At 26.2% G+C, this 134667-nt stretch overlaps 4 protein-coding genes across 5 annotated transcripts in view; 2 read left to right on the plus strand and 2 right to left on the minus strand.

Moving 5' to 3' along the window:
• Nucleotides 1-960: 960 nt before the first annotated feature.
• On the minus strand, nucleotides 961-16354 carry LOC135929084 (tRNA pseudouridine synthase A-like). Its single transcript, XM_065465584.1, has 8 exons — nucleotides 16290-16354; nucleotides 16180-16246; nucleotides 15945-16138; nucleotides 5251-5375; nucleotides 2178-2316; nucleotides 1797-2076; nucleotides 1214-1379; nucleotides 961-1031 (listed from the first exon to the last, which is right to left on the minus strand). Exons 1-8 carry the CDS (start codon nucleotides 16352-16354, stop codon nucleotides 961-963), a joined length of 1107 nt encoding a protein of 368 aa, XP_065321656.1.
• A 13728-nt stretch (nucleotides 16355-30082) lies between these two features.
• Nucleotides 30083-40009, minus strand: LOC135924495 (myosin regulatory light chain 12B-like). The gene is made up of 7 exons (XM_065459554.1): nucleotides 39852-40009; nucleotides 37688-37750; nucleotides 33631-33861; nucleotides 32973-33150; nucleotides 32793-32871; nucleotides 32621-32669; nucleotides 30083-30496 (listed from the first exon to the last, which is right to left on the minus strand). The coding sequence occupies exons 1-7, from the start codon at nucleotides 39852-39854 to the stop codon at nucleotides 30398-30400; spliced, it is 702 nt and encodes a 233-aa protein (XP_065315626.1). The 5' UTR covers nucleotides 39855-40009; the 3' UTR covers nucleotides 30083-30397.
• Nucleotides 40010-76506: 36497 nt separating this feature from the next.
• On the plus strand, nucleotides 76507-80222 carry LOC135931924 (stAR-related lipid transfer protein 5-like). The gene is made up of 6 exons (XM_065469243.1): nucleotides 76507-76621; nucleotides 76659-76708; nucleotides 76891-77032; nucleotides 77076-77190; nucleotides 77933-78032; nucleotides 79961-80222. The coding sequence occupies exons 1-6, from the start codon at nucleotides 76535-76537 to the stop codon at nucleotides 80112-80114; spliced, it is 648 nt and encodes a 215-aa protein (XP_065325315.1). The 5' UTR covers nucleotides 76507-76534; the 3' UTR covers nucleotides 80115-80222.
• A 50290-nt stretch (nucleotides 80223-130512) lies between these two features.
• The window catches only part of LOC135922224 (uncharacterized), a 160312-nt gene continuing 156157 nt past the window's right edge, over nucleotides 130513-134667 (plus strand). For both annotated transcript variants that reach the window (XR_010570792.1, XM_065456638.1), the window contains exon 1: nucleotides 130513-131562. Coding sequence is in view for 1 of the 2 variants with exons in the window: in XM_065456638.1 (XP_065312710.1) it covers nucleotides 130527-131562 (1036 nt within the window). In the remaining variant the exon portion in view is untranslated. The remainder of the gene's footprint in view (nucleotides 131563-134667) is intronic.

Consider the following 134667-nt stretch of genomic DNA (forward strand, 5'->3'; position numbering starts at 1 on the left):
ATTTTGATATGAAAATTTTAAAAAATAAATCAAAATTGTGTAAATAAAATTTTTAATTTAATTATTATTAATTTTTTTAACATTTATTAGATGCTCTCATTTTCCCCAAAAATAGCACGCTTATTAGCTATTGCTACAGGTCTCATATAATATAATAGAGGATAAGAGTTATAATAAATAAAATTTTCAATAAAATGAAGCTGCCAATAAAACTATTTTAGTATATACCTTTATATTTTAATACTTATTATTGTTAAAATGCATAAAAACTTATATTTCGACAATGAGACTACCCTGACTACTATATCTGATTGATGGGTTTAGACAAGTCAGGTCATTTTCTTCTGAATTAACGCATTCATAAATATCTTTTTTTTACCTTCCTAATGGGGGGGGGGGGGAGCACTTGTAAGATAAAATTAGTTTTAGCAAAATAAAATTGGGCTGAAGAAAATTGTAAACCGGTGCTAGAATTTAAACCTGAGTCTTGTTAACACATCTTATAACTTCCAAATCAAAGTATATCATTAAATTGGTAACCGAATAAAGCCCTTCCCGTTATAAAAATAAACAAATTAGTGAATGTTCGCTTGATTATAATTCATGATAAAATAAACTCCACTATCATCAATTCTATAAGAAAACGACTTTTAAAATCTCCAGTCTACTATTAGCTATCACTATAAAAAATTTTTACATTGTTGCCGATTTTAATGATGAGTAAAGGGAACAGAACCTATGAACATTAATTTGATCCCAGCTCCATTTAAACCAAAAGTGAAATTAGAACCCTATAATGATAAAGTGACGAAATATTATATTTTTGAAAATTATTTATTATTATATAATACAATTAAATGGGGAGATAGCAACTGAATTTGGACAGTCAAATTATATAGAAATATTTATACGTATGAAAAGGCATATTAACAATAATAAACAATAAATTTTGTCAATTTATCAACTATCGATAATGGTTCCAGTTTCGTCGTATTTAAATAACGGATAGTCTGAGGTAAAATTGGTTAAATCTTTGCATATTTTTTGAAATAAATTTTATAAGTTATTATTATTTATATATTAAATAACAATTTTCGTATTTAATTGTGAAATATATGCGCACAAATCAAACAGTATGTTTCCCCTAATTGTCTAAATATCGTAATTTATTCACTTGTTTAATCAATCTAACAAAATGTATTTCAACAAAAACCTTTCAAATCATATTTGACATCGGCTAAATATAAACCATTGGCAGGTGCCATGAGTATTCTAGGATTCCAATTCTCGATATCAGGATTGTCAAGCATATAACGGATATCTTCTATACTTATTTTTCCAATACCAAGGGATAGAAGGGCGCCTACCATCTTCCTAACCTAAATGGTAAACAACTAATTTACTCCTTTAGCTAAAGATATGAGGATCCTGGTGGTTGGATCCCCTTTAACTTTTTTTTTGACAATTTAATCGTTTTCTAAAAGAAAATAATTCCATTTTAATTTAAATCAAGGTATATTCCTGGGCCCAGCGTATTCGTTCATCCCAATTGGCAATCTTACTTTTAATCAATTATGAAATATATTAATCTCTGTAAATAACAAATTTTAAATTAATAGAGTGCTCGTTCAAACTTGCAAACACAGAGATATTTTGCTTTCTTAAATTGTTATTCGCTGACACATTATATTTATCTATTAAAAAAATTTTAAATTTGGTATCAAAAAATATATTTAACAATATCATTTCTCAATCAATTATTATAAAATTGAATGCCGCAACTCAACTACATATACCTGATGATAAAGAAAACCTCGACTTTCAAAGGTGAACTGATAATAATCGAACTCTGATAGATTGAAAAAATGATCAATAAAATTGAATTTCGTATCCTGGTCGTTGATATTCTTGCCGAGCGGGTAAAATTCGGCGGAGCTAATAGTTCTTTTGGTTAAAAGGTATTTATGCGTCTGCGATGACTTTTTAGAGCATGGTGACATAAATGTAGCAAAATCGTGGTCTCCCACAAACAGTTTTATAGCTTCTCCAACCTTTTGTCTGCAAAAATCTGGATAACTTTTATAATAAAATTTTTTTTATTATTTTTCTTTCTACTTATCTTTCTTTAAAAAATTAAAGAGAACAAAAAGACAATACATTTATATTATACAAATTACGGGAAGAAATGAATCAAGTTTTGAGCCCATAAAGGAATAGCAAAGCAAGACAATCTCTCGTGATAAATTTCTTCTTCTTTGGAATTTATATTTATTCTTTGTTGGTAGTATAAATGTTTGTTATCTCTACTTCGATCTACTATAACTTATATTTATTTTATTTTTTAAATGAGACAAAAAAATGAAATGCTGGTTGGATGGCTATAATAAAGTATACTATAATATAAATCTATCTTTTCCTAGTAAATTAAAATAAATAAAGTAACAGCTTATGGCAAGGCCAGTCACATTCAAGGTCGAATTTAAAAGGTTATCTTTAGAAATAAAGGAAGATAGCATTGCGTTGTCCATCAAAAGTGATGCCAAAAATAAAGAGATATAAGTGGATATAAATCTAAAATTTCCATTTTCGAAGGTAATTGTGAGAAATTCCAATTGAAATCGCCCAATTTAATATTTAAAATATTTTTAAATATCTTTTTAAAAACTTCATGAAAATGAGTAAAAATTTCATTATTTTTTAAAAATGAAGGCGATGAAAATATGTAAATATTTTAGTAAAAATAAATAAAAACTTTGGTTTGAAGATATTTCTTTTAAACTATCTTCCGATCCTAGTAAGACTATTTTATAAAAATAAAAATTTAATTTATAAATGAATTACATCATTATAAAATTTGTTACAACATATCTAAGAAAAGAAAAGCAAGCAAATCATTTTAATAAAATTTTAAAACACTCAAAATTAAACAAGAATAATGCGATCAATAACAATAAAATAGGAGTAATGGAGGTGAAAAGTATCTTCAGTCTAATTTATTTTTTAAAACTTTATAGGGGAATATCAAATGTCTCAATTTTAAATCATTCTGGAAACAATTTTTAAGTTTAAAATTTTGATTTGACAGGAAATGTATTCCAGGATATTAAAGAGTACCGAATCTATGACTTTTTGCCATGAACTTTTGCGTATTTAATTTGTATGTAAAATCTATATAAAAATTAAGAATTCTTACAACGGCAAAATATGAAATGCAATTACTTTATATATGCTGGAATACATTCCGGTCAAATCAGCCTTTCCAAATTTATAATAGCCTCAGTAAGTGCTTAAATTAAAAAATTCCGAATCTCTATAAATTACATATTCCAATATGGTATAATATAATATTTAAAGCGTTATAAAATGATAATTGTAATTAGTGTTGCTAATCGAGTAAGTGTCGTGAACTCAAGTCTATAAACTTGAGTCGACTAGAGGACGAAGATTTAATTAGTTATTATTAATTATAAAACATTTGTTCTGTTTTTTTTATTTTTAACTTTAGACTTCCAACTTGAGTCGTGAATACTAAATATTTTTTTTTAAATCGGGTTCGAGCTGGGTTGGGCCTAATTTTTAAAAAAATTCGGACCGGGTCGGGTCTTAGAATTTTTTTAAATATATCTAAATTTATCAATTTTATTTATAGAAACTAGACGCCATATAACATATAATATAATTTATTTTGAGTAATTGAGGTGTGGAGGGTAACTACTATTTTTAATTATTTATTTCTTATTCATATTTAAAATTATTTTATATAAAAACAATTTGATAAAATTATTTCCCATTTTTTTTTATTTCACATCTTTTCATACTAAAATGTCATACCTAGATAGTGATGAAGATAACAGCAACCCTCTACTAGATAACATGTTGATAGAATTATGTAACAATTTTTTGTAACTATGTGTGTAGAAGGACCTTGCATACAAATAAAGTATTTTAATTTGAAAAAGCTAATTTATTTTAAAAAAATAAAAATCGTAAAGAGAATATTAATAAATTCCTAGATTAGATCTATGATAGATCTTAAACCTTAATCAAACGGCAAGGGATTATGATAAAGGAACACTTGAAAAATCAGGAATCTACAATTCTCAAAATTGTCGCTTAGAGACAAAACGAGCTAAATTAATTTTGTGGGATAAAAAATCATCCCGATAAAAAGTCTAAAATAAAACCAATGTTTGTCTTAACATAATAAAACTTAGGTTCATTCAGAAAAATGTCGGCAATATACATCACAGTATGAATAGTTTTTACCAGTAAACCTCCCCACCCCCGCGATTTTTATAATAAACATTATGTTGGTATAAAATGTAGGTATATTAAAATAAATTGTTATAATGTTTGTTCATAATTCTGATAAAAGCCTTAAATATTCTAAAAAAAATATTAAAAATTCTAGGCTAAATTCAAATCCCGAACTTCCCCATTCCTAATAATCTACTCGTTCTCTAGTCGACTTAAGAATATAACTCGTTAAAAAATAAAAAAAAACAGAACAAATGTTTTATTATTAATAATAACTAATTTGAAATCATCATCCTCTAGTCGACTCAACTGACGACTCAAATTCATAAAACTATTAGTCCTCTAGTCTACTCAATTGTATTTTCGTATTCACGACTCAAGTTGGATGTCTAAAGTTAAAAACAAAAAAACAGAACAAATGTCTTATTAATCAAAATTTTAAACCTTCGTCCTCTAATCGACTCAAGTTTATAGAACTATTCGTCCTCTATTCGACTCAATTTCATAGAACTTTTTGTCCTCTAGTCGACTCAAGTTGGAAGTCTAAAGTAAAAAAAACAGAACAAATATCTTAATTTAACCAATTTGAAATATTCGTCCTCTAGTCGCCTAAAGTTCATGAACTTCGTCCTCTAGTCGACTCAAGTTTATAGACTTGAGTTAGTCGACTAACGACTAGAGACTCTGCGGAGTCGGGTGAACTCCACTTTTTAACACTAATTGTAAGGATTAGCTACCAAACACTTTGGTAAGTAGAGAAGCAATCGAGGTATCAGGTGATCTGAGAAGTTGTTTCGTAAGTTATGGATTTATAATCATATGAATATGGTATATTAAGATTATGTGTAGTATTATATGATTTCAATATAAATAAATGAATCCCATAGGTTATGTTAAAATAATGATAAATAAAAATTTGCAATAAAATATTGGTAATTATATTTTAAATTTAAAAAAAATTTAAAACGAAAAAAAAGAACGAGAAATTGTAACCTTTCTTCTTATTTATAAGTTGGTCATTTGGATATTTTGGGACAGCTATTTTATATACATATGTTTTATATATTGCATTCTTCCTAGCATCAAATGTTGAAGGAACAATTCTGACTGAATTTACCCTAATTTTTTAGAATTATGAGTTATATCAAATATTAAAAACTTTTTAAAGCCCTAAATACTTATTTTAAAAAAGGTTTACAGGGGTGTACATTGATTTTGAGCAGAAACTTATATTATGTGAACAAAAAACATGTAAACACTTTTTATGTTGTATACCTTTTCAATTCGAAGGTCATAAAATAATCAATAATAGACATGATCAAAAAATATTAGTGTTTCCTTCCTTTTTTAACCCTAATTGCATAACACAATTACCAGATTAATTTTAAAAAATCAGGAGGGAAAATACTCATATCCTATAGGTGTTTAAAAGAATCTTAAATATTCCTTTTCAAAAGTCATTCAATACTCAACGCTTAAAAAAACTGATTGATTTCCAATGAATATTTATGAAGAAAATATTTAATGTATAATAATTTAAATCAGTGGTTTAGCCAGGATTTCTAATTCTACTCTCTATTTGTTTTTGCTAGTTACCATTTCTCTAATCTTTAACTAACATGAATATTTATGAGGAAAATATTTAATGTATAATAATAATTTAATCAGTGGCTTAGCCAGGATTTCTTACCCTACGCCCTCTTCGTTTTGGCTAGTTACCATTTATCTAATCTTTAACTAACTGCTCGTTCTTGCTAGCTTAAAAGTATCCCGAAAATAGTTTTGAAGAGAAATTCACAAGCCACTGACCCACCAGCGGTCATTAAAAAAAACAATTTATTAAAATATATTTCTTAATTTTTTACTAAATGACAAATAATTTCCTATACTTAGACCTGTGCGCCACCGATGATTTTTGACCACACCGAAGCCAAAAAAGTGTCGGCGATCAACATGCCATATTTTTTATTATTATAAATTATATTTATTTTATGTATTATTTATGAATTGTAATTAGAAGAAAAATATTAATAAATATTTTTTAAGAAAATCAATTTTATGTAGAATTTTTTATGTAAAATAAAAATATTTGATTTTATTTATAGAAACACGCCATATACCATATATCTTATCTTCCGTGTCGGCCAAACTTTTAAAAACAATTTCGGGTTCGGGCCGGGCCGGGCAAAACTTTTTAAAAAAAATTTCGAGCCGGGCCTGGCTTGAAAAATTAGGCTCGGTGCAGATTACTAATATGACCATCAATTTTTCTTAATGCAATCTACAACTAACTCATCATATAAAATTTATTTTTTACCATAAAAGGAAATTTTAATTAATGATTTTATTTTATTGCCCATATAGCATATATAAACATAGCAGGACTAAGAAATTATAATGGATGCAGCATTGCAATACCCTGTAACAAAATACAGTATATCCTTTTTGCATGGAAATATTATGGATCCTTAATACTAAAAACTGAAACAAATAATAAGAGAACCAGTGTTGCTGCAGATAAAGCCTTTTATAATATATGCTTGCAAATAGAACTTGATAAAGATGGTGAGGATAAAAATAATTATTCATTTTCAGAGTAAATTTTTTGATTATCTTTATTTGTGAATTTTTTAATTATTTATCCAATCAAATCTTTTTCAAGTCCTGTGCGTTCCAGCTATAAGCACACCCAGCAAGCGTGTATTTTCCATACTGGGCTCACTTTAAACTATAAAAGATCATCATTATATCCTATAAATATAAATAAAATAATATTTTAAAATCGTAAATTATAGTTATAGACATAATAAAGCATAAATTTTATTTTAAAAATGTTTCCAATGAATTTATAATTTTAATTAAAAAATTTAAGTTAGAAAAGTATTTGACGCCGTCGCCGATTTCTGTGGCGGTGTCTAAATTGATTCGCCGCCGCCAGCCGATCGTTTTATAAAAGAAACGACGCCGCCGGTAATGCTGCCAACCCAATACTATGTGTACGGTTTTATAAAATAAAAATTTGGGAATAGTGCACGGCAGCGGCACATTATCATTATCCCAATATTTTTTTTAGTGAAAATTGACATATATGTGTAGAAGAAATTATTATTTCCAAAAACTTTCCCCCTTTTCTAAGAATTTTAAAAAATTATCACAATTTAGACGTTTTTGTCTTGTGTCTTTTTTGTCTGATGATATTTTTGTCCGGTGCCTTTTTGTTCGGGGTATTGTGGGTACTTTTTTCCGAATTGTGACAGATTACCAACAAAATTAATCAAAATCGATTTATAGAAGAAATAAAGTGAATCATGCCCAGGGATTCTTAACTTTTATGGGCAAGTGATAGTTTTTTAGGAATGAAAATAATTACATAAATGATTTTCTTAAATGTCTAGGCACTTTCCGAATTTTTTAAACTCTACTTTCAAAAATATAAATCAATATTGGGTATTTATATATCAACCCTTTTTTAAATTGAAATTAAATAAATTTATAAAATTTAAAAAAATAAAAATTAATTTTTTTCAAAAATGCTCTTCTTAATAAATAGGCTCTGTACCAAGAAACTGAAAAATGGGTATTGACAGAGTTGGGTAGTATCTCCAATACATGCATCTAAGATGCAAGATTCTTTTATATTTTGTAATTTTTTGAAATCATAAATATGAGATACACACTCTATTTAAATAGTTTTTAATTTTAAAACTCCTTTTTATGAAATATAACACCTCTATCCCATTTTATTTTCCCGTTAAGAGGCTATTTAATTTAACGAAGGATATTTTTTGGGAAAAAAGGATGTTTATGCTAAATAAAAACTTTTGAGTTAATTAAAATTATATATGTTTAATATTTTATTAAGAAAATGGCTTATTTTATGTAGAATTGATATTTCAAAATGAAGATTTCATTTATAAATATTAAAAAAACTATATAATTGTTAGTACAATATTTTATCAGCTCAGAAAAAAATTTCGGCATAATTTTTAAAGTAGCTACTTAAGTAGCGACGTTAAATTTAAAATTAATAGCTATAGCTAGACCGGCGTCAAAGTTTCAGTTGGCGGCGGCGATTTTATTAAATTTTTAATCGTTAATAAATTGGCTTTGGCGTCGGTGGTGCTACATATTTAAAAAAATAAATTTAATTTATAATTTGATATATTATATTTTTTTATGATTAATTTGAACAATCTTAGTTCCAACATTGTTATTATAGTATCATTTTCTGTCCTATCCCTATATAAATTTATCTATTCCTTATTTTCAGTATAGACTATCATTGGCGTACGCAGCGGGGGGGGGGGGGCAGGGGGACAAATCCCCCCCCCAAAGCCAAAATGCAGATGCCGGACATATTTTTCAAAAATATTATTTTTTATATTTATTATAATTATTCATATCTATTTCTTTTTAAATTTTTATATTATTACCTTTTTCATTTACTAATTTACTTTATCAATTAATTTCATTTTCAAGTTTTCCTTGTGGCGTAATATTTATCTATTATTTTTAAATTTCCCGGTATTATAATTTTCAAATTTCTTGTCATGGATATTAGACTTTTTTTAAAAAACGCTGAAGGTGAAAATCATGCCAAAAAGCAAAAAAGTATAGTATAATAATTTAATAAACAAAAGCTGTGAACTGATGATTTCCTCAAAAGAATCAATTCAAAAGGGGGATATGATTCCCATTTCATCAATAATTGATAAAAATAGGGTTAAAATTGCAAAAGAAAATAGAGGCAAGATAAAACTAACTATTGAGGCTATTTTATATTGTGGTTTGCAAGGCCTAGCACTTCGTGGATACAAGGATTCAGGAAGCTTAAATTTTAATAATAATGATAACGAAGGTAATTTCCGTGGACTTTTAAAATTTAAAGCATTAGGAGATCCTGTATTAATGGAGAGCCTCATTAGTACCAATAAAAATGCTATAGGATACAAAATGAGATAATTGATATTTGCAACAATATCATTTTAGAAAAATTGATTGTTGAAATCAATTCTGCCCCATGCTTCTCAATTTTGGCAGATGAGACCATGGACATTGCTGGCATTGAGCAGATGTCGTTGTGTGCGCGATATGTAGATACTCATAAAAACATTATCAAGGAAATGTTTCTCCAATTTATTCCTGTTTCAAGCATGACTGGGTCTGCTTTAGCTGATGTAATATTTGTAAATCTTAAAAAATTAAAAGTAATAATTAATCTTATTATATAATTATTTTCAAAAATATAGCTAAATATAAATATGATACATGGGCAAGGGTATGATGGAGCACGTGCAATGAGTGGACAATTCAATGGGCTTCAGGCATTTATTAAAAAAATATGCCCAACTATGTCCACTGTGCTGCCCATTCACTCAACTTAGCAATATCGGATTCATGTTCTTTACCATTGATATCAAATTGCTTAGGTTTTTAATTATTAAACTTAAATTTTTTATATTTATATCAGGTAAAATATCTAACATATATGAGATGTTTAGATACCCCAAGCGTCAAAATATTTTGAACAGAATTATATTTGAAACTCCTTGCCCAACAAGGAGAAAAAAATTGCAAAAAGCTTGTCCAACAAGATAGAGTCTTCGACAAAGCAGTAACAGCTTTTATCGAGTTAGAAGAGCCGATTATTAATGCTCTTACAGAAATATCACAATGGTCTGAAAGAGATATTTCTTCAGAAGCAAACAAGTTACTGGATTCAATACTTATGCCAAACTTTTTTTTCGCATTAGAATGTATTAATAAATTATTTAATTATACAACTATTTTATGTAATACTTTTCAAATACCTGATATTGATTTGATTGAGATGATGAGAATAGCAGAGACAATTTTATTAGAACTCAAAGAAATTAGAGCTAATGCTGATGAGGAATTTCATATTTTATATGTTAATGTTGAATCAAAAGCAGAGCTATACGAGTTCAATATTTGTCTCCCTCGACTTGCAGTAAGGCAAACTTATCGTCCAATTAATATAGGGTCAATAGAAGAATATTATAAAATAAATGTCTTTATACCTCTTTTGGATACATTTATAACCCAAGTAAATGAAAGGTTTTTAATTCATCAAGAAGCACTTATCAATCTGCAGATATTACTTCCGCAAAAGCCCTCTGAACCTTTTTCAGATGGTGATAGAAAAAAAAATATTTGGAAGATTTTTATCATGAAGACATTAATGTATCTCATGATGCTTTATTAGCTGAATGCCAACTATGGTATAAAAGATTAACTATGGTTGATATAGTCCCAAAAAATGCTATGGATGCTTTGCATCATTTCAAACATTTTTTAGATTATTTTCCCAATATATTGAAATTATTATATATATTAGCAACTCTTCCCATTAGTACTGCAACTAATGAGAGAACTTTCTCTTCTTTAAGAAAATTAAAAACGTACCTAAGAAGTACAACTTCTGAAAGTAGGTTGAATGGTCTGGCCCTTTTGAATATTCATAGGCATTTGACGATTAGCTCACTCCCAACGAAGATTGGATTTTACATTATAAAAATATAATGTTTCTATAATATTTTTTGTGCTATCATTTTATAATGTCTTATATATTTTTCTTTTACATAAAAAATATAATTATTCATATTTCCAACATTTAGATTTTTTATACTTTATATATAAATTTTAAAAGCTCAAAAAAATTTAAATTTCTATTATGGATTATTTATTTTAATATCCTGGTTATATCCACTTAATATTTTATAATTCAAATTTATTTAAAGTATTTATATGCCGCCGGTTATATCCGTTTAATATTTTTTAAATCAAATTTATTTTTATATATCGGTATATTTAATTTTTTATAATTCATATTAATTTAAATTTGTATATTAGAAATAGTTATTAGTCCTAATAAATTTATGTTTGATATTTTTAAATAACAATAATTTTATTTAAAAAAATTTTAATTATCCCCCTCCCACACCAAATTCCTGCGTACGCTACTGTAGACTATGGAATTGCCTTTTTACTAAGGTCAGAGTCACACCACATAAGTAATATTCTTTCTCTATTTTATTCAGAACAAATCTATATATAAATTTGGAATGCAAACAAAATATAAAGAAATTAGAAATCAAATTTGGTTAAATTATAGTTGTCGTGAATAAAATTAGTTGAAATTGGTGGGGCATAAAGAGGTTTTTTTGATAAAGCGTTAATCCAATAATGAAAAAGGCTCAAGGCTCTTTTATAAACAAAGTACTTCCCAGCTACAGCAAGTCTGGGAAGTTCCAGTAACCTTTTTTTCTCCTAAAAGAGTGCATGAACAAGTAACTGGCATTATTATTATAGATTGCTAGCATTATTATAATCGTTGTATGAAAAGGAATGTTTACGAGCTATTTTAGCTCTATGTGAATTGGATGTTTGCCCATAATCTTCAAATTGAATTGCACTCTCTACATTTCTATCATGCTCTATAAGTTTTAAATGTCTAATTAAAAATTGCAATGTTGCAGAATTCGAATTTAATTAAGGGATGTGAACCTGTACCCTCTTGCTGAACCAGAACCCAAACACTTTTTAAAAGTTGAGGGTTCAAAGGTTCAAATTTTTTAAAATTCTAGTTAATAAATTTTAGCTTAAAATTTATAAAGTTGTGAAATTTTCACAATAAAAAAGGTAATTAATTATATTTTTCAAATTATAAGAAATGGGTAGTTATATTAATTAAATTAGGAAGTATTTAAAATAAATGGGAAGTATAAAAACATTTTGGTAAGAATTATAAATTTTAAAATTTATAAAACTTTAAAAAGACTTTAATGGAAGATTTTGGTCATGTTTCATAATTTTAGTTATAAAAATTTATAAATTTTGAGGGTTTTATAAAAATTAGTCTTAACCTAAAAAATGATGTAAAAGTAATTAGTGGAAAATATTTTATTTGCATTTTTCAAAATTTAAGTTTTTTGCATCTATTTTATAGGTAAAATTATTTAACAGAGTGTACCGATACCACCTTTTGGAGGCCAATCCAATCGGATATTAAATTAATATCGACCGATAAAAGATATAATATCATATCTGATTATTCTGTAAACAAAAACAACTAATCATTTTAATTTTTAATGTATACATCTAGTGTTGCAAAATCGTTCCATTTGAATTGATTTTTAAAAACGGCTAACTTACTATTTTATCCAGAAAAATATTACGCAAACCTGAGGATTTTGCTCATAGCTAATACAAAGTTTTGGACATCTATTAGCAAAATCTCGAGGCTTAACAATATTTTTTTGGCTAAAATATTGAGTTACCATTATTAAAATCAGCTCAAATGGAGCAATTTTGCATCACTAAATACATCTACTCATCTCATATAATTTTTAATAGTATAACATCTATAATTTAACTATGGGTAATTCCATGACAAATCGACCAGTGATTCGGCCAACCATCTCAAAAATGAATGAAACTTGGCATGTTAGTTATTTATGTTGTAAATGATAATAAAATCTAAATTTTAGAGCCCCAGCTCAACCAGATCCAAAGATATACGCCTTCAAAGTAGAGAATCGCGTAATGCGTGATTTCTTATATCATATTTTTCTTAAAAAATACTTAAGATAGAATTACAAATAATATATCACTTTATAGCCCTTAAAATCTTACATTGGAAAATATTGAAAAAAAGTTAAAAAATTTTAAGTGTTTTTGTATTTCCGGTAAAAATAAAAAATTAACATTCCTGGGAAGGGATTTTTTTTTGGTGTTGATACTCTCTAAAAATGTTTATTACCTTTATATTAAACTATTTAATGAAAAATCTCGATAGCCATTTTTGTTTTTTTAATTTTATTATTTTTGTAAATAAAAAAGGATAATATAGATGGCGTTATACTAAATTTATTAATAATATATTTTATATCGGTATTAAAATCAAAAAAAATCGATTAAGTATAACCAGTATGATGTCCTGGGGCAATAAATGAGGAAGCGGCCCATATAAAGATACTTTAAAATTATATTCAAGCTATTATAAAAATATATCTATTTATCGCAATCCATTTTGCGCTTAAATAGAAATTGTATATATTTCACACTTCTGGATCTACTATCGTTATTATTTGAAATTAAAGATTTTATCATCTTATTTTATTTTTCATTCCTTTCTTTCTATTAAATTTTTATATCGATAAATAGGAAATTTAATTATCAATCATGATTGAAAAGAACATAAGGATTAAAAAAATATTTCTTTTTTTTACTTCAAATTTTTTTTTAAATTTATAAAATTGTAATAATGAAATCACTGTGTAGTAATCCATTCATTAGAGAAGGCCATAAGTCTATTTCAAAAAATCTACAAAAGGTAAGTTTATTTATATTATGGATTAAAACCTTTTTAATTTTAGATTCTGGATTTTTTACTAATATAATATCTTTTTTATTATTGGATATCGGATTATTTTTATTATATATAAAATTAGGTTACATCAAAGATGATTAAAAAATCCAAAGGTTTATTAACAATAAGCCAATCATTATGTCACTCATGTCGCTTATATTTGATAAATATGGAATCCATTGAGGATATCTGAAAATGAAGAGCCCGAACTAGCCCCATCCAGTTCAACTTTGGATATAATAAATGTATCCCTAGAAGAAATAGGCCAATCCCCAATAAAAAAGAAAAGAATAGGAGAAAAGAAATATCCGCAAGAAAAACTTAAAAAAATAACAAAAGCATTAAGTCAAAACATATTAAGAAGCAGCCTTCCTGAGTTTGATATACAAAATAATAAAAATGACGAACTTCTTCAAAATTTAAAACATCATTATCCAATTATTTCTAAGGAAAAAAAATATCAACTTCTTACTATATTGCCCCCTTCTTGGACCTCTAAAAAAATTGAGAAGTTCAAAGCCACGAATTACTTGGTAATAAAATCAAAAAAACTAATAGAATTAAAAGGATTTATGTCATCTCCCAATATAAAACCTGGGCGAACAATTGATCAGGAAACCGTGAATATTATAGAAAAATTTTACTCTTCTGATGAAGTCAGTCGCGCGATGCCCGGGAAAAAAGATTATAAATCCATAATGATAAAGGGGAAAAGAGAGCAGTCTCAAAAAGATTAATTTTAAACAATTTAAAAGAATCATATGAACGATTTAAAGAGAGGTACCCAATAATTAAAGTTGGATTTTCTAAATTTGCAGATTTACGGCTAAAAAATTGTATTCTGGCTGGAGCCAGTGGAACACACAGTGTGTGTGTTTGTGTAATTCATCAAAATTTTAAGCTTATGTTTGTAGATGCTAATTAGGCAAAACTATTAGCTATGCCAGAATATCCATTACATAACTATAAAAATATTTTAGCTCAAACAATATGCAATCCAGCACTCCCTATTTGTTATTTAGGAGATTGTAACTATTGTCCAGGCACATTCTCAATTAAAAAAAAATAAGATGTTGTATTTGCCAAAAATGACATAGATCATTTATCCTTTAAACAGTGGATGTCTGTTGATAGAAGTAATCTGGAAACAATAAATTTAATTTTTTTTTAGAAAAAATTACACCTATGTTACTTCATTCCTTATATTATTATTAAAATTAATATAACGCCATCTATATTATCCTTTTTTATTTAAAAAAATTTAATAAAATTAAAAAAACAAAAATGGCTATCGAGATTTTTCATTAAATAGTTTAATATAAAGGTAATAAACATTTTTAGAGAGTATCAACACCAAAAAAATATCCCTTCCCAGGAATGTTAATTTTTTATTTTTACCGGAAATAAAAAACACTTAAATTTTTTTTATTTTCCAATGTAAAATTTTAAGGGCTATAAAATGATATATTATTTGTAATTTTATCTTAAGTATTTTTTAAGAAAAACAAGATTTAAATCACGCATCATGCGATTCTCTACTTTGAAGGTGTATATCTTTGGATTTGGTTGAGCTAGCACTCTAAAATTTAGAATTTACAAAAATATACAAAATAAATAACTATCATGCCAAGTTTCGTTTATTTTAAAGATGGTCGTCCAAAAATCGCGTTTTTTTGGTCGATTTGACGTGGAATGACCCCTATACCATAACATAAGTCATTTAAATATTATGATCAGTTATACATGAATCTAAAAATATATAAAATATTTTTATTGATAAATCACTTTATATGATAATATTAATCTATTTACATAAGTATCAAACAAATATATGATAAATATTTGTATTGAAAATACATGGTCTGTATTGAAAATATATTTTCCATACAAAAAGAGAGGCAAGGGTTGCTCAGCAACCCTGTATTAGATTTGATGACCCTAAAAATTTTCTAATTTGAGCAACCTAAAAAAACTGCATGGTATTCTTTACTTGATGCTGAAAAAATATTTGAAATCTTTTATGCAACCTTAATTAGTTGATCAGAGCCAGTGATGCCACTGATATTGAAATATATTTTACTACTTCTATATATGCTATTTGAATTGAGATGGTAAACTAAACATTGTTTTTTACATTTTTTTTTACCATAATATAAATTTATACTCTAAAAAATAAAAACACTACATTATAATTCATGTGTTCATTTGCATATATTAGAAATAAGATAAGTATATATATTGTCTAAAAATGATTAAAAATAAATAAATCTAATTTTTTTTAGGAAAAGCTCTAAACCTCACATGTTCCTTGCATCTTACAAATATCTGATTAAGTCTATATTTTATATAAGTTGGGGTAAATATTTTATCAGCATTTGGATGTTGTAAATCAAAATGTAAAGAGGAATTCAAAGCATGGACTCCAGTATCTGTCCTACTGCTTCCTCTAATTTGAATATGGCACTCAGGATTTAATAAAGTTAATGCTGACTTAATAATCTCTATTATAATGTGTAATTATTGTGTGATACTTTAAAAATTCCAAAAACACTTCTTAATAAGTCATTTTGTTTTTTAAAAACTTGTCTTTGAAAGCCACTATATTAAAATTAGAAAATTTGTCATAATAACTTTTGCTAACTAAAAATAATTTCCATTATAAGAAATATAAATCAAATATCTTATGGGAAGGCCAAAATTATTCATAAAAATAAATGTTTATTATATATAAAAGAATTGCTCGTGACAGACACTCAAATGACATCTATCATTCAAGTTGTAGCCCTATTTTATATATTAAGTTTCCTCGAATCTACTTATTATAGAACTGTCTAACAATACTTATTAAGATATTATATCAAAAATAGATTAAGGCTGATGGGTAAAACAACTTTGGACCTAACCTTAATAAATAGAAGATATACTATTATTACTTTATTCATTGAATATTTCTGTGTCCTTTTTAATAATATCAGGTATGAATTTTTCGGTTTTCTCCCGCTAACTTATAAATAAATGATACAACCAGCAGGAAACAGTGTAGCTCTTGAAGAACTAGCTCTTAACTTTCAGGATTGGAGGGATAGATGGTACACTTATTGTAACGTCCTGACTATACGCACCAACTCCCTGTTTGTGAAAAGGTCGTTATGGTTGGTCGTATGGGGAATGGAATATATTAACTTTTATTATATATTGTATTTTGTTAAAGCTACAATTTATTGTAATCAGGCGCGTACGCAGCAGGGGGGGGGCAAGGGGACAAATACCCCCCCCCCCCTTCCAATGTCAAAAAATGCAGATGCCGGATAATATTTTTCAAAATATATTTGTTTATTTGTTAATATTTATTCCTATCTCATATATATATTTAATTACTTTATTTATCACATTCATCTACTAAGTTATTTTATCAATTAATTTCGATATTAAGTTTTCCTTAGCGTAATATTTACCTATTGTTTCAAATTTCTAGTAGCGTGGAGTTTATCTAAATTTCTAATCAAATAATAATTATTTCTGAAACTCCTTGTCCAGGGAGAAAGAAATCGCAAACTTGTCCAACGAGATCGAATCTCAGCCATCAAGCAGTAACAGCTATCATAGAATTAGAAGGCCCGATTATTAATGCTTTTACTAAAATAACATAATGGCTTGAAAGAAATATTTTCTCGGAAGCAAGAAAATTATTGGATTTAATACTTATTCCAAATTTTTTTCTCATTAGAATGTATTATTTAATTATATAACTATTTTATGTAATACTTTTCAAAAATATGACATGACTTGATTAAGAAGATGAGAATAGCACAGAGCATTTTTTAGAACTCAAGGAAATTAGAGCTAATGTTGATGAAGAATTTTATATTTTATATGTTATTGTTGAGTCAAAAGCAGAGCTATACTTGTTTAATATTTGTCTCCCTCGACTTGCAGCAAGACAAGCTCATCGTCAAAACATTAATATAGCACCAGTAGAAGAGTATTATAAAACAAATATTACCTCTCTTAGATGTATCTATAACCCAAATAAATGAATGGTTTTTATTTTATCATGCAGGACCTACTAATCTGCAGATATTACTTCCACAAAAGCCTTCCCAACTTTTTTCAGATGGTGAAAAAATGAATATTTGTTAGATTTTTATCATGAAGATGTTAAAATATCTTATGATACCATATTAGCTGAATAACTATGATTAAAAGATTAACTATGGTTGATATAGTCCTAAAAAATGCTGTTGATGCTTTGCATTATTTCAAACATTTTAAATTATATTCCCAATGATTGTTATATATATATTAGCAACTCTCCCCATTTGTAAACTAATGAGAGAACATTCTCTTTTTTAAGAAGAATAACAGAGTCCTGCAAAGGTACCATTTGCAGGGCACGGCCCGGATTTTTTTTTCAAAATTTTTTTCGGTCAGGCCCGGGTTTTTTTTTAAATAAATTTTTAGGCCCGCCCTGAATTTTTTTTTAAACAAATTATATTTATTTTTTACTTTTATAGCTAATAATGGCGATTTCAAATATTTAATTTTAAATATACAGCCCGGCCGGATATTTTTCTAAAAAAAAAATCTCGGGCCCGGCCCGAGTATATTTAAAAAAATTTAAATACGGTCCGGCCCGAGGGTCGGGTCTGCAAGTCTCAGAAAAACAACCTAAGAAGTACAACTTCTGAAAGTAGATTGAATGGTTTGAATCTTTTGAATATTCATAGGCATTTAACGCCGCAAGGATGAGATAATTAAAAAATTAGCACAATCCCAACGAAGATTGGATTTTACATTGTAAATATATAACATACAAAATACAATTATTCCTAAGAAACTTTTTGTATATTAATTTTTATTTTCCAAAATTTAAATTTTTTATACTTTATATACAAATTTTAAAGGCTCAAAAAATTCAAATTTCTATTTTGGGTCATTTAAGTGATTCATATGGTGATTATATTCACTTTATATTTTATAATTTACATTTATTTTACAGTTTTTCAATGCCGCTAGTTATATCCGTTTAATATTTTTTAATTCACATTTATTTTATAGTTTTTTATATGTCGGTTTATATATATAATTTTTTTATAATTCACATTTTAAAATTGTGTATTAGAAACAGTTTTTAGTCCTAATAAATTTATGCTTAATATTTTTAACAAACAATAATATTTCTTAAAAAATTTTATTATCCCCCCCCCCCCCCAAAAAACCAAATTCCTGCATACGTGCCTGATTGTAATAGATTAAATAGATTTGTAAAAGTATATATTGATATATATTTTCTCATTTTATACATATAATATACATAATAAATACTATTTTATAAACACTACATTTGGAGACAATTATTTTTTTAAAAAAGAGACGTATTAAATATAATGGCCAAAATTTTACTATGCCTAACGAAGACTCGAAGAAAATATTTTAGAAGAAAAATGAAGAAACATCAACATCTACTCAATTCCATATTCCAGAATTCGTCAAAGAAAATGCGAATATTCAGGACTATGCATATAATTTAGAACTCATATTCAAAGTAAAAAATATTGTTTATCAAAATAAAAAAATATTGTTTATCAAAATAAAAAAAAAATTTGTTATTAGCATACATAGGTAGTGATAACTTAATTAAAATAAAAATTTTCACTACCCAATTAATTTAGAGAGCATTAATTATATAACTTGATCGTTTGGAGTTTTACATTTGCTCAAAATAAAAAGATGTAATATTTGAAGATCTTTTATTTTTAAAAAATTTTGAGCAGCGATCTTCAAAGATTTAGATCTTTGAAGATCTTTTATTTAAAAATATTTTAGATCAACGATCTTCAAAGATCTTCATATTTTATAATGTTATACTAAATTATTATTTTTATGATATTTTTTTTGAAGTAAATGGGTTAGTAAGCATGTTAAATTAAAATAAAAATTTAATAAAGATGTACCGACTTGGATAAAATATTTAAGAATATCACTAGTATTTTTCTACATCGAAATAATTTATATACTTGAGACGGTGAAACTATTATAGACTTTTCGATCAAATTGAAAAGTATTTGCTCATTATATAATTTTAAATCGCCGGTTGATGAACTTTTAATAGATATTTTTATCCTAGGAGTAGGACTGCCTGAGTTGGATAAAGAACTTTGGTCAAAATATACCTAAGACAATATCACTTTTGAAGATATGCGTTTAGCGATCGCGCTGTCTTCATTGGAAAAGGAAACCCAGGCTAAGTTAACAAAATAATTAAACATAAGCTGACTCAATGTTCCAAAAACACTTATAATAATAATTATAATAGCGTTAATAAATTCAATAATAATTATTATAATGCTAACAAATTTGATCAAATTAATTATATTTCTAATAATTATAAATCAATTAAACCTATTTTCATTCATACAAGAAAAATCATATGCTTTCAATGCAAAAAGGCAAACCACATAGCGAAAGAGTATAGAACGCATGACATACAAATGATTACACCACGGACACCCTGCCTGTCATTTCCTAATAAAGCTACCATATGCGATGATAAATAGGTAGTTTACTATGGAATTTGATACCGGTGCTGCGTGTAGTGTGATGGATGAGGTTACCTGGAGTCGCATAGGCAAACCATCATTATCACCAACATATAAACGTGCTATAATCATATCAAAATAGAGGTAAATGTATTTCGAAGTAAAGAATATTTCAAAATTTTTACCTATCTGGGTAGTGAAAAGTGAGAATTCATTTATTTTTAGAATGCCTTTCCTTAGAGAATTTGATATAAAACTTCAAAAAAAGTTCGGATTAATGATATAATTTCCACTTTAAATACTAATTCTTCGAGATTTCCGCAAGTTTTTTAAAAAAAATTAGGAGAAATAAACCTTCAACGAGGGGTTATCCACATATAACCGAACACATTACCGATAGCGTTACCGGCAATGTTAAAGAATTACGTTCGTTTCTTGATATTGTGAATTACCATGAGGCGTTTATAAAAAATTTACATTCTATTTGTGCTCCTTTGCACCAACTAACGAGTAAAAATGTTAGTTGGTTTTGGTCAGCTTAAGAAAATGATAAATTTAATAAAGTTATAAATATATTATCATAAGATACAATAATTCCTTATTCAACCGATATCCCTGTCATAATTTCTTATGACGTTTCCAAAAATAGTTTAGGAGCTGTTATTGCACGCTGATTTCTTACTGGCAAAATAAACCAATTGTCTACGCATCGAGGACACTGACTTCGGCGATAATGTCCGCTATCAAGAATTTCCATCACTATATTTATGGAAGACATTTTATATTGTATGGATCACAAACCTTAAAACATATCTTAAGTGATAAAAGAGACCTAAATAAAATTTAGAATAACCATTTAATATGGTGCGTGACGAAGCTTATAAATACGACTATTAGATAATTCATAGACCTGGTAATCAAAACAAATGTGCCAACACTCTGGCCCAGTGAAAAGAGTGAGAAAAAATCAATGAGGTTACAAAAAAATTGAAATCAGAGAAATAAAAATTAATTTAATAGAAGATTTATCATTCAATCGCAGTAAAGTCGTAAGTGAAACGGGCAATAATATTAATCTGAAAGAGATTATTAAATTATTTAGAAATCATTGGTATATAAATAATTATTCGGAGATTTAAAAAAAAATTATTTTAATTAAAAAATATTTCGTTCAAAGAAGGATTATTTTATAATTATGGGATTACAATCCCTGATAATCTAAAGAAGGAGGAATTTTATTTATCAAGGAATCTTGGGATAGTGAAGATAAAATCATTATGCAGATTTGGGCAAATCTTGATCGCGATATTGGAGATTTCGTTAAATACTGTGAGAGTTGCTAGGAAGGAAGATCGGGAGCCAGAGGAATGCCGTTATACATTTGGAATATTCCTACTCGACCTTCAGAACGAATACACATTGATTTGGCAGGTCCCGTATCTGGAAAATATTGATTAATTTGCGTAGATACCTTAACCAAATAGGTTGAAGTTGCAATTTTAACATATATTAATCCGCGAGTGTGATAAAATCTACGTAATTATTTCGCTAGATTTGGATTACCTCGTTACATTTTTATATATAACGGTACTTAGTCTAATGAATCTGAATTCAAAACGTTTCTTTTTAAAAATAAAATAAAACATTTTAAGTCGGCCTCTTATAGTGCAAAATCGAATGGTTGAGTCTTATATACGTACGACAAAGACGCGTTTCTATGCTGAAAGGCAATGTTAGACTCCGGACTAGTTAACATTTAAATGTTTAATTACTCACTGAAATACTCCAAATATAAGTTTTCCCCTCCAAATTTTATTGGCCAACAAAATTTATATCTATAAAAAAATATTAAAAAAAAGTTGTTACAATTACAGAATCTCGTTCCTTTTATACTTTTTTGGTAATCACAAGTTCTAGACATGATATATAAAATCAGGCTTATTTATAAATAGAATAAATATTAAATGAAATAATTATTTAAAAATAAATATATGACTATGGTGTTTTTGATTTTTTTAAGGAAAATGAATTAAAAAATAAAAAAGGCGAGGATCGGCGATGATTAGGCAAAAAAATAACTAACATTATTTTTAGTAAATAAAAACTATTATTTATGTAATTTTTTATATAAAAATCTTTCATTATCTTTATTATTAAATGTTGAGCCTGATGGGGGATTTCTTAAAAATTTTAATGATAATAAAATTCATAGTAATGAAATATATTATTAAAAAATCCTTATTTTTATTCGTTATCAGACAAAATATTGTAAATTTAAGATTATGGGGCTCTATATAAAGATAAATATCTTGATTTTGAAATTTCTTTTTTTGGGCAAATACATGTTATATGTTTATATAAAATTTTAAAAACATGATTTAAAAATAAGAAATTAACTCTTCATTGAAAGGTGGGACTAAGCAGACCTCAGTCATTTTAATTTTAATAATAAATTTTCAAAAAGTATAGAGGTTAACATATATGATTAATTTTTATAATAAATTTTAGTAAGAATAAAAAAATCATTTAAATTTTTAGCAAAATACTTTAAATATTATTATTAAAAATAAGATTTTCGATAGTTAAATAAATTTTAACTATATTCTTTAATTAATAATTAGCAAACATTCAAAGTTATTGAAGATTCCCAGTATCTTCTCATTCAAAGATCAATCCCAATGGAGTGACCCAAACAAGTTTTCAATTGCCGATTGATTAATAGCAAGAACTAGAGATTTAATTGCTTTTTTCATAAATAGATTTAAAGAAAGTAAATATAATTTTGTTGTGAGATTATAAATGGTAGATTATTATAAAATTCTTTTTATTAATATCACTATGGCATCGTGGTTTGACAAATATCGCGCCGAAGGTCACGAATTTTTTAAGGGGGGTAGGGGTAGATTTTAGGGGGGTTGCATCCATCAAATTCTCTACTATGTAGACTCTGATTTTTATTGAAATTTTAATTTTACATGTAAATAATATAAATTTTAACCTATTTACATCAAAAAAAAAATCAAAAAAAGTTAAAAAATAAAGATTATGACAATTGTAACTTTTCTATGGTACATCTTCCTTGAATTTTTATTTTAACATGTTTACTATATATATTTTTACCCTTTTGTGTCAAAAAAATTTAAAATAAATATAAACGGTTATGACAATTATCACTTTTCTATGAAACATCTTTATTGGAATTTTAATTTAACATGTAATAAATATCCTTACCCTTTTGCGTCAAAATAATTTTAAAAAGTTAAATAATAACGATGATGACAATGCCACTTTTCTATTATTGAAATTTTATTTTTAAGAAATATAGGCGACAAGATAAGAGCCCTTACATCAGAACCCTAAAGAATATTATTTTTTAAAACAAAATCTACAAATTACTATTTTAAAATATAATTATTCTTGTTTTTTGGGAACTTGTAGTCCCACCTCCGTTTTTATAGAATAAGATTTTATTTTATATTTGATATGTTAATTTTCATATAATTTTATTCGATAGATTTTAATACGATAATATTAAAAATTAAATTTAAAAAAACATATAAAATACATAAATATAAATAAATATAAAACACAGATATATTTTACATCTTATAAATAATATAAATTATAACCATTTGCAGCAAAAAAAAATTAAAAAGTTTAAATCTATTTGATTTTTAAAATTTTATTTAAAGAAATTATCATGATATTTTCCAAAATCTAAATGTTATTAAAATTAATATATCGATTTTTTTTAGTTAAATTAAATCTACAAATTATTAAAATTGTACTCTTCTCATTTAATTTAACCATAAATACAAACTACAAATACGATATATACAACTAATAAAAATTTACGAGAGAAAAATATATAAATTAAAATAAAGTTTCACTAAATAAGTTACGAGAGAAAAATATTAAACTTTATTAGTTTTAATATATGTTTAAATTGCCTTTCAACTCCTGATTCTGGAAACTTTTATTTAATTGGAAAGTTTATCTTTAGAAAATTTAAAATATTTGGAGCTAAGAATAAATATTGGTATTTATTTACACGTTATTCTTTGTTCCGTAATTTTTCATTATAAAATCAAGAATGATCTTTCGTTTGAGCAATTTTTACTTTAAGAATATATTTCTCAAAACTTGTTTCTAAATACCTTATCGACTGCTATTTCGAAAATAATTTATTCGATTCTATTAGTTTTTTGCGATAACAAAATTATGTGAATCGAATGCGAATAAGGATAATATATTATTATTCTATGATAGAATTATTTATATAAATCTATTTTCTAATTTGTGGATATAAATATTGTTAAATTATATTTAATCTGGGAACAGACTTTTATAATAATTTATGGGAGGCTTCGCCCCACCCCCTTCCATATCTCCCAATATGAGGTGGGGTTTATCTATACAGTATAATCCATACTTAATATGTTATATTTAATGCAACAAGATTATTAAGAAAATATTTTAATATTTTTTAATTGATTTACCATTTTATTATTATGAAGTCTTATTTTCCCAAATATGGCACAATATTTCATATTTTATTGATAATTTAAAAAAAGGCAATAAAGATTTTTCATCGGCTCTATGAATATAGACTACAAACTCTTACATGATATAATTTGTATAATCATAATTTCAGCTTCCAATGAAGACAAATTTAATCTGTCATGTTCTTTTTGTCAGTCTATGACGACGCATTTTGAATGTGGAATAGAAAATCGCTTATTTTCTCTATTAAAGCAGAGCGTATTTAAAAGAAATCCCATGCGCATTCATGTGATTGTTTTTGAATAAAATGTCTTCGTAAACATCTTTTAAATCATTTTTGAAATTCAAGGTCTTTTTCTCATGTTTAGGGGAGACCGGGGATAATTGGGACATTTTTTTTTCAAACCTTAATAATTTTAATATTAATAGACTAATCTGAATAATTAAAACATCTTCTGAATCCTAAAATTATAGGCTATTTGAAATAATTAATATATATATTTTATGAAGATTATATTTTTTTATAAAATTAATTAAAAAAAAATTTTTTGTGTCATAACCATGACAGACTCTGTGTACGTTGGAACACACATATGTGATAGTTGAGACACTCATGATAGAGGTCTAAATAAATTAAAAAATTTAAAATCAGTAATCCAGTAAGACTAGAGGCTATGACACATTTGATTTTATTGATAATATTGCAATTCATAATCAATAACTATATAAAAAAAGATTTTAGCTTTAGGAAATTTATTTTGGCAAAAAAAAATTGTAAAAAAAAATTTTTTTTAATCATAAACATAGTGAAAGATAAGTATTTAATTACATTTATTGCACATAAAAAATTATCAAAGAATCTATAAACAAGTTAAAAAAATTTAAGTATGAAATGAACATTTTATTATAAATGTAATATTGTGATTGATTAATGATATTCATTTAAATGATGAGAAACAAGTTAATAAATTTTAAGTAGGAAATGAATATTTTGAATGATTGATTATTCACAATACCAAATGATTCATTATTCACAATGCTAAATTAATAATTTTAAATGATTCATTATTAACAATACTAAATGATTCTTTATTCACAACACTTAATGATTCATTATTCACAATACTAAATAATTCAGGTAACAGATTAAATCATGGGGAAATTTTTCATATATTATTTTTTTTTTATTTTTTTTTTTTAAATATTTTTTTTTATTTATTTTTTTTTTAAATATATTTTTTTATTTATTATTTTTTTTAAATTTAAAAAAAATCTTAAGTATATTTAAGAATTTAGAAAAAAAGAGTATATTTAAGAATTTAGAAAAAAGAGTATATTTAAGAATTTAGAAAAAAAGAGTATATTTAAGAATTTAGAAAAAAAGAGTATATTTAAGAATTTAGAAAAAAAGAGTATATTTAAGAATTTAGAAAAAAGAGTATATTTAAGAATTTAAAAAAAAAGAGTATATTTAAGAATTTAGAAAAAAAGGGTATATTTAAGAATTTAGAAAAAAAGAGAATATTTAAGAATTTAGAAAAAAAAGTATATTTAAGAATTTAATAAAAATAGGTATACAAAATAATTAATCAATTTATTTGAATAAACATAACATATATACAATGATAATATAGATATATATATTTTTAAGCAAAAATAGTTCTATGTTATCCATAAAGAGGTAAAATGTTAAATTTAAAAAACTTTGATATTGTATCAAAAAATTTCCTTCAAAATCCACACGATATTTATTTATCAAAAAAAAAATCTAAAAATATGCCGAATTTATACCAAAATCCAGACAATCTAAAAAAAATAAATAAAAAATTTAAAAAAAAATAAATAAAAAAAAAATAATAAAAAAAAATAATAAAAAAAAATAAATAAAAAAAAAATAATATATGAAAAATTTCCCCATGATTTAATCTGTTACCATAATTCATTATTCACAATGCTATATTAATAATTTTAAATGATATTCATTATTAACAATACTAAATAATTCATTATTCACAATACCAAATGATTCTTTACTCACAATACTAAATTATTCATTATTCATATTCACAATACAAATTAATAATAAAATTTATTAATTTGTTTATAGATTCTCATTGTGAATAATGATATTATTTTAAATGATAAATCTCAGGATAAGAATAAATAAATTTCATTAAGCTTCTAAAGGAATAGAACTTTAATCATTGCATATAAAATATTAAATTAAAATCTAGTAATTAGATGCTCTTATTTATCTTTTTTTTGGTAAGTCCATAAAAATTTTTAGAGGATTTTAATATGTAATTAGCTATATTTTCTTCCTCCACTTTATTAAAAACACATTTGTGATTTGAATATCCCATTGTGGGTATTGAATTATTTCCATTTTTCCTCTTTTTTGATAAATATCTTGCTAAATTAGATTTTGGAATGCCTAAAAAATATATATATAATATAAATAATCTTACCTGTAAGTAATGATAACTTTCTGACTGAGGTTGTTGGATATAAAATTAAAGCATTTTCATAATCCTCTGTACAGAAGATTTATCTATCCTTTTTATTGTAATTCCGCATCACTAGCAAATGATAAAATGAGCTAAAATGTCGTGTCCCAACTACACTATGACCAACTATGACCGAGCCCACTAACTTTATAAATATCATCCAAAATCATATTAATTCATTTATTGATTCTGAAAGTTTGCCAGATTGGAAAATAGGATTTAAACTTTCCTAAAATCTATTTATTAAGATTTTTAAAGCTTTATTTATAAATATAAACGATAAAGTTTGCAAATATTTTTTATTACTTTTGGTATGCCAAAACACATTTTCTTCTGTAAAAATTAAAATACTAAATATTTTTCAAATCTTTCGCCAATCATGTATGTCGTGATTATCTATGTTAGGCTCAAATTTCCAGTCTTATAAAATAATAGCTCAAATTATAATTAGAGTGACCTAACGTTCCCCTGTACTCAATGTACCCCGGTCTCCCCTATTGTGATGTAAAATATTTTTGGAAATGTTTTGGTAAAATTTTGTAAATTTTTAAATCTTCTGATAAGAGCGCATATATATAGAGAATAAATTGTAGTATTTAATTTATGTTATTTAATAAAGTGCTAACGTTAAGGACAATGCCGAAATATGTCTCTTAAATTAAATATTGATTAATGAATATTGGTTGGTTGGACTAATAACAAATACTGCAATCTTTTTAAATATTTGAATAATAAAATAATTTAAATTCATATTTGTTTTTAAAAAAAATATTTTGAAAAAATTTACAAACGGTGAGAAAAGCAGTGTGAAAAAACGTGATTGAATATAAAAATTGATAAGAAATCGTGAGAATCATGGCTAATTTGTGACATCTGGCAACCCTGGTTCCAAGATGATGAATGAAGGTTTAGTTTCATTTTTTTGCTTCTATATTTTGAATCAAAACCTAAAGAAATAATAAAAATTCATTATGGATTTAGATATGAGCGAACAAAATTTGGATAATGTTTTAAATTGAATTTATTTTTTTAATCATATATAATTATTATATATAAGTTGATTTTATCCGTCTATATATTGAATTTTTTATATAAATCTAGAAATACACTGTTTTTAATTCCATTTTTATACACTTAAAAAAATTTGTTCATTTTTCATCTGGAAAGTTTAATTTTTAGATTTAATGTTGGGGTTGTGAATAAAATTTGCATTTTTGAAAAACATTATGAACGGGGGCCTTCCTATTATCTTAAACTTTGAACGTGAACTTAAATGTTATGTTCATTCAATTTTAAAAAAGTTAAAATTTTCAATTAAAAAATTAACCTAAAATAATAATCAGAGACCTGCAGGCCCGGCCCTGTTTAAAATATACCCGGGCCGGGCCTGAAATTTTTTTTTAAAAATAGCCAGGCCGGGCCGGGCTCTATTTTTTTAAAAAATTTATACAACATGAATTATTTTATTCGTCAATTAGATATGGTTATAATGATTATATATTGTTATGATCAATATAATTTTGGTGAAAGTTAACACTAGCTAACACTTGTATCTATTACATAATATAATATAATTATAGTTTTCCTGCCATGGAATACGCAAAGGATTAAATACATTATTATATAATATATGTTATATTTTTTTTATAAATACAATTAATATAGTATATTCTCAAAATATTATTTATACAAATTTATTATAGTATCAATTTGTAATATACTAAATATCTGTTAAGAATAAAAAAAAAAATTAATGTTGTTAAACGGCTCGTTTTGAGCCGATTTTTAAAAACGGCTAACTAAGTTTTTTCAGAAAAATATTATGCAAGCCTGAAAATTCTGTTCAAAGAAGGAGTAAAGGTCTAGACATATAGTATCGAAATTTCGAGGCTTAGTCAATATTTTTATGGCCAATATTGAGTTAGCCGTTTTTAAAAATTGGCTCAAAACTAGCCGTTTAACAACATTAGCTAATATGCTTGCTTATTAAATGATAATACTCGCCGAAAAATATGATAAAATACCAAATAGATGAATTTTTTGTATATACCAGGTCGAATATAATTTAAAAAAATTCCTAGCCGGGCCTAAAAAATTTTTTTTTAAATATCCTGGCCATGCCTAAATTTTTAAACCTGGGCCGGGCCGTAAAAAATTTTTGCAAAAAAAATCCGGGCCGGGTCGAAAATTTTTTAATCCTGGCCAGGCCGGGCCGTGCAAATGGTACCACTGCAATTCTCTGATAATAATCTTGATTTTTTTAAAAATATATTTGATTTTCTTACTCAGCTCTTTCCTTTAACTATTTTAAGCGTCCATTTATGACTAGTCTACTTATTTCTATAAATTGAAATTGTTTTATACAATTAATTTTTTTAGATAAGTTTTATTCATCCGGTATTTCAAACAAAAAGGCTTAGGAGTTTTATAAAACGAAAAGATAAAAAAATACACAGTATTTTAAGAAATCTGTATTAAAAATAAACCTAGAACTAAAGAAGCCTCAGGACAATGTAAATTCTGAAATCTCGTTTTCAGATAATTTCTCCTGTTTCCTTAAAAAATAAATAATAAAAGTTTTTCAAATATTTTTAAAATTGAACCATATTTTATGTCGGATAAGACCCATCAATCTACATTAGGCTTGCCTTTATGAATTTACCTAAAAAATTAAATTGCATAATTTTTCCTTCCTGATAATTTTATTCAACCCTTTTTTATTAATAAGTTCAATATAAAGAAATTTTCTTTCAATAAAAAAAACCACACACAAAATTTATAAATACTCAATTTTTAACATTGTATATAGTAAAATTAACATAGAATTAAGAGTATAAATGAAAAATGGATTATTTGACAATTGCTTAAAAAAATGTATGTGCATTATATTAATAGTGTTCTAAATTGGAAATATAATTAAGTCTATATATAGCACGCAAGAAAATATGAAAGTATAATGATTATATTCTGCTAAGGTTAACAACATGAACATTGAATTATTTTTTAAAAACACATTTTTCTATCAGTGTAATGTAATTGAAGAATAACTTAAGATGAGCTTACAATATTTTCTTTTGTTGTTTAAAAAAAATATATTTATTACATATTGAAAATATTTTGGAAAGGGAAATACGTTTATTTTTCTTTTAAATTTTTTGTTAGTATTTGACATTTAAAAAAAACACGGAACATAAATAAAATTAAGCTTCATCACTTCCATGAGTTATCAAATGCGCTAATTTGGCGTAATCGTAAAGACCAGCTTCCGTGAATGGAGCATTTTTGAGTAAATCGGAAACCTTAATATTTACGTGTAAAGTTAAAATGAAAAAGATTTAAATTATGCTAATTATAGTTTAACATTTATCATAATTACTATTTATGACTTGGAAAAATTTAAGGTAAATATAATTAAATTATATTTTTTCTGTAAACAATGTGGGCTTGGACCAAAAGCGATAAGTTTTAGCAAAATAAAAGAAGAGCATACAAACCAAAAATAAACAAAATTTCAGTTAAAAAAAATTCACAAATTAGAGCATATGGCTTGAATAATCAAATAAAATTGCCAATCCTATAAAATTAATATAACCAATATTATTTAAGTTCATTATAAGACCAATTTTTCAGAGTTGTTAAACTAACGCGCTAACTTTTTTGGTAGCTATAGCTAATAGTGGCTACTTTTTTTGTAATTATTTAATTTTTTAGCGCGCTACTTAGCTACTTTTAAAAAATATAATGAAGGTAAGTATAAACATGAAAATTTAAATATAATATATAATTAATTATAATTTTTATGATTTATTATTTAATTTTGAAATTGAAATATATTTTCAATTTGTAATTTATATTTTCATTTGTATTATAAACCTAAATTGTGTTAATAATTTAAAATGTCATCGCCTATGGATATCCAAATCGTTGAAAGTGATTCAGACAATGATATTAATGAAATGGAAGATACCAAGGAAGAAAATGTTCTTAATAGCTATAATACAAATTTCCCATTCCTTAGATTTGAAATTTTTTTAAATAAATATATAATCCAAAACTGGCTTTAAATTTATTTGTTTAAAATGTTGCAAAAAATATTTCCTCAAATCAATCCAGTAGCTATAACCTCAAGACACACCTAAAGGTAAGTTGCCATTTTTACATTCTTATAATATTTATTTTATAAGACTGTTCATGAGTTTTAAGGAAATGGAGAAACATCTAAATAATTTTGGTATAGGCGACTCTATATCCAAAAAGACTAATTCAATTTAAAACAAATTAATTAATAATGCAAATGACAATATTTCTCAGAAATTGGCTGATAAAGTTATTGTTGATTATATAATTTACAGCCAATGTCCTTGGTTGATAATCCATCATTTACCATGATGATTAAAACTCTATCCCCTGGTACAACAATTTTATGCCGCCAGACACTAATGAATAAAATAGCAGATAACTTTAAAATGATGAAAGATAATAGTAGAGTTATCAGATATCATATATATGTACCACGGGAGATAGTTGGACACATAACAGAAGGTAAAAACTTATTTATATTTATATATTGATCTGATTAAATATTTTTGAGCTTATTTGGGAATCACAGGCCATTGGCTAGACTCTAAGACTTTAAAGAAGATCTGTGGCATTAGCCCTCAAATGATAATAGGATGCCAGACATACGATGTACTTGCAAATAAAGTTATTGATAATCTATCTTATATTAAAAATATGTATATAAGATTAAATACGCCCTTACCCTCAAGTGCTAGTGTCGAGAGATTATTTAGTAAGGCTAAACTTATACTTTCTGATAGTCGCTCTAGACTTGGGGATGATAATATTGAAATGATTTTATTATTAAAATGCAACAAAAATATTTATTTATATTACATAAATTTTTTTATAATCAAAACTAAATATATTTTAATATTTATAAATGTTGATTTTTATATATTTACTATACAATAACATTATAAGCAAAAAATAAAAAATTTGTTTGTAAATTTTTTTTATAAAAAGTAGCTTATAAAGTAGTTAAAGCTACTTTTAAAAAATAGTAGCTAATAGCGAGCTACTTTTTTTAACAAATAGCGATAGCGGTAGTGCGCTACTTATAAAAGTAGTGTTTAACAACTCTGCAATTTTTAATATTTTCAAATATTATTTTTCCATTTTATTTCTGAACTGAAAAAAAAACATAAACTTGATTTAAAAAAAACAATATATGTATGAATTACTTGCAATTTTGATAGAACCGAATGGGTTATGGTTCCTATTCTTAAAATTTTATCCAGGATTTAGTTCCTGATTCGGTTCCTAACTTTGTCCCGGTTTTTAGGATCTCAAGTTCAATTCGAAACTCTGGATACAATATGTTGTATGCATTATAATAATCATTAATAACAGTATCGACATACTTCATCATGAGTCATCCTCTCACCCATTCCGGTCAAGTAGTCTTTCATTCTGTTATATAAAATATATTATAAATAAAATGTGAAAAGAAAAAATGTTAAAAAGATGGTTTATTTCTTTTAAACAATATTACATTAATATCAACCATACAAAAAAATATATTATCTAATTTACACAGCTTCTTTAATCTTGCCCTCGCCTTTTTCATCGATTATTTTGAATGCATTTCTTATGACATCTTCCGTGTCAGTTCCTTTAATAAATACATATTTAAAAAACATAATATAAATAATTTATTGATAGTGAAAATAGCAATTACTAAATAGAAGCATCTTAAGTTAGGATGATATTCACCTGATAATTTGTCTCCAAATAATGTCAAAAACATGGTAAAGTTAATTGGACCAGGCGCCTCAGATAACATCTCCTCGAGGTCTTTATCTCTCGCATCTTTCCCCAAAGATGCGTACATATCTTTCAAATCTTCTTTGCTAATGAACCCATCCCTGTCTTGATCTATCATAGTAAAAGCCTTGCTTTTTAAAATTATTTTAAACATTTAATTTTTGTATCTGATAAGTAGTCTATTCATGATAAATACGAGCCTCTTAAAAATTTTTATACAAGATGAAAAACTACATATTAAACTTTAGTAATATTTTTTTGTAAAATCTATGGGACCTGTAAATTAGTTTCGATTAAATGAATCAAAAGTTATAATGTTGCTTATTATATATACACATTTGATTTTAATTTAGATATAAACGTTAAATAAGATAAAAGTATGCCAATAAAATCTTTTTTAAGAAATAGAATAAAAACAAGCCTTTCATAAAGGTACAATTCGCAACTTATTACGAATTGCGATACTATGTGAATAATTCATAAAAAGCATTAACACTGCATTCATCAAGTATAATAGCTTAATATTCGATTTTTTGTATTAAATTATTTAAAATTGTTTTGAAATTCTAAAATTTATAATAAACCTTTTTAAAATCGAAAAAAAAACCTCTTTAAATTCCTGAATTTGAGTTTGGCCAAACATAGCAAATACGTTGGAAGTAGCCCTCTGAGCTCTCATTTTCTTCTTTCCCGTACTTAAAGCCGGTGCTGTGGTCGTTGTTGCCTTTTCCTTTATTACTTCTGGTTCTGGTTCTTTTTCTACTTCTTTAACAGGCGTTGGCATACTAACCTCTTTCTCTTTGTCCCGATCCTTATCTTTGTCTTTACTCTTCTTTTTCTGTTTATTAATAATTTAATAAATTATAAAATTAATTATTTATTCCCAAAATTTCTGCCTTCAACCTAAATGAGTGGCAACATCTCCAGACGGCTAATGAAGGTTTAAAAGGTTCCTTGTCGTCTAGAAAATAAGCATGGGCTCCTCGCTGTGGTGCAAACTTCATCTTTAGGAGTTAATATCATATAGGGCATCAGGTTAAAAAATCGCGCCAAAATTCCAAATAATTAAAACCAATTCAATAAAAAGAAGGACGGGGAACCCGGTGAAATCATAATTCATAAAAACGAGACAAATGATGGCCAAACATTATAGGGAGAAACCGGTCTAGTAGTGATAGGTAAGAGCTGCGATGTAGAATGCAGAAACATTATTGGGAAAGATGGAGAAATGGTGAAGACACTACAGAGAAGGGGAGTATATGTGCATTGTATACAAGAGATCAGATGGAAAGATATTGATGCAAGAATGATTGGCAAGACAAATTAAATGCCTACTCGCCTGTAGCTATGGATACAATAAATATAGAAAAGACAACGATGATGATTGTTGGGGACACTTTATAAATGAAGGAATCTAACACCTGGTTTTGTGGGATATATGGAAAGGAGTCTCTAAAAATTCAATCCAATGCCACTGCTGCTAAAAATTTGGATATAAAGGTTACGTTAACTGTGTGAGAATTTGCTAGTCTATGGTAATGAAATATGGACAATTAAAGTGGCACACAAAAAAATTAAAAAGAATGATGATAATGGTTAGATTTATGTATAAAGGTACTTCGGAGAGAAAAAAGCAGCAAGGATTTCAAGAGAGGAATGGAAAAGAAAAGGCTGAAGTGGTGATGAGAAGAAATAGACGATTAGTTTGGCTATTTATGAAAGGCGAAAGATGACTGGATAAAGAGATGTTCTCGAGGACGACTGTGACATGAAAAAAATGGATCTTAAATATAACGACCACCAGGAATTTAAAAATGGTCAAGGATCAAAGAGAAAACTGGCTTACATGGGTTAAAGCTGGAAAACGCCATTAATCGAAAGAAGAGGATAAAAGTAATTGATTGGACAAATTTATGTAAATTATATATTATTTGGCAAAATTTTCTAAATGTTTGAATAGAAAGTCTATCTTCTGATGAAAAAATAATTGTTTTGTATTCCTCTATAAATACCCCACCCCCACCCAGGGTTGCCAGATATTCTTCACTTGAAAACGTGAGTTTTTCTTTTATAATAATTAACCCCCATACCCCCCAATTTGCGGGCCTTCGGCCGGGGTAATTGATGTAGCATACTCTCTAAGTTAATATGTTATATTTAACATAACAAGATTTTAAAGACAATGAAAATTCTTTATTGATTTACTAATAACAATTATGATATATAATTTTCTCATGTTTATAAATATAGCAGCATAATATTAATTATATATTTTATGGATGATTTTAAAAGAGGCAAAAAGATTTCCCATCGGAGTTCAGCTTCCAATGATGACGTTCTTTTCGTTAAGCAGTAGTCATTAGTCTGAGTATTCTCTCTGATGAAGCATTTGAATGCGGAATAGAAAATTGCATATTTTCTCTATCAATGGTGAGTTTTAATTAGAAAGAAAATCCATCCATTTTTCTTGGGTATTCATGTGATAGTTTTTTGATAATTTTTATTCATAATAGGAATAAAATTGTGAATATTCCTCAAAGTGAATTTCTGTGTCTATGTTTGGTATTTTATAATTACTAATAATTTTTTGTAATTGTTCAAATTCTGGACATTATTTTAATGTCATAGGGCTAAGATATTTTCATATATTATCTCTATGATATCATAACCTTTTTCTACATATTCTATAATATTTTTTATAAATATCTTTGATTCATTTTTGAAATTTATTGCCTTTTCTACATCATTATTATGTTGTAAAATATTTTTAGAAATGCATAAAAATTTTGTAGAATTTTTAAATTTAATGAATTCTTTAGTTTTAGGATAAGATCATGTATATATATTGCTAATACATCTTCAGATTGCAATTGTAAATTTATGTTATTGACTAAAGTGCAAACACCTAAATATGCCTCTGCAAAATCATCTCCAAAAATTATTTTCAAAATTGGTGGGGTTGCTGATAATGATAAAAAATATTCTTTAAGGGGTTGAAAATACTTAAGCATCCGCTTAATCGCTGGGATCAATGTAAGCCAGGGTGTTGGAACATGGCGAAATGATTCTGACCATTCTAAATTGCACCATTCTACCAATTCTTTTAAAAATGTAACTCTTATTGTCGAGTTGCTAAATTCATTATAGTATTTAATTACTATACTCTCAATATCATATTTAAGAAAAATTATGGCCTCTTTAAACGAATTGTGAAGAATGTTGCATATACAACCCATTGGTATATTATTACTATGGCTTTTCAATTCTGTCCAAATACTTTAATTTTTCCCAAAGTTTACAGATGCGTTATCTGCACAATAGGCCGTTATTAGCAATATCAAGTTCAGCGAATTTTAAATTTTCTAGCAAGCATCTAGATATGTCTTTAGGGGTTTCACTGTCCACCGGAAAAATTTTAAGTAATTAAACATTTATTCCATTCTTTTTGTTGAAGTATCTAAGTAATAAGGGGCATCCGTTAGTATTGAAAACGGATGATTGTTTTTTAGATCTTTTATAATATTTGCCCTTAATTTATTTCATTTAAAATTTTACGAGTTTTAATATAAGATTTATAAAATCCATAAAAGAAATGTATAGTTATTTAAATTCATATTATAATTATACTCTTGAGAAACTTTCTAAAAATTGAATTTCTGTTGTGGGTAATTGATCAATGAATACGATTGGTTAGTTGTTGAACTATTAACAAATACTACAATTTTTTTAAATATTTTTTAAATATTTTAAAATAAAATTAATTTTAAATTTTATATTTGTTTTTAAAAATATTTTAAAAAAAATTTAAAAATATTTTGAAAAAATTTAAAAACGTGAGAAAAAGTGTGAGACTAACTGTGATTATTTTAATTTACTCAAAAAACGTGAGAAAAACGTGAAGTGTGAGAAAACGTGGGTAAGTTAAAATTAGGTATGATATCGTGAAAATCATGGCTAAATCGTGACATCTGGCAACCCTGCCCCCACCCACCCAAAAGAGAATATAAAATACGGCCTAAAAAAATTCTAATATCAGGTCGAGTTAATTTTTTTGTTTTAAATCGGGCTTCTAAAAAATAAATTAGATAATAAGACTTTTTAAAAAATACAATTTTTTACCAATGATACGAAAATTGGAAAAAAATTGTTTTATCAAAATATAATATAATTAGAATTTCTCGTCAAAATAAAAATAAGTAGAATTTTTCAGGGATTAGGACAAAGTAATCTAAATTCTGATTTTTATTAGCTAAGTCAAAAAAAATTGATTACAATTTACAAATAAAATAATAATAATAAATGATCGGACTGGGTTTAAAAAATAAATAAAATCGAAGGCCGTGAAAATTATATAGTTACAAAAAATTTATTAAATCTTTTTATTTTGGGACATTAGAATAAAAAAAACTAAATAAAATAAGATTTTGATTATTGTAAATTGAACTGTATGAATGGTAAATAAATAAAAAAAGTCACATGATCTCTTTAATTACCATATAAGTAAAGTATCATATTAAAATAGAATCAATGTGCCTTTTTTGTGTGAATTATTAGTCTCATTCATTGGATTTATCAATTTTAAACTAAAAAAAATATACTTAAATCAATACTTGTAACCCCTATCTATAAAGAACATTTATTTAAAATATAATATTATAACAAACCTTTTTTTCTTTCTTCTCCTCTCTATCACCTTCACTTTCCGATGGTTTGGGATCGGTTTCAGACTGGTAAAAATGTATAAAAATAAAAAAATTAGCTATATAAGTATTTAATTTATAAATAATAAAAATATTTATTAAAAATTATAGGGAAATAACTTTTATATGATAAATAATATGTTTACTTGTGGAAGTTCATTCAAAAATATATAGGAGCCCTTATGCTGCCTAAACGACTATTTTCTCTTATGATTAGTCATTAACATTATTCGAACAAAAATTTATTCAAAATAAGTTTAAAGATATATCTATCTCTGTATATAATTATCATTATATTTGCAGACCTACAAAGTCCCAGTAAATGGTATATAAAAAACGTTGGACCTATAAAAAAATACAAACCAGAGCTGGGTTTAAATTTTTTAAATTAACTATTAAAATTCACATCATATACTACAATTCGCTTCGGGTTTTAGATTTGAAACCATTTTAAAAATAAAGATAAATTATTTAAAAAAAAGATTTAAAAACAGAGCGCGAACGCAACCAACTTTAAAAAATCCAAGGAGTGAGTTCCAAAATAAACATTATATCCAGATGGGCTGGAAAATAAATTTTAAAACTCGAACTGGATTTAATGGGTGGGTGTCTTGCATTATAACGAGAGTTTTTCATATATCAAAATTTAATAAATTTATTATGATCTTTTGTTTAAATGAAATCAGAGAAGATAATATATAATTTTTTTTTAAATATTTGAAACATAACCTAAATTTTAATTTTATTAAGAAAATGTAATTTAATTGAGAAAATAAAAAATCGAACGTGTTACAGTTATTATATAAAAACAAGATTTTTTTTATAAGGGAGAAAACAGATGCCATTGCCACAAAAGTCTATTTTATAATGGAACACTCTGCTAAATTTATTTTAAGAGTTCAGAGCTCAATAATTTTATATTCTTTGATTGCCTGTAAAAATTTAAGCATTATAATTTAAAATCTAAGACATAGTGGAAATTATGGGAAAGAAATTGATCGAAGAGATAAAATAAGAAATATTGAACGAACTTAAGTAAAAATTTATTTGTGGCATTATATTTAAATCAGGTAATTTATAAACATCAGTCAATATATATAAAGAGGTTAAATTTATTATAACTAATTATGAAAAGGAAATGGCCCGCATTTTCCAGCCAAACTCGCCCTCTAAATACTCTCATGTCAATAATGCTGAAGCACTCCTAATTAGTGATCTGCATCGGGCCTAATTTTATAAGCCCGGCCCGGCCCGAAATTTTTTTTAAAAAATTTTGCCTGCCCAGCCCGAATCCGACATTTTTTAAAAAAAGTTTTGCCGGCCCGGCCCGAATTTATTTAAATAGAGAAATTTTTATAATTACTCAAAATAAAAGACGTTATATGTCGTTTAGTTTCAATAAATAAAATCAAATTTTTATTTTATATAAAAAATTCAATATAAAATTAATAAACAGATATGATATATCTTTACTCAGGTTTATCGGATCCCCCCTCCCCCCATGTTACAGGTGGAATCATCTTCAGATTATCTTAGATAATTTTATAGTTGGTTAAAAATTCTGAAATCTAAGCCCTGGAGCTCATGCCTTATCGTTAGGATGGAGGGGATTAATGGCGTATTTTAGTGAAGCTAAACTGAGGTTATATCGATTTCCGATTGAGGGACCGGACCGATTGATGGGCCAGTCTTTTTTAAGGATCGACCGGTCTTTTATTATTATTATTTAAGTTTATTTTACAATAAAATAAAAATTTTTACCGTGGTTCGGTCTGCTCCGTATGTATTGGTCCGATTTGGATCAAAGACCAGACAGTAACTTTCACTAATTTAACCATAAATATTATTAAATACACCATTCTTCCTATTTATCTAATAAGAAATAATATATATTTTTTTAGTCAAAATAATTGACTTGGACCTATTATAACTAAAAATATCTAAGTTCTTATTTTTAATCTATAAAATGGTTTTATAATAACCACAAAGAGGGCCATTAAACAAGGGGGTTCCTAACCCCCCACCCTCCAGAATGTCAATATATTACATCAGTAGGTATTATAGTAAAAAATGATATAATATAAATAGAATTATTATTTATAAAATAATTTATATTAAAATGCATCACCATTATTTAGGGAATTGGTATGGCTATCGTAAACGAGGAGGAATAGATCAAGTATATTTTGAAATTAATATTAGTTTTTAATAAGTTATCAAGAACACAAAAATTTGAGTAAATTGCAAATGATGATAAGAATTTTTAAAAAAAATCAATATTGGTAAAGGATTAATAAACCATATGTTAGAATTGAATTTATTAATTGATAATCAAATGTAAGAAATAAATAAATAAGATAAAATAAACGCAACCTCCAAAAAAGCAACCCATATTTGGAAAATCTTCCTTCGATTTTTTTATGTTTATTTTGATATGAATTGATTTAAAATTAAATAAAAGAATAATTTCATCAGCTGTTAAGATTTAACTTAATTTCCTTTCCTTTCATACTATGTAATAAATTATGTGCATTAATGATATTCATGGTATTTGATTAATTTTTTGCATTATACATACAATCAAATTCTGCCTACATGGTAATGAAGTTGTTAAAAATCTTTGCTCACATTAGTGCTCATGCAAAATAAATGTACACTACCTCCCCTTGAAAAAAGTTTTAATTAAATATATCAAATTGGGATTTTGGAAAGAAATTGTTTCGCAATATTAGAGAGAGATCTAAATTCTAAACAATGCATAACATATAATTTTAGGTGTTATTTATAGAAATCGGCATATTTAAAAAAAATAATTTCGGACTGGGTTTTTTTTAAAAATTCGGGCAGGGGCCGACTTTGGCTTAAATTTTTAAATATTATATTCAATTTGTGAAATAAATTTATGTTTTAAAATTCTTGCAAGAATAAGGGCGGAAATATTAATATTAAATTTTTCTATGTTTAAATAAATCCGGTCGGAGGAAAAATTATTTCTAATAAAGGTCGGACTTTTTAGGCAAATAAGAAAAATAGGCCGGGCTTGAAGAATTAGGCCCTATCTTGATCACTATAATAATTTCATTGTGATGATTGATTATTTTGTAGACTTGTGTATGAGATCCCTCGACAAATATTGCAGATAGAAATCCTGAAATCCATCATTCCCAACCTCATAGGATTTTCCATCCTATGTTTATCATTCTTTCTCAATTACGACGATGGTACTAAAAAATAACGCCCTTTACCGCTTATTCAAAATATTTTAACTCTACCCATCTAACCACGAAAGAAAAATATTTCATCATACCCGGAAAATTTATTCTAAGAGATTATTGTTAACACTTTGAATTTATTCTAGCTTATATTTCTTGGATTATAGTAGATATTTTAAAAATGGCGATTTTTATTTCAAATATTTCTACCGCTTTTCTTTCCTTACCATGATGCTACTCAATAACACGTCACTTGTTTTATTTAATGAAATTTAGTGAACTTATTTAGAATTTGATTATTTTGTTTTTAATTTAAACCTTCAATCATAATTTTTTTCAAAAAATAGGCTAGAAGGATTCCCATTAGTTGGACTATAGCCAGACGCATGCATTTTTTCAAAATTTAACCCTAATCATAAATTATAGTACAAATAAAGGCACACTTCGAAATAAATTCCAGGAAAAAAAACATTTCTGAAAAAAAACCTTCCCATAATAAATCACTTGGAATAAAACTCAGGGGAAAAAAAATTACCAAGAAAAAAATAACAAATTCCCCGGAAAAAATAGCCCCGCGAGAAAAAATATCCCTTGGAAAATAAATCCCAAGAAAAAAACACCGCGAAAAAAAAATCGCCGAAAAATATTAAATTGTAAAGAAGTCACCCCTCCCCCTCCAATATAAAATTCATAGTAAAATACAATTATAATAATTATTACTAAATGCCAAGAAATAGATGATTCCCTGATCTTTATATTGGATTTCGAAATATTGGCTAGGAGCGCCTTAGAAACCATCATTAGGCTTAATGATTATTAATATTATTTTGCATTTTATCTTTTTTAATTTGTGTATCATACCATAATCAGAGGGTACTTTTATCATTTGTGTTAAAGTACACATAGAAAATTTAGAAACTATGTCTGAAACCCCAATATAAAACCAATGTAACTCTAAGCTTCGCTTCTTGGTGGCATGATTAACGGTTTAGCCTTTGTTCCATTATGTGATATCGCCAATGCAATTACATTCCTAGGAACGGTTAGCCCTAACAATGGAAAGGATATTCTCTACTCTATTAATAAAAGTTATGTCAATGAAGCATCAAGAGACATCGCAAGCATTCCCACTCCCAAACACTTCAAATCCAGTCGATTTCCACTGGAAATCTGGAACGTGGAATACTCTTAAGGAACTAACAATTAAAGTGAAGAATAGAACAATCGTTTTTTTTAGTTGATGTTAAACACCAATCAATCTTGATTTAGAAAATGAAATGCGAGGTAGCTAAACTTGAACGTTTTTAAATTGACACCTAATATAAAAGCGCAAGCTATATAAATATTTGAATTCATCTAAAATGTTGCGAGTAATACCGTGATGGAGTGCAAGACCTCCCTGGTTTTATAAGAGTGATTGTTTTTTTAAAAAAATATATCGGTGAAATGAAAAAAAAATTTTTATATAAAATTGATTTCGGAATTTTTACGATTTTTTTAGGGGGTTTATTTTTGGGAGGTTTATTTTCCGCGTGCTATTTTCTGGGGGAGGGGGGGGGGGTCCTCCTCATCACTTTGAAATTATTTAAACACAATTATGGAATTATCAAATGTAATAATTAAGTTGTTTATAAAACTTTCTTTATCTAATCTTGTCTTAATAATTTTAAGAATATTAAAAGAAATAAAAAATATATAGTCCTAAATAATTCAAGGTATTTATCCGCAAACATTACAGAATTACGAGTACTTTTTCTATAATTCAGATATCTTATTTTTTTGTAGTCCTATAACCCTATTGGATAAATACGCAATTTAATCAAGTGTTGATGGGGAGGGGCTCATGACTTCCATAATACGTAGTTTTATTAAACATCGTTTTGTAAAACTGCCCAAAAATATATAATAATAATTTGTCGTTTATTTCTTAGTAAATTGCTTTATTATAGTTTATAAATCTTTATAAATATTCTTCCACAATAAATTAATGCAATATTCTTACAATATGAAATAATGACGATATTCTTTTATTAATCCTGGATTTCGGATCTTGGGAATACTGTCAACACTAACAAATTTTTAATTACTTCATCAAAAAAAACAAACTCAACTTATAACTAAATACCGAAGTCCAAAGGAAAAGACCAAAACAAAATTAACAAGATTATCCAAATTAAGATTATTAAAAAATTTATGATTAATTTTCAAAATATAAAAAGAAACAATTTTTTTAAGGATTTTCAAAAATATTTTTATTTTATAAATTTCTTAAAATCAAATAATTTTTTAAAAATATAACACAAAAACACATAAGGAATTTTTACAAATTCAAATCAAAATAAAATAATAATATATTGATTGACATTTTAATAATTAAATAAATATCAACAATAAATATTACAAATTGTTTTAAGTTTTTTTTTATTTTGTAATATTTGTCTCTACAAATTAATACAGTCTATAAGTTTTTCTTGTAAACCTTATACCCCCCTCCCCCATTCCCCCCAGATTTATTTTTTTAAATTAAAAATATTTAACATAACATTTGGTGATTTGTTTTCCTTCGTAATAGTGTTGTTAAAAATAACGTGGGTTGATTTTTAAAAACGGCTCGATTAAGATTTTAGGTAAAAAAATAATATTATGCAAGCCTGAAGATTTTACTCCGAGATAGCAGAAAGGTTTGGGTCTCTATTTGCCAAATCTTGAGGCTCATATAATATTATTTTGGCTAAAGTCTGAATCGGGCCGTTTTTAAAAATCGAACCGAATCTGACTTTTAAACAATACAACTTTGTAAGGAGTATCGAAACGACACTCAAAAAGTAATTAATTAAATATTAGTAGCCTTTTGTGTTAAAAATACTAATATGCGCAAATAGTTTTATTATTTATTATATCAACCTCATCAAGTTTAGATTTAAAATTAATATGTTACCATTGAATAAAAGCCAACCTTTTGGGAAAAAGATGTTGATTAATATACATTAAAAAATTTTCTTATAAATAATTGATTATAACGAAAAATAGGGGATTTATTTTTGATTATACAAAATTACTGTTCATCAGTTGTTAAGAAGCGGCGCTCTACATTTTCTCAAAAACAGCTGGAGCGCCCCTCCTTTTTAAAAATGAGGAGAGGGAGCGGGAGTAGTTCCTTTTAAGGCTGGAGCGGAAGAGCGCCGCTCCACCGCTCCTTTAAATTTAATATATAAATTATATTATTTTTTAAATATTAATAATATTTGTTAATTAAAATTTAATGAAAATTAAATTTTATTTTATTTAAATTTATTCATTATTAAATGTTGAGTCGAGTTTTATATTGATTTTTCATCTAATCATTTTAAACATTAAACATCAGTTTTTCCTTTTTATATTGAAAATTTTTTGAAAAATCTTGTAAGTCATATTATTCATTTTATAGATATATAATAAAAAAAAGTTTTAGATATTATGGATTTAGAGATCATATGAAGAAGAAACCGAATTTCCATTTCCACCATATAAAAAATATTTCAAGCTTATAGATGATACAGATGATAAAGTCAACTTAAAGGCGAAATGCCTATTATCTATTAACAACAAAAGGATATCTTTCTCTAAAATCTCAAGCTTTAATTTAAAAAAACATTTAAAAGTAAAATCAATATTTGTTTTTTTTGTAATAATTTTTTTAAAATGGTTTTAATCATTTTTGGGCAATTCATTATATTAGTTGAGCTTGGGTTGTCAGATATGATGTTTTTTTATATTTTAATTTTTAATTTAATTTTCTCATTACTTGTTCAACCACCTTTTTATACATTTTTTTTCTAAATTTAAAGTATTTTTGTAAATTGAATTGTAACATCCTTATTAAAAATATACATTTTATTATGGTAAAATTTATATTTTATTTAATCTTAATTTGATTTTTTCTTATTTTATTTTGATCAATAAACTTGGAAAATAATTATTTATTTTTATTTTATATTAAAATAAGTAAAACAAAATAATAAAAAAATTTACAAAATAAAAAAAAATAAAGTACCTAAAAAGATATTTATACTGCTCATTAAATATTTGTCAATTTCTTATTTAAAAAATCTACCTTAATAATTTGATGTTTTAGATTATCAGTTAAAAATAAAGTTGATTTTTATAAAATAAATTTTAATTTAATTTATAAATTTTAGAGAGTACATGTTAATCAATATTCAAAAATTGAAAATCATATCAATAGTTATAATAAAAAAGATATTAGCCAAAATATAAAGTCTTCTGAGAAAAACAGTCAATATTAAATTTTAGTCAAAAAATATATGAACCTACAAAAACTGAAGGAGATTATGCAATCATTGATTATGTCATTGAGACACTAGTTCCTTTATCAAATGTAGACAATCCTAGCTTTGTCAAAATGATAGAAACGTTTTCCCCTTCAGCAAAGGTAATGTGCCGCCAAACACTAATAGCAAAGATAGGTTTGCGTTATGATAAAATGATGGATGATATTATAGAAATGCTTTCTGGAGTATCTTATGTGTGTACCACAGCTGATTCCTGAAGTGGATTTAGAAGGTAGTGCCTATATTTTTAAATGTGCTTGATTAATTTAACTTATAAAGGTTTTTTTTGGGTGTAACAGCTCATTGGATTGACACAAAATCATTGCAAAGAAAATCAGCATCTTTAGCCCTAAGACGTGTTCAAGGCAAGCATACTTTTGATGTTTTGGCCAAGATGATAATTGATATACATAAAAGCTTTAAAATTCAGAATAAAGTGATAAAAACCATTACTGATAATGGTAGGAACTTTGTGAAAGCATTCAGGTAATCTTAAATATTTATTTTAAAATTATAACTTTCCTTTTATTTTTTAGGATGTTTGAAGATAAAAGTTCTGAGATGGATGATGATTTCCAATTTCTGGATATTGATGATATCCTAAATAATAGGGCAGAAAGCTTTGATTATCTCCCTCAACATTCACGATGTGCTTGCCACAATCTCAATTTGGTGGCAACAGTTGTCGCAGAGAAAGCTTTAGGTGATAAAAGCTTTGAAATAGTATCTCAAAGTTTATTCCAAAAGTGTCAATCTTTGTGGAATAAACAAAATATGTCTACAAATATGGCGGACGATATTATCAGAAAGTTGGGTAGGTATCTAATATGCCCAAATTCCACTAGGTGGAATTCGTATTATGAGTCTATGGTTTTGCTAGATAAAATATTAGATGAAAAACAAAAGGACCTTGATGAGTTGTGTGATAATGGGCTTATACGTTTTAACTCCCAAGAACGTAAATTTATTAAAGAGTATAGTCAAGTAAATATTAATATAATCGTTATCTTAGTGAAATAAATAAATTTTAGGTTATGGAGCCTATGAAAAAAGCTCTAAAAATCCTTGAAGGGGAGCTTCATATGGACATGGGTTTCCTAAGTCCAACCATTTCTAAACTTATTTCAAAATTAAACGAATTAACAGATTTAGAGTTTGCCAACCTCTTGTAAAGTCTCTTATAAGCGGTATTAATAAAAGATTTATAATAAAAAATCAGATTTTCAAATATTTATAATGATGATAATATCATTGCAGCGATTGTCCCTCCTGCATTCAAATTGAATTGGGAATGGATAAAAAATTCAAAAAATATGGAACTAAAAGGCAGATTAATTAATTTTTTAAGGAAACAAATACCCGACGGAAAAATAGCTACTACTAGTTCACGGGAACCTTGCAATGATTTGGAAGATTTCTTTGGATTCCATGAAATTGATCACCATGAAAATAATATATTGAATAGATATTTTTTAAATAATGATAGCAAAATTACTATTTTTGAACACCCTGAAATAAATATTTATATAAAATACAATACCCCGCTTCCCTCTAGTGCTCCTGTGGAGCGCCTATTTAGTATTGCAAAACAGGTCTTAGGGGAGAGGCGTGGGTGTTTGTTAGATTCTAATTTAGAAAATTTATTAATTTTAAAAGCTAATAAAAGATTATAAATATTTTGATATATCATATAATATAAATAAAACGTTTTGATAAAAAAATATGATTTTGTTTCGTGTACCTTCTAAAAAAATGAAAATCAAAGGAGCAGTTATGGAGCGGCACTCCATTAGTTGGAGCGGGAGCGCTCCTTTTAATATGTAGTAGCGGGAGCGGGATCTCGCTCCTTTTGAGAAGGTAGGAGCGGTAGCGGGAGCTCGCTACTTTTAAAAGGGAGCGTTAACAACTCTGCTGTTCATATTTTTCAGATATTAAACATTTTGATGTAAAAATCTTTATTTTATTATAACGTCGCATTACCGATTGTGTTACCTTAAATCCGTAAACGTTTATTATGAATTTTATTATTGATTGGATTAATAAAAAATAAAAATATGTTTACATTAACCAAGGTTCAACGATAAATTCCACTGTTGAAATTAAATCAGACCTAAATTCACCCTTGCGAGATGGTATGGTAAGCCCTCACTAAATGCTAACCTAAACATAAATCCACACTTTTAAAGGCGGGGCGTTTGTCTGTTTTCTTTAAAATAAACAAGACCTAAAACCACTTTTGCGACCTGGCACTGCACATATTTTCTCTCATCATGTCTTTTTTTATCAAAATTAACTAGCCTTACAAAATTCGAAAGTGCTAAACAATTATTTACTTTCATTTTTTGTAGAACAAAGACTATTATTGTATATAATCACATTTAGTACCAGATTGAGTTTAGTAATATAAAACACCGGATTGGTTGTTTGAAAAAAAACAAATAACAATCCCGTCAGGCTTTCGATATTATGATTGGCTTAAAATAAGGACCACATACAATCGAAAAACCCTATAAAAGGATAAGTTGTTTATAAATAAATATGTTTTTTTACTTTTCCATTTTTACGTTGTCTGATTTTTTTGGATAATATTTATTTTCTAATAACTAATTATGTTAATAATAAAAATTAATTTTCCAATATATAGTTGTGGATTGCGTCATAAATTAATAAAGGAAAGATATAACCTGACTTGTGTCAAATCCTGTGTGCCATTTTATTTTAGGTCCTCAACAACCTCTGTCCAACAGAAATGAAAGTAGCGATATAACCTGACTTGTGTCAACTTCTATGTGTTTTTTTATTTTAGGTCGTACCACCACCGTGCACCATGATTAAAGCTACTATCCTTAATCCGAACCCTGATCTAACTGCTGGCGGGTCAAATCTGATGACTGCCCTCATCCCCTCTACTTCCCTTACTCTCAATCACCCTTGAATTTCGAACATAACAATAATAAACTAAAAATGGCTATTGCTCTAGACCAATGTGCAATTAATTCATGACCGATAACAAAATAATTCTAATCCTATATCGCTATATCGCTATATATGAACTAGGATACCGAATTCAACATGATGGGTAAACCATATGAGAGTACCCAGAATCTCTAATAGTCTTAGGAGTACCAAGCGGTTTAGAAATGAATGGGGATCTATGCCTATCATAAATTCAAAACATAGATTACTAAATTGATTACATGCGATCGTCATACTCAGAGACGGACTGCCCATGAGAACAAATGTGCATTTTGCCCACGCAAGAAAAAATGAAAAAAGAGGCCGATCTGAAATAAATACATTTTTTTTTAGTTATGACTTTTTCCTCTTATCTATAATTTTCTTTTTTAGTATTTTATCATATCCATCATATCTCGAAGATTATCATTTAGATATTGATATTTATGGGTTTTTTTTTTCATTTTTTCAAGAATAGCACTCCTGTTTAAATTAAAGTCAAGTTTTGATTTATTTACATTTATAGACTTTATTTTATAATTCATTATGGAAATAGAATCAAATTAGCTATAAAATTTTAGATGAAGTTGTCAGATTCGCAATAACAACCATGTACTATACAAATTTTTGAGATAATAAAGTTTTTAGGTAAAAATTTATCCTACCAAACGATCAGACCATAATGATTTGTAATCTTTATAATGATAATTTATTTATATGAATTTCCTTGACATGATACGATATATATCGAAAAATAATAAAATACTCAGACACCACTGAGAGAAGGCTTTTTTAGGAGCAAACGCATAAAAGGAAAAATAAAACTTTTCGATAAACAAAAATCCATATAAGTCTCTGTGGGCTGGAATATTTTTATATCACATTTTATAAGGGTAATGATGTTAATCGACTAAATTTAGTCGACTAACAGATGACTAATAGTTATTGAAAAATATTTTAATTTGCTTTTGCGGCCATTCATGACATGAAATATCTAAAAGTTTTATAATACAAATAATGGAAGAAAAAATGGGTATGATTAAATACTGCATTCCTAAAATACATTGCTAAAAAGCAATTAATCATAATCAATCAAAATTTGATTATATAATATTTTTTTAAATAATTTTCAGAAACATTTTTTTAATATAAATAAATCATTTTTTATTAAGTAAAATTGAGATTAAATATCAAATAATTTAAAATTCTATTTTTACTTAATATTATTGGAAAAACAATATAATTGCAAAATTTAACAAATATATATCCTTAAGAGGGCGTTAAATGCATAAATATGAAAATATATTTTTAGAAAACCAGAATAATTATTGGATAGCGCTTTTTTTATAATGTGTAAAACATAAGATTTTTTTAAAAAATATAGGTTTCTTTGACATTTAATTAATGAGTAGGTTTAGAATCGAAAAATAATAGAAAATTTGTAAGGCACATATTGCTGGCTTTATTGATCAAAATCTCTTCGTTTTTAGTTTATTATCCTAAAAAATATTTTGAAAATATTATGATTTGACCAAATGCCCAGCTCAAAACAGACCACTTACTAAATATTTGAACGACTAAATTTGGTAGTAATATTATTTGGAAAATATTCATTTTTGGTTTATTTATAAATACGTGTAAAACATTATCCCAAAAAATATTTTAAAAATATCGTGATTTGACCGATAACCGATTTGAAACCGAAATACTGCCTTGCTGGCGTTATACATAGAAAATTCTTCATTTTTGGTTTATACGTGAACAATAACGTGTTAAGCATTATCCTAATTAATTTTTTGAAAATATTATGATTTGTCCGAATGGCGAGCTCAAAACCGACCACTTACTAAATATTCGATCTACCAAATTTGGTAGTAACATTATTTGGAAAATGTTCATTTTTGGTTAATTTATCTATAAATACGTGCAAATCATTATCCCAAAAAATATTTTAAAAATATCGTGATTTGACCGATAACCGATTTGAAACCGAAATACTGCCTTGCTGGCGTTATCCATGGAAAATTCTTCATTTTTGGTTTATACGTGTACAATAACGTGTTAAGCATTATCCTAAATTATATTTTGAAAATATATGATTTGAACCGAATGCCGAGCTCAAAACCGACCACTTACTAAATAGTTGATCGACCAAATTTGGTAGTAATATTAATTGGAAAGAGTTCATTTTTGGTTTATTTATCTATAAATACGTGTAAATCATTATCCCAAAAACTATTTTTAAAATATCGTGATATGACAGATAACCGATTTGAAACCGGGCCAATGATTAAATACTGCATTGCTGGCGTTATCCATGGAAAATTCTTCATTTTTGGTTTATACGTGTACAATAACGTGTTAAGCATTATCCAAAAAAATATTTTGGAAATATTATGATTTGACCGAATGCCGAGCTCAAAACCGACCACTTACTAAATATTCGCTTGACCAAATTTGGTAGCAATATTAATTGGAAAGAGTTCATTTTTGGTTTATTTATCTATAAATACGTGTAAATCATTATCCCCAAAAATATTTTAAAAATATCGTGATTTGACAGATAACCGATTTTAAACCGGACAAATGACTAAATACTGCATTGCTGGCGTTATCCATGGAAAATTTTTTATTTTTGGTTTATACGTATACAATATGTTAAGCATTATCCTAAAAAATATTTTGAAAATATTATGATTTGACCGAGCCGAGCTCAAAACCGACCACTAAAAAAATTTAATATAAATTATAAAACTTACCGATTTAAATGGGGCTTGAAATCAGACATTTTATAACAAAAATAATATTTATAATTATATAATAACTAGTTGATAACCCGACAAGAATGACGGGAATAAAAAAATCATGAACTATTATAGGAAATATTTTTTATTAAATAAAAGAGAACCTTGTGAATATATATATAGATTTTATTAAATTTAGCGTAAAATATATGAAATTGTAATAAAAAATGTAGGGAAGATATGGATAAATAGGTATTATATGTCATTTCCAGAGTTTACATATTAATGATGAGATAAATTTTTATTTTGCCTATATTTTTCAATTGGCTAAATATAATTTAAATTAATTTGTCAAATTTAAAGTGTAATATATACTTAGGAGTAGTGACTTTGATTAATTTTCTGGCATATTGTGGTATAGTTACATAGTTTAGGTATTTGAGCCTTTTAATTCCATGAAATAATGCCAACTAAAAATTAAATTAAAATTATTTCGTTTATTTATAAAAATAAATATTTTACCTGAGAGGGTAAGATTGATGGGAATCATATTTTTCCACTTTTATAAAGAAATTTTTTTTAAATTTAGTTTTTAATTGGCTAAATATAATATATCTTTATTTGTTGAATTGATATTTTAATAATTACTTGGGTTAGTTTTTGATTTTTAAAAAATGCTATACTATTTTAAATTTAATGACTTACGTTAATTTTCTGAAATATGGAGGCAAATTCCATTAAATAAGGAGATAAATAGAGAGTCCATTTGATTTTAATAAATAATGTGGTAAATACTAAAAATTAAATTAAAGTTATTTAGTTAGGTAAATATATTACTTGACAGGGTAAGAATGATGGTGGTAATAAAATGAGGAATTTATTTTTAGACTTTTGCCTACGGGTAGCGCTTGTAGCCTGTGGTAGCAAAGGGTAAGACATTTTTTTGTTGTCCTCTAAGATAGTGTAGTAGAGTATTATAAAGATATGTCTTACCTGATCCACCAGGACCATCTATATAGAAATATCTGGTAGTAATTGACGTATCGTCAATAGCCTGGATAACCTGATCAAACGCATGTTGCTGTAAAACATTAAGATTAACTACCATTACCATTGCGACATCTGCTTCTATTATTGGGTCATATAAATTAGATTGAGTGATAGGGTCAGGAGTTGGAAGATTAAATTCGTTGCAATTGAACCCATGACAATTGAGAGTAGTTAAAATATCATGTAAAGCTAAATTGTTTGCTATGATTTCAGTATTATATAGCAAAAAATCTTCTATTAAAAATGGTCTTATATTAGACCATTAAGCTAAATGATTTCGTGGATGGCCGAAAACGCATATAAACGCAAAGGTGTGACGTAATTGATATGGCATTTGAAATAAAGAAGCCTCATCTAAACATTTTTCCCACTCGTTATCATCGCATAATAATGATCTACTATTAGCGACTTCTTTAAGAGTGTTTAATAATACACCATCTAGTGTACGTAAAAATTCAAAGCTAGTAGCTCCACGATGTGGAGAAGTAGTCGAAGATAAAATCGTTCTCCGCATGTTATATTTGTAGGAAACATACGTGTTATTATAGATTTGTGCCCAAGTTTGCGCTCTTGCCAGGCATAATTTTTAAAAATATAATAATAGGGTAAATCAAAATAAAGGTATTGTCAGCGTTAAGAGAATGTTGAAAAATAAACCACGCAGTAAGGGTGATATTTTCGGAAAGGGCTCTTTCTATAGCTTCATTTTCAAGTCCTGTATGAAAATAAATGGCTTGTTTAAATGGCATATGCACTGATAAACGGATAAAGGCTGCGAACGATTATGCATTGGGTTTTCTAATAAGCGTCACATAGCTTCCCATGAGCTTACATAACGTGCATTTAGATGATTTTTTATTTCATCATGTTTAGTCGTAGCAGACTCTACATTTAAAACTATATTACCACAATCATACCCTTTGTATACATATTTAAATATATACTTAACTGATTTAAGGGAAGTACAAATTTCAACATTTATATGTGCATTATATTTTAGTAGTAGATATGTGTAAGGGATACCATATCTATTAACCGGTTTATTAAATATTAAACTTGTATCTAAATTTCTTCTTTTATATAAAGGGTACACGTCAATGTTAGAATTGGTGGATTTTTGAATATCCTTAGGGAAATTTTTTGTACACATGCCTTTATCCATGCACGGAGATTGAGGATTTAAAATTCCACAGGGTCCATGTATCATACATCGTGTAACAATATTGAACAATTTTGGTTCTGTACCTTTATGAGGTATTTCAGCACATACATATTTATCTATTTCCTCAGGTGTTACGATTTTATTGTCCTTACTCAATATAAGTAATAAATGGGCATGAGGTAGGCCTCTTTTTTGAAATTCATTGGTATATTGTTAAGGATCCGATAGAAATGTAGTTTTTAATTTTAAAAATTCTAAAATTATATCCGGCCTATCAGTGGGTATTTGACCGGCAAAAAGATTATCGGTTATTCAGTCCAAGTAGGATTGCAGGTAAAAGTTATAAATAAATCAGGTTAACCATATTTTAAAACGATAGTCATAGCATCATGATATCGTTCTTGCATATTCCTAGAAGATCCCTGAAATGAATAAGGATGAATAAATGGGGGGCCTATCGGAGATTCTTTTAAAGTGGAACATGTAGATTCTAAATAATCCATTAAGCCGGAATATTCTTCTACACGAAGCTTAGATTGATTAAATTTTATATAGTTAATGTTAATAGCCTCAACCTGTAAATAGGAATCAACTATATTTTGTTGAGTAAGACGCCCTGATTTATGAATAGGATTAAAAATATTTTGGCGTATAGCTAAGCGTGCAATTTTAAATTGTAACATTGAAATTTTAGATCTAGATGAATGTTCAAAACCTTAAGCTATCATATTAGGAGACCAACCAGGTTCACCATGGGGGAAGAGTATGGGATATACCATGGGGTCTAAATTTGGACTCAATACGTTAAGAATAATAAGATCATTCACTTTAGATATAGGATAGACCTTAATATCTCTTTTAAAAGGAGGTTCGCATTCTTCATTGTTAAAAATCATAGCTACATCATCCATAGATGGTAAATTATAACGGCGCCGATTGCTAGATCTATCTCCTTTAAAGATCATATTGATGGCAGGTATTTTTGTAATGGAATTGGTTTAAAATTCCAATGCAGATTGTTAAACCTCACCTAAGGTCTTAAAGCTAAGAGCGTAGGGATTTATTTGACATATTAAATGATCTAAATGTTTCATAATATCTATGTTACATTTAGTATTTGCTGAATGTTTAACATGCTCAGCTATAGCCTGTGTAGTATCTAATACATATAACTGGGAATAAGTAGGTTGAGTATTAGAGAGTGGATATATAAGTGAGAAGTACTATGATATATTTGCCCATGAACTTACCCATAGAAGCAAATGCTATAGCTGAATTATAAGAACGTATATTTTTCATAAAATCTTTATGTAAGGAATGCTGTGGGTTTGATAAAAGATTTTGTAAATAAGGTGGGTAAGGTATTTGTATAAGTTTAACTTTCCCTTTATGACAACAATGATTGAATTTAGAATTTGAAGGTTTTTTATCTATAAAATTCAAAGAAAAACAAAATTGGCACATTATATTCATAGGACCGCAAGTATGCCCAGTTATTAAATTCTTGTCATCATTATTAATTGTAGTCGTTATTAAAGGAATTTTAGAAATAAAAGTGTTAGGGAAGACTGTTTTATATTTTTGCCTAAAACGGGTAGCGCATGCATTAATCATAGAAGCTTTATTTGATAATTCAGTGATCAAATATTGGTTTAAATTATCAGTTTGAGTTGTAGGTAATGAAACTAATCGAGTTTTGTTATATTTGGATTTTATTTGATTTCGTAATTCATGAATAAGTTCCTTAAAATAATGTTATTATTTTATACAATTTAATAAATAGGTAAACTTTTGTTTGGCTGGAATTAATTATATTTTTATGAGTAGTTGTTAAAGGAATTTTAGAATTAAAAGTGTTAGGGATTTTTTTTAGACTTTTGCCTACGGGTAGTGCTTGTACCAATCAAAGCAGCTTTATTTGATGAATAAGTGGGAAAAGATTGATTTATATTATCATTTTGAGGTGTAGGTAGTGTTGTTAAACGGCTAGTTTAGACCCAATTTTAAAAACGGCTAACTCAATGTTTTATCCAGAAAAATATTGTCCAAGCCTGAAAATTTTGCTCATAGAAGGAACAAAGGTCTAGACATATAGTATCGAAATTTCGAGGCTTAGTCATCTGGCGAAAATATTAAGTTAGCCGTTTTTAAATATCGGCTCAAAACGAGCCGTTTAACAACATTAGGTGTAGGTAATGAAACTAAGCGAGATTTGTTAGATTTTTTTTGACTACGTAATTTATGAATATTACGCATATACGATCACTTTCCTATAATATTAAAGTATTTCATAAAATTTAATAAATAAGTAAACTTTTGTTGGGTTGGAAGTATTTCTATTATCCATGATAATAAATATATATGTTTGCTTGGTTTGAATATGAATTATACTAAAAATATCAAAATTTATTTGCTAAATATAAATATGGAGGTAAATTCCATTAAGTAAGTAGATAAATAGAGAGTCCATTTGATTTTAATAAATGTGGTAAATACTAAAAATTAAATTAAATTATTTAGTTAAATAAATATTTTAATTGACAGGGTAAGAATGATGGGGATAATAAAATTAGGAATTTATTTATAGACTTTTGCCTATGGGTAGCGCTTGTGCCAATCAAGGCAACTTTATTTGATGAATAAGTGAGAAAAGATTGATTTAAATTAGCATTTTGAGGTGTAGGTAATGAAACTACTAGAGCCTTTTTATTTTAATATTTTTTTTACTACGTAAACAATAATTGCTTGAGTTGATTAATTAGATACAGGATCATTTTTATTAAATAATTAAGTAAAAAAAATATAATAAATAAGTAAACTTTGTTGATTTGGAAGTATTTCTTTTTTTCATGATAATAAATGAATAAAGTTTGCTTTGGTTTGAATATGAATTATACTAAAAATAGGGTATGACTAAATACTGTCTTGCTAAACTGTCTTGTTAAAAAGCAATTAATCATAATCAATCATAATTTGATGATATAATATCTTTTAAAAAAAATTTTTCAAAAAGATTTTTTTTATTTTACATAAATCAATTTTTAATTAATTAAAAAATTGATATTAAATATCAAATAATTTAAAATTCTATTTTTACTTAATATTATTGGAAAAAAAATATTTTTACTAGCTTATTACAACTTATATTTTATTTTTCAATTACAAAATTTAACAAATTTATATCCATAAGAGGGCGTTAAATACATAAATATAAAAATATATTCTTAGGAAACTAGAATAAATATTGGATAGCGCTTTTTTGTATTTGGGTGTAAATACATGTGAAAAACCTAAAAATTTTTTAAAAAATAGAGGTTTCTTTGAGATTTAATTAATGAGTAGGTTTAGAAGCGAAAAATAGTAGAAAGTTTGTAAGGAACATATTGCTGGCTTTATTGATCAAAATCTCTTCATTTTTGGTTTATACGTGTATATTTAGGTGTTAAACATTATCCTAAAAAATATTTTGAAAATATAAGGATTTGACCGAATGCCGGGCTTAAAACCGACCAATTACTAAATATTCGATCGACCAAATTTGGTGTTAATATTATTTGGAAAATAATCATTTTTGGTTTATTTATCTATAAATACGTGCAAATCATTATCCCAAAAAATATTTTAAAAATATCGTGATTTGACAGAAAACCAATTTGAAACCGGCCCAATGACTAAATACTGTCTTGCTGATGTTATACATGGAAAATTCTTTATTTTTGGTTTATACGTGAACAATAACGTGTTAAGCATTATCCTAATTAATTTTTTGAAAATATTATGATTTGACCGAATGGCGAGCTCAAAACCGACCACTTACTAAATATTCGATCGACCAAATTTGGTGTTAATATTATTTGGAAAATGTTCATTTTCGGTTAAATACGTGCAAATCATTATCCCAAAAAAATTTTAAAAATATCGGGATTTGACCGATAACCGATTTGAAACCGAAATACTGTCTTGCTGGCGTTATACATGGAAAATTCTTTATTTTTGGTTTATACGTGAACAATAACGTGTTAAGCATTATCCTAATTAATTTTTTGAAATATTATGATTTGACCGAATGGCGAGCTCAAAACCGACCACTTACTATATATTCGATCTACCAAATTTGGTACTAATATTATTTGAAAAATGTTCATTTTTGGTTCGAATATTTAGTAATTGGTCTGTTTTAAGCTCGGCATTCGGTCAAATCATAATATTTTCAAAATATTTTTTAGGATAATGTTTACAACCTAAATATACACATATAAACCAAAAATGAAGAATTTTCTATGTATAACGCCAGCAAGACAGTATTTCGGTTTCAAATCGGTTATCGGTCAAATCACGATATTTTTAAAATGTTTTTTGGGATAATGATTTGCACGTATTTATAGATAAATTAACCAAAAATGAACATTTTCCAAATAATATTAGTACTAAATTTGGTAGATCGAATATTTAGTAAGTGGTCGATTTTGAGCTCGCCATTCGGTCAAATCATAATATTTTCAAAAAATTAATTAGGATGATGCTTAACACGTTATTGTTCACGTATAAACCAAAAATAAAGAATTTTCCATGTATAACGCCAGCAAGACAGTATTTAGTCATTGGGCCGGTTTCAAATCGGTTTTCTGTCAAATCACGATATTTTTAAAATATTTTTTGGGATAATGATTTGCACGTATTTATAGATAAATAAACCAAAAATGAAGAGATTTTGATCAATAACGCCAGCAATATGTTCCTTACAAACTTTCTACTATTTTTCGCTTCTAAACCTACTCATTAATTAAATCTCAAAGAAACCTCTATTTTTTAAAATTTTTTTAGGTTTTTCACATGTATTTAACCCAAATACAAAAAAGCGCTATCCAATATTTATTCTGGTTTCCTAAGAATTTATTTAACGCCCTCTTATGGATATAAATTTGTTAAATTTTGTAATTGAAAAATAAAATATAAGTTGTAATAAGCTAGTACATATATTTTTTCCCCAATAATATTAAGTAAAAATAGAATTTTAAATTATTTGATATTTAATATCAATTTTTTAATTAATTAAAAATTGATTTATGTAAAATAAAAAAAATGTTTTGAAAAATTTTTTTTAAAAGATATTATATCATCAAATTATGATTGATTATGATTAATTGCTTTTTAGCAAGACAGTTTAGCAAGACAGTATTTAGTCATACCGTTAAAAAATGACTGTTATATTTACTACGTTAAAAAGTATATAAATAAGGGAAGCAAATTTAATATTGTTTTTTTAAATAAATAAAGAGAAAATAATGCGAATATCTATATTATAATTTTACGATGTCCTCGCTACGTCATCGTAACGTCATTTCATCGCTACGTCATGTCATCGGTAAGTATTTATTTTTTTTATTTGTTAATTTATTTATTTTTTTCAATATCTATACAAATAGTTAACAATACAACTGTAAGATGCCAACATAAAACCTTAAATATTCTTTTAATTTATCTTTACAAAATTTTACAACCTATGCAAGTATTAAAAAAATTACATTTACTAAATAAAATACCAACATCAAAACAATTATTATTCAAGAAGCTGCTATTAGTGAAAATAATTATAATTGTAAAATACAATATGATACATAATATTTTCATTATATCAATTAAATCACAATATTCAAAATTAATTTTCTTATTTATTTTATTTTTAAATATTTATATGTCAATATTTTTTTTCATATGCAACAGATGAGCCTATAACTTCAGTTAAGTATGCACTGTAGAATGCCAAAGTAAAACCTTAAATATTCTTTTAATTTATTTTTACAAAATTTTACAACCTATGCAAGTATTGGATTTCAAAACATTAAATATATCTTATTTACAAAAATTGCAAGTTATTCTTATTATTATTAATATTTTATAAAGCTACCTTTAAAAAAAATACATTTACTCAATAAAATACCAACATTCAAAACAATTATTACTCAAGAAGCTGCTATTAGTGAAAATAATTTTCATTATATTACAATATTCAAAATTAATTTTCTTATTTAATTTATTTTTAAATAGATCAATCGTCATTTAAATTTCAAGATTTATTATTTTTATAAAATCAAAATATAATTATAACCTTGAACATAGTACAAAATAAGAATTATTTATTTTTATTTCATGGATAACAAATAATGATGCAAACATTAATCATTAGCATTATAAAAAATAAATTGTTGATATTGTTTGCAGTGAACATAATTTCAATCCATATTTTTCTCCATAACTTAATTTTTGGGGTTTCAAATAAAAGAAGTAAGATTTGATATTTCTTATAATAATATTAAGGCAGACCTGATTTTTTCATGATTCTCTAATAAGTGGTTTTCCCGGCTTTTCCAGTTTCCCTTATTACGGAAATTACGTGCATATATAACTAGGAGTTAACCCGTAGACTAATTGGTAAATCGGAGATTTTTCCTTCATGTGATGATAAATTAATTAGAAATTTAAATATCGGGCTTGGGAAAAAATTTTCAAAATTATTATGGTTAGGACTGGGCTAGGAAAATATTCCTTAAAATTAATATTGGCTTGCACCTGACTTTAGAATATCTTTTACAAATTATTATGGGTCTAGGAAAAAATTTTCAAAATTATTATGATTTGAGCTGGGCTTGATAATTTTTTTTTAATATAAGGTCTTGGACGCTTGAAATTTTTTCCAAATATTGTGAGCTTGGACTTGGCTTGAAATTTATTGTTAAATGTTAGTCTTATGTAATCAGTGATATTTTTACAAAGAATTTTGATATAATGTAAAAGTTCATTTAAATATATTTTGACTCAAAAAATAGTTTCCACTCTTAGTCCTAATGGGTTGGACTCAATTACATTGTTTGGACTTGACCTGAATGGGGGGGGGGGGGGGGTTAAAAGAATATAAAATGGATATGATTTTTAAATAAAAGGTAACCTCTATCGTAAAAAAACTAATAAAATTCTCATTCCCCGTCATTTTTGACGGGCTTTCTACTAGTATTGTGTAATTTTACGTTTAAAAAATAAGCAATGGGAAAGCAAATATTTTTTTTAATAAATAAAAGTGGAAAATTTTTTTTATATTATATTTTTTTCTTACTTTTTTTAAATAAAAATTTTAACTTATATATAAAAAGAGATATAAATATTTTTTCCCCATTTACTTCTATAGATATCAGTTCAAGATTGTGAAGGATATTTTTATCATGCAAAGGAATTTATAAATCCTTGCTTAGCCATTACGCCCATATTATAAACAATACAATTGATGCACAAAATTATTTTAAGCAAATAAATTTTTTTTTTTTAATTTTAAATTTATTTTTGATTACAATTGAAAAAAATTTAAAATCTAGCAATAACTTTTATTATTCAGAACTTGATCATTTTACTCAAAAACAAAGACGAATTCTACTTATTTATATATTTTATATTATTTATATTTTTTTATAGTTTGACGACTAAATAAAAAAAAAATTTCGATTGCTTCCATAGTAGTAAACTTGATGCTTCGACGCCGTTGTCAATCATAATTTTATCTTTATCCATAATTTAATTTCATGAAATATCCAATACATTCATGAAAAGAATGATAAACATAGGATGGAAAATCCTATATCAAATATCCTAGATAATAGTTCATACTTACCATGACATTTTCCAATCATTCCCTATAATTTATTTCATAATACTTCCAATAGATTCATATTACAAGTTCCTTCTCTGGTCGTCATCAATTTATTGGATAATTTTAGATATTACATAGTGTAATTCATACAACATTCATTTATTTATACACATGATCATTCATAAAGCTGGATATAAAGTATTATAATAGAGGTTTCTACATTTCAATAATAATATTAGGCAGTTAAATACCGCCCGACATTATACATATATGTATAATGATTATATCCTTATATATGTATATGCAATGATACATATAATTTCTACATTACTATAATCATCAACTCAAAATTGACTATGAAAAATTTAGTATAGACCATGAATATTATTTTTTTTAATATAAAAATTTCCATCAAATAAATGAATTTCTTTAAGACAAAAATTTTATCAAAATACATAAAGAAATTTGAAGTAATTTTTAAAAAAATAGGGACAAGCATAGTTCAGTTTTTATATCTAAAAATATCTAGTACCTTGTCTAATTCAGACAAAAGAATGCACCACCTTCACCTATCTAAACTGGGTGTCGAACTGAACTATAAACTCTGAAGAACCATAAGAAAATTTCAAGAAGTTCATAAGAAATTGGCCAAATGATTCATAAGTTTTTAAAATTAAATTAATTTTGGTATATTAATTAAGAGCATTATGGGGCTCAAAAAATTGAGCATTGGCCTGACTTCAGTGTATCCCTCTATTAATTTGACATTGCATTCAATAAATTTCGAAATTGAGCAATTTATTTTTTAAACTTTATTCCTGTTTAACCAATTCACTATGCCAAATTCAATAGAATGAAAAATATTTTAAAACATTTATCTGCTCATCAGACTTTTTATTTACTTAAATTTTTTATTCATTCCTAAAATACATGCCTTTCGTTCATCAACAGTTTTCATGACCCCTTATTTAAAAATATTCTCGAATTTATTTTAAATATAAAATTCTTACTCTCTTGGATGCAAGCAGCCATTCCCCAAAGCTAGATGGTATAAGTATCCATTCCCCCATATCCTTAAGCATTTCAGCCTTTTTATCCTCAATTGCTAAATTTCGTTACACACTTGGAGACTTGGATACTGTAAATCCACATCATCGGCAACCAGGGTTGCCATGTCCCCCCCCATCAGCGGGAGACTCCCGCAATTTTTTATTTACACGCAGTCATCTCACTCCCGCAAAATTACCGCAATTGGAAATCTCCCGCAAATATCTACCGCAATTTTTTAATTTCTCCTGCACAATTTTGTTTAGCATTTTAACGTTTTTAATATATAAATAATTAAGACAAATTGATTATTATTAAATAAATTTTAAATAAAACATGTCTAGTTTGTATTCTATCCTGTTTTATTTTTATCCTATAATAAATCAACATCATTCATTTTATTCATATTTTATCATTTTCAGTGTGTTTATGTATAACATTATAGGGCTTGACGCTTAATTATCACGTTCAGGTTAAATTAAATAAATAATAAAATAATATTATACTTATTTCAATGATACTGATAATTATTTTATTTATTATAGTTCAATCATATTATTAATAATACAGATGCAACTACAGTTGCGGAAATTGTAAACACCTATCATGTAGTTCAACATTCAAAAAGCTATCTATCATCACAATGTGGGTCTAATCTTTTCCCAATAATATTTAACGACTCCGATATTAGTGCAAACTTTACTTGTGGTAGAACAAAATAAGCAAGGCTATCACAAATGTTTTAGGACCTGAATCCAAGAGGTCAATTCTAGACGATTTAAAAGGTCGGCATCCATATGCAATTTTAACAGATGCATCTAATAAGGGAAATATTAAAACATTTCTTAAAACATTTCCTTTGAACCTTCTCTATTTCAACAAGAATAAGGGCATTTCAATAAAACTGTTAAAAAAATTTCCTAGGATAGTTAAAAATCCAACGATATAGCTAACAATATAATACTTCAGGGTTATCAATTTCTTCGCTGATAATGCCTCTATTAATTTTGGCCAAAACCAAAGTATATTTTCCGAATTGAGGCATCACAGTAATGACTAAATACCAATTGGTTGCATTGCCATATACTACATAATTCTTGCAAGAAGGCAATGAATGTATTATCTGTGGATGTCGAAATAATTGTGATAAAATATTTTAACGAATTTAGTTCATCAACTAAAAGATTTAATGAATTAAAAGAGTTGGTGGAATCTGACTTGGAATAGTGTAAGTTGTTGCGACATGTCCCTATCAGGTGGTTATCATTAATACCTCCTATCAATAAAATTTAAAATTTTACGAACCTTTTAAAAAAATACTTCTTAAATTTAAGATTATAAAAGCTGTCCTAAAATTTTGGAAAATTTTTTTCGAGGATGAAATGGGAGAAGCATATTTATGAATGGTTTCACGTGTAAATCTATTACATGTTATTATTATTCATTTGCAATCAGAATAATCTATATTAATGAAGATTCACAAGATTATGCTGCAACTCTGTTCATCTTTACAGTTAGAAATTGATAATAATTTTTATGGCTCTATTGCTAAAATATTATATTAAAATGTTCAAATAATACTCTAATTAATGTATTTTTAAATGAAGCAAATATTTTTATTAAAACAATTTTTGAATATTTGCAATCAAAATTTAATTTTAATTACTCTATTTATAAATGTATAAGTATTATGACCTTGGAACAGAAATCATCAATTGATGATTTTTGTAATTTAATAAATATATTAAAAATACCGATAAACATTGATGTCTTGAAGGATTTTGTAAATTCTCTCTATTTTATATGATTCGCCAGAATACTTATAGTTAGATGGTCTAAAAGCAGAGGAGAATTGGGTGCAATTTTACGTAATAACTATAAATCCCCATGCTTGGAAAAAATATGTGGGTATGTTTTCTCCTTATCTCATTTTAATACCTCATCGGAGCGTATTTTTAGCCTGATGAGGACTGCCTGGAGAAAGAAGAGAAATCGGATTGCACTAACAACATTAGAGGACGAGCTAATGGTTAAATAAAATTATAACATGTCATGCCAGCAATTTTATAAATATCTCAATAACGATGGTTTACGTTTAGTTCCATTATTTAAATCTCAAATAAAATATAATTAATATTATAACTATTTAATTTTCCATTTTTTTTTATATTTTATAAAATTTTATTTATACATTCGCATAAAATAAATATAATTTTTACATTGTAAAAATAAAATCGTTTGTTTTTATAAAAATTAATTTTGTTTGGATCTTTGGTTTATATTAATATATTTTAATATATCAAGATGTTACAAAATATTTTATTTTGAAAAATAGTTATCGAATTTGTATTTAATAAAATAATTATAAAAAATAACAGGTGGAAAACTAAGTCAATTCAAAATCCCGGCCGAAGACCCGCAATAATTTTTTTTAGCAATTTTTATATTTCTCCCGCAAAATACCAAATTTCTCCCGCAATTTGAAAATTTTGACCTGGCAACCCTGTCGGCAACATTAGACTTCCAGAGCAAAAAACTCTAAACTGCTCATATCCAAATTGAGACAAAGAGACTGGAATTTACCATTGATACAGCATGCGTCGAATACTTACATTTCAAAGCTGTTCAAAGAACTCCACGCTCCTTCTCTACTTAAACCCAACCCTGAATATACAGAATGACAACAATATGACTCTTTTGCCAGATCAAATAATTCCAGCCTCAGCCATATGCCACCTTGGTTACGAATAGTTAGAAACTTTACCTAATTCTATTTAGGCTTGTTAGAAACCAACGAGGAATTTAGAAAAGCTCTAGGTCTTCGTTTAGGCAGTGAAATCGTAATGTCGACATCATGTGTCCTATGTGCAACTCATATCGATAGCCATATAAACCATCATACACTGTCATTTTCAAAAGGGAGATTACCCAGGTACTATGCCATCAATTTGATCATCAATATAATCTTGAAATCCACAAATATTCCTTCTACGCTGTATCCCAGGGGATTCGAGCCCCTGCCAACCTCACCCCTCCCTTAGTGAAGATAGGGCTTCCCATATTATTTTTATTTTATATATCAAAAATTATCTTAATAAAATTAACAACGATTGGAGTGACTAAAATTTTTTTAAATTTTATATAACATACTACTGAAAAGCTGGCTATAGATATCATTATACCTTAAAATAATCTGATTTAAATAATGTTAATATAAAAAAAAATAACTCAATAACAAGATTCTAGTTATCAAAACATTAATATTTATGATATTTGATTAAGTCTAACAAATGTGTTATTACATTGTAGTTTTTAATTTATCTATATTATTTTCATATCAGTTTAATCCAATCCCTACAATCCAATATAAGTATTTTATAAATGTTAGCCTTGCTATAATATTCTAAATATAATCTTCTAGAATATGAAAATGCTTCAGGAATAATAAATATAATGTAAAGCTAGTATATTTTGGGTTTATTAATTTATTCCAGACTTTTGCCTATGTATTTATTTTGTTAAAATATAATTCAATATATATTAACAAAATAGCACTATATTCAGCAGGATTAGTTGACTTACTTTTATACAAGAATGGAAAACAAATGTTCCAATATCGAGTGTATTGTTATCTACATAACTTTTTATTGATTCTGAAAATTCGTATATGTTTTAAGTCTATACATCTCCCAAAAAATACATGGTATAATTCGCCGCGAATTCATGCTAACTATGAATAAAGGTTTACGGTAAGCAATTACTATTTTTAAAAAATGTTTAAAAAGCAAATAAACTAAAATGGCTGTCAAAATGGCCCCTAATGGTATAATTAGCCTCGAATTGGCGCTAACTATGAATAAAGGGTTACGGTCCGCAATTACTATTATTAAAAAATGTTAAAAAAGCAAATAAGCTAAAATGGCTGTCAAAATGGCCCCTATAAGTTTGTAGCGATGGATTTAAAATTTTTACAGATTAGACAGATTTTACTATTTGAAATAAATTATTTAATATTAAATAATTTGATATAAAGAAAAATTTATTAATATAAATATTAGAAAAATATAATTCTAATTCTAATATTAATATATATATAAATTTATAATATAATATAATACTAAAAAATATATATTTATATTAATATCAATTATAAATAACAATTTTAGTAAATACATAATTCTAATACATAGTATAATATAATTTAATATAATATTTTAAGTAGATATAAAGAAAAATATGTAAATTAATATTAATATAAATTTTTATAAATATTAAATTGTAAGGTTAATAATTAATATTATTTACATTATTAATATTATTTACATAATTAATATAATTTATTTAATATATTTATAATATATTTATAATATATAAATTGCATATTTTAATAATATTGATATATTTAATATAATTAATTTATAATGAAAAAATAAATAGAATTTATTCAATATTATATATATTTTTTAAAATAATTTATATTAGATGATATTAAAACAAATTTTTCTTCTGCATTAAACTTTGTGTTGATATTGATCTGAATTTTTGCTGGTAGAAATTTGGATCTTTAATACATTTAATTTATATATATGTTTAAAAATATTTTATCTACCACTACACTCTTTAGATATACTAAATACATTATATTTGAGTATCCCTTTCCCCCTGCAATGCTTCTGAGCCTACATATAAGTAGTTGATTCATTATAATATTTTTGTATACGGAATTTGGTGGAATTGGTATCTACCATTATATATAATTTTTATAGCCATTTTAATAAAATATACCTTTTTAAAGTATAGCTACCTTTACTGTAATTTGGTTTAACTGAAGATAAAGAGCTGCAATTAATATTTATGGATTATTTAATTATAAAGTAATGCTACTGTTTTTTTTATTGTATTAAAGATAAAGAGCATATAAGATTTATGGATTATTGAATTATAAAGTAAGGCTACCTTTTCTTTTTTTTTTACTGTAATATGACTTGATTAAAAATGAAGAGCTGCAATAGTGCAATAAAGATCTGCAATATAATAAGATATTTAAGCATAAAGTAAATATACTTTTATTGTAATTTGGCTAAATTGAAAATAAATAGCTGCAATAAAATATTTATAAAAGCTTGTAAATTAAGCAATAAAGAGCTGCAATATAATAAGATATTTAAGCATAAAGTAATACTTTTACTGTAATTTAGCTTATTGGTAATAAATCGCTGCAATATGATATTTAAGAAAGCTTGTAAATTGTGCAATAAAGATATAATAATATTTAAACGTATAGTAAATATACTTTTACTGTAATTTGGCTAAATTTAAAATAAATAGCTGCAATATAAGATATTTAAGCATAAAGTAAATATACATTTACTGTAATTTCGCTTAATTGATAATAAAGAGCTGTAATATGATAATATTTATAAAAGCTTGTAAATTGAGCAATAAAGAGGTACAATATATTAAGATCAGAGTTGTACATTTGCTCAAAATAAAGATCAAGATCGTAAAATTTGAAGATCTTTTATTTATAAAAAATTTGAGCAACCGTAAAATTTGAAGATCTTTTATTTTTTAAAAATTTTGGATCGCTGCGATCAACGATCTTCAAAGATCTTCATGATATTTATTTTTTTACCCCTTTATCCAGATGTTTTTCAATTTTATTATTATAATATTTCTTTTATGTTTTATACCTCTCCTCCTGCCTTGATGAAAGAAAAAAATAAATTTTTTTAAAAAAAAAATATTGACACAGCATGTTTCTAAAATTTTTGATGGTTTTATTATTAGATTGCAAAATATTAAAAAAAGAGTGCCTACAAGAATATTTTTTTTGATTGATATAAGAGTTTTTAATATTATCATTGAAAAGTGAAATAATTTTTATTTATTTGAATTATAAAAAAAATATTTAAAAATTTATTGAAAAGCTTCCTTTTCTTCCGAAATTTTTTTAAAAAAATAAAATTATAACTGTTTCCAATGAAAGTGTAGGTAGTGTTGCATATTATATAATAGTAAAGATGTGCTAAACCAATATTTTAAAAAATTGGGTTTGGGCTTTGTCGGTTCTAAAAAAATTTTTTTAAATTCCGGCCAGGTCGGGTAGTGCCTTGGAAATTTTTTAAAATAAATATAAATATATGAATAATTATAAAAAATTAATTTTTGCTGGCTGTGCTGGTAAAATTTTTTTAATCGGGTTCGAGCTGTTTTTAAAAATTTTGGGTTGGGCTTGAAAAATTAGGCCCTATGCAGATCACTATAATACATTATTATAATATATTTTCCTCTCGCTAATTAATAAGTAATTACTATGTTTAAGATAACACATTTGCATTTTATATATCCAGTAATAAATTTTTATTTCATTTTTTTAAAAATTTTTAAATCAAAATATAAATCTTTTTTTTTGTGAGTTTTAAAAATAATTTCCGGTATTGAAAAAAAGGAATCAAAAAAAACAGACCGGTCTATGGGTCTTGGAAACTTTCTTAGAAAGTGTGTCAGCATACCCTGGCTTAATAAATTAGTATCGCTATGCCAATTCCCCTTACTACTAGTTCAGAATGAGGTGCTAACTTTCTTTTAATTTCATCGCTATTTTTTAATATTGATTTTTTAAATAATTTTAGAAATGTATCTATTGGACATATATATTTGATAACATTAGTTCCTAAATTTGATTGAGATAATTAGAATATTTTTGGATATTCGTATTATTTAAGGGGGGGGGGGATGTGCCTATTCTAAAGTCAAAATATAGTATAATTTATAATATCAATTTATACTTTTTATCTTTTATTAATTAATAAAGTTTAATAATTATTATTAAGGATAATTTATCTTAATGAGGGTCTGAACCCCGGGTCTGAACCCCGGGTCTGAACCCCGGGTCTGAACCCCGGGTCTGGACTCCGGGTCTGTGCTCAGAGCTGGTTTGGTCGATTTTTTAGACCCAAACCTCGGGTCTGGTTTTATACAACTAACCAATTAACAACACTTTAATATTAAGTAAAAGTCATGCTTTTACTATTTACAACGATATAAAATAGCAAGTTGCGATTTTAAAAATAAAAGTAAAACAAAATTAACACTTTCCCAAGATGTCTAGGAAATGTCATAAAAACCACCAATAAAATCAGAATGATATGATATATTTGTCATATTATATATCCTTAAAATAACTAAATTTGAATAAAAAAATTAAGCCCAAGCCCAGCCCAAGTCATATTGCATAAAATTTCCAAAGAACCCAAACCCGGCCTAGTCCCGCTAGAAAATATATATTTAGGTCTATACCCTATCCATGTTTCTGATATAATTATGGGTTGTTAAATTCTAGACCCAACTAATTAAAATGGGTCAATTCATTTTTTTTTATTCTGAAAATATTTTATATATTTTAATTTTACTCTACCAACTCGAGTCGCGAAATGCACTTGTAATTATGATTCTTTATTTTAAACTTAGGATAGTTCAATATTAACATCAAATTAATTATCCTATATTCTCTTTAGTATCTCTCCTTTTAAAATTCAACTCATACTTCTTCATCCCAATATATTAAACTTTTACGCAAATTTCAAATACCTCTTTGTATCTCTGATTTTACAATTCATCTCAATATAATTATAATAAATTCTTGCGCATATACCTTTTTTGTACCTCATCTTTTATAATTCAACCCACGTATATATATTTCAATTCAAATCATTCCTTGATTCTCCCAAATATATCCCCCTTTATTAAAAGCCCAAATGGTTTTCAATTTTTATAATTTCTTTTCTTTTATACCTCCCCTGCCCTGCCTGAAAGAAAAAAAAATTATTTCGTTTCGTTTTTTTATTTTTGGATATATACTTTTTTAAAGATTAAAACTCGTAAACTTAATCTTTAATTAAATTTTTTTCTTTATTAAATAAAATACATTTTTTAAATTATAATTATGAAAAAAAATTCTGTAAATTCTAATTTTTTTTTATTTGACAACGACAATATTTTTGCGACATGCAGCTCATGCCATAAAAAGCTCAAATCAATTCCATGTAAGATATTTTAAATATATTTTATTTTTATTATTGGTTCTTCTTTTTAAAGTTACAACTACCAAATTTTTATATTTTCATCATTTAAATTTTAGAACAATTAGGGTGTGTAACGTAATCTATATTTAAGCTAATAAAGACTTTGGCCAATTTAAAATTTTTGCAAATTTCTGGCTATACCTGTAGAAAAATATTTTCACAAGTAATTTTTTTTCCTAGTCCGTTGTTTTCGCCCAACTCTCATTAGTTAATCAAACAAAATCTTATGAATTAAAGGACAATTAAAAAGAGGCTTATAATTTTTTTTCTATTTTTATAGTCATTCACCAAACCTAGTTAACAAATGATTTATAGCGAAATTAAAATTAATCCGATACCGAATATATATACTTTTATAACAACCTCCAATTGTTTTATTTTTACACAGCCTACCTAGTTTAAAAATGATTTAATAACCTTATAATTCAAATATATTTGCATTTTACAGCTAATCTTAAAAGACATATTTTAAGTCAACATCCTAATATTGCAGCTAATTTGAAATCAGATGAAGTTAACATTTGTGATACGTCAACAGCAAGTTCGCAGTCAAACGAGAAGACAACCCAAACAATTAAAATCGTCATGAGCAAATCGAAAGTATTTTATTACATACATTAAACAATAAATCATTATAATATAATCAACTTTTTGTTGTTAAATCGTAGAATTTAATTTTTTAAAATAATTTTTAATTCGGGTTTAATTTATTTTTAAGGAATCTAGGAAAATAATTCCCCGTGAAGAAAAATCCCCGGAAGATTACTCCCCTGAAAAAAATTCCCTATGAAAATAATTCCCCTGAAAAAAAAATCCCACAGAAAATAATTTCCATATTTTTTGATTCCTATATAATATTAAATTATTTTTAGAAAATTAACAAAATAGTAAAAAAAATCCCCGGAAAAAAAAACCATTTTTAAAATAAGCCCTTGTAATCATTGATTTGGATATATACTTTTTTAAAAATTTATAATCAGATATAAATTTAAAAATCAATAGTATTGTATTAAATTAACATAAAAAACATCCATTTTGTTATTTTTAACCGGGATTCAGACTGATATAAACGTACGGAACAGAATAGTATTCTGTTATTCTTATTTATGTTATATAAATCATTTTTACCTTAGTGGCGTTTAGGTTAGAAATACCCCCCCTCTTCATGGTAAATATTAGAGACCTGCAGAGGTGCCATTTGTACGGCCAGGTCCAGCCCGGATTTTATTTTAAAAAAATTTTCGCCCCGGCCCGGATTTTTTTTCAGAAATTATTTTCGGCATGGCCCGACCCGGATTTTATATTTTCAGACCCGGCCTGGACCGGCTTTGTTTAAAAAAAAATTTTCAGCCCGGCCCTTATTTTTTAAAAATATATTCTATTTATTTTTGATTTTTATGGCTAATAATGGCGATATCATATATTTGGGTTTTTTTTAAAAAAAAAATTTCTGGCCCGGCCCGGGTATATTCAAAAAAATTAAAATACGGCCCAAGCTTAGGGCCGGGCCTGCAGGTCTAAATCTAGATAATAAGTAGATTATGGATATAATATCCCTCTTTCTAGGAAAAAATTTGTTTTCACTTTTTTTTTCAATTTTAAATTGAATTAAAACTATAATTTTCATCTATTCTATAAAAATCTATCTGATTGATTACCAAATAAAATATAAAAGGTATTTTTGAATCTGATTTGACCTGAAAGTTGAATTTTGCAGGGTTCTAAAATAATTATTAATTTTAAATATTTTATTATTTTTTTAAAAAATAAATTAGGTTTACGAATCGGTTGTGGGATTAATTGCCATTAACAACATGCCAATTAATTTAGTAACATATGAATCATTCAGGCTATTATTAGATCCAATAGTCCAATCGTTGAATATGACTATAAACAAACATATCGTAATTGATAAATTAAAATATGCTGAGTCAGAAATAAGATGCCAGATAATGCAACAACTAAAAAATAAGCTCATTTCTTTGAAGATAGATACTGCCACAAGATTTCAAAAATCAGTGTTGGGGGTTAATGCCCAATTTATTATGGATGATAAGATCGAAATTCGAACTTTGGGTATGTTAGAAATTGTAAAGGCGCACACGGCATCTAATTTAAAGGAAGAAATAGATAATTTATTAAAACAGTATAATATATGTTTGAGCCAAATATACAGTATAACAGTTGACAATGGTGCTAATATGGTTAAAACCGTTGAAATGATAGCCGAAGAACAGCTAATTACTCATCTTGATCTTTATGAAGATGCCTTCTCAGAAAATTTGTCCCAAATGAATGATAATGAGTCTTCATCGCAAATAATTAACGATTCTCTAAATGATAAAGAGATCGCCCAGGCAAATGACAGCCCTATTTCAAATATAAATGATAGTGATTCGTCTGAGGAGTATATTATACATAATCAAAATCAAGATGATCTTCAACACGATGATGAAGATAAAATAAATGATGACTTGGAAAATTTAATAAAGGATCTAAGAAAATCATTTGGGCTGATTTGTGTGCGTTGTTGTGCCCATACAATTCAATAAGGGGTTAATGATTTTATAAAAAAATTTATTAAGGAGGACCTAGATGAAATAAGATCGATTCTTAAATTATTTAAATCACAAAAATATAAAAATTTATATACACTAGAAAAAGTTAATAAACCAGTGTTGGACACTGTCACTAGGTGGAATAGCACCTATAGAATGCTAAAAAATCTGATAATATAATTTTTTACATGGGCAAATATATTCTGAAACATTTATTAATTCGCTACTGTGGGATAGAATTCAAACATATCTCACAGTATTATCGCCGGCTAATACATGTACAATAAAATTACAAGAAAAATCTTGTACCATAGGGGATTTTTTTAAACTCTGGCTGGAATGCAAATTAGATTTAGAGGAAATCAATAACGAATTCTCTAATGATTTGATAAAATGTTTGGATAACCGTCAGAAATATTTATTCGATAATAATGTATTTAGAAGTGGGATCTACATGGATCCCAGATTTAATTATCAAAATGGAATCTATCCATCTGAATACGATAAATTACAGGCTAGGGTAAATTTATAATATTTGACTTTAAATTAAATATAAAAAAATTTATTTTAGGACCATCTGATGTCTACGTGGAGACAAATTCAAATCTTTAATAAGCCAAAAGACAATCAATCTCTGATTGGCTCTCCTGTTATTCCTATGTTCTAAAAAAACCAGGCTGGATTTATATTTGGAGCGAGAAAGCGCGAATGCTCCAATATACCAAAATATTGAAAGTATCGATATGAAGACCAAAATAAATGGTTTAATATATATGGCCAAAAATTGCCATCTGATCAAAATATTTTGCAGTATTGGCAATCCAAAAAATATCAAGATCCTAAATTATATACCCTCTCTCGAGTAGTTCTAGCTGCTCCTTGTTCTCAAGTGTCTTGAAAGATCCTTCAGTGCCCTAGGATTGATCGTAACGCCTTTACGAACCAGATTGGACAAATCTACTTTAAACGATATTTTATTAATCAAGCTTAATAAAAATTTATTAAACGTTATATTTTAATTTTTATTTATATAAAATATTTATTTGAATATTTGTAATTAAAAATATTATATCATGTCTTATTTGTTATTTGAATAAATAAAAAAAATCATTTTAATGAAATTTTATTTTACAAGGTGAAGGGATACTAATTTTAAAATGACAATTAATTTAAACACAAAATAAAATATTTATATATATAGGATGTAAGGCTTAACCAAAACTTTTGAAATACTGAAAAAAATCAAAATTAATTTTACTTTAGACACATACTTGTTTTAAGTAAGCCTACAAAAAACAAATTGAATCGAATAATACTATTATTCGTATTCGATTCGAAAATACGAATCGAATAATTGCGTTATTAGTATTCGTACGAATAATAAAATAATTATTCGTTTCGATTCGTCGAATATTCGATTCTATTCGAAAATTTTGCTAAAGCTTATAAAAAAAATATATAATTTTTTGCAAAAAAAATTATAAACAGATATAATGTTTCAAGATGACACTTTTAAGGAAACTAATTTTCATTAGCATATAACAATTTACAGAAAATAAACGAAATAAAACCTAGTGATTTCATTTAACGTTATACAAACAAATTGGCCAAAAACGTCCGATTTTTAGAATTAGAAATGCTTATAAAAAATATTTAAATTATTTCTTCAATCTAATATTCAAATTTTATTAAAATTTTTTAAAAATGTACAATAATCTCATTTTATAAACATCAAAATATAATACACAAAAAATATAATTATAGTATATACGAATTTGATAAACAGTTTGGCTCGGCATGCTATTATTAATATGACCTAACATAAACCTCGCCAATTCGCTGATAGATGTCCAAACTTTTGTGCCATCTATATAATTGACTGGATTTGCCGTTTTTAAAATATTTTTAAAAGAAATAGAAAGATTTAAAAATGCGTTGAGTTAGAGTATATAAAGTAAAAAAAATTAATTATCAAATAATAGGTAAATTATTCATAAATTTTGAAGTACATCTCTTAGAAGAAAAAATTCTTTTAAACTATTTTAAAAAATAACTAATGACAAATATATCATATCATTCTGATTTTATTGGTAGTTTTTATGACATTTCCTAGACATCTTGGGAAAGTGTTAATTTTGTTTTACTTTTATTTTTAAAATCGCAACTTGCTATTTTATATCGTTGTAAATAGTAAAAGCATGACTTTTACTTAATATTAAAGTGTTGTTAATTGGTTGGTTGTATAAAACCAGACCCGGGGTTTGGGTCTAAAAAATCGACCAAACCAGCTCTGAGCACAGACCCGGGGTTCAGACCCTCATTAAGATAAATTATCCTTAATAATAATTATTAAACTTTATTAATTAATAAAAAATAAAAAGTATAAATTGATATCATAAATTATACTATATTTTGACTTTAGAATAGGCACATCCCCCCTCCCCCCCCTTAAATAATACGAATATCCAAAAGTATTCTAATTATCTCAATCAAATTTAGGAACTAATGTTATCAAATATATATGTCCAATAGATACATTTCTAAAATTATTTAAAAAATCAATATTAAAAAATAGCGATGAAATTAAAAGAAAGTTAGCACCTCATTCTGAACTAGTAGTAAGGGGAATTGGCATAGCGATAAATTTATTAAGCCAGGGTATGCTGACACACTTTCTAAGAAAGTTTCCAAGACCCATAGACTGGTCTGTTTTTTTTATTCCTTTTTTTCAATACCGGAAATTATTTTTAAAACTCACAAAAAAAAAAGATTTATATTTTGATTTAAAAATTTAAAAAAAAATGAAATAAAAATTTATTACTGGATATATAAAATGCAAATGTGTTATCTTAAACATAGTAATTACTTATTAATTAGCGAGAGGAAAATATATTATAATAATGTATTATAGTGATCTGCATAGGGCCTAATTTTTCAAGCCCAACCCAAAATTTTTAAAAACGGCTCGAACCCGATTAAAAAAATTTTACCAGCACAGCCAACAAAAATTAATTTTTTATAATTATTCATATATTTATATTTATTTTAAAAAATTTCCAAGGCACTACCCGACCTGGCCGGAATTTTTAAGATTTTTTTTAGAACCGACAAAGCCCAAACCCAATTTTTTTAAAATATGGGTTTAGCACATCTTTACTATTATATAATATGCAACACTACCTACACTCTCATTGGAAACAGTTATAATTTTATTTTTTTAAAAAAATTTCGGAAGAAAAGGAAGCTTTTCAATAAATTTTTAAATATTTTTTAAAAATTATTTCACTTTTCAATGATAATATTAAAAACTCTTATATCAATCAAAAAAAATATTCTTGTAGGCACTCTTTTTTTACAAAAATTTTAGAAACATGCTGTGTCAATATTTTTTTTTAAAAAAAAATTATTTTTTTCTTTCATCAAGGCAGGAGGAGAGGTATAAAACATAAAAGAAATATTATATTAATAAAATTGAAAAACATCTGGATAAAGGGGTAAAAAAATAAATATCATGAAGATCTTTGAAGATCGTTACACAAAATTTTTAAAAAATAAAAGATCTTCAAATTTTACGATCTTCAAAGATCTAGATCTTTTAAGATCGTTGCTCAAATTTTTTATAAATAAAAGATCTTCAAATTTTACGATCTTCAAAGATCTTGCTCAAATTTTTGAGCTAGATCTCGCTCAAAAATCTTCAAAGAAGAAGATCTTTTGTACAACTCTGATTAAGATATTTAATATTAAAGTAAATATACTTTTACTGTAATTTAGTTTATTGATTAAAGAGCTGCAATATGATATTTATAAAACCATGTAAATTGAGCAGTAAGCTTAAGATATGCATAAAAAAGCTTAAGAAAATTTGAGCATATAAATTTCAAGCTTAAGCGAAATTTAGCCAAAAGTTTACCGACAAAATGCCTAATTATAACTAAAAAATAATAAGGCGGTACGATACGAGGATTATTATCCATTTTATCATATGTTTTGATAAATTGTACCTCAACTATAGGCATATGATCTATGGATTTTAAAATTCTTGCAGCAATCACTGCAGATAAATTGTTCAACTACCATAATTTAGATGGATGGAAAATTGCGAAAAAAATAGTATTTTTAATTTGTATGATAATTTAATATATTAAAGGATAATGCCACAATATATTTCAAACAATCCCTTGATTATGATGGAAACATGTAACTGATATATAAATCTTAATTTAAAATATGTTATTTCAAGCAATTATAATATATTTTAAATAATTTTTATTGGTAGGTTAAAATAATTTTATGTAGGCTAAAAAATTATTTAATAAGAATGCTCTGCTTATAATAATCTTGAAATATTTAATTATTTTATTTAATACCCCCAAAAACAGATACAAATTGGAATGCCAATTGAATGCACCACCAGAAATTGTATTTGAATATGTATTTCCTCAAAAGCATAATGATATGTCTTTTCGACTCACTTGGGATAAAAATTTAGAAATGTTAGAAAAAATTGAAATTATAGATAAAGTAATGTGATAATAAAATGATAATTTTAATAGTTAACAAATAGGATACCTTTATAACAAGAGCCTATGTAAAGGGAGGTCTTATGGGCTTATTGTCTCCTAGAGAGTTTGTGGATGTCACAAAAATTACAAAAAGAGATAATGTCATTTGCTTTACCTGTAATATCAATATTGTTTTCATTTTTTATTAATTGATATTTTGTTTTTACAATTATAAAAAATAACAAATTTGAAATTTGATTTCTTTTAAACCTACAAAACCATAACAAATCTAGCAACCAGGACCTATAACACTCTTTTAAAATTCATAGAATGGACCCTTTTTTCATGGAATGGTTCTGTTCATATAAATTTTATATATTGTTTAAAATGTTAGGTCATTCATTTTATAGGGTTAATTTTTTCTTGATTGCTTGAGTTTGGAATGTGAGCCTGTAACTCTCAAAATCTTGTTAAATTTAAGAGGACCATTTTCAATGTAAATCGAAACTGTGGTTCCAAACTAGTTCTAATTTACATAATTATTTGTGAATGTATGGGAAAATTATAAAGTACATAAAAAACATTTTTATTTTTTAAGGCTTTAAAAATAAATTTTATTTTTTTGGTTTGTCTATGAATGTTATGAAAATATTGTTTCAGTAGAAATTATTATTTTATTGGCAAAAATTGAAATGGTAAAGTTTCTATTTATTAGAAATAAATATTTACATTTTAATTATAAAAATTTTAAAAAATTTTTGTTTTAATTTTAAAGTTTTTTGTTTTAATTTCAAAGTTTTTTGTTTTATATTTAAATATATTTATTTTTAAATGATATTATTTTGTTTTGACTTGAGATGAGCACTATATTATATAAAAAAATATTTATTTGATTTGACCACTTATTTTATTTTTATAGCACATAGTGTGACTCATGATAAATGTCCTTTACAAAATTCAAATTCCTACATTAGGGGCTTTAATTACCCTTGTGGCATATTTTGCTTTTCCATTCCTAAGTTTATATTTTTATATTATATTTAACTTTTATTAACCTTTTCATTCATATGATTTTTAATTAAATTTATATTTTTTTAAGTTTTATCGAATTTTATATAAAAAAGGAGTTCCATTTATATTATTTTATTAATATTAATCAGTATTTTTTTTACCTTTAATACATAGTTTTAAATGTATTTTGGGAAATTTTTAAATTTTAATGAGACAAATTTTTTTTATATGAAAACCAGTTCAGTTATTAATGTACCATTGTTGATAAAATATTTTGCTCTGGGTAAGTTATAAAATTAAGATAAAATGACAAATAGGATTTATTTATAAATATTTTGAATTTCCATTAAAAATTAAAATATATAATAGTCATTATTAAAGCCCTGCTAGGACCAATTTTTTCAGGTCTGGTCTGATCTGAGAAAAAATTTAAAAATCGATGAATCCATCCTCTATTATATTTTTCTAAGAATCTGAATCTGATTCCATTTTTCATAATGAACCCTTGAAAAAAAATATGATAATTTCAACAATAAAAATTATAAGCCAAAAGTAGTGTTGTTAAATACCTACGATTTAGCCGCAACTCAAGGCGAGTTTAATTCAGTAGACTCTGAAAATCAGACTCTTGGGCCAACTCCGTTTTAGATTCCTGGCTGACTTGCAATTCATACTTCTTAGTACTACTGATTTCGAATTATAAGTTAGTTCTTGTTAGCTTTTTATTTCATTTGTGCTCAAATTAACAATATTTTTATTAAAATGTTAATTATTAATTTATCCAATCAATAATTTAATTGCTACTCTATTAAATTTAGACGGCACAATTACCCAGACCAGATTCAGTCTGGGGGCTATAATCAATTCAAGACTAAAAAATATAGCTGTTATTTTCTCCATTATATTATTCAAAATAAACGATCAAAACTGTCTATTATAGATTAAATGAAATATAATTATTAATATTTTTTTATTAAACAATAAAATTTTTATATATGATAAGGAATTAAATTAATAAATATAAATAATTTACACCTGCATAATTTGCAATTTTCCTAACTAGCCATTATCAAACCGTATATTAATATTTACTCTATCCTATATCTATGCAAAAAGACATTGTTCTTAGGACACAATCGGCCTCCATCACTAGCCAAATCCATTGTTAGTTGTAAAAATAACGTAATTATTTAGCAAAGAATACTGATCAATTTTGTATCTAATACTTATATTTTATTATTTATATTGATTATTGACTATTTATTTTTTACTGGAAAAATGAAAAAAATATACTGAACATTTCGTAAATTAAAATAATGATGAAAATTTACAGGGAAATATTAATTATGCTTGACTTTATTAGAAAGTGATACTTCTTTGACTAAAGTCGGACTTGATTTTAATAGAAGCTATCGAGTCATGGCTAAGTCGATTTTGGTCTTTTAACATTTTTCATTCTTCCTAATTGAATGTCGCGATTAAAATGTAAAAAAAAATCAAAAAATAATCTAGCTAAAGAGTCGCTTGAGTAGCCTGGCTTGCGAGTTAGCTTATGCTGCTTATTGAGCCGTGCAAGTCTGACCGTTTTTGGGCTCCGACTTGAGTTTGGAGTAGTAAAAACTCGACTTTAACAAAACTACTTCAAGGAAAATAAAAATAAATATGGTGTCATTTTTAAAAAATAAATATTTATAAAAACATTAGTAAAAAAGATTAATTTAAAATTTTATCGAGGTTTGAATCCGATCCTTAAATTTTATAATCAAGATCACCGAGTCCGAGAAAAGGTCCAACTCGAATCTATCCTTGCAGTGCTTTGGTATTTACTATTTACCTAACTAAGCTACTAAAAAATAGTCTAATTGTCATACAACAAAAACAAAATATGTAAATAATAATGTCAAAATATAATTTTTTATTTGTCAACATCTTTAAGTGAACCCAATAAGACTAGAATGGTGAAATTCATACAAGCTGATTTGGGAGGTCGTTTACACAATTCCATAATCCATGCTGCCTTACCATCTAACCTGGCTAATTTTTACTCTAATTTGAACAAGGCTCTGCTTCAAAGATTTGTCATGACTTAATTCTCAAAAATTTTCTCAAATTCTACATTAATAATAAATATACTATATATATAAAACCTTATTTCTTTAATGGTATTTAAATTTTATCAATATACTTATCTTATAAAATGCTCATGATTACAGAAATAATTGAATAATATAATATATGAATCTTATGTATATTGTATTTTTTTTTAAAATAAAATACCTTGAAGATTGTTTTATTTTATTACTTTACTTATATAACATAAGCAAAATTAAAGTTTCCTACAATTTAAAAATGGAAAACTTTTATTCAAAAAAGCATGGCTTCTAAAGATATCTATATTTATGGGCAATATTTTTATAACATTTTTGTTATAAATTTCATAAAAATTATATCGTTTAATGATAGTATAACATTTTGTCAGATTCATATTTGTAGTAAGTTAGCCATCAGAGAGGTAAGAAACATGGAGTTCATCTATCCATCAGGAGGATAGATACTGGTTGAGTGAATAAAGATAATGAATATGCATGTATGACTGGATTTTAAACTTACAGTATATATATAAAAGTTGTATATATTTCATATTTTTTCAAATAAAAACTTTGAAATCTAAGTGTTTAAAAAAAATTGATTTACATTTTTCAAGATGTGTTTTATCTAAGTTACTCTATGGTTAGTATATAAGATATGCATCTCTAAGGTTAGAATAAAATTTACCAATAAATATGAACTAATGATCATGAAAAATTTATTAGAACTAACTAATGTTAAAATTCTCGAAAGGGTAGATTTGGCAGCACACTGGGCCTGGTTTAGTGTCTCGACTGAGCATAATTCGAAAAAAATTAACTTAAACCCGAATACAAAACCTATGAGCAATTATACAATTATGGGCTGGGTTTAAAATTGTAAAATGTTAAAGTACTGTTAAATTATCAAGTTATACCTAGTGTTGCGTAATCGGCTAAAAACTAAGCCTAAAAATCGGCTAAAAATAAATTAGTCAAAAATTCTGCATCGATGCCTAGCATTAATTATTATTTATTTATTTTAGTAATAAAATAATTTATTTTATTTATATTTCATGTAAATAATTTATTATTATTATTAACAAATAAACATATGATTTAATATTTTTTATTTATACTTTTAGGCTGCTATCAAAGTGGAGATGGATCCGTTTTTTACATCCGTTCCGTCAAAGGTCAATCTCATTAAAAATGATATATATGTTCAAAGTGCGTCCGTTCCGATACCTTCTCTTAAAAACAAATCCGGCAAATTTTGAAGTCAAAACATTTTGACTTTTTGATCCAGAAAATTTTATAGAGCGTTATAACGTTACTTATAATTTTTTAAGAATGAAAATCAATATATATATCATCTTTTATGAGATTGACTTTTGACGGAACAGATGTAAAAAACAGATCCGTATCCACTTTGAATGCAGTCTTAGGTAAAATTTTTTATAATTTTTTTTTATATCATTTTTGTAAAATTATATATTTTTTTATTAAATGAGGTGGTTTTTTCTAAGTAATGTTATTTTATATGATCTTTTTAAGGATAATATTTTAATGTGACCAGGGGCGGACTGGCGACGCTACGGCCTCGTGGGCATTTTTTTATAGCGGCCTAATTTATATGGGGGCGAAGCCCCCATACTTCGCTTTTGCCCGGTCTTCGACCGGGTTCCCTTTTATGGTATCTTCGATTTATATGATTTTTATTACTTCTTATTTTTGAAAATAAGTTCAAAAGATTTACATTTTTAGTAAAAAAAAAGAATAGTATTATACGATAATCATATATTTTATTTTTAAAAAATGCACATCTAAAATCATATTCATTCCCAATATAAAATAATATTCATTGCACATATATATTTTATATTAGATTTATAACGATATTGCACTATAAAGTCAAATCATACATCACATGTTAAATATAAAAAAATACATACTTAATATATCAAATCAATTAATTACACATATAAAATTATTGCAGTTTTACAATATTACAGCGTATAAAATTGCTGCACTTATAAAATCAGGCACCGATCATATTGTAAATAGATATTAATAAAATTCAAATAAAAGATTTAAGGAAATATATAATTTTTACGTTAATAAATCTCTCATTAACTTTGAACCTTTGCGCAAATATACAAGAATATCTTCTAGTTCAATCTGCGCTAATGGTTCTCATTCAACTGACATTAAAAACGCTTCTTATTTTTCTTGTTCAATATTAGCTCTCAGCTTTTTCTATAATTTTTAATTTACTAAATGCTTTCTCGCAATTAACCTGCGTAAATGACAAAGTTAAAATGTATTCATGCCTAAAATAAATTAGTGTTACTTGTATGCATATTGCATCTTAATTTCATACACGCTTATTAAACACTTGTTACATTTATTATCACACTCTTAGTTATTATCATACATCTTCTTCATTTGACTCCTCACTTGTACATACGATCATCGTCCGTTTCATTTAATTCTGCTACCAAATCTTTGAATACACTGGCAAATGAACATTATTCGTTACGTAATTTAACACTCAATATATATATCTTTACTACTTATTTCATCAAAATGTTTAGGATGCAAATATTGCACATTCAAAATAAGCTCTCAATTCGCAGAGAGCCGTTCCGACAAGCTGTTTATAATTTGATCAATTATAGGACGAAATACTCCGAACCTATAAAGATCTCGATTCTTGACTTTTATCTTGGCATTTATATATTCTCTTCGCTCGTCCTATTCGGTTTGTTGGCAGAGCATTCTGTACCCTGATACTCTCCGGGAGCTTTAAATATTAAAGTGTTTCATTTAAATTAGAAGCCATTTTATTGCTTTATTTTGAATCGATGTAATAATCGATGATACAGAAGACTTAGCTTCTATCATTTTCTATGATGCTGACAAAGTACCTAATTTTATTGTCTGAAGATATGACAATGGCCCCATTATTTCAATAATTTCCAAATATATTATATCTGTACTGAGTCTTAAATTTACATAAATTATCAAGTTTTTGTCTCAAATGATTTATTATCTATTATAAATTGAAGTGCATTTATCGTTATTGGGAGCAAGCTTTCTTTACCATATATCTTCTAAGGGCTTTTTCACGTGCCCTCACTACCTTATCTATCCTATTTTTTGCTGCTTTCTCAACTTATTTTGGCCAGTGAATTATTCTGTTTCATCCAAGCATCCATCCTTTTATCTGATTCACCGACTTGGATTTTATTTGATTTGAATGAATTAAGAATAAGAAATGTTGGCAATATTATTTCTACAATAAATCAATGTGTAAAAATGTAATATAATGAATTAATCAAAACTTAGCTTTCATTCTACTCAAACGGAAGCGTTTTTTCTTCATTTGAAAAAAAAAACAAAGGAAAGAACGTGGTAATAATGTATAGCGTCAAGCGACGTTACTGTTATTTTATGCATTAAATTATAGTAAACGACATGACAATTGTCAAGGAATGTGATATTCAAATCATATAGATATCATTAAAAATAAATAAATGATAAGAGAAAATAATGTGAACATAATATATTTTTTTTCTAATCGGCCTCTTTTTTGATATTCTACTCTGATCGGCCTCAAAAATCGACATTTTCTCGATGCCTCTTGGGCAAAATGCCCACCTGGTCTTATGGCCAGTCCGCCTCTGAATGTGACAATTGTTATAATCATTATTTTTAAAGTTTTTTGAATTTTTTTGTCAAAATAGGTTAAAATTAGTATTGATAACATGTTTAAATAAAATTTACTAAAGATGTACCATAGAAAAGTGACAATTGTCATAATCGTTATTTTTTAAGTTTTTTGATTTCACTTATCTAGAGTACATCTTCACTAAATTTTTATTTAAACATATTATCAATACTTATAACGATTATGACAATTGTCACTTTTCTATGGTACATCTTCACTAAATTTTATTTAAACTTTCGTCAAAAAACTTTAAAAATAACGATTATTACAATTGTCACTTTTCTATGATACATCTTCACTAAATTTTATTTAAACATGGTATCAATACTTATTTTAACATATTTTCGTCAAAAAAAATTCAAAAATCTTTAAAAATAACGATTATGACAATTGTCACATTAAAATATTATCCTCTAAAGATCATATAAAATAACATCAAAAATGTTTAATATAAATATTTTTAAAAAATTATTTAGAAAAAACCACCTCATTTAATAAAAAAATAGATAATTTTACAAAAATGATAAAAAAAATATTATAAAAGATTTCACCTAAAAGAGTGTTTATTTATCTAATAACATTTGCAATATAATTCCTCAATAAAAGATATATTTACAAAGAAGATTGTGAAAATCACTAGTAAATTGTATTAAAAAGAATATTACAATTACAATAGCAGCATATTATTATTTTTATTAAAAAAACATCAAATAAATAAATTTATTTTCATTTCAAAATATAATAATATAAATAAAAAATATTAAATCATATCATGTTTATTTGTTGATAATAAAATATTTACATTAAATATAAATATAAATAAAATAAATTATTTTACTAAAATAAATAAATAATAATTAATGCTAAAGTATCGATGCAGAATTTTTGACTAATTTATTTTAGCCAATTTTTAGGCTTAGTCAATTTTTAGTCTCAGCCGATTTTAGCTGATTTTTAGGCTTAGCCGATTTTTAGGCTTAGCCTGACATAATTATATAATGCTTTCAATTTTAATTTAATAAATATATTAGATTCTAAAATTTTCATAATTATTCGTTTTAGTTGTGCCAATATAGATTGTCGGGGGGGGGGGGGGTATATAGTTTTACAAATGCGATAATATTTTACTTATATATAGTTTCCCACCTATTTAAAAATGATACTTCATATAACAATAAATATATATAAAGTAATTCGGACCAGTAAAATTTAATTCATTCTATATATTTTTAGTCTTAGATTTATTTTCTATAATGAATGTATTAGTCTTCAATATATTAGTATATTAATGTAATTATTTCTCTAGTAAACCACTTTAGGTCAGCCCCATACAGCAAATCGAATAGGTTGGCAGAGAACTACATTAGTACGATGAAGACACGTTTCTATGCGAGAAGGAAATGTGGTATTCCAGACCAGCTAAATCTAGGAAATGTTTTGTTACTCACCACAAAACTCCAAATGCGACCATGGGTAAATCTCCCCAAAAATAATGTTTGGTAGGTCGCTCAGAAGGACGTTAAATCAGTGGAAATTATCCCCAAGAGAAAGGGCCTAAAACTCATTATGGAAATAAAAATATCATAAAATAAACATTGAGCCCCGTGAATTTGAAAATATTCAAAAGGTTTGGCTAAATAAAGGAAAAACCACGGGATGCATGACGGTTGTTCAAATTAAAAGTACGATATCGAATGATGTTGAGTCCTATGGCATGGTAAGAAACATATATGCCGATAACTGAGAGAAGTACTAGTACAAGCAAAGAAAATACCAATAACAGTGACGAGAGACGTAGACATCGTAGAAGATACAAAAAGAGTTTTGAAACCCCCATTACGTTTTTCTGACGAATTCAATTTGCAGTAAGAACTGCAATGTATATATCTATATTAATTAAATCGATTGTTATTATAGATAAAAAATATATTCACTTAATTTATTATTTTTTTATATATAAAGAGAATTAATTAATAATACATTCAATTTTATAATTTTTTTATTTCTTTATCTATCTTATTATTAGAACATCTCATTTTCAGAAATAATTCATGACTTACCATATTCAAAAGTTCTTTGGGATTTTCAAAGATCAGAATCATCGGAAAGCATGATTATGCGGGAAAAACATTATCACATCTTATATAACTCTTTTATGTAGAATTAGTTGAAAATTTTATTTCTCGATCCTTATTTAAATTTGATGCATTTTATTTAACAGTGGCATTTCTATTTCGCGAATTCCACAATTCATATTAAAATTCTGCTGTACACCTACGCCAAATTAATATGGTCTGCGGATACGTGATGCTTCATGTTTAATTTTGATCAAATTAATTCTGCAACCTCTGCTGTATGTTATCCCCGGATTGGGTTTCTGCAAAATGATGACTCTGCTCCATAAAGTATGGGGGAGACAACCCATGGCATTTTTTAAAATTTTATTGCATAGGTTGGTTATATAGAGAGAATTAATATTTATAAGCTTATCAAAGTGTGTGGGGGGCGTGTAAAATTTAGGCCTGATTCTATCTGGAATTTGCGGATAACGACTACATATTTATGGAAGACTTTGCTGAATAATAGTTTGTTTGGTATAATTCTTTGACGATTCTGCTAAATCCCGCGTATCTGATGGTCTAATCTTTTTGTTAAAGGTATGGTCAGACACAGACTGGTGATGTTGCAGCTTCTTGGGGAAATTCTTTCTAGCAGCCTTGTTTTTATTGGAGCTTTGCTCTCTAACCTCCCTCTCCCAATTTTTCGGGTTTTCGGCCCGCTTTTACCCCGCCTTCGATCGGTTCCCCTCTAATGGCTTTTCCATATTTTACATGGTTTTTATTATTTCTAATATCTTTGAAAAAATACATGTCTAAAATAAAGGGATTAACACTATATTGCTGTTATATTATTTTTATTAAGAAAGAACACTATAATTTAACAATAATACATATTAACTTTAAGAATTATACATTTAAAACCATACTAATTGCACTTAAAAACAATCTCAATTACTCCTATAAAATGATTTATTCCACATATAAAATCATATTAATTGCACATAGTGTTGTTAATTTACTTGATCATATAATTTACGACCCAATTTTCCGGAAATAAATGTATGAGTTTGAATTTAATCGTCAATATGTTTCATTAAATCATCACAACACTAAAATAATGAAATATATTTCTTCGTGTATTATTTATAACTATAAATAAAATAATAAAATATATAAAAAAAACCAATCCCTTATTTTTTTAGGTTATATATTTTTTTCCGACACGACTAAATACAAAAGAAATTAATCATAATCAATCAAAATTTGATTATATAATATTATTTTAAAAATAATTTTTTTTTAGAAACATTTTTTTTAATGTACATAAATCAATTTTTTATTAAGTAAAAAATTGAGATTAAATATCAAATAATTTAAAATTCTATTTTTTACTTAATATTATTGGAAGAAAAAATATATTTACTAGCTTATTAGAACTTAAATTTTATTTTACAATTGCAAAATTTAACAAATATATATCCATAAGTGGCCGTTAAATGCATAAATATGAAAATATATTCTTAGGAAACCAGAATAATTATTGGATAGCGCTTTTTTTATATTTGGGTGTAAATTCATGTGAAAAACCTAATTTTTTTTAAAAAATATAGAGTGTGAATTCCATATCAAATCAACAAAAAAAAATTGATTTTCAACACCCCCTTCAATTTTTCTTATATTTTGTATACTGGTAATATATACTATAACTAAGAAAAAAAATAAAATATTTTCCAACACTGTTTACCCGCTAAGATATGACCGTTTAAAGCGCGGATAAATGGTACATTTTTGACAAAATGCACCTTATTTATTTTCAAATATCTCGAGAAATAATTAAGTTAGGAAAATAATTTAAATTTTATTTTGTAGCTTAATAAAAGTTCTTTAAAATGACATAAAAATAAATATGATGGACATTTTATTAATATCGAAAACCGGATGTGTAAAACCGGAAATGGCCATAGAAAAAAAAGGTATTTTTCAAATTTTTTTTTCTGTAGATAGATATCACACTGCTTTATATTTGTACAAAATCCTAGACTGGGATGAACATGGGTTTAGGAGTTATCACTCTTTATATGGCTAAAATTGAACAAATTTAACATTAATATCAACATGTTTTAATTTAATGAATAGTTATGAAATAATGATAATAAAATTATGTCTAAATGACAGGCCCTTACTTTTTTTATCTTTATAAAAAAAAATTTGAGAGATGGCTGGGATAATGAGCTGTTTAAAACTTTAGTTAAATTTTATCTCGAAATTAAAATTACTTGACAAAATAATTTTAAATATTTTATTTAGCATAAAATAATCTACCAAAGTTGAAATTCAACAATAAATATTCCCCCATATATTCAAAATTAAAAGATAGGCTTAATATATTATTTGACAAGAATTCTATAGATTATAAAACATTCAAAAAATGGATAGCAGTGATCGAACTATCCTCGAAACACTGACAAAATCCGCTGACGAAATTGTAGATTATTTAATTGAATAATTAAACAATTTAATTCCTCATTTGTTTATAGCTTCACGATAATCATTTTACGAAACTTTTTAAAATTCAATTTAAATGTTGGCGAATTCTTAGTTATTGCAGACTTTTCAGAAAACTATGCATTTGTAGTGCAGAACCATGCATAAGGATTTAATCAGACCAATAATCAAGCCACTATCAACTCTTTTATAATTTATTACCGTGAGAACAACATAATAAAATATGTAAATTTAGTGGTTATATCAGATTGTTTAAAGCACAACGCATGTGCATTTATTTTAAAAATTGATCGTATTCTTAAAGGAAAGATTTAATTGAGTGGCTAAAATTTATTATTTTTCTGATGGAGCAATAACCAATATAAAAATAAAAGGTTTTATTAATCTCTACAATCATGAAAATGATTTTGGGATAAAGGCTGAGTGACATTTTTTGAAACCGCATAAGGAAAACGTCCATGCGACATTTTGAGAGCCGTTACTAAACGATTAGCAGCTCGAGCAAGCTTGCAACGTCCATATGAACATCACATATTGACAACAATAGATTTATTTAACTATGCAAGAAATAATATCTATGGGGTAAATTATATATTTGTGAGCAATAATGAATGTATGAACATAGAAACTCATCTTGAAAGCAGATTTTTGAGAGCAAAGAGAATTTCTGGAACACAAAGTTCCAAGCTTTTATTCCACTAGACGAAAACAAAATCATAATTTATTAAAATTCCTTGGATGATTATAATATATGATATATTTTAATTATAAATTTTTGATTGTATTATAAGTAATGCAATTTGAGGCAAATAAAGTTATAAATATGTTTGGAATTATTTTGTCAAGTACTAGCTTAGCGACAAAATTTTACTAAAGTGTTAAACAAAGTTCATTATTCCAGCCACTTCTCAAAAATTTTGATTAAAAAAAAAGTAAGGGCCTGTCATTTAGACATAATTTTATTCTCATTATTTCATCTATTCATTAAATTTAAATATGATGATATTAATGTTAAATTTGTTCAATTTTAGCTATATAAAGAGTGATAACTCCTAAACCCATGTTCAACCCAATCTAGGATTTTGAAATATAAAGCAGTGTATCTATCTACAGACATTTCCGGTTTTACACATCCGGTTTTCGATATTAATAAAATGTCCATCATATTTATTTTTATGTTATTTTAAAGAACTATTAAGCTACAAAATAAAATAATTATTTTTCTAACATAATTATTTCTCGAGATATTTGAAAATAATAGACATATTTTTCCGCGCTTTAAACGGCCATATCTTAGCGGGTAAACAGTGTTGGAAGGTAAAATTTCATTTTTTTCTTAGTTATAGAATATACTACCAGTATACAAAATTTAAGAAAAATTGAATCGGGTTGAAACCTTGGTTGATTTGATATGGAATTCACCATAGGTTTCTTTGACATTTAATTAATGAGTAGGTTTAGAATCGAAAAATAGAAAATTTGTAAGGCACATATTGCTGGCGTTATTGATCAAAATCTCTTCATTTTTGGTTTATTTATTTATAAATACGTGTAAATCTTTATCCCAAATTTTTTTTTTTAAATATCGTAATTTGACAGATAACCGATTTGAAACCGGGCCAATGACTAAATACTGCATTGCTGGCGTTATTCATGGAAAATTTTTTATTTTTGGTTTATACGTGTACAATAACGTGTTAAACAATATCCTAAAATATATTTTGAAAATATTATGATTTGACCGAATGCCGAGCTCAAATAATCTTAATTATAATAAATTTTTAATCTCCAAAAAAAAATAATTTCAATATAAAAAAATCATCCTTCCCCTCACCTCTATCGAAAATTCTTGGGTGCCTGTTATTTTTCAATTTCATGAAAAAATTATAATTTTTTAAAAAATATTTTGGCATATTCCTAAAAAAAAACAATGAAAAATTAAAGTACGTAAAAAAATAATTAAATAATTTTAAATATCAGCCGTTAAAATTTATTATCTATATATATATATAATCACCGTAATCAAGAAATGAACGTTTTCCTATCATCTTAATGTTAATTTTTTCTATCAACTTTTTTATCTTCTTAATGTTAAATAAATCGATGGAGACTATATCTCTCTAATGTTAAATTTTAAGAAAATTTTTTAAAAGGCAAACGTTCTTCCATTCAGCCACCTATATTAAGATTTGTAATATAATTTTTCATATATATATTATTATTTTGCTATTTATTTTTATTGGCTTACTAAGCTCTTATTTTATTGGTTTATATTTGTTTTCTTTATTATATTATTTAATTTTAATTTTAAAAAATCAACCATTTTTAATTTGCCGAACTTCCTGAAATATTTTGAATTTACAAATTCTGTAAAAATTTTAAGAAATAGATATTATATTAAATTTTTAGATAAAATGAGATTTTTAAGGGTATGAGTAAATACTGTCTTGCTAAATTGTCTAAAGAGCAATTACTCATAATCAATCATAATTTGATGATATAATATCTTTTTAAAAAAAATTTTTCAAAAACATTTTTTTTATTTTACATAAATCAATTTTTAATTAATTAAAAAATTGACATTAAATATCAAATAATTTAAAATTCTATTTTTACTTAATAATATTATTGGGAAAAAAATATATTTACTAGCTTATTACAACTTTTATTTTATTTTTCAATTACAAAATTTAACAGATTTATATCCATAAGAGGGCGTTAAATACATAAATATGAAAATATATTCTTAGGAAACTAGAATAAATATTGGATAGCGCTTTTTTGTATTTGGGTGTAAATACATGTGAAAAACCTAAAAAAAATTTAAAAAATAGAGGTTTCTTTGAGATTTAATTAATGAGTAGGTTAGAAGCGAAAAATAGTAGAAAGTTTGTAAGGAACATATTGCTGGCGTTATTGATCAAAATCTCTTCATTTTTGGTTTATACGTGTATATTTAGGTGTTAAACATTATCCTGAAAAATATTTTGAAAATATTATGATTTGACCGAATGCCGGGTTTAAAACCGACCAATTACTAAATATTCGATCGACCAAACTTGGTGTTAATATTATTTGGAAAATAATCATTTTTGGTTTATTTATCTATAAATACGTGCAAATCATTATCCCAAAAAATATTTTAAAAATATCGTGATTTGACAGAAAATCGATTTGAAACCGGCTTAATGACTAAATACTGTCTTGCTGGCGTTATACATGGAAAATTCTTTATTTTTGGTTTATACGTGAACAATAACGTTTTAAGCATTATCCTAATTAATTTTTTGAAAATATTATGATTTGATCGAATAACGAGCTCAAAACCGACCACTTACTAAATATTCGATCTACCAAATTTGGTAGTAATATTATTTGATAAATGTCCATTTTTGGTTAACTTATCTATAAATACTTGCAAATCATTATCCCAAAAAATATTTAAAAAATATCGTGATTTGACCGATAACCGATTTGAAACCGAAATACTGTCTTGCTGGCATTATACATAGAAAATTCTTCATTTTTGGTTTATACGTGAACAATAACGTGTTAAGCATTATCCTAATTAATTTTTAGAAAATATTATGATTTGACCGAATGGCGAGCTCAAAACCGACCACTTACTATATATTCGATCTACCAAATTTGGTACTAATATTATTTGGAAAATGTTCATTTTTTGTTAATTTATCTATAAATACGTGAAAATCATTATCACAAAAAATATTTTAAAAATATCGTGATTTGACCGAATACCGATTTGAAACCGATATACTGAATACATAGAAAATCTCTTCATTTTTGGTTTATACGTGTATATTTAGGTGGTAAACATTATCCTAAAAAATATTTTGAAAATATTATGATTTCACCGAATGCCGAGCTTAAAACCGACCATTACTAAATATTCGATCGACCAAATTTGGTGTTAATATTATTTGGAAAATAATCATTTTTGGTTTATATATCTATAAATACGTGCAAATCATTATCCCAAAAAATATTTTAAAAATATCGTGATTTAACCGATAACCGATTTGAAACCGATATACTGACTTGCTGGCGTTATACATTAAAAAATCTTTATTTTTGGTTTATACGTGAACAATATTGTGTTAAGCATTATCCTAATTAATTTTTTGAAAATATTATGATTTGACCGAATGGCGAGCTCAAAACCGACCACTTACTATATATTCGATCTACCAAATTTGGTACTAATATTATTTGGAAAATGTTCATTTTTGGTTAATTTATCTATAAATACGTGAAAATCATTATCCCAAAAAATATTTTAAAAATATCGTGATTTGACCGATAACCGATTTGAAACCGATATACTGACTTGCTGGCGTTATACATAGAAAATCTCTTCATTTTTGGTTTATACTTGTATATTTAGGTGGTAAACATTATCCTAAAAAATATTTTGAAAATATTATGATTTGACCGAATGCCGAGCTTAAAACCGACCAATTACTAAATATTCGATCGAACAAATTTGGTGTTAATATTATTTGGAAAATAATCATTTTTGGTTTTTTTATCTATAAATACGTGCAAATCATTATCCCAAAAAATATTTTAAAAATATCGTGATTTCACAGAAAATCGATTTGAAACCGGCCCAAGGACTAAATACTATCTTGCTGGCGTTATACATTAAAAAATCTTTATTTTTGGTTTATACGTGAAAATTAACGTTTTAAGCATTATCCTAATTAATTTTTTGAAAATAATATGATTTGACCGAATAATGAGCTCAAAACCGACCACTTACTAAATATTCGATCTACCAAATTTGGTCGTAATATTATTTGATAAATGTCCATTTTTGGTTAATTTATCTATAAATACGTGCAAATCATTATCCCAAAAAATATTTAAAAAATATCGTGATTTGACCGATAACCGATTTGAAACCGATATACTGACTTGCTGGCGTTATAAATAGAAAATCTCTTCATTTTTGGTTTATACGTGAACAATAACGTTTTAAGCATTATCCTAATTAATTTTTTGAAAATATTATGATTTGACCGAATGGCGAGCTCAAAACCGACCACTTACTATATATTCGATCTACCAAATTTGGTACTAATATTATTTGGAAAATGTTCATTTTTGGTTAATTTATCTATAAATACGTGAAAATCATTATCCCAAAAAATATTTTAAAAATATCGTGATTTGACCGATAACCGATTTGAAACCGATATACTGACTTGCTGGCGTTATACATAGAAAATCTCTTCATTTTTGGTTTATACGTGTATATTTAGATGGTAAACATTATCCTAAAAAATATTTTGAAAATATTATGATTTGACCGAATGCCGAGCTTAAAACCGACCATTACTAAATATTCGATCCACCAAATTTGGTGTTAATATTATTTGGAAAATAATCATTTTTGGTTTATTTATCTATAAATACGTGCAAATCATTATCCCAAAAAATATTTTAAAAATATCATGATTTCACAGAAAATCGATTTGAAACCGGCCCAAGGACTAAATACTATCTTGCTGGCGTTATACATTAAAAAATCTTTATTTTTGGTTTATACGTGAACAATAACGTTTTAAGCATTATCCTAATTAATTTTTTGAAAATATGATGATTTGACCGAATAACGAGCTCAAAACCGACTACTTACTAAATATTCGATCTTCCAAATTTGGTAGTAATATTATTTGATAAATGTCCATTTTTGGTTAATTTATCTATAAATACGTGCAAATCATTATCATAAAAAATATTTAAAAAATATCGTGATTTGACCGATAACCGATTTGAAACCGAAATACGGTCTTGCTGGCGTTATACATAGAAAATTCTTCATTTTTGGTTTATACGTGAACAATAACGTTTTAAGCATTATCCTAATTAATTTTTTGAAAATATTATGATTTGATCGAATAACGAGCTCAAAACCGACCACTTACTAAATATTCGATCTACCAAATTTGGTAGTAATATTATTTGATAAATGTCCATTTTTGGTTAATTTATCTATAAATACTTGCAAATCATTATCCCAAAAAATATTTAAAAAATATCGTGATTTGACCGATAACCGATTTGAAACCGAAATACTGTCTTGCTGGCATTATACATAGAAAATTCTTCATTTTTGGTTTATACGTGAACAATAACGTGTTAAGCATTATCCTAATTAATTTTTAGAAAATATTATGATTTGACCGAATGGCGAGCTCAAAACCGACCACTTACTATATATTCGATCTACCAAATTTGGTACTAATATTATTTGGAAAATGTTCATTTTTTGTTAATTTATCTATAAATACGTGAAAATCATTATCACAAAAAATATTTTAAAAATATCGTGATTTGACCGAATACCGATTTGAAACCGATATACTGAATACATAGAAAATCTCTTCATTTTTGGTTTATACGTGTATATTTAGGTGGTAAACATTATCCTAAAAAATATTTTGAAAATATTATGATTTCACCGAATGCCGAGCTTAAAACCGACCATTACTAAATATTCGATCGACCAAATTTGGTGTTAATATTATTTGGAAAATAATCATTTTTGGTTTATATATCTATAAATACGTGCAAATCATTATCCCAAAAAATATTTTAAAAATATCGTGATTTAACCGATAACCGATTTGAAACCGATATACTGACTTGCTGGCGTTATACATTAAAAAATCTTTATTTTTGGTTTATACGTGAACAATATTGTGTTAAGCATTATCCTAATTAATTTTTTGAAAATATTATGATTTGACCGAATGGCGAGCTCAAAACCGACCACTTACTATATATTCGATCTACCAAATTTGGTACTAATATTATTTGGAAAATGTTCATTTTTGGTTAATTTATCTATAAATACGTGAAAATCATTATCCCAAAAAATATTTTAAAAATATCGTGATTTGACCGATAACCGATTTGAAACCGATATACTGACTTGCTGGCGTTATACATAGAAAATCTCTTCATTTTTGGTTTATACTTGTATATTTAGGTGGTAAACATTATCCTAAAAAATATTTTGAAAATATTATGATTTGACCGAATGCCGAGCTTAAAACCGACCAATTACTAAATATTCGATCGAACAAATTTGGTGTTAATATTATTTGGAAAATAATCATTTTTGGTTTATTTATCTATAAATACGTGCAAATCATTATCCCAAAAAATATTTTAAAAATATCGTGATTTCACAGAAAATCGATTTGAAACCGGCCCAAGGACTAAATACTATCTTGCTGGCGTTATACATTAAAAAATCTTTATTTTTGGTTTATACGTGAACAATTAACGTTTTAAGCATTATCCTAATTAATTTTTTGAAAATAATATGATTTGACCGAATAATGAGCTCAAAACCGACCACTTACTAAATATTCGATCTACCAAATTTGGTCGTAATATTATTTGATAAATGTCCATTTTTGGTTAATTTATCTATAAATACGTGCAAATCATTATCCCAAAAAATATTTAAAAAATATCGTGATTTGACCGATAACCGATTTGAAACCGATATACTGACTTGCTGGCGTTATAAATAGAAAATCTCTTCATTTTTGGTTTATACGTGAACAATAACGTTTTAAGCATTATCCTAATTAATTTTTTGAAAATATTATGATTTGACCGAATGGCGAGCTCAAAACCGACCACTTACTATATATTCGATCTACCAAATTTGGTACTAATATTATTTGGAAAATGTTCATTTTTGGTTAATTTATCTATAAATACGTGAAAATCATTATCCCAAAAAATATTTTAAAAATATCGTGATTTGACCGATAACCGATTTGAAACCGATATACTGACTTGCTGGCGTTATACATAGAAAATCTCTTCATTTTTGGTTTATACGTGTATATTTAGATGGTAAACATTATCCTAAAAAATATTTTGAAAATATTATGATTTGACCGAATGCCGAGCTTAAAACCGACCATTACTAAATATTCGATCCACCAAATTTGGTGTTAATATTATTTGGAAAATAATCATTTTTGGTTTATTTATCTATAAATACGTGCAAATCATTATCCCAAAAAATATTTTAAAAATATCATGATTTCACAGAAAATCGATTTGAAACCGGCCCAAGGACTAAATACTATCTTGCTGGCGTTATACATTAAAAAATCTTTATTTTTGGTTTATACGTGAACAATAACGTTTTAAGCATTATCCTAATTAATTTTTTGAAAATATGATGATTTGACCGAATAACGAGCTCAAAACCGACTACTTACTAAATATTCGATCTTCCAAATTTGGTAGTAATATTATTTGATAAATGTCCATTTTTGGTTAATTTATCTATAAATACGTGCAAATCATTATCATAAAAAATATTTAAAAAATATCGTGATTTGACCGATAACCGATTTGAAACCGAAATACGGTCTTGCTGGCGTTATACATAGAAAATTCTTCATTTTTGGTTTATACGTGAACAATAACGTTTTAAGCATTATCCTAATTAATTTTTTGAAAATATTATGATTTGACCGAATAATGAGCTCAAAACCGACTACTTACTAAATATTCGATCTACCAAATTTGGTAGTAATATTATTTGATAAATGTCCATTTTTGGTTAATTTATCTATAAATACGTGCAAATCATTATCCCAAAAAATATTTAAAAAATATCGTGATTTGACCGATAACCGATTTGAAACCGAAATACTGTCTTGCTGGCGTTATACATAGAAAATTCTTCATTTTTGGTTTATGAGTGTATATTTAGGTGGTAAACATTATCCTAAAAAATATTTTGAAAATATTATGATTTCACCGAATGCCGAGCTTAAAACCGACCATTACTAAATATTCGATCGACCAAATTTGGTGTTAATATTATTTGGAAAATAATCATTTTTGGTTTATTTATCTATAAATACGTGCAAATCATTATCCCAAAAAATATTTTAAAAATATCATGATTTAACCGATAACCGATTTGAAACCGATATACTGACTTGCTGGTGTTATACATAGAAAATCTCTTCATTTTTGGTTAATACGTGAACAATAACGTGTTAAGCATTATCCTAATTAATTTTTTGAAAATATTATGATTTGACCGAATGGCGAGCTCAAAACCGACCACTTACTATATATTCGATCTACCAAATTTGGTACTAATATTATTTGGAAAATGTTCATTTTTGGTTAATTTATCTATAAATACGTGAAAATCATTATCCCAAAAAATATTTTAAAAATATCGTGATTTGACCGATAACCGATTTGAAACCGATATACTGACTTGCTGGCGTTATACATAGAAAATCTCTTCATTTTTGGTTTATACTTGTATATTTAGGTGGTAAACATTATCCTAAAAAATATTTTGAAAATATTATGATTCGACCGAATGCCGAGCTTAAAACCGACCAATTACAAAATATTCGATCGAACAAATTTGGTGTTAATATTATTTGGAAAATAATCATTTTTGGTTTATTTATCTATAAATACGTGCAAATCATTATCCCAAAAAATATTTTAAAAATATCGTGATTTCACAGAAAATCGATTTGAAACCGGCCCAAGGACTAAATACTATCTTGCTGGCGTTATACATTAAAAAATCTTTATTTTTGGTTTATACGTGAACAATAACGTTTTAAGAATTATCCTAATTAATTTTTTGAAAATAATATGATTTGACCGAATAATGAGCTCAAAACCGACCACTTACTAAATATTCGATCTACCAAATTTGGTCGTAATATTATTTGATAAATGTCCATTTTTGGTTAATTTATCTATAAATACGTGCAAATCATTATCCCAAAATATATTTAAAAAATATCGTGATTTGACCGATAACCGATTTGAAACCGATATACTGACTTGCTGGCGTTATACATAGAAAATCTCTTCATTTTTGGTTTATACGTGTATATTTAGATGGTAAACATTATCCTAAAAAATATTTTGAAAATATTATGATTTGACCGAATGCCGAGCTTAAAACCGACCAATTACTAAATATTCGATCCACCAAATTTGGTGTTAATATTATTTGGAAAATAATCATTTTTGGTTTATTTATCTATAAATACGTGCAAATCATTATCCCAAAAAATATTTTAAAAATATCGTGATTTCACAGAAAATCGATTTGAAACCGGCCCAAGGACTAAATACTATCTTGCTGGCGTTATACATTAGAAAATTCTTTATTTTTGGTTTATACGTGAACAATAACGTTTTAAGCATTATCCTAATTAATTTTTTGAAAATATTATGATTTGACCGAATAACGAGCTCAAAACCGACTACTTACTAAATATTCGATCTACCAAATTTGGTAGTAATATTATTTGAAAAATGTCCATTTTTGGTTAATTTATCTATAAATACGTGCAAATCATTATCCCAAAAAATATTTAAAAAATATCGTGATTTGACCGATAACCGATTTGAAACCGAAATACTGTCTTGTTGGCGTTATACATAGAAAATTCTTCATTTTTGGTTTATACGTGAACAATAACGTGTTAAGCATTATCCTAATTAATATTTTGAAAATATTATGATTTGACCGAATGGCGAGCTCAAAACCGACCACTTACTATATATTCGATCTACCAAATTTGGTACTAATATTATTTGGAAAATGTTCATTTTTGGTTAATTTATCTATAAATACGTGAAAATCATTATCCCAAAAAATATTTTAAAAATATCGTGATTTGACCGATAACCGATTTGAAACCGATATACTGTCTTGCCTGGCGTTATACATAGAAAATCTCTTCATTTTTGGTTTATGACGTGTATATTTAGGTGGTAAACATTATCCTAAAAAATATTTTGAAAATATTATGATTTGACCGAATGCCGAGCTTAAAACCGACCAATTACTAAATATTCGATCGAACAAATTTGGTGTTAATATTATTTGGAAAATAATCATTTTTGGTTTATTTATCTATAAATACGTGCAAATCATTATCCCAAAAAATATTTTAAAAATATCGTGATTTCACAGAAAATCGATTTGAAACCGGCCCAAGGACTAAATACTATCTTGCTGGCGTTATACATTAAAAAATCTTTATTTTTGGTTTATACGTGAACAATAACGTTTTAAGCATTATCCTAATTAATTTTTTGAAAATATTATGATTTGACCGAATAACGAGCTCAAAACCGACTACTTACTAAATATTCGATCTACCAAATTTGGTAGTAATATTATTTGATAAATGTCCATTTTTGGTTAATTTATCTATAAATACGTGCAAATCATTATCCCAAAAAATATATTAAAAAATATCGTGATTTGACCGATAACCGATTTGAAACCGAAATAATGTCTTGCTGGCGTTATACATAGAAAATTCTTCATTTTTGGTTTATACGTGAACAATAACGTGTTAAGCATTATCCTAATTAATATTTTGAAAATATTATGATTTGACCGAATGGCGAGCTCAAAACCGACCACTTACTATATATTCGATCTACCAAATTTGGTACTAATATTATTTGGAAAATGTTCATTTTTGGTTAATTTATCTATAAATACGTGAAAAGCATTATCCCAAAAAATATTTTAAAAATATAGTGATTTGACCGATAACCGATTTGAAACCGATATACTGTCTTGCCTTCGTTATACATAGAAAATCTCTTCATTTTTGGTTTATGAGTGTATATTTAGGTGGTAAACATTTTCCTTGACCGAATGCCGAGCTTAAAACCGACCATTACTAAATATTCGATCGACCAAATTTGGTGTTAATATTATTTGGAAAAGAATCATTTTTGGTTTATTTATCTATAAATACGTGCAAATCATTATCCCAAAAAATATTTTAAAAATATCATGATTTAACCGATAACCGATTTGAAACCGAAATACTGTCTTGCTGGCGTTACACATAGAAAATCTCTTCATTTTTGGTTTATACGTGTATATTTAGGTGGTAAACATTATCCTATAAAATATTTTGAAAATATTATGATTTGACCGAATGCCGAGTTAAAACCGACCAATTACTAAATATTCGATCAAACAAATTTGGTGTTAATATTATTTGGAAAATAATCATTTTTGGTTTATTTATCTATAAATACGTGCAAATCATTATCCCAAAAAATATTTAAAAAATATCGTGATTTGACCGATAACCGATTTGAAACCGAAATACGGTCTTGCTGGCGTTATACATAGAAAATTCTTCATTTTTGGTTTATACGTGAACAATAACGTTTTAAGCATTATCCTAATTTATTTTTTGAAAATATTATGATTTGACCGAATAACGAGCTCAAAACCGACTACTTACTAAATATTCGATCTACCAAATTTGGTAGTAATATTATTTGATAAATGTCCATTTATGGTTAATTTATCTATAAATACGTGCAAATCATTATCCCAAAAAATATTTAAAAAATATCGTGATTTGACCGATAACCGATTTGAAACCGAAATACTGTCTTGTTGGCGTTATACATAGAAAATTCTTCATTTTTGGTTTATACGTGAACAATAACGTGTTAAGCATTATCCTAATTCATATTTTGAAAATATTATGATTTGACCGAATGGCGAGCTCAAAACCGACCACTTACTATATATTCGATCTACCAAATTTGGTACTAATATTATTTGGAAAATGTTCATTTTTGGTTAATTTATCTATAAATACGTGAAAATCATTATCCCAAAAAATATTTTAAAAATATCGTGATTTGACCGATAACCGATTTGAAACCGATATACTGACTTGCTGGCGTTATACATAGAAAATCTCTTCATTTTTGGTTTATACGTGTATATTTAGGTGGTAAACATTATCCTAAAAAATATTTTGAAAATATTATGATTTGACCGAATGCCGAGCTTAAAACCGACCAATTACTAAATATTCGATCGAACAAATTTGGTGTTAATATTATTTGGAAAATAATCATTTTTGGTTTATTTATCTATAAATACGTGCAAATCATTATCCCAAAAAATATTTTAAAAATATCGTGATTTCACAGAAAATCGATTTGAAACCGGCCCAAGGACTAAATACTATCTTGCTGGCGTTATACATTAAAAAATCTTTATTTTTGGTTTATACGTGAACAATAACGTTTTAAGCATTATCCTAATTAATTTTTTGAAAATATGATGATTTGACCGAATAACGAGCTCAAAACCGACTACTTACTAAATATTCGATCTTCCAAATTTGGTAGTAATATTATTTGATAAATGTCCATTTTTGGTTAATTTATCTATAAATACGTGCAAATCATTATCCCAAAAAATATTTAAAAAATATCGTGATTTGACCGATAACCGATTTGAAACCGAAATACGGTCTTGCTGGCGTTATACATAGAAAATTCTTCATTTTTGGTTTATACGTGAACAATAACGTTTTAAGCATTATCCTAATTAATTTTTTGAAAATATTATGATTTGACCGAATAATGAGCTCAAAACCGACTACTTACTAAATATTCGATCTACCAAATTTGGTAGTAATATTATTTGATAAATGTCCATTTTTGGTTAATTTATCTATAAATACGTGCAAATCATTATCCCAAAAAATATTTAAAAAATATCGTGATTTGACCGATATCCGATTTGAAACCGAAATACTGTCTTGCTGGCGTTATACATAGAAAATTCTTCATTTTTGGTTTATGAGTGTATATTTAGGTGGTAAACATTATCCTAAAAAATATTTTGAAAATATTATGATTTCACCGAATGCCGAGCTTAAAACCGACCACTACTAAATATTCGATCGACCAAATTTGGTGTTAATATTATTTGGAAAATAATCATTTTTGGTTTATATATCTATAAATACGTGAAAATCATTATCCCAAAAAATATTTTAAAAATATCATGATTTAACCGATAACCGATTTGAAACCGATATACTGACTTGCTGGTGTTATACATAGAAAATCTCTTCATTTTTGGTTAATACGTGAACAATAACGTGTTAAGCATTATCCTAATTAATTTTTTGAAAATATTATGATTTGACCGAATGGCGAGCTCAAAACCGACCACTTACTATATATTCGATCTACCAAATTTGGTACTAATATTATTTGGAAAATGTTCATTTTTGGTTAATTTATCTATAAATACGTGAAAATCATTATCCCAAAAAATATTTTAAAAATATCGTGATTTGACCGATAACCGATTTGAAACCGATATACTGACTTGCTGGCGTTATACATAGAAAATCTCTTCATTTTTGGTTTATACGTGTATATTTAGGTGGTAAACATTATCCTATAAAATATTTTGAAAATATTATGATTTGACCGAATGCCGAGCTTAAAACCGACCAATTACTAAATATTCGATCAAACAAATTTGGTGTTAATATTATTTGGAAAATAATCATTTTTGGTTTATTTATCTATAAATACGTGCAAATCATTATCCCAAAAAATATTTTAAAAATATCGTGATTTGACCGATAACCGATTTGAAACCGGCCCAAGGACTAAATACTGTCTTGCTGGCGTTATACATTAGAAAATTCTTCATTTTTGGTTTATACGTGAACAATAACGTTTTAAGCATTATCCTAATTAATTTTTTGAAAATATTATGATTTGACCGAATAACGAGCTCAAAACCGACTACTTACTAAATATTCGATCTACCAAATTTGGTAGTAATATTATTTGAAAAATGTCCATTTTTGGTTAATTTATCTATAAATACGTGCAAATCATTATCCCAAAAAATATTTAAAAAATATCGTGATTTGACCGATAACCGATTTGAAACCGAAATACTGTCTTGCTGGCGTTATACATAGAAAATTCTTCATTTTTGGTTTATACGTGAACAATAACGTTTTAAGCATTATCCTAATTAATATTTTGAAAATATTATGATTTGACCGAATGGCGAGCTCAAAACCGACCACTTACTATATATTCGATCTACCAAATTTGGTACTAATATTATTTGGAAAATGTTCATTTTTGGTTAATTTATCTATAAATACGTGAAAATCATTATCCCAAAAAATATTTTAAAAATATCGTGATTTGACCGATAACCGATTTGAAACCGATATACTGACTTGCCTGGCGTTATACATAGAAAATCTCTTCATTTTTGGTTTATGACGTGTATATTTAGGTGGTAAACATTATCCTAAAAAATATTTTGAAAATATTATGATTTGACCGAATGCCGAGCTTAAAACCGACCAATTACTAAATATTCGATCGAACAAATTTGGTGTTAATATTATTTGGAAAATAATCATTTTTGGTTTATTTATCTATAAATACGTGCAAATCATTATCCCAAAAAATATTTTAAAAATATCGTGATTTCACAGAAAATCGATTTGAAACCGGCCCAAGGACTAAATACTATCTTGCTGGCGTTATACATTAAAAAATCTTTATTTTTGGTTTATACGTGAACAATAACGTTTTAAGCATTATCCTAATTAATTTTTTGAAAATATTATGATTTGACCGAATAACGAGCTCAAAACCGACTACTTACTAAATATTCGATCTACCAAATTTGGTAGTAATATTATTTGATAAATGTCCATTTTTGGTTAATTTATCTATAAATACGTGCAAATCATTATCCCAAAAAATATTTAAAAAATATCGTGATTTGACCGATAACCGATTTGAAACCGAAATAATGTCTTGCTGGCGTTATACATAGAAAATTCTTCATTTTTGGTTTATACGTGAACAATAACGTGTTAAGCATTATCCTAATTAATATTTTGAAAATATTATGATTTGACCGAATGGCGAGCTCAAAACCGACCACTTACTATATATTCGATCTACCAAATTTGGTACTAATATTATTTGGAAAATGTTCATTTTTGGTTAATTTATCTATAAATACGTGAAAAGCATTATCCCAAAAAATATTTTAAAAATATAGTGATTTGACCGATAACCGATTTGAAACCGATATACTGTCTTGCCTTCGTTATACATAGAAAATCTCTTCATTTTTGGTTTATGAGTGTATATTTAGGTGGTAAACATTTTCCTTGACCGAATGCCGAGCTTAAAACCGACCATTACTAAATATTCGATCGACCAAATTTGGTGTTAATATTATTTGGAAAAGAATCATTTTTGGTTTATTTATCTATAAATACGTGCAAATCATTATCCCAAAAAATATTTTAAAAATATCATGATTTAACCGATAACCGATTTGAAACCGAAATACTGTCTTGCTGGCGTTACACATAGAAAATCTCTTCATTTTTGGTTTATACGTGTATATTTAGGTGGTAAACATTATCCTATAAAATATTTTGAAAATATTATGATTTGACCGAATGCCGAGTTAAAACCGACCAATTACTAAATATTCGATCAAACAAATTTGGTGTTAATATTATTTGGAAAATAATCATTTTTGGTTTATTTATCTATAAATACGTGCAAATCATTATCCCAAAAAATATTTAAAAAATATCGTGATTTGACCGATAACCGATTTGAAACCGAAATACGGTCTTGCTGGCGTTATACATAGAAAATTCTTCATTTTTGGTTTATACGTGAACAATAACGTTTTAAGCATTATCCTAATTTATTTTTTGAAAATATTATGATTTGACCGAATAACGAGCTCAAAACCGACTACTTACTAAATATTCGATCTACCAAATTTGGTAGTAATATTATTTGATAAATGTCCATTTATGGTTAATTTATCTATAAATACGTGCAAATCATTATCCCAAAAAATATTTAAAAAATATCGTGATTTGACCGATAACCGATTTGAAACCGAAATACTGTCTTGTTGGCGTTATACATAGAAAATTCTTCATTTTTGGTTTATACGTGAACAATAACGTGTTAAGCATTATCCTAATTCATATTTTGAAAATATTATGATTTGACCGAATGGCGAGCTCAAAACCGACCACTTACTATATATTCGATCTACCAAATTTGGTACTAATATTATTTGGAAAATGTTCATTTTTGGTTAATTTATCTATAAATACGTGAAAATCATTATCCCAAAAAATATTTTAAAAATATCGTGATTTGACCGATAACCGATTTGAAACCGATATACTGACTTGCTGGCGTTATACATAGAAAATCTCTTCATTTTTGGTTTATACGTGTATATTTAGGTGGTAAACATTATCCTAAAAAATATTTTGAAAATATTATGATTTGACCGAATGCCGAGCTTAAAACCGACCAATTACTAAATATTCGATCGAACAAATTTGGTGTTAATATTATTTGGAAAATAATCATTTTTGGTTTATTTATCTATAAATACGTGCAAATCATTATCCCAAAAAATATTTTAAAAATATCGTGATTTCACAGAAAATCGATTTGAAACCGGCCCAAGGACTAAATACTATCTTGCTGGCGTTATACATTAAAAAATCTTTATTTTTGGTTTATACGTGAACAATAACGTTTTAAGCATTATCCTAATTAATTTTTTGAAAATATTATGATTTGACCGAATAACGAGCTCAAAACCGACCACTTACTAAATATTCGATCTACCAAATTTGGTAGTAATATTATTTGATAAATGTCCATTTTTGGTTAATTTATCTATAAATACGTGCAAATCATTATCCCAAAAAATATTTAAAAAATATCGTGATTTGACCGATAACCGATTTGAAACCGAAATAATGTCTTGCTGGCGTTATACATAGAAAATTCTTCATTTTTGGTTTATACGTGAACAATAACGTGTTAAGCATTATCCTAATTAATATTTTGAAAATATTATGATTTGACCGAATGGCGAGCTCAAAACCGACCACTTACTATATATTCGATCTACCAAATTTGGTACTAATATTATTTGGAAAATGTTCATTTTTGGTTAATTTATCTATAAATACGTGAAAAGCATTATCCCAAAAAATATTTTAAAAATATAGTGATTTGACCGATAACCGATTTGAAACCGATATACTGTCTTGCCTTCGTTATACATAGAAAATCTCTTCATTTTTGGTTTATGAGTGTATATTTAGGTGGTAAACATTTTCCTTGACCGAATGCCGAGCTTAAAACCGACCATTACTAAATATTCGATCGACCAAATTTGGTGTTAATATTATTTGGAAAAGAATCATTTTTGGTTTATTTATCTATAAATACGTGCAAATCATTATCCCAAAAAATATTTTAAAAATATCATGATTTAACCGATAACCGATTTGAAACCGAAATACTGTCTTGCTGGCGTTACACATAGAAAATCTCTTCATTTTTGGTTTATACGTGTATATTTAGGTGGTAAACATTATCCTATAAAATATTTTGAAAATATTATGATTTGACCGAATGCCGAGTTAAAACCGACCAATTACTAAATATTCGATCAAACAAATTTGGTGTTAATATTATTTGGAAAATAATCATTTTTGGTTTATTTATCTATAAATACGTGCAAATCATTATCCCAAAAAATATTTGAAAAATATCGTGATTTGACCGATAACCGATTTGAAACCGAAATACGGTCTTGCTGGCGTTATACATAGAAAATTCTTCATTTTTGGTTTATACGTGAACAATAACGTTTTAAGCATTATCCTAATTTATTTTTTGAAAATATTATGATTTGACCGAATAACGAGCTCAAAACCGACTACTTACTAAATATTCGATCTACCAAATTTGGTAGTAATATTATTTGATAAATGTCCATTTATGGTTAATTTATCTATAAATACGTGCAAATCATTATCCCAAAAAATATTTAAAAAATATCGTGATTTGACCGATAACCGATTTGAAACCGAAATACTGTCTTGTTGGCGTTATACATAGAAAATTCTTCATTTTTGGTTTATACGTGAACAATAACGTGTTAAGCATTATCCTAATTCATATTTTGAAAATATTATGATTTGACCGAATGGCGAGCTCAAAACCGACCACTTACTATATATTCGATCTACCAAATTTGGTACTAATATTATTTGGAAAATGTTCATTTTTGGTTAATTTATCTATAAATACGTGAAAATCATTATCCCAAAAAATATTTTAAAAATATCGTGATTTGACCGATAACCGATTTGAAACCGATATACTGACTTGCTGGCGTTATACATAGAAAATCTCTTCATTTTTGGTTTATACGTGTATATTTAGGTGGTAAACATTATCCTAAAAAATATTTTGAAAATATTATGATTTGACCGAATGCCGAGCTTAAAACCGACCAATTACTAAATATTCGATCGATCGAACAAATTTGGTGTTAATATTATTTGGAAAATAATCATTTTTGGTTTATTTATCTATAAATACGTGCAAATCATTATCCCAAAAAATATTTTAAAAATATCGTGATTTCACAGAAAATCGATTTGAAACCGGCCCAAGGACTAAATACTATCTTGCTGGCGTTATACATTAAAAAATCTTTATTTTTGGTTTATACGTGAACAATAACGTTTTAAGCATTATCCTAATTAATTTTTTGAAAATAATATGATTTGACCGAATAATGAGCTCAAAACCGACCACTTACTAAATATTCGATCTACCAAATTTGGTAGTAATATTATTTAATAAATGTCCATTTTTGGTTAATTTATCTATAAATACGTGCAAATCATTATCCCAAAAAATATTTAAAAAATATCGTGATTTGACCGATAACCGATTTGAAACCGATATACTGACTTGCTGGCGTAATACATAGAAAATCTCTTCATTTTTGGTTTATACGTGTATATTTAGATGGTAAACATTATCCTAAAAAATATTTTGAAAATATTATGATTTGACCGAATGCCGAGCTTAAAACCGACCATTACTAAATATTCGATCGACCAAATTTGGTGTTAATATTATTTAGAAAATAATCATTTTTGGTTTATTTATCTATAAATACGTGCAAATCATTATCCCAAAAAATATTTTAAAAATATCGTGATTTCACAGAAAATCGATTTGAAACCGGCCCAAGGACTAAATACTATCTTGCTGCCGTTATACATTAAAAAATCTTTATTTTTGGTTTATACGTGAACAATAACGTTTTAAGCATTATCCTAATTAATTTTTTGAAAATATGATGATTTGACCGAATAACGAGCTCAAAACCGACTACTTACTAAATATTCGATCTACCAAATTTGGTAGTAATATTATTTGATAAATGTCCATTTTTGGTTAATTTATCTATAAATACGTGCAAATCATTATCCCAAAAAATATTTAAAAAATATCGTGATTTGACCGATAACCGATTTGAAACCGAAATACGGTCTTGCTGGCGTTATACATAGAAAATTCTTCATTTTTGGTTTATACGTGAACAATAACGTGTTAAGCATTATCCTAATTAATTTTTTGAAAATATTATGATTTGACCGAATGGCGAGCTCAAAACCGACCACTTACTATATATTCGATCTACCAAATTTGGTACTAATATTATTTGGAAAATGTCCATTTTTGGTTAATTTATCTATAAATACGTGCAAATCATTATCCTAAAAAATATTTTAAAAATATCGTGATTTGACTGATAACCGATTTGAAACCGATATACTGACTTGCTGGCGTTATACATAGAAAATCTCTTCATTTTTGGTTTATGACGTGTATATTTTGGTGGTAAACATTATCCTAAAAAATATTTTGAAAATATTATGATTTGACCGAATGCCGAGCTTAAAACCGACCAATTACTAAATATTCGATCGAACAAATTTGGTGTTAATATTATTTGGAAAATAAGCATTTTTGGTTTATTTATCTATAAATACGTGCAAATCATTATCCCAAAAAATATTTTAAAAATATCGTGATTTCACAGAAAATCGATTTGAAACCGGCCCAAGGACTAAATACTATCTTGCTGGCGTTATACATTAAAAAATCTTTATTTTTGGTTTATACGTGAACAATAACGTTTTAAGCATTATCCTAATTAATTTTTTGAAAATATTATGATTTGACCGAATAACGAGCTCAAAACCGACTACTTACTAAATATTCGATCTACCAAATTTGGTAGTAATATTATTTGATAAATGTCCATTTTTGGTTAATTTATCTATAAATACGTGCAAATCATTATCCCAAAAAATATTTAAAAAATATCGTGATTTGACCGATAACCGATTTGAAACCTAAATACTGTCTTGCTGGCGTTATACATAGAAAATTCTTCATTTTTGGTTTATACGTGAACAATAACGTGTTAAGCATTATCCTAATTAATTTTTTGAAAATATTATGATTTGACCGAATGGCGAGCTCAAAACCGACCACTTACTATATATTCGATCTACCAAATTTGGTACTAATATTATTTGGAAAATGAATCATTTTTGGTTTATTTATCTATAAATACGTGAAAATCATTATTCCAAAAAATATTTTTAAAATATGGTGATTTGACCGATAACCGATTTGAAACCGATATACTGACTTGCTGGCGTTATACATAGAAAATCTCTTCATTTTTGGTTTATACGTGTATATTTAGGTGGTAAACATTATCCTAAAAAATATTTTGAAAATATTATGATTTGACCGAATGCCGAGCTTAAAACCGACCATTACTAAATATTCGATCCACCAAATTTGGTGTTAATATTATTTGGAAAATAATCATTTTTGGTTTATTTATCTATAAATACGTGCAAATCATTATCCCAAAAAATATTTTAAAAATATCATGATTTCACAGAAAATCGATTTGAAACCGGCCCAAGGACTAAATACTATCTTGCTGGCGTTATACATTAAAAAATCTTTATTTTTGGTTTATACGTGAACAATAACGTTTTAAGCATTATCCTAATTAATTTTTTGAAAATATGATGATTTGACCGAATAACGAGCTCAAAACCGACTACTTACTAAATATTCGATCTTCCAAATTTGGTAGTAATATTATTTGATAAATGTCCATTTTTGGTTAATTTATCTATAAATACGTGCAAATCATTATCATAAAAAATATTTAAAAAATATCGTGATTTGACCGATAACCGATTTGAAACCGATATACTGACTTGCTGGCGTTATACATAGAAAATCTCTTCATTTTTGGTTTATACGTGTATATTTAGATGGTAAACATTATCCTAAAAAATATTTTGAAAATATTATGATTTGACCGAATGCCGAGCTTAAAACCGACCATTACTAAATATTCGATCGACCAAATTTGGTGTTAATATTATTTAGAAAATAATCATTTTTGGTTTATTTATCTATAAATACGTGCAAATCATTATCCCAAAAAATATTTTAAAAATATCGTGATTTCACAGAAAATCGATTTGAAACCGGCCCAAGGACTAAATACTATCTTGCTGCCGTTATACATTAAAAAATCTTTATTTTTGGTTTATACGTGAACAATAACGTTTTAAGCATTATCCTAATTAATTTTTTGAAAATATGATGATTTGACCGAATAACGAGCTCAAAACCGACTACTTACTAAATATTCCCATTTTTAAATGTAAAATTGAAGAATTGTGAAAATTACATTTACAAAAGTTATGCAATTTCTTAAAACTTGGAATTATTATTACATTTTAAAAAAAAATTTGCATCAATATTAAAAATTTCCGTTAGTTTCAGTTAACCAAATATGTTAACATTATTGTGTCTTTCTCCAAGAAGTATGCGAAAAAAAAAAAAAAACCTCTCTTTACTTTACCAAAATTTTTTTTTTTTTTTTTTTTATTTATTTTATTTATTTTATTTTATTTTATTTTATTTTATTTTATTTTATTTTATTTTATTTTATTTTATTTTATTTTATTTTATTTTATTTTATTTTATTTTATTTTATTTTTATTTTATTTATTTATTTATTTTATTTTATTTTATTTTATTTTATTTTATTTTATTTTATTTTATTTTATTTTATTTTATTTTATTTTATTTTATTTTATTTTATTTTATTTTATTTTATTTATTTTATTTATTTATTTTATTTTATTTTATTTTATTTTATTTATTTTATTTTATTTTATTTTATTTTATTTTATTTTATTTTATTTTATTTTATTTTATTTTATTTTATTTTATTTTATTTTATTTTATTTTATTTTATTTTATTTTATTTTATTTTATTTTATTTTATTTTATTTTATTTTATTTATTTTATTTTATTTTATTTTATTTTATTTTATTTATTTTATTTTATTTTATTTTATTTTATTTTATTTTATTTTATTTTATTTTATTTTATTTTATTTTATTTTATTTTATTTTATTTTATTTTATTTATTTTATTTTATTTTATTTTATTTTATTTTATTTTATTTTATTTTATTTTATTTTATTTATTTTATTTTATTTAATTTTATTTTATTTTATTTTATTTTATTTTATTTTATTTTATTTTATTTTATTTTATTTTATTTTATTTTATTTTATTTTATTTTATTTTATTTTATTTTATTTTATTTATTTTATTTTATTTTATTTTATTTTATTTTATTTTATTTTATTTTATTTTATTTTATTTTATTTATTTATTTTATTTTATTTTATTTTATTTTATTTTATTTTATTTTATTTTATTTTATTTTATTTTATTTTATTTTATTTTATTTTATTTTATTTTATTTTATTTTATTTTATTTTATTTTATTTTATTATTTTATTTTATTTTATTTTATTTTATTTTATTTTATTTTATTTTATTTTATTTTATTTTATTTTATTTTATTTTATTTTATTCTACAAATTTTTCATTTACGAATTATAGTTAAAAAATATATATATAAAAAAACCACAATATAATAAAAATGAATAAAAAATATGTATGTATAAAAGAGAATGAGATAAAAAAAATAATAAAATTTTTTTAAAAAAAGGGAACAAAATCACCTAGAGAAGATTGAATATACAAAAATTGGACCGGTTTTCCTGAAATCTACAAGAAGGCAAATCCTCTATTGAGGTCCCCTGAGATCTGCCTCATTTTTTTTCCTATAGTTTTGTGATGAAATTGAGAGCATCACTTCCGAACATGCCTAGGGTATTGGTAACATTGTATTAGTGAGGCAAGCATATTTGTTTTTTTTAGGATTTCGGCCTTTTCGATGGCAGAAAATGAGAGGTTGGACTTGGCAGCAAAATCGACAGTAAAAAAAAAAAAAAAAAAAAAAAAATTAGTCCAGGGAATGAGAGATATGCCATTGGGGCGTATGCCGTTTTCATTTGAGAGGTCCACTGGTTCGAGATTTTTATTAATATTGACGAAAAATGACGACATTCTTCCATGGCCAATTTATAGACCATATTTTAAATATTATCTCAAAATAAAGAAAAACAAATCTCTGTTAGTAAAATGTTTGCCATGTCTACCAAAAAATATGCAAATTTCAGTTAGCATTACCAACTTGCAACATTGTAAAACATTTAAGGTTATAGATACTAAATAAATGCTTACAATTTTAATTTTAAGAGAAAACATCAAACACTCTTAATCCAAATAAAAAAGAGGAAGGAGAAAAAATCTATTAAAGAAAATATTGGACTAGGCTCATCGTCCATTGATTTTTTTTCTAAGAGACTTCAGACTTTAACACAAACCACTTTAGATGATTTAATAACTGATTTAATTATAGATAGCATTCAGCCATTTTCAATAAAATCCTTCATTTATATAAATGATCAAAAATTAGCTCCACAAAAAAATATAATTTGCCGACAGAGTGGTTGTTACTAAAATCTAATAATTATTTATAATCATTTAATCATATATTATATTATTTCATTAATATATAATAATTATTTATATTAATCATATATTATATTAATATCTAAAAATCATTATTTTAGTTATATTTTGATAAATGTGATATCGAGTCAATAAATATTTTAGATCATTTCATGAATTTTCGCAAATAGAATAACCTAATTTAGGTTTATTCAAACCTTATCTAAGAGTATAATAAAAAAAGTATCTGTACATAGATACATTTAAAATTGTATCTGTAACAAGATAACTTTTTAGAATCTGTATCTAGATAAATTTTTAGACGATGTATCTATATCTAGATCTATTTAAAAAGTATCTTTTAACAACTCTGGTAGGTAGTTTATTCATATAAAATTAACAAATTATGACATATATTTTTTAAAATTTTTATGATATTTAGAAAATGTAAAATTATAAAACAATGTCTTATTTTTTTTCCTGATAACATTTTGAATTAATTTCCTGGAGCTATGCACATTCCTATCAGAGTTCGATCTGAGTCTGATTAGGGTTCTAGAATGAACTAATGAAGAGATAGGTGTAGGAGCAACCCAAACTGAATCAATCACTTCTTCTAGTTAGACCTTGATTTTAATTTGTTTGAGCTGAACTCCCCCCTAGATTTTAGTATAGCCATAGCCAGACTTGGATTTTGGCCAAGAATTAAAATAGTTGCTTTTATAAATAGTCTTATTTTGCTTTTTAATGTTTATACAATTTTACTGGGTTTTAATGCTTTTACCATTTTACTTGTTTTTTAATGCCTTTATACTTATTTATTATAAATAAAAAAATTTTATATAATATTTTTGCCCTTAATTTTTGTAATAGGGGCAATCAAGGGGTGAAAAAGGAAAAAGTAGAAAATAAAAAATAATTTGAAAGATTAATAATTTTTTTAAATAACGACCTATTAGAAAAAATTAATAAAAAAAAATGAAAAATGAAATTTATTTTTATGAAAATATAATATAACCAAGGGTCTATAACGGCCTAAAGACCTTCAATATAATTTATGGGGGGAAACCCCACCTAATAGTGAGCCCCCCCCCCTCAATAAGAAAATCCTGGATACGTCTATTATGTTGGATCGAACATCTAAAAAGAATAGCTCGAATCGATTTGAACAAACATTCGAGAAAAAAATTATGACATTTCGATTGGAATAATAAGGGCGATGAAGAGTTCTTATGAATTAATTATTATTATATATATATATATATATATATATATATATATAAACTTATCTAGGACTCGCCTAATTCTTACTTATCTGTAAGGATCATTACTCGCCTAGCCTTTACTCTACCAGTCATTATATATGACAAATTACTTCTCATTCTAAAAATATATGTGATCAAAACATGATTCCGGTGCGTTCCCATATATTAGAAGAGGGCTTTAGCTTCCATTTTATAAAAAAAAATTTTAAAACAACTTCATACCGTGATATAAAAATATTTTAATTTTAATTCAAAATCAAAAACACATTTTATCATAAAAAATCGAAAATTAGCTTTTAAAATATTTTCTGGTCCAAATATATCCTATAGAATGTTATTTTCTAACATAATTTTCAAATGGAGGCATTAGGGGTTTTGGATCAAATCAAATAAGCTGACGTGATATACGACTATACCAAAACAAATTAAATTTAGTTTATAAATTATATTTTTATTTTACTTTGCTTTGTTATGTGTATATAATATTAAAATTTTTATCAAACTAAAATATTTAGTGGACATTAGAAAAAAATTGTCTCATACCTAGGTTTGTTTAAAATAATTTAATAGGTTGGTTTCATTCTTTATATATTATTATTTAACATATTTTTTCAGAGATCTGCAGGCCTTTCTCGGAACGAGCCTAAAAATTGCATGGTTAAAGTTTCAAATCCGGCTTTAAAATAAATTATAAGCTTGGGTGGTTGCGTCTAAAATATTTACCAGCGCTATTTAAATTTTAAAATCCCAGCCTAGCCGCCCATTAGCGGTAGTCGAAGTGGGTTAAAAATATATCTACTACTCTATTTGGTATCAATTAAATCGTAGATGCCTCGTGTTGGGTGAGGAGAGAGCTGCTACTATCATTCAGAGGGGTAACTTCAAGAAGGGCGTTGCTATAATTTTTTTAGGGGATTCTAGAGACCTGGCCTGATTGGAGGGAAACTATGCCCTGGATTGGATAAAGAAGATACGATACAATTTCTTCCATAAAAAAAATACGTCGAACAAAATAGCAATAAATGTATATAAAAATATAATTTTATAATTTATATATGTATATATTATATATCTAATGAAGACAGATGGTTTGGCGTGCGTTTGTATAGGCATGAATGTGAAAGTTTGCATAATTTTTATATAAAATATTCCAAATTATTTATAATATTATAGTGTTTGACATCTTTGGTTTTTTTGTTTGATGCAAATTTTTGAATAATATTAGAAAACAAAATATAAATTATTAAAATAATTTTAAATTATTTATTTATTATTGATTTAGTTAAATATAATATTTACTATAACATTGATGGTGGTTTTGGCTACTTTATCTATCCAACGTTAGCGTGTGTTATAAGCGGTTGTACGAAATTATTATATTACTTTTATAGTTGTAATTTTATTATTTTTATGTTGCTATGTTTAGCATTTTTAGAATAACATAATACGAATAAATTATATTGTTATGCTTTTTATTAGAATATTAATAATAATCACCTCTAAATTAAATAATAACAAAAAGATAAATAAAGCCATAAAATTTTTTACAAGTTTCTATCTAATTAATTAAATACATAAAAATGGTTTTTAATTTTTTGATATAATTATAAAGAACTATGAAAATATATAATATTTTCTAAATTTTAGCGTCCTTTTATCAATTTAGTATAATAAATAATAATGTCACTTAATCAAAATACAATTATAATATGCATATAGATATAATATTATAATTATAATGTGTTATATAATACCATCATATTTATATAAATAATTAAGGGACAAGATTAAATTTTTTAAAAATAAATTACATAGAAGACGGGCTATAAATTTTACGTCACTAATTATAATAAATCCCAAAATAATAGTCAAATTAAAATTTAAAAAGAAAGAATATATTTATTCAGATTTTCTTCCAAAAATAATTCCAGTCATTTCACGTTTACGATATAAAAATAAAATATTTCCTATTTCTTTCGGTCAACACACGATTGTCTAATGCATGTTGTGTCTGATTTTCCTCCAGTCATTTCGCGAATTGACTGATTACGTTATTTGATTGATTGTAGCATACTATATTTTACAAATACTAACCGCTCTTGGGTGATCACTTTTTCATAGAGATTTCACCATATATTTTAAAGTAATTTTTAAATTTTATCAGAAATCTTAATGGTGGGCAGGCCATCATTTGTTTTTTAGGAATGCTTAACATACATATGCAACCTAAAAAAATATCAAATTATAATTTTTTATTAAATTATTGATTTGAGAAAATTTTAAAGAATTAATTAATAATTATAAAATATTATATGAATATATTAATGGACATATGTTAAATTGACCCATGTTCATATTATAAATTATCATATAATTTAATTCTGCTCATTCATTATTTGTGTAAGAAACATAATGTATAAATGTATAATAATTTTTCAAGAATTTAAAAAAAATGAATTTCAAATAAATTATACAATCATATATAACTTTTTACAACTTGTCTAGTGAGAACCATTATATATACAATATGTTTTAATTCATAATCAAATTAGATAAGACGGGTGCTCATTAAAAAAAAACATTTCCATATAAAATAATAGAGAGAGATTGAAATTATAATAGGCAGAGGTTATAGTAAGTTTTGACTTTTTTTAGAAAATATAATTCATATGTTTAGCGAAGGGGAAAGGGAGGGGGCACGCGGATGCTTCTCTTCTTCGAAAATTTGCTTGTAAATAATTGAGTAAATATTCCTAAAAAACTCTGAAAATTGGTCAAAAATTTGAACTAGTTATACCTATATATTTCATAAATCTAGTGCAATACAATACACAATTAAATTTTAAAAAATGACTATATATTATTCACCTAGTGGCATAGACAAAGGTTCCATAACGGCTTAAAATTTCTTTTTAAAAAAGAATATATTTTATGTTGTTTTAAATTAGATATTTACAGTGCCATAGGCAAGGGTGCCCCCCCCCCAATGGAATATATGATTAGGCAAAATTTTTGTTTTAATATAGTAATTCTAGATTCATATCTAGACGAAAATTTGTTTTCATTTTTTTATATTGATAAAACTCCCTCCTTAAATTTCTAATTTTATTTAATCGTCTAGGAATTTATATTTCTATTTAAAAAGTGCGCGAAAAAATCTCAATATGAATTAACAATAATAAAGACCTAAAAAAATTTAAAAAAAAGGGGAGATACTATAATTCTTATGAGACTATTTTCATTTGTAAAAGCTCACTTAGTATTAAATTAATTTACTAAACAATCGCTCTATTATAACCGTTTTCAATTTTACTGCAACCAAACCATCTTATTTTGGTATCACATTTTTCAAAGATGCCACAGGTCTATTTGTCTACCTTTTTATGCCTCTACTAAATATAAAAGTATCAAATATACAGTCACATCGAGTCTCATATTTTAAAAGATGATAAAAAGATTTTTTATTATGATAATAATAAAACTTATTCTAACTTAGTTTATTTTATTTTTTAAATTATAATTGCTAGAATCTTCGTTCTATCTTGAATCTAGGAATCAATTTTAGTAATTTTCGTATTTTGCTAACAGTGGGGGTAGCCAGGATTTTCACATGGGGGGGGGGGAGGGTTAAAAATTTTTTGAGGGACTTCGCCCCCAAAACCTACCATTTTTTATGACAGTACATGAGGTAGTAGGAATGATTAATAAATATTTATATAAAATTGTTAAATTAGGGAAAGCAGAAAAATTTAAAAGTAGATGATAAGGTAAAATAACAAGTCTCAGAATTATCATCATCATGAGAAGAAGAAGCTAAATAATGTATTAGTATAAATATTTTAATTAAATAAATTCACAATTCTCAGAATCTTTAACCTCTAGGTCACGAGTAATATTTACTCCCCTGTTTTAACCATCTTATAAATATTTCGAAACTTCAACATTTCTTCAAAAATTTGACTTGAATTTAAATGATAAAATCCATATATATCCTCGATATCATCTTTAACAATTGACTTTTCCGCCATTCCCTTTGGTGTAAAAAATGATGTTTGATTTAAAAATTTCATTGATTCATCATTAAATCTTTCATTAAACTGCATAATAATCAAATCAAAAATCAAGTGCAGCATAAAACACGGTTTTAAAACTAAAATAAAAATGATGAAAGTATATAACTCTCCTTTTTTGGATTGGAATGTTTGAAGTCTATAACTTTCGATATGAAAAGATAGATTTCTCTCCTTCATAAAATCTTGTGCTTTTGAAAAAACATACAAAAATTCAGTGTTATTATCAATTAGGATTAAAAAAATAATAAAAGACAATAATTTAAATTATATTTCTCAAATTAATCAGCCAATCTTTTGCCAATTGAATTTAATTTATTGCAAACCATATATCCTTCGAAATGGTTTGTAATTTTGTACAAGCCAAGCTTGTTATCAGCAATATTTTATCCAAAACACGAAGTGATAAAATAAAATAAAATTTTTTAATTCTAAAGACTATAGCACTAGTCCTAGATTAGGTTTTCCCATATATTTTATTAGAAGGCTTTAAGTCCAATCAAAACCTTTTATAGGGTTACATTATAAAAAAATAAAAATTTTGCCTTTTTTTAAAAATTTTGAATTTAAAAAATTTTATTAAATATACTTTTGTACATATTTTCTTTAGGAGAAAAAGGCTGGGAGGGGGTTGTCACTCTATTCCCAAAATGTTTTTTAAAATTCAAAAAAAAATTAAATAAAATTTGGAATTTAAATATGATAAATTACAATATAGATGAGTATTAAATAATAAATCGAAACAAAATTGTAAATAAAAAAAATATGTCAATCAATTTTATTGATGAATAGATATAATTATAAATTATAGTTAAATAAAATTTTAGGCTATTTATTTTATCCATTGAAAGACAACCAGTAAAATATCTACATCATATTATTTTGTATAATCCTATTTACAATTTAACGATCTATAATATCTATTTTGTATATTTTTGATTAATGGATGACTTCACTAGCTCTTATCATAAAGATAAAGGATGAAGCGTGATAATAAGAGGCGTCACTTGCTTTTATTTCCTATATTTAGTCGCTAGAAAGCATTATAAAAGAGAATTATGATAGTGTGTTCATAAAATTATATTTAAAAAAAAAGACAAAATTTTTATTTTTTGTTTTGTCTAAAGAATATATAGAGAAGAATTCTCTAAACCAGGCGCGTAACCATTGGGGGGGGAAAGGGGGAATTCCCCCCCCCTATCGCAAATTTGACTATTTTCATAAATATCATTTTAAGCTAATAAAAATTTTACCCCCACCCCCAGACCCCCCCCCCCCCCCCACCAATCAAAATTTTACAAATATTTGAATATCAATTTTCCAACATATTATTCAAAAATATTAATAAAATGGAAAAATATTTAGTCAAAGAGATTGAAATCAAACGATAATTTATAAATAAGGCTGAGCATGAAAAAAAGTAATGTGTCGTTAGCAGCGATATCATATTGAATTCAATTGATCAATCAGAGTTTATCATTGCTGCTAGTTGCATCAATAAATTATTTTTACCTCATTACTTTGTAGAAATTTACAAAAACCAAATTTAGATTTGGTTCAAGTTATTGATTTGGCGGAAAATATACATGAACAGGTAGATACAATAAGAATGAATGTAGATAAATATTTTCATAATATTTATCTAGACGTTGAATCGAAGGCTAAATTTTATGATATAATACTAATTTAACCTCGTCTAGCACCTAGGCCATTATTGAGATGAAAATAAATATTGGTTCAACTGAAGAATATTATAAAATATCCATTTTCATCCCATTCTTAGATACTTTTTTATAGCAAATAAAAGTTCGGGTTTTAGATAAAAAACAAGTCTTTAGCAATCTTCAAGTTTTATTACCCAAAGATCCTTCTTCATTTTCTAATGCCACTATTGGTAAAATTAAATATTTAGAAAAATTTTATTCCTATGAGATTGATACTGAAATAAATTTAATCAGTGAATTCAAATTGTGGTATAAATAATTATACGTTTAGCTATTTTACCTGAGCATGCTATTGATGCGCTCAATCGGTGAAAAGAAACCTTGGCTCAATTTCCTAATATTTCGAAGTTGTTTTATATTCTTGCATGTTTGCCTATTACAACATGTACGAATGAAAGGACTTTTTCCAACTTGAGAAGGTTGAAAACATATTTAAGAAGTACTGAATCTCGGCTAAATGGGTTAGCTCTGTTAAATATACACAGAGATTTGGTTCCAAAGACAAACGAAATAATTAAAAATCTTGTATTTGATAAGAAGTTAAAAAAAACTTGTTAATTTAATTATTTTCTAGTCAATATTTTAAACTACTATTAGTATTTTCAATAAAAAAAATTATATTCTACTTATATTGTATGAGAATTTAAGCTGAGGCTAGTTTTTAAACAAATTTTATAAAAAAAATGACATTACACTTTATTTCAACTTAACATATAAATAAACCTTTACATTTAAAAAAACTTTATTAAATATAATATACCTAACTTGAAATAATAAAAAAGAGGCTTATATATCCTATCCATAAGCACGAATTAGTAAATAATAGTTAAAAATAGAAATATAATTATTATTAAATTATTCATAATTTAATAGAATAGCTAAATAAGACCCGGCCGAAGGCCGGGGAAAGCTGGCAGGTAAAAGGGGTTTGGGGGCGAAGCCCCCAAAATATTTCCCCCCCCCCTATAAGAAAATCCTGGATACGCCACTGCTCTAAACATAGGCCTTACTCAAATAAAGCTAAATCTGAAATATGCTTTTTAAATTCAAATACTCTCAAAGTCCAAGGGTTTAAAATCATTAAAAAAAGTGAAATTAATATTCTAGGTTCACCTTCAAGCAGTTTTTCCAACTGTGAGGTGTTCGTGGAAAAATTATTCGAAGGATTATTAGGACTTGAAACTATTTTAAACGAAATTCCTTCACACCAGAGCTTTTTTCTTTTAAAAATTTTTTTATTTTTATCAAAGATTTTACATATTTTTAGATCTTCTTCCTTTTTTTTAAATAATGAAATTATTAATCGTGCTCATGAATTATTTTAAAAGTTTTTTAGAAAATATTTTAAATATTAAATTGGAAGATTTTAATTGGGGTTTCTCACAATTACCCTCGAAAATGGGTGGTTTAGATTTATATCCTTTAAATCTTATATCTCTTTCCTACATTTTTGACATTGCATTTGATGAATAAAGCCATGATATCTTCTTTTCTCTCCTAAAGATAACCTTTTAAACTCCGCCTTGACAGCCTGGGTATCTTTAGCTCCACCTGAAGCTGTCTTACCCACAATATTAACACACCAATCTATTTTCGAACCTTTAATTAAAAAAATTTTTTAAATAATTTCATCAAACCTCCCTTTGGATTATATTCAACTATTACAGAATGCTGACTGTACTAGTGGTTATGAATGGTTGGAAGCATTACCATCGTAACCTAGGTTACCTCTTATCAGATGAACAATTAAAAGTTGCCATAGGCCATCGACTTGGATGTAACATTGTTCAACCACATACATGCATCAAATGTAAAATATTAGTGACTCCAAAGGGAGACATGGTCTAAATTGTATATATAGTCAAGGCAGGCATGCAAGGCATGCAGCAATTAATTTAGCTATTAGCCGTTCTCTTACCAGGGCCCGAATACCAAACATCCTGGAGCCTACAAATTTATCATTAGATGATGGCTTAACTTCCGTGCCTTGGTCTTTAGGGAAATCCTTAATTTGGGACTTCACATGTGTATCTTCTTTCCCGAAAAATTTAAATTCTAATCCGGCTGATTTAGCCGAGAAAAAAAAACAATGAAATATTCCAAATTCACAAATTATATTTTTACACCGTTCGTTATCTCTTCCCTTGGACATAAGCCATGCGGAACTTTAAAGTTCTTAAAAAATATAGGGGATAAGACAAGAGCCCTTACATCAGAACCAAAAGAATTCTATTTTTTAAAACAAAACCTACAAATCACTATTTTAAAATATAATTACTCATGTTTTTTGGAAACCTGTAGTCCCACCTCCATTTTTATATAATATTGTTTTATTTTATTTTATTATTGATATGTTAATTTTAATATTAATTTTATTTCTATATATATTTTTAATTTAAAAATAAATGACATTAGTATGTAAATAAATGTTTCGGCAAAATTGTTTAAATAAACTTAGATTAGGAGTGTTGAAAAGAATAAATAAATGTAAGTGCCCCCCCCCCTCCACCATTCCCTCTGACAAAGCCTTTTTACTTCGATGACGAGCAGGCGCGCCTACGGCGGGAGGGGAGGGGGGGGGAGAAAAATCCCCCCGTAGCAATTTGGAAAAATAAAGGCATCATGAATTGTGAATTGCAAAAGTATTCTATTAGCAAAAAGTTAAAATTAATTTAAATTTATTTCTTATATATTAATATTTTATCTAATGAAAATTTAAAGTTTATTTTCTTACATTTTTCAAACCTTAAACACAGATGGATATGAGAAATTTTATCAACCAAAAAAAATTCTATCTAATTTATCTCTATTAATAACTATGATAAAATTTTTAGTGCCTGAAATGTTCAGATATACAAATAGGAAAATTTGTTGAATATAATTATGGGACTTTTTGTGCTACAGGAAAAAATTAACTGGAAAAGGCCACGACAGGATGGAGCCTTAGACATAAAGCTGGCAAGCTACTGCATTTTTTGGATCTAGAAGCGCCTATTTTGTATGCCTTTGGAGAAATATCAGAAACATCTGAAACAGATATTTCATTTGAAGTATATACATTACTAGATTTAATTGACTGCCGATTTTTTTCATTGCAATATTTCTCAAAAAAATAGATTTAGTAGAAGTTATGATATGAGAATCGCAATATTATTATTTTAACAAACACAAAAAATATATCTGCTCATCCCAACTCCCAATCTCAAATTTCATAATCACAAAATTTCTTCCAGATTATATAATTTATTTCTTCATTTTAAAATAAGAAATTCACATAATGATGATTTATATAAAAAATAAAAATAAAATAGCAAAAATCAAATTGATTGACGTTCCTTAAAATATATTTTTATTTAAATTATTTTATTTGAACAACTGCGACAATTATATTACAAATTGAAACCAAAAGATAATATCGACCAGGAATTTCCCAAGATTTATGTGAGTGTTAAAGGTGAAAATGAAATTATAAGATTTTAGGATTCATAAGTCTAACAAATCGTTCCAATATTAACATGGACTCAATTGAGGATTACTATAAAATAACCGTTTTTATTCCACTTTTGAATTTAATTTTGAAAAATCAATGAACGATTTGTGATTTATCAAATGGCTCTATCTTTCTTTCTTTCTTTCTTTCTTTCTTTCTTTTACAAATACCAGTGGCGTTGACAAGGGGGGGGGGGTCGAACCCCCTCCCCCTCCATACTCTCCGAAAATTTTTTTTTCTTATTGCAAATAATTTTATTTAAAAAACGGTTTCAATTTATAAATAAAATTATATACGATATGAAAATGAAATATATTTAAAAAAACAAATAAGAATTTTAAATTTTAAATGATAACATGGTTTAAAAATATATATTAAAAATTATATGTAAAATATTAAATAACAATAAAAATATATTGTAAATTTTTTCTCGCATAGTTAAAATTAGATATTTATAAATTTAATAATAAAATTTATATTGTTAAACTAATTAGATAGTTTTACAAATTTTAATTAATTTTTTATAATTTTTAAATAAAAGAAAAATCATTTAATTTGGTAAATATAACGAGAAAGTAAAGGTGATCGCTAATATGTTTGGGATTAAAATTTTAAACCTAGAGTAGTTTCTAGATAGTCCAATCGCTTAAATATTGATGCATCTACGATTGAGGATTTTTATAAAATAAATATTTTTACTCCCCTTATTGAAACATTTTTATTTAAATTAAAGGAAATATTTATTAGACACAATTTTATTTTAAAAAGCTTTTATTTTATCTTGCCGTTTGAGTCTAAATACACTTGAAACGTGAGAGGATATTAAGAAAATCTCAGAGTTTTATTCTGATGAATTATCAGGATCGTGTGATAAGTTACTTTGTGATGTCGAATTTTGGTATAAAAATTTTGACGAATAGAGTACTCTTTGAGACCAAAATATGCTTTGCAAGCCCTTTCCATGTGTAATTGCACTTTAGATTCCCTGTCTAATATCAAAACATTGCTTTTTATTTTAGCTACCTTACTGATTAGCACCTGCACTAATGAAAGGTCTTTTTCAACTTTGAAAAGGTTAAAAATCTATTTAAGAAATAGCAACGGTGAACGCCGTTTAAATGTATTCGCAATATTAAATATTTATAAGGAGATTATTCTAGATAAAAATTTGATTCTAGATGAATTAGTCAAATCTCAGAGAAAAGTAGACCTCTCTTTATAAATTCAAATCATAAAATTGCTATATTATTATAATATGTTCTTAGTCATAAAAATTTTTATATTCAAAACGTAATTATAATGAATTCTTAATCATATTATTTATATATTATATTATTTATAATAAAAATATTGCATTTGCACTAAGAATTAGTGATCTGCATCGGGCCTAATTTTTCAAGCCCAGCCCGGCCCGAAATTATTTTAAAAGTTTTGCCGGCCCGAACCCAAAATTTTTTAAAGAAGTTTTGTCGGCCTGGCCCGAATTTATTTAAATATAGAAATTCACTTTTATAATTACTCAAAATAAAAGATATATGTTATATGGCGTCTAGTTTTTATAAATAAAATCAAATATTTTTATTTTACATAAAAAATTTAATATAAAATTGATATATTTAGATATATTTAAAAAAATTTCCAAAGCCCGACAACCCGGCCCGAATTTTTTTTTTAAATATTAGGCCCGACCCAGGCGGAACCCGATTTTCCTACTTTTGCAGTTCTCTAATAAGGATTTTTTATGTTTTATTTATATATTCATTTGTATTAATTATAATTGTTAAATTAGATTTTTTTAAATACAGTACAAGAATTACTCATATTTTATTGTAATTTTATTTTTTTTGAATTAGTTATTTAGAATAAATTTTTAATATAATCTGTATAAAATTTATACATTTTGAAATTTATTTTATTGTATATTATCATTAAAATAAATACATAATTAAATAAAGGTTAACATAGAATAAGATCAGGCAGGGGGACAAATCCCCCCCCCCCCCCCCCAATGAAAAAATGCAGATGCCTTATATATTAATTTCAAAAATATTATTGTTTATATTAATTTATATTTGTTAATATTTATTCCTATCTCATATTAAATATATATTTAATTGCATTTATTATCACATTCATCAACTAAGTTATTTTATCAATTAATTTCGATTTCAAGTTTTCCGGCGTAATATTATCTTATTATTTTCAAATTTTTAGTGGCGTAATATTTATCTTCCATTTTCAAATTTCTAGTCAAATAATAATTATTCTGAAATTGTCCAACAGGGAGAAAGAAATTGCAACCTTATCCAACGAGATAGAGTCTCCGCCATCAATTCCTCAAGGATATTAACAAACCTTGTAACCCAGTCACCCAGTCTATATATAGGGAGGGTGTCGCATCTGGACCAAAGATTATAGTTCGTAATATTATAAGGATAGAATGTTTTGGTTATATACCTAAGACATTTGTTAAGCCGATTATTTGCTATTACTGAAATATCACAATGCCTGAAAGAAATATTTCCTCAGAAGCAAGAAAATTATTGGATTCCCTGCTTATTCCAAATTTTTTTTCTCATTAGAATGTATTATTTAATTATACAACTATTTTATATATTACTTTTCAAAAACATGACTTTGACTTGATTAAGAAGATGAGAATAGCGGAAAGCATTTTATTAGAATTCAAGGAAATTAGGGCGAATGTTGATGAAGAATTTCATATTTTATATGTTATTGTTAAGTCAAAAGAAGAGCTATTTAATATTTGTCTCCCTCGACTTGCAGTAAGGCAAGCTGATAGTTAAAACATTAATATAGGATCAGTAGAAGAGTATATCTTAGATACAGATACATTTATTACCCAAAATGAATGGTTTTTAATTCATCATGTAGCACTTACCAATCTGCAAATATTACTTCCATAAAAGCCTTCCCAACCTTTTTCAGATGTGATAGAAAAAAAAATACTTGTTGGATTTTTATCATGAAGAAATTAAAGTATCTTATGATGCCTTATTAGCTGAATAACTATGTTTATAAGATTAACTATGGTTGATATTTCAATATTAACTAGATTATCAATCTTGACCGATACTTTAACAATAAAAATTTATAAAAATGATGGAATTTGGTGGTTAATGTAAATTGAAAACTCGGCTTAAATTATTTATTAAATTATTTTTCTTTTTTTTAGAAAATTTCGAAGTAACGAATAACGTTATGTTACCGTTGCTCAAAAAAAAGGGAAACGGACGTTACTTTACCGCAATACTTAAATTGATTGAATAGACCTAGTTTTACTCATCGAGATCTAATCCCCAACACAGAAAAAATTATGGCGCAATCGCAAAAGAATATTAAATTTTCATTTAAGGAGAATAATTTTGATTAACTTTTTATAATTTTATATGTTATTGTGATTTACATACCGGTTTATATAGCTATAATATTTTTAACCGTATTATATTCGCTCTTAATTCTTTGAATTTTATAATATCTTATTATTTGTGTTCGAAATTATAATATTTTCCAATAAGATTGGTTCTATAAAATTTTATATAATGATTAGTTCTAATAAATTTTATATAATGATTAGTTCTAATAAATTTTATATAATGATTATTTCAAATAAACTTTTAATGCTCCAAAAAATATATTTCAAAATCAAAAAAATTATCCCCCCCCCCTTCCCGTAATAAATTCCTGGCTACGCGCCTGATGACGAGAGTTGTGACTATTTAATTGATGGACATATTACATGAATTATAAATGTCTTCGAATTAACAGCAGGGTTATCGTTGCCTAATAATTAAATCCTAGGCGTAGCCAGGATTTTGCTAAAGGAGTGAGTTTTTCCCATATAAATTTTAATGTAGGTCTTAAAGTTCACATATTGCAGGCTTTTGGATATGTAACATTTTCATAAAATAATTTTATGTTTTTCTATCTTTCTTTTTATAAACATTTTTCCCAGAAAATTTTGGATTCCAGTCATTATTTTAAAAAATTAATAACATTTACTTTTTTCTTACAAAGTATTGTTTAGTAATATATCGTATAGTATACATTTTTTGGAGAGAGAAGAGGGGAAATTTTTATTAGTCAAAAATGATATTTGAATAGCCACGTTTATCCTTCGTGACGCCTATGAATTAATCAGTAATTGAAGACCAGATCCACTTTATCGGACTTGCATTATGGAGCTATATAAAACTATATTTATTAAAGTTTATTTCACACTATTCTATATAATATAATAATTATAAAATAAATGTTTTATTTTTTATTTTAAATTTTAAATTTTATTAAAACAATAAGGCTTATCAAAGATTCATTGAATGTTTCATATATCAAGGATATAGAGATAATACATGCTATACATCCCGATATTTATTAATTAAATTTTTATACATAATATTAATAATTAATTTTTTATAGTAAACCGTATTGCACTATGGTGGAGGAAAATTTATTTAATTATTTATTGCGCACAATATCCGACATATCCTCATTATGATATTTTAATTTTATATATTTTGTTTATTAACTAAAATTAATCCAAAATTCTATGGCAAAATTGCTTGATTTACTCCATACCATACGATTATATATATAATTTATGGAATAAAATCACTCAGTGGTCTATATAATATATTTTAGTAATATAATTTGACTTACTTTAGCTGTATAGTCAATATAAAGCACTATTTTATTCTTTTTATTAAGGGGGTAAGGTTTTACATAATAATATGGTCATTTTCTAGAGGGGGACCGGGGTACATTGAGGGCAGGGGAACGTTAGGTCACTCCAATTATAATTTAATCTATTATTTTATAAGACTGGAAATTTGAGCCTAACATAGATAATTACGTCATACATGATTGGCTAAAAAATATTTGGTATTTTAATTTTTACAAAAGAAAATATATTTTGGCATACCAAAAGTAATAAAAAATATTTGCAAACTTTATCGTCTATATTTATAAATAGAGCTTCAAAAATCTTAATAAATAGATTTTAGGAAAGTTTAAACCCTATTTTTCAATCTGACAAACTTTCAGAATCAATAAAAATGAATTAATATGATTTTGGATGATATTTATAAAGTTAGTGGACTCGATCATAGTTGGTCATAGTTAATTTGGGACACACCATTTACCTCATTTTATTATTTACTGGTGATGGATGGGCCCACGGAAGTTGTGGCACATTATTTGATAATTTTTTTATGTGCGATAAATGTAATTAAATACTTATATTTTATTATGTTTATGTTTAAATAAAAATTTTTTTACAAATTTTGCTAAATTTTATTTTATATAGTTATTGGTTATGAATTACAATATTATTAATAAAACCAAATGTTTTATAGTCTCTAATCTTACCGGATTACTGATTTTAAATTTATTTTGACCTCTATTTCATGATTGTTTCAACTATCACATATGTGAGTCCCAACGTACACAGAGTCTATCATGGTTAGGACAAAAAAAAAATTTTTTAATCCAATTTTCAAAAAAATATCTTTATAATATATATTAATTATTTCAAATAGCTTATACTTTTGGGTCTATTAGTATTAAATTATTAAGGTTTGAAAGAAAAATGTCCCAACCATCCCCGCCCTAATCAGGGTTTTTCAAAAATTTTAATGTATCCGAAAGTATTAGAACTATGATCTTAATCACAGTGCTGCATAATAGAGTTCTAAAAGAGAGGGAAGGCCGCATTGTAAAATATACTATAGTTCTTTTATCAAAAAATTTAAAAAGTATATAGTGTGAACTTTTTCAAATAATATAATTCTTTTTAATTCTATAATTTTTTTTAACTCCATCAAAATCTAAAAATAAATTAATGTGTATATAGATATACATATTAAGCAATTATATATACCGATGTATGTCCACCATTTTGAGAAATTTTTAGCTATCTAGGTAACTTCAATTTTTGCTTTGATATCTAGCCCACAGCTATAATGATTAAATTGCATCAAAATAAATTTAACTTTGTTGGAATTGGGAGAACAGCGCAATCATTTCATAATCAATACCTAATTTAATTCAGATAAACAAAGATATAAATATTATGCTGACAAAAATTAAAGGTGAGAATAAGGTTGGGTGACAGAAATCATTAAAAAATAATTAATAATTGTTTTGAATAATTTTTTTTCCTTAACTGTTTAAAAAAAAATGTTTTATTTAAAAAAAAATAATAATAACGAGAAAAAAGATGAAAAATCGTTATAGCAAAGAAATAATAAATGGGTATTAATTAATTTATCTATTATAATAATATAATTATTAAACCTGTATAACTTGATCTCTTTATGATTGTAAACTAGAATCAAGAAATATTGAGGGGCTGGATGAGCTCTTGTTCATTCCACAATTAGGAGAAAGGCGCTAGGTGTAAAACTATAGAGTTTCTTGGCTGTTGTGCATTTATGGAAATTATTTTTAATTGTATATGGATAGTTATTATTACCGAGTCTTATTACAAATCGATATTTTTGTATAACTATATTTAATTTTAAATATATATTATATTATAAATAAAGTATTATTTAATAATATAATACATCATATCTTACCTTAGAAATTGTGTTTAAAAAAAAATTAATTTGATTTTTTCCCCGTTAACATAAATAAATATACAAAATTTATATTTATATAAAATATAAAAAATATAAATAATTTATGACAGATTTCGCTTTTATATAAGATTAAGGGCATTAAAAAAAATTTATTTTTATTTTATTAAAGCCAAAATCGTATATTTTTCATAAAAAAAATATTAAATTTTAATAAAATATTTGTAATGTCCATTCTATTCATGAATAGCGGGAACGATTCAAACAATGACATAGGATTTTTATTATCTACTAACAATAATCTCAAGGAATCGCAGCTTAAGAATGGTGCCACTGCCTTAACAACTTCCATGGAATTATGCGAGGCTAAAGATTTTCATTCCACCGATAGTATACTGTTTCATGAAAAAAATTTGGAGAATAACAACATGCTTCGAATGTTTAAAGAAGGAAACATAGTTGTACTACAAAATATAGGCTCCCCCAACACAAACCTTGCATCTGTTTCGCTCGAAAAAGTGGGAGCAAATGCCAGAAAAAGGGATATCGAAGGCAATTCTAGTATCCAAAACAACACGACGTTAATATCCTCTCTTTATAATAATAATACGCTAGAAGGAGAGGAACTGATAATGAGTAATAATAACAAAAAACAGAATCTCAGGGACTTACTAGAAGACGAGCATTTGGAAGAAGGGGCTGCTAGCAAAAAAATAATGATAGAAAAATGCAACTCAGAAATTTTGAATTACATGGAAAACAATATAATTTTAGACAATAATCATACTCAAGACGACAAACAAAATAATAATCAAACAATGGCCATGTTACAACAACCCTACGAAAAGGTTTCACCTTACATTCAGGACCGTTATCCACTCAACGGGTTAAACAAAGTATGCGTCCCTCTGTTAGGCGTGGAAGCGATCGAAAGAGAGATTTGGCTTAACAATGTAACAAAGGTAGAAAAAGAAACAATTAACTTCATTGTGGCCACAACATCGTTACCCACCTTAGCCTCTAGTGGCTGTAAAACGCTAATTCAGCGTATTTCGGAGATAGATATGTCTCTCATAAATAAACCTTCCCATCTGCTAGATGATAATAATAATCACGGGCCTTCTATCCTGAATTTGCAGAGTGGCGAAAAATTGAAACTGTTCATCGGACAAATACCGAGAAACATGGAAGAAACTGATTTGAGACCTATGTTTGAACAATTTGGAACTATCTATGAGTTGAGCGTTTTGAAAGACAAATATTCAGGGATTCATAAAGGTATACATATTTTATTGAGAAAATTTATTGATATTAATCACATATACTATGAAATTCCTCATCAAAATTTGTCTTAATTACTTTAAACTCTGGCACAATACTCTTAGCGATTTTCTTCATGTCAACTAAAATAATATCATTTTTTTGAAAGATTGCACAAATAATTAAATTATTTGTTGATATATTCTAATGCAAAAAAATGGATTCATCGATTCCAATAAAAGGTTTATTTAAAGTGGAGGTCCGCATTGGGCGGTTTTGCCCGCCCAGGCCCGCCCATACTTTGAATGGGTGTGGTCGGGTTTATTAAATATTTTTACATTGGGCCGGTGGGTTAAAATTATTTTAAAGTAATGGGCGGGCGTGGGAGGGAGATATTATATTTTTTAGGGGAAATGAGCACAACATACTTCAATTTATTAAAAATAATAGTTTTATTTATAATATTGCATATTATTTATGTTAAATAAAAATACATAAAAATAAATAAAGAGCCAAATTAGCCATTAAAAAAATTTTTAGCATTAGGCGGGCGGGCTGGTTAAACAAAATTTATAAATAAATGGGAGGACGAGAGGGTTAATTTTTTTAAAAATTATAAGTGAGCAGGAGGACGGGTTAAATAAATTTCAAAACAACGGCTGGGTGAGATTTTTGGCTAAAACCCGCCCATTGCAGACCTCTAACTTGAAGAGATGTCCTTTTCAGAATGTACTGCCATTATTATTATTATACTAATAATGAGTTATTTTATCTAACCTTATAAAATCAATAAATACTTGATGGTAAAAATTACTTTAAAATGTTAAAAATTAGCATTTTTTGGCTTGGGAGGGGGGGGGGTATTTACCAACCTCTGGGTGAGCCTATGATATTCTCAATTTCTACAAAACCAAGTTATCTAATAGGGTTAATATGAAATAGATTTCGATCAGATTAATATCTTATAGTATAAATGGTTATATTTCATCGGAAATAATGCAGAGCTAAACCCTGGTATTCTCCTCTGTATAATAATGACCCGTCAGTAAAATCAAAGTGATATAATATTCTTACAATTTTACTGATTTAAGATAAAAAAAAATTAGGCATGATGGGCCATTAATAAATATTTAATTTTAGCATAATTTCCTTGAAACTAGATATGAGCCTATGCCCGTCGATTACCACTTAGGACTGGTCTATTTTGCTTTTTGCAATAATAAATTTGCGTAAATGAACTAGCGGTAATGTTTTCGCTATAATATATACGTAAATGCATTCAGCCTAGAAGTAAGCATATATAAAAATTAACATACCTCTTCACCCCTCTCTCCCTAAAAATTAAATATAAACAAATATAAACGATATTTTTTGAATAAACAAATATAAGATAATAACTTTTAAAAATAAAGCAAGAAATTTTAAGAAAAAGTGCAAAATCAAAATTTAAAAATATAATCCGGACAAAGGACTATAAAAATTGGCCTAAAGCTCTCTAATAATATTTATAAGGGGAAACTACCCAAAGCCTCATCCCTCAAGAAAATCTTGAACGCATATAGTTCCATACTTAGCAAAAGGTTTTCGACTGTGATTCTATTCTCATAATATTTTGTCAATTTGAAAAAAAAAAATTTAATTACAATAAATTCTTTAATGGCTAAATAAATATTTTCTTCTATATCATTTAAAAATTAAAATATTCTTTTATATTCAATAATTAATTTTTTTTTAAATTATTATGAATAGGTCTTATATTCTACCAGATTTTAACTTTTTTCCGCTTTTGTATTTTGATTTCCGGTTTCAGAAGTCTTATAAAATGTTACAGACAACGGTGCAAATAAGTCAATACACCTGTAATATCTCCTTGTGAATCCATATATTGTCATACCTGTATATGCAAAAATTAATTAAGAAATTTGTGGTAAAATTTATCCTACACTTGCTGGAATACAAATTTTGTCGAAAATATATTCTATGTGAAGAATAGCTATTCTATAAATTTTGAGCCAGATATGCAATGTTAATCAGTTTTAAATTTTTGCTTTAGTTGTAAATGTGTCTAAACGTTGGGAAGGGGGGGGGGGGTAGAAATAAATCTGAATTCCTATTGAAAGTAAATACAACAAAGTTAACATATATTTATTCAATGATCTTTCGTACATATAACGGGGTTATTATATAAATATTTTAACAAATCATGTGTTGCTGTTGAAACCGGTAACACAACTTTCTTTAAAAAAATCTTTTGTGTTTCTTTAATAGGAGAGTAAAAATTATCGATCCATTTCAGCCTTTTTATAAAATAAAAATAAATAAAATATTTCGAAAATATAATGAACGAAGAGAGGATTTTCTAATATAAAAATAATCAATAAAATTGTCACAAATTTTTAGAAATTTATTATATTTTAAGTTATAATATTTTTTTTAAAAAAATTCAAATTCAGTTCATATTATATATTATATTACATTAAGGGATACCAGAGATAGTGTGTTCCCGGGGCAGGTATTTTCCTCTCAAATAATTTAAAAACTAATAAACTTTGAGATTTGAAATTTAAGTCAAATATGTATTTTAATAAGATGCTTAAGTAGGTCTAAAAATTTGGACAAAATTACTCATGAAAAAAAAATTATATTTGCAAATTTAAATTTTAACATACCAAAAGTAACTTTTTAAAATTTTACATTTTCACTAATAACTTTTTTTATAAAAGTTTCAGACATATAATATTAATTTTAAATGATAAAAAATCTCCAATTTATCATATATAAAAATATTGACAATATTTTTGGTAATTTAATATCTACAAATTAAATTTTAATTAATTGTGAAGACCTGAGGCAGGTTTTGGTGGGGTATGCATTAGCCATTTTTAAGCAGGGATTATTTTGCATAAAAAAAATCCAACTAAATTTATAAAAACATTAAAAGCCACTAGTTTGTCTAAGGCCACGAATGATAATATGAAGATGCTTGGCTTATTTGTTAATTATATGCAGTTTTAAGTGACAGCAAGTTCTTCCGGGTGATATATAAATATAATATAGATAAACCTTATAAATTTAACATATTAGACAATTTAATTTTATTTATTTACTTACAATTAACATTTT

The sequence above is a fragment of the Gordionus sp. m RMFG-2023 genome, chromosome 1 (assembly GCF_954871325.1).
Source record: "Gordionus sp. m RMFG-2023 chromosome 1, tfGorSpeb1-WG-v2, whole genome shotgun sequence".
NCBI classification, from domain to species: Eukaryota; Metazoa; Nematomorpha; class Gordioida; order Chordodea; family Parachordodidae; genus Gordionus; species Gordionus sp. m RMFG-2023.

Excerpts from the sequence above, each read along its gene's own strand:
- LOC135929084 (XM_065465584.1), bottom strand. The coding sequence starts at position 16,354 with ATGAATAATTTTGGCCTTCCCATAAGATATTTGATTTATATTTCTTAT. Across the intron at positions 16,247-16,289 it reads TATAATGGAAATTATTTTTA|TGGCTTTCAAAGACAAGTTT; the intron begins GTTAGCAAAAGT and ends ATTTTAATATAG. Across the intron at positions 2,077-2,177 it reads AACTTGATTCATTTCTTCCC|TTATCCAGATTTTTGCAGAC; the intron begins GTAATTTGTATA and ends TTATTATAAAAG.
- LOC135924495 (XM_065459554.1), bottom strand. Across the intron at positions 32,670-32,792 it reads GGCAAGATTAAAGAAGCTGT|AATGAAAGACTACTTGACCG; the intron begins GTAAATTAGATA and ends TTTATATAACAG. Across the intron at positions 30,497-32,620 it reads AGAGGATGACTCATGATGAA|GTTTCCGATTTACTCAAAAA; the intron begins GTATGTCGATAC and ends GTAAATATTAAG.
- LOC135931924 (XM_065469243.1), top strand. The coding sequence starts at position 76,535 with ATGGATTTTAAAATTCTTGCAGCAATCACTGCAGATAAATTGTTCAAC. Across the intron at positions 77,191-77,932 it reads TAATGTCATTTGCTTTACCT|CACATAGTGTGACTCATGAT; the intron begins GTAATATCAATA and ends TTATTTTTATAG. Across the intron at positions 78,033-79,960 it reads TTTTGCTTTTCCATTCCTAA|TGAACCCAATAAGACTAGAA; the intron begins GTTTATATTTTT and ends AACATCTTTAAG.